Below are 144,179 nucleotides of genomic sequence, written 5' to 3' on the forward strand. Positions count from 1 at the left end.
ATTCTTTCCTGCTTTGTCGAAGATTAGTTGACCATAGATTTGAGGGTCTATTTCTGGGCTCTCTATTCTGTTCCATTGATCTATGTGTCTGTTTTTGTGCCAGTACCATGCTGTCTTGATGATGACAGCTTTGTAATAGAGCTTGAAGTCCGGAATTGTGATGCCACCAACGTTGGCTTTCTTTTTCAATATCCCTTTGGCTATTCGAGGTCTTTTCTGGTTCCATATAAATTTTAGAATTATTTGTTCCATTTCTTTGAAAAAGATGGATGGTACTTTGATAGGAATTGCATTAAATGTGTAGATTGCTTTAGGTAGCATAGACATTTTCACAATATTTATTCTTCCAATCCAGGAGCATGGAACATTTTTCCATTTCTTTGTGTCTTCCTCAATTTCTTTCATGAGTACTTTATAGTTTTCTGAGTATAGATTCTGTGTCTCTTTGGTTAGGTTTGTTGGTGGGAATGCAAGCTGGTGCAGCCACTCTGGAAAACAGCATGGAGGTTCCTCAAAATGTTGAAAATAGAACTGCCCTATGACCCAGCAATTGCACTACTGGGTATTTACCCTAAAGATACAAATGTAGTGATCCAAAGGGACACATGCACCCGAATGTTTATAGCAGCAATGTCCACAATAGCCAAACTATGGAAAGAACCTAGATGTCCATCAACAGATGAATGGATCAAGAAGATGTGGTATATATACACAATGGAATACTATGCAGCCATCAAAAGAAATGAAATCTTGCCATTTGCAACAACATGGATGGAACTAGAGCGTATCATGCTTAGCGAAATAAGTCAAGCAGAGAAAGACAACTATCATATGATCTCCCTGATATGAGGAAGTGGTGATGCAACATGGAGGCTTAAGTGGGTAGAAGAATAAATGAAACAAGATGGGATTGGGAGGGAGACAAACCATAAGTGACTCTTAATCTCACAAAACAAACTGAGGGTTGCCGGGGGGAGGGGGTTTGGGAGAAGGGGGTGGGATTATGGACATTGGGGAGGGTATGTGATTTGGTGAGTGCTGTGAAGTGTGTAAACCTGGTGATTCACAGACCTGTACCCCTGGGGATAAAAATATATGTTTATAAAAATAAAAAATTATAAAAAAAAAAAATAAATGTAAAAATATGAAAAAAAAAAAAAATAAGAATGACCGCAGCAGTGGTCATCAATGTTGGCTGGGTATTAGAATCATTTGTGGGGATTAAACCACACCTGGATCAATTAAATCAGAATTCTTGAAGGTGGAACCCAACCACTGGTATTCTTTTAAAGCTCTCTATAGGATGATAATGTATAGCTAAAGTCAAGAGCCACTATTTTGGGAGTTAAAATGTTTTCCTCTCTCTTTTCTCTTTTTTTCCTTTGTATAGTTTTCCTTCATTCCTCTCTACCTTCTTTGCATTCTTTTTTAAAAAAATATTATATGTGAAGCCATGTGCTATATAAATAGGATGTGATTTCTGTCCCTGTATTATTTTTATGCAGCATTGTAATGAATGAAAATGTAGAGGTTTAAAGCAATATTTATTTATTGGCTAATAGTTATGTAATTCAGAACTGAACTCTGGTACAGCATGAATGGCTTCCCTGCTCAGGATATCATAGGTCTGAAAATGAAAGTGTTGACCACATTGATTTCTTATCTGGAGGCTCTGGGAAAACATCTGCTTTCAAGCTCATTCAGGTTGATGGATGATTTTATTTCCTCGGGCTTGTAGGACTAATGTCTCAACTTCTTTGCTGACTGTCAATCAGGGGCTCTTCTCAGTACTTAGAGGCCTCTCACATTTCTCTCCTTTTGGTGCCCTCCATATTCAGGCCAGCAATGATGCACTGAATCCTTCTCATACTTTGAATCTGTGATTTCATCTTCTGCAGCCATCTGTAGTAAACTCTCAGCTTTCAATGGATTCACATGATTAGGTTAGGACCACTTGGACAATTTCCTTATCTTACAATTGATTTGGGACCTTGATTACATTTGTGAAATTCCTTTCATAGCAACACCTAGATTAGCATTTGATTGAATAGCTGGGAGGTTTCTGTATACATAGGATAGGAATCTTGGAGGCTATCTTAGAATTCTACTACAGTCCCCAAGGAGTTCACATGGAGGAAAATAGACTTGGAGTCCCATATAAAGCAATAGAAGATGACAACACATACAAGGAATAGAGTGATATTAGTGAATTATTGAAAAAGTATTTGACTCCAGGGGATACCTGCAGACAATCAGAGTTGGCTTCTTATAGAAGGTAATACTTAAGCCCATTCACACATTGGACAGTTATTTATTGAGCCCCATTTTGTATGCCAGGCTCTGAACAAGTTTTGAGATGAATAATTAATTTTCACCTCAAAAATGAATTTACCATACTGAAAGGAGACACCAGATGAAAATTCACAGGTCCAACAAGTGACAAAAAAGAGTGGTATGAAATGGTTGAGAGGTCGTTCAGTTCTTCCAGAGCATAAAATGTATGTGGGGAAGTGCCTGGAGATAAAGCCAGAGTGACACAGGGATCTAACTTATGAAAAATTTTGTGACACAGATTTTACTTTACTCTTTGGTGATAGAGAACCACTGAGGGTTTTCCCCAACTTTGTTGAAGTATATTTAAAGTATAATGCATTGCATGTGTATAAAGTATACAGTTTGATGAATTTAACATATTACTACACCTGTGAAACTATCAAACTATCACCATAATCAAGAAAACAAATATTTTTTCTATCACTTCAGTAGTTTTCTCTTGCCCTATTTTTTTTTTTTTTTTTTTTGAGAGAGAGAGAGGGAAAGAGAGGTGGGAAGGAACAGAGGGAGAGAGAGAATCTCTAACGGGATTTGATCTCACAACCCTGAGATCGTGACCTGAGCCAAAGATCAAGAGTTGGACACTCAGCCAACTGAACCATCCAGGAACCTCTCAGCAAAATGATTTTGAGGTTCATCTATTTTTTTAAACTTGGGAAGTTGTTAGATGAAAGTATTTGTTGCAAGTATCAGTAGTTCATTCCTTTTTGTTGCTCAGTACTCTTCTATTGCAGCATATGAATATATCACCACTGTTTTTTTTCCTCTTGATAGATATTTGTGTTATTTCCTGGTTTTGGCTACTTAATAAATTATTTAAATTTATTTTATAAGTTATTTAATAAAACTTGTATGGACATTTATGTATTAGTCTGTGTAGACATGTTTTTATTTCTATTAAGTAAATATGTAGAAATAGAATATGTGTCATAACTTTTATCTTTTCCTTTAACTTTTTAACTTTTTTAAATTGAAGTATAGTTGACACACAATGTTATATTAGTTTCAGGTGTACAACATAGTGATTCAACAAGTTTATACCTTATGCTATGCTCAGCACAAGTATAGTTACCTTCTGTTAGCAGACAACACTATTATAATACTGTTGACTATATTTCCTCTGCTCTAACTTACTCATTCCATAGTCAGATGCCTGTATCTCCTGTTCTCTTTCCCTATTCTTTCCAGCCCCCTCCCCTGTAGCACCATCAATTTGTTCTCTGTAGTTATGAGACTGTCTCTGCTTTTGTTTGTTGGTTTGTTTGTTTTGTTTTTTAGATTCCACGGAGAAGTTAAATCGTATACCATATGTCTTTCTCTGTCTGACTTATTTCACTTAGCATAATACCTCTAGGCCATCCATGTTGTTACAAATGATAAGATCATATTCTTTTTTATGGCCAAGTAATAGTCCAGTGTGTGTGTGTGTGTGTGTGTGTGTGTGCGTGTGTGTGTGTGTGCGCATGCGCCACATCTTTATCCAGTTATCTATTGGTGGACACTTAGTTTGCTTTCATGTCTTGGCTATTATAGATAATGCTGCAATAAACATAGGTGTGCATATATCTTTTTGAATTTGTGTTTTCCCATTTTTGGGGGGTGGTAAATAGCCAGCAGTAGAATTATTGGATCATATATGCTGTACAACTTCATTAACACTTGGTATGTTCAGTCATTTAAATTTCATCAAATCTAATGGATATGCAGTGGTATCTCATTTGATTTCATCAAATCTAATGGATATGTAGTGCTATCTCATTGTGTTTTTAATTTGTATTTCCCTGATAACTGGTAATGTTGATTGGCTCTTCATATACTTATTGACCATTTATATATTTTCCTTTATGAAGTGTCTGTTTAAATCTCTTGCTCATTTATAATAATTTATAATAATAATAATAATTTTAATAATATATTATTAATAATTTTAATAATAATTTAATAATATATTATTAAATTATTATTAATATATTATTAAATTATTATTACATTTAACTCACTGCTTTTATGTTATGATTGTTCTTTATGTATTCTAAATGTAAGTTCCTTTTTGATATATGTGCTGTTAATATTTCACTAGTCTGTGGCTTACAGTTTCATTTACTTTATGATGTTTTATTTTTTTATTTCTTATTTTTTAAGATTTGTGGTATTTTAAAATGTTAGCAAATATCATTTATTTCTTTTTGTGTTTGTGCTGTTTGTGTGATAACTAACAAACCATTGTCTATTCCAATGTCACAAAGACTTTCTACTGTGTTTTCTTCTAAAGATTGTATTATTTTAGGTTTTACTTTTAGGACTGTGATCTGTTTTGAGTTACTTTCCTTGTGTATGGTGTAAGAGAAGGGTCCTTTTTTTTTTATATGGATGTATAGCTTATCCAGGATGATTTCTAGAAAAGACTTTTCATGTCTCATTCCATTGCTTTAGTAACTGTTGAAAATTAATTAACCATATAAATGTGGACCACAGAGGAGTTTTAAGAAGGAGAAAGATTATGTTCCATATATTTAAAAACACATTCAGTTTTTTGTTAATTCATTCAATAAATGTTTCTGAAAAATTAACAATATGTCAAAATATGCCATGGGGAGTGTCTTACATGCACCTCCATCTTCAAAACTAGAACTAGAACAGAGTCTGGCCCATAATAGGCCCTTAGAAGGATTTGTTTAACAAAAAAGAAAGACAAAATAAGATACAGATACCTTTAGGGTTCTAAGAGTTGAGAGTAAAAGAAGAAGCTTTGGTGGGATTGGGTGAAATTATAGGCAAAGAGATGATTGAAAGCAAATGTGGCCCGTTAAGTAAAGAAAAGGTGAGAAGGCATAGAGTTAGGATGGTGATAGTGAAATGTGACGAGTTCAGGAAATACAGAGAATGGTGATTGGCTAACCAACAAGAAGTTTAAGTTGTTTTTCACATTTGCAGCTTAGAAGATAAAAAAGATGTAGCAGATTTAGTGGGGATAGAAGCAGAGATTCATACATCTGTCTGAATGCCTTGGGCAGGAAAGGGCGTACAACCTGATTGCTGCCTTCAAAGAGTTTATAACCCAGCAAAGAACAGAAACCAGTGCAGAGAAAGTATGATACATGTGCAAAGAAAAGGATCAGAACAGATAATGGGAAAGAAAGCAAAGAGGAGAATTTGTGGAACTAGTAGTATTTAAGGGGTGCCTGGGTGGCTCAGTCAGTTGAGTGTCCAACTCTCGGTCATGATCTCAGGGTTTTGGGATCAAGGGTTGTGTTGGCCTGTGCACTCAGTGCATTTTCCGCTTGTCCCTGTCCCTCACCTTTTACTCCTGCATTAAGTAAAATCTTAAAAAAAAAAAAAAAAAAAAAAAGAAAGAAGTAGAATTTAAATAAGACCTCAGAAGAAGGTGAAGATTTTCATTGTTTGAAATGGTTGGAGAATATTCAAGGCAGAGGGAGCAGTGAGTTAAAACATGTGCCTGTCCATGGCATGTTTAGAGGTCAGTAAGATCTGTGTTATGGATAAAGCAGGGCAATGTGGGATTCATGGAATTTGAGGCTGGAAATGGCATGTGATATTTTCAGGTATTGATTATAAAATATCTATTGTTTATCAAATCCTACATTAGACTTATCTGACCAGAGTAACAAGATTTGATCTCTGCCTTTAAGAAACTCATTCTTATTTATTTGTTTATTATATTATTTGTATTAACATATAATGTATTATTTGCATCAGGGATACACATCTGTGAATATCAGGATTACACATTTCACAGCACTCACCATAGCACATACCCTCCCCATTGTCCATAATTATACTCTCCCCATTGTCCATAACCAAACCACCCTATCCTACCTCCCAACTCCCCAGCAACCCTCAATTTGTTTTGTAAGATTGAGAGTCTCTTATGGGGGCACCTGAGTGGCTCAGTGGGTTGGGCCTCTGCCTTTGGCTCAGGTCATGGTCCTGGGGTCCGATGCGGGACTCAATCCCAGGACCCTGAGATCATGACCTGAGCTGAAGGCAGTGGCTTAACCCACTGAGCCACTCAGGCACCCCTCTGGGCTTTCTATTCTGTTCTATTGGTCTATGTGTCTATTTTTGTGCCAATACCAACTGTCTTGATGATGACAGCTTTGTAATAGGGCTTGAAGTCTGGAATTGTGACGCCACCAACCTCGGCTTTCTTTTGCGACATTCCTATGACTATTCGACGAGGCCTTTTCTGGTTCCCTTTAAATTTTGGGATTATTTGTTCCATTTCTTTGAAAAAAAAAATGAAGGTATTTTGATGGGGATTGCATTAAATGTGTAGATTGCTTTAGGTCGCATAGACATTTTCACAATATTTGTTCTTCCATTCCATGAGCATGGAATGTTTTTCTCTTTCTTTGCGTCTTCCTCAATTTCTTTCATGAGCATTCTATAGTTTTCGGAGAACAGATTCTTTACCTGTTTGCCTAGGTTTATTCCTATCTTATGGTTTTGGGAGCAATTGTACATGGGATTGACTCCTTAATTTCTCTTTCTCCTGTCTTGCTGTTGGTGTATAGAAACACAACTGATTTGTGTGCATTGATTTTATATCCTGACACTTACTGAATTCCTGTATGAGTTCTAGAAGTTTTGGAGTGGAGTCTTTTGGATTTTCCACATAAAGTATCATATCATTTGCAAAGACTGAGAGTTTGACTTCTTCTTAGCTGATTTGGATGCTTTTTATTTCATTTTGTTGTCTGATTGCTGAGGCTAGGACTTCTAGTACTGTGTTGAATAGCGGTGGTGATAGTGGACAACCCTGCCGTGTTCCTGACCTTAGGGGGGAAATCTCCCAGTTTTCCCCCACTGAGAATGATATCCACTGTGGATTTTTCACAGATGGCTTTGATGATATGGAGGTGTGTACTCTCTATCCTTACACTTTGAAGAGTTTTGTTCAAGAATAGATGCTGTACTTTGTCAAATGCTTTTTCAGCATCTGTTGAGACTATCATATGGTTCTAGTTCTTTCATTTATTAACATATTGTATCACATTGATTTGTGGATGTTGAACCACCCTTGAAGCCCAGGAATAACTCCCACTTTGTCGTGGTGAATAATCCTTTTAATATACTGTTGGAGCATATTGGCTAGTATTTTGGTGAGAATTTTTGCATCTATGTTCATCAAGGATACTGGTCTGTAATTCTCCTTCTTGTTGGGGTCTTTGTCTGGTTTTGGGATCAAGGTAATGCTGGCCTCATAAAATGAGTTTGGAAGATTTCCTTTCTTTACTAGTTTTTGGAACAGTTTCAGGAGAATAAGTATTAATTCTTCCCTAAATGTTTGGTAGAATTCCCCTGGGAAGATTTCTGGCCCTGGGCTTTTTTTTTTTGAGCAGATTTTTGAGGACTGCTTCAATTTCCTTATTGGTTATGGTTCTGTTCATGTTTTCCATTTCTTCCTGGTTCAGTTGTGGTAGTTTATATGTCTCCACGAATGCATCCATTTTTTCCAGATTGTCAAATTTGCTGGCATATAGTTGCTCGTAATATGTTCTTATAATTGATTGTATTTCTTTGGTGTTGGTTGTGATCTCTCCTCTTTCATTCATGATGTTATTTATTTGTGTCCTTTCTCTTTTCTTTTTGATGAGTCTGGCCAGGAGTTTATCAATCTTATTAATTCTTTCAAAGAATCAGCTCCTAGTTTTGTTGATCTGTTCTACTGTTATTTTGGTTTATATTTCATTGATTTCTACTCTGATCTTTATGATTCCTCTCCTCCTGCTGGGTTTAGACTTTCTTTGTTGTTCTTTCTCCAGCTCCTTTAGGTGTAGGATTAGGTTGTGTATTTGAGACCTTTCTTGTTTCTTGAGAAAGGCTTATATTGCTCTATACTTTCCTCTCAGGACCACCTTTGCTGTGTCCCAAGATTTTGAACAGATATGTTTTTCATTTTCATTTGTTTCCATGAATTTTTCAACTGTTCTTTAATTTCCTGGTTGACCCATCCATTCTTTAGTAGGATGCTCTTTAGCCTCCATCTATTTCTGTTCTTTCCAACTTTCTTCTTGTAATTGAGCTCTAGCCTCAGAGCACTGTGGTCTATAAATATGCATGGAGTCATCCCAATCTTTTGGTACTGGTTGAGACCTGATTTTTGACCCAGGATGTGATCTATTCTGGAGCATGTTCCAGGTGCACTAGAGAAGAATGTGTATTCTGTTGTATTGTGATGGAATGTTCTGAATATATCTGTGATGTCCCTCTGCTCTAGTGTGTCATTTAAACCCTTTATTTCCTTGTTAATCCTTTGCTTAAATGATCTGTCCATTTCAGTGAGGGGGTTGCTAAAGTCCCCTACTAATATTGTATCATTGCCAGTGTGTTTCTTTGATTTTGTTATTAATTGGTTTATATAGGTGGCTGCTCCTATGTTAGGGGCATAGATATTTAAAACTGTAAGATTTTCTTTTTGGATGGGCCCTGTAAGTATGATACAGTGTCCTCCCTCATCTCTCATAATAGTCTTTGGTTTAAAATCTAATTTATCTGATATTAGGATTGCCACACCAGCTCTTTTGATGTCCATTAGCATGGTAAATTGTTTTCCACCCCCTCACTTTATATTTGGGGATGTATTTGGGTTTAAAATGAGTTTCTTGTAGACAGCATATTGATGTGTCTTGTTTTTTTTTTTAATCCATTTTTAATCCATTCTGATATGCTGTGTCTTTTGATTGAGGCATTTAACCCATTAACATTCAGGGTAACTATTAAGATATATGCATTTAGTGCCATTGTATGGACTGTAAGATGACTATTATTGCATATGGTCTCTGTTCCTTTCTTGTCTACTACTTTTAGGCTCTCTCTTTGCTTCGAGGATCCCTTTCAATATTTCCTGTAGGGCTGGTTTGGTGTTTGCAAATTCTTTTAGTTTTTGTTTGTCCTGAAAGCTTTTTATCTTTCCTTCTATTTTCAGTGACAGTGACAGCCTAGCTGGATATAGTATCCTTGGCTGCATATTTTTCCCATTTAGTGCTCTGAATAGATCCTGCCAGTCCTCTCTGACCTGCCAGGTCTCTGTGGGTATGTCTGCTGTCAATCTAATATTTCTACTATTGTATGTTACAGTCTTCTTGTCCTGCGCTGCTTTTAGGATTTTCTTTTTGTCACTAAGGCTTGTAAGTTTTACTTACAAGTAAAACTTGTAAAATTGACAGGGTGTGGACCTATTTGTATTGATTTTGAGGGGAGGTTCTCTGTGCCTCCTGGAATTTGTTGCTTGTTCCCTTTGCCATATTAAGGACATTCTCTATTATTCTTTGCTCCAATATATTTTTGCCCTCTCTCTCTTCTTCTTCTTCTGGGATCCCAATTATTCCAATATTGTTTCATCTTATGGTATCACTTACTTCTCAAATTCTCCACTGTGGTCTAGTAGTTCTTTGTCTCTGTTTTGCTCAGTTTCTTTATTCTCCATTATTTCATCTTCTATATCACTAATTCCCTCTTCTGCATCATTTATCCTAGCAGTAAGAATCTTCATTTTTTAAAGACTATTTATTTATTTATTTGACACAGAGAGAGATCACAAGTAGACGGAGAAGCAGGCACATATAGAGGGAGAAGTAGGCTCCCCTCTGAGCAGAGAGCCAGGTGCGGTGCTCGATCCCAGGACCCTGGGATCATAACCTGAGCCAAAGGCAGAGGCTTTAAGCACTGAGCCCCACCTCCATATTTTACTGTATCTCATTAATAGCTTTTTAAATTTCAACTTGGTTAGATTTTAGTTTTATTATTTATCCAGACTATCTTCCAAGCCTTTTTAAAGCCCAGCTAGCAACTTGAGAATTGTTCTGAATTCTACCTCTGACATATTACCAATGTCTGTATTGATTAGGTCCCTAGCTATTGGTACTCCCTCTTGTTATTTTATTGTTTTTGTTGTTGTTGTGTTTGTGGTGAATTTTTCTGCCTTGTTTTTTTACCCAGATAAGAATATATGAATGAGAGAGTAAAATACTAAAAGGGTGGCACAGACCACAGAAAAATATATGTTAACCAAATAAGAAGAGACCTGAAATGGGGGGAGTAGGGTGGGGGTGGGAATATATATATATATATATATATATATATATATATATATATATATGACTTGTGAGTAGAGTAGAACCACCCTCTTGACTTTGGGTGTATTCTGGTCTCTTAGAAGGAACTATCTCCCAAAATTTTAAGGAAGGAAAAACTTACATATATATAAAAATAAAGGTAAACACGATGAAGGGATGGAATATGACTGTAAAGGTGAAAATTTTAAGAGATTATAAAAAACAAATTGATAAGTTGGTTGGAAAAAGAAGAAAAAAAGTAGAGAAGGTGAATAGGCTGGAGCCAGATTTAGGGTATATTTTGATCTAGTAGAAGAAATTATATCCTAAAATTTTAAGGAAAAAAATAACCTATATGTATACAAAAAACAAGGTTAAATACAATGAAGAGCCAAAATATGACTATAACAATGATAATTTAAAAGGATTTTTTATAAAAGCTTAATGATAAAATACTTAAAAACCATTAAAAAGAAGAAAGAGGAAAAGTTAAAAACATAGAATAAGAAAAGAAATAAAATTTTAAAAATTTAACCTTGCATTGCTAAAGGATCATGGGGATAAAGCCATGAATTCTGTGTTGCTTTCCCCTAGCTCTGGAGTTTCACAGTTCTCGTTGACAGGTGAACTTGATCTTTTCTAATGTTCTTGCTGATGTTCTGGGGGAGGGGCCTGTTGCAGTGATTCTCAAATGTCTTTGCCTGAGGCAGAATTGCACTGCCCTTGCCAGAGACCAGACTAAGTATTCTGCTTGGGTTTGCTCTTGGTAGCTTTTGTTCCCTGCATGCTTTCTGTAGAGCTCTGGAGGACGGTATGAAAATGGCAAACTCCCAATCTCTGACCCAGAGGAGCCAAGAGCTCAGGACTGCACTCCTCAGTGCACCCTCAGAGAAAAGCAGTCAATCCCTCCCGTCTCCCTGGCCTCTGGCTCTGCTCTTTGCGCACCTGGCTTGTGACCGAGCATTTCTAACTCTGTCACACAGCCCCATTTGGAGTCTCTAAACCCAGAAGATTCCTGCCGCATGCTTCTGTACACCTCATCCTGGAGGAGGAAGGAGGGGGTCTCTCTGGATCTGCCACTTGTGGGATCCCTGCTTGAAGAGCAGTGACTCAACTGTGCCTTGCATCAAGGTTTAAGGTAACCCTGAGCTGAGATTCCCCACCTTGGCTCTGTCTCTGAAGGAGCTTCAGAGGAGGAGCTTCCCTCTTCTGATGCCTGGGATCTCTGCCACTCTCAGACACCCCTGGTCTTTCTGTGACCCCATGGGTTCTGAGACTACACTGTCCCCACAAGGGCTCCATCACTACTAGCCTCTGGAGTGACATCCCTCAGTGGAACAGACTTCTAAAAGTTCTTTTTTGTGCTCAACTGCTCAAAGGCTTGCTAGGAGCTGGCACCTCCCCCTGAAGTCTATCTTCCCTTATATAGCCTTGGATTCATTTCTCCACAGATCCTCCCTTCCGGAAAGTGGTCAATTTTCTGTTCCTAGAATTGCTGCTCTTCTTCTTTTCTATCTCCTGTTGAGTTTGTAGGTGTTCAGAATGGTTTGATAACTATCTAGCCAAACTCCTGGGACCTAATGCTATCTCAGTCTCCTAATTACCCTCCATCTTTCTTCCTCCCCTTCCAAGAAACTCATTCTTTAGTGACTCTAAAAGCCCAATAAATAATTATAAAGAAGCTGAAATGCACAACAAGGACATATCTAAAGTGGAAGGCACAAAGTAAGGAGGAACTTACTCTGCCTTGGAAATCAGGATGTCTTCCCTCAAGAGTATTTTAAAGGGCCAGTAGAGGTTTCTGAAGGGTGTAAGGTGGAGCTTTCCAAGATATCTTTCCAAACAAAGGCAGCAGCATGAGCAGAAGTGTGGAAGTAAGTGTGCTCATATTCTGTGTATCTCTCTTGTTTCTTTTTTCTTTATTTCTACTCGAAGAAAATACAATCCTAATGTCCAAGTTTGGGCATAAGGTAGAAATGGAGACACTGTTTTGGCTTCCAGTCCCATCTTACCTGGGTCGTTACCAATACCAGAGAGTCCTTATTGTAGTATCAGATGCTGGCTAATCTTTAATAATGAAGCTTACTTTTTTCTCTTGATATTTATTCTTAGGTGAATGTGCCTTAGAAATCTTACATGAGGAAGTAGTGATTTCAAGGTAAGAGTCAGGTTCTCCTGCATTCCCATAAAAACTTTGCTTGCCCCTAATTATTCATACTGCAGATTTAGTTTTCTGCTCAGAGCAGACAAACTTTTGATTGGAAATGCTAAGTTTCCAAAGGCTTCCAAAGTTATTCGTTGTTTTCTTGGCTCAGTGGGTTCTCCTTATCGCGTGTCTGAGTGCTGACTGCAGTCTTGAATTTTGATAGTAAGGATCCTTAGGGGGGACAGTGCAGGTGTTTGGAATTTCAAGTGATTCAGCATCACTGGGGACATGACGTATTACAAATGACAATCTCTCCATTTCCACCTGCCAGAAACTTGGGGATCAGAAGCAGCCTCTCCAATTCATGAATATGATGAATAGCTTTGTGCTCACTAGGCAATTATCTTCAAGTAATTCAGACTGAGAAGACACTCTCTAAATAAAAAGCTGAATTTCAACTCAGAAAACACTTTAAGTATATTGGAATCTTTATGTTTGTTTGTTTCATCGGGTTCTCTCATTTTCATTTGAAGCCAAGAAATTGTCCTGATCTTATAGTTTAGTAGTGGTGTAAAAAGTCATTGTTGCAGGTTGGATTTCCTGGGAAGCAGATGCTGAGGTGAAGTATATTAGTCAGCTTTGACTGCCATAACAAAATACCATAGAATGGTTGGCTTAAGTGACAGAAATTTATTTTCTCACAAATTTGGAGCTGGAAATCTGAGATCAGGGTGTCAACAAGGTCAGGTTCTTATAAGGATTCTCTTCCCCACTTGCATATATCTACATTCTCACTGTGTGTTCTTATGACCATTACTCTGTGAGTCACACAGAGACAGAGAAGAGATCTCATTCCTTTTCTTATAAGCCCATCATTCCTATTGGGTTAGGATTCCACCTTTAGGAACTCATTTAACTTTAATTACTTCCCCATAGCCTTGTCTTCAAATACAATCATGTTGGGGGTTAGGGCTTCAACACATGGATATTTGGGGGTTGGGGAGAGGGGACACAATTCAGGCCATAGCACAGATATACCCTGCAGGAGGCTTATGAGGAAATACCTGGGTTTACCTCTTCTGGAAGGGAATATAAAGAAGCATCATGGAACAGAAGGAGAAGCTGGGTTGTGAAGAAGTCTCCTCTAAGATGGCAGTTGACCCTACAAGGAGCTCTAAAGCTGGGGAAGGTCTTACAGATTTGTCCCAGCTGAGGCCTTTTTATTGTCATGTCAACTAGTCATGGATGTAGATTGCCTCTAGTGAGTTTTCTTGTTTTCTCCTTATCTGTATTTTGAGGTTGTATGGATAGATTCTTAGGCAACTGCCATTATTCCCTGGGAATGTGGAAAGCCTTTTCCAGATTCTTCCTGTAGATGATGGTATTGATGGCTCATTCCTGAGGATGGATGGATAGATAAACGGATAGATAGATAAAGGGAGAATCCAGACAAAAAGGATTGTGCTTCTGAATTCACTCAGGGATAAGACACTCAAAATCTCCTAGTTTTATGTGACAGTGTAGAGAATACCCATATCAGAAATATACATCACCTTGCATGACTCAGTTACTAACAATGGAAGCATCTGTCTTTATTTCCTTAAAATCTAAACTGGCTGGCTCACTTAGCTAATTTGACCATTTCAGTTCCTTATCTCTCATCTAGCAAATACTATTTCTTCACCCTCATATATTTAACTACTACAAACCATTTTGAGATTTGGCATTCCCTAATCTCACAGAATTTAAGTCTTTTTATTATAATTTTTTTAGCCTGCTGCATCATATCTTTCTTAGCAATCCCCATATGTAAAATGACCCAGTTAATGGTTATTTCTCTGTTACAGTGTTAGTCACATGAAACTGAAGAACCATGATTATCTTATTCACCATTGTCTCATTACCATCCAGTACACTGCTTGGCATACTGTTCAAATATTATTTGCTGAGTGAATAAATGAATGATTTAGTGAATTTTAACAAGACAAAATTATCAACCAGACATTTTGGGTTCATTTAGTACCCATGATCAGAAGCCCCTTCAATACCTATGATCTCTGTCAACATATTAAAATGGATCGCTTTTTTAAGATTGCTTTTCAATAACTCATTTTGAAAACTAGTTGCCCAGACTATCCATTGGTGTAGTTTTTCCTTAGGCCAACACTTTTGGTAAAAAAATCTCAAGCTCTTCCTGACATGCATCAACAATAATCTGTAATCATGATTAAGTTAATGATTTTAATTTGTCATCCTTGGCCCCTGACAACATGTTAAGAGGTTCTCACAGGGTGATACAAACAACTTATCCTTTACTGAAGGATAATGTTTTATCATGGAAAGCCTTCTTTGAAACAATATGGGGATCATTCCAGTACTTCTATGAATATTCTTTCATCTGATAGTCATAACATTCCAATGGAATAGGCAAATATGATGTTTTCTTTCCATTTTATTGATTAAAAAAATCAAGACTGTGAAGTTTAAGAATTTATTTGGAATAAAAAAACCTAATAAATAAAAAATTGGTCTTTTAATGCCAAGTTATTTTCATTTTCTATAGAAACTTTGTTTCTATGGAATTATTTTATAATTTGATATGTTTTCTGGTATAATTATAGAAATATTTTTCTATATAATTAGAATGATTTTTTTCTTCCTATGGTTTCTTTCTAATGATTACATTGATTGATGTATAGGGAGTCTGGGTAGGAAATTCATAAGGCTGAAAAATATACTGTGGCAAACTTCTCTTACCCTGATAAGAGATCAGTTAACTATATCAGGGAGAAAACATGATTCTAGTATGAATTTTATTTGAGACATCTGAAAAAGTCTTATGATTCAGAGAGAAAACTTATTGTTTTTCAGCACTATTATCAAAATACTGGCTGATTATTTCTGACAGACAAGCTACTTAAAAGCCATCACAGAGTTCTCATGTTAAGCCCCATCACTAAGCATGAAAGCAGAGAACATTACTATACTTATTTATCAAAGGTACTCTGGGAAGGAAGACAACATTGAAAATTTAATTCTGTCTGTACTTCTATATATTCCACAGATAATACTGTCTCTATCATCACTCTCAAGTTCTTCGAGACAGGTTAAATACCAATGAATCCATCTGTGAGGCTACATGGGCAACCTAACTTTTAGTAAAATTACAATTATTATAAGAACTAATCATATGGAAGCCAAGGTCTGAGAAGTAGGGATCAAGATATGGAGTTTCTAAAATAAATCTGTGTGTGTGTGTGTGCATGCGCGCACACGTGTGTGTTGTATGTTAATATTTGGAAATGAATGACCTAAAAACAAGGCTTGATATTTACTAAATCTATAGGGGCTTCCAAATACATAAAGATAGATTAAAAAAATTAGGTTGCAAAAAAAAAAAACCATTCAAGAATAGCAAAATAAAATTTCTTTAATAATAGAGAACTGTATATATCCAATACTCAAACCAACTATTCAGGATAATTAATTAAAGACCAAATTGTCATTTTAGATACACTGAGTAGTTGAAGAATCTGCATCAATGGGTCCAAAAAGAAAGTAGCCCTATTTAAAAGCATAAATAATACAAAATTTATTGAGATAGGTCTTAATTTTCATTGTAAGTTAATCAATCAAATCTTTCAAATCTTTTTTAGTTTGGTTTTTGTGATCAGTACCTGCTCTGAATAGCCTTTCCCTCTGCTCCATAAAATACAGAACCTAAATCTGCATACTCAGTCCCATCCAGATTGAGCCAATTCTAAATGAAAGTCCGTATGATATCAGAAGTCAGTTAGACACAGTAAATTAAAGATGCATATTGTAAAATTTAAAACAACCTCTAAAAATTAAAAAAAAAACCTGATAGAGCAGAAGTGAAGATAAATTTAATTTTAGAAAATAATCAAATTTGAAAACAAGCAGTAAAAGCAGTAAAAAAATATATAAAAATAGGTGGAACAAATAAGCAACACCCAATAATATAGTGGATTTAAATCTAACACTTCAAATATTTACAGTAACCGTAAAAGGTCCAATCATTCCAATTAAAAGATAGAGATTATCAGGGCAGAGAGTGTGGTTATATTTTTTTATTGTGTCTACATAAAAATTCACTGCAAACATAAAGATATTCATAAGTTAAAAGTAATAGAGTAAAAAGGATATGCAAACACTAACTAAAAGAAAAATAGAATAGTTGTATTATTATCAGAAAATACAGATTTCAGTACAGGAAACAGTATCAGAAGGAAAAATGAGATATTACCTAATGATAAATGGTTTAATACCCCCCAAAAGACATAGCAATACTAATTATGAATGAAACTAACAATTGAGCTTTAAAATATAGAAACTGAATGGGGCTGAAAGAATAAATAGTCAAATCCACAATCTTGATTGAGAGACTTTAATATTCCTTTCTCAGTAATCTATAGAAAAAGTAAAATCAGTGAGGATATAGAAGACCTTTACAATTTAATAAACCAACATGACTTAATTAACATTTTCAAAACACATTTCTGGGGCATCTGGGTGGCTCAGTCCTTGAGTGCCTAACTTTGTCTCAGGGCATGATTCCGGGGTCCTGGGATGGAGCCCCACTTCTGGATCCCTGCTCAGTGGGAAGCCTGATTCTCCCTCTTCCACTATCCCTGCTTGTGTTCCCTGTCTTGCTGTCTCTCTCTGTCAAATAAATAGATAAATAAATAAAAATAAATCTTAAAAAAAAAACAAAAAACAAAACACACTTCATTCCAAAGAGAAGAATATACATTTCCATTATTTCTGTGCCTCCTATACGCTGATCCCAAGATAATATTAGGCATTCAAGAAATTTATTGGTGAGACCACATCTATGGGGGGAATAATAGAAGGAATCCAAAAGGGATAGGACAGGTATTAAATTATTATAAAAATCTGACTTATTTGAGAGAATGAAGAGAAAGAATTGGACAGGCAGTTTCAGGTTGCAGAACACTTTGAAGAAGATTTCAGGAAGGCAAACAAGGAAGTCTTCAAGCCAAACCTGTCAGAAGAGTTCCACATTTCACAGGAATGGACTTGCCTTTGTATTCCTGCCATGTTCAGTCTTAATATGAGAGAATCTCACAGGTAGTAAGACCTAGCATGAATAATGCAGTGATGAATTCAGTGAACAGCAGCTGGAGCCATCCAACAATTATGCTTCCACATTAGAAGAGCTGAGTGGCACATCTTCATGGATGCCAAGTACATGTCTTATGCTGCACAGATTTCCTTCATACAGCTTTGAAGAACAGATCCTCCATGGTTTCTATGGACCTCTTTCTAAAGACAAACAGAAAAGGATGACTAATGAGATGAATTATAGCCACTGATGCTGAGAAATACAAATAAAGTTCATAATTTAATCATTAATATTGTAACTATGTTGAATTTTTAGTTTTTCTAAATGTACCTGTGACATATAATATAAGAAATATATATTCTTTTTTTTTTCTTGGTGCGAAGCTCCTATAATCTTTCTTATATCCTAAGTGATAGGTATGAGAGGAGCATTATTTATCTTATGTATATATGTGTGCACACACATATACAACCCCTTCCAACCAGACCTGATTCATGCTAATTAGGTGTCTCTTAATAGATGCCTAAATAGCATCAGGATCAGAGCTGATTGCTTGAGGAACCAACCATGTGATTAGGTGGTTGAAATTTTCAACTCTGCCCTCTGACTTCCAGAGAGGGGAGAGGTGCTAAAGATCTTTACTCACCAATGTCCAATGATTTAATCAGTCACACCTACATAACAGAATCTCCATGAAAAACAATGGGATTTGAAGAGCTTCTGGGTTGGTGAACACAACCTTGTGCTGAGAGGGTGGTATATCACAAATGCCACAAGGACAGAAATTCCTGATCTCGGAACCCTTCTGGATTTTATCTATGTACTTTTTTTTTTTAATCTGGCTATTCGTTTGTATCCTTTATAATTTCCTTTGTAATAAGTAATAATACGTACAACATTTCCCTGATTTCTGTGAACCATTACAGAAAATTATCAAAACTGTGGAGGGGTCATGGGAACTCCCAATTTTTCAAGTCAGATACTTGTGATTGGCATTTGAAGTTGGTGGTAGTCTGTGGACCGAGTGCTTAACCTTTGGGGTCTGTGCTAACTTCAGGTAGTTAGTGTCAGAATTGAAGTGATTACAGGGCATCTAGTTGATTTCTTCAGAGAATTGGAGAATTGCTTAGTGTGGAAAATCTACACATTTTGTGTCACAAGTGTCTGTGGATAAGAAATAGAGCATAGTAGTTATATTACCATAATTACATGATTATCCCTGGGGAAGATGGGTGAATGATACACAGGAATTGTCTGCTCTGTTTTTGCAACTTTGCTGTAAGTCTAAACTTATTTTTTTTTAAAAGGAAAAAAAAACCCACATGAGTTTACTTCCTCTACTAATCAGTCAGGTTCCTTGTCAGTGTGGTGAATCTTCTTGCTTGCTAATCTTTGGACACAAGGTGTCCAAAGTATCCTAGTGGTAGTCATAGGTTGTAGTGATTCAACTCTTTTTGAGTCCCTTTCACGAACATTTAGTCAGAATGATGAAGAAACAATAAAATTAGAGGTGCAAGGGTGGTTCAGTTGTTAAGCATCTGCCTTCAGCTCAGGTTGTGATCCCAGGTCCTGGAATTGAGCCTTGCTTTCAGCTCCTTGCTGTGGGAAGCCTGCTTCTCCCTCTTCTACTCTCCCTGCTTGTATTCCCTCTCTTGCTGTCTCTTTCCCTCTCTGTGTCAAATAAATAAATAAAATCTTAAAAAAAAAGAAATAATAAAATTAGGGAGAGAAGAGAGAAAGAAAGAGAGGAGAGATCCAAATGACAAATATTACAAATAAAAAGAAGGGATCTTCCAAACATTGAATGATAATATGGAAATATTTTGAATAACTTTATGTGGACGTAGTTTACAAAGTAGATAAAATGGACAAATTATTTGAAAGCCAAACTACCAAAGGTCATTCCAAAAGAATTAGATATACTAAATTGCCTTTTTTAAAAAAAAATATGTTAGTCACCATACAGGACATCAGTAGTTTTTGATGTAGTGTCCATGATTCATTGTTTGCATATAACACCCAGTGCTCCATGCAATACACGCCCTCCTTAATACACCAGTGGCTCACCCATCCTCCGCTCTAAAATCCTCAGTTTGATTCCCAGAGTCCATAGTCTCTCATGGTTCATCTCCCCCTCTGATTTCCCACTCTTCATTTCCCCCTTCCTTCTCCTGATGTCCTCCATGCTATTCCATATGTTCCACAAATAAGTGAAACCATATTGTCTTTCTCTGACTTATTTCACTTAGCATAATCTCTTCCAGTTCCCACCATGTTGATGCAAATATTGGGTATTCATCCTTTCGGATGTCTGAGTAATATTCCATTGTATATATGAAATAAATCCTTAGCCATTCATCTGTTGAAGGGCATCTTGGCTCCTTCCACAGTTTGACTATTGTTGCTATAAACATTGGGGTGCATGTGCCCCTTTTTTCACTACATCTGTATCTTTGAGGTAAATACCCAGTAGTGTAATGGCTGGGTCATAGGGTAGCTCTATTTTTAAGTTTTTGAGGACAACCTTTTCCAAAGTGGCTATACCAACATGCATTCCCACCAACAGTGTAAAAGGGTTCCCCCTTTCTCCACAACCTCCCCAACATTTGTTGTTTCTTCTCATCAATTTTTGCCATTCTAACTAGTGTAAGGTGGTACCTCAGTGTGATTTTGATTTGAATTTCCCAGATGGTTAGTGATGCTGAACATTTTTTCATGTATCTGTTATCCATTTTTTGTGTCTTCCTTGGAGAAGTTTCTGTTCATTTCTTCTGCCCATTTTTTGACTTGATTATTTGTTTTCTTTTTGGGTGTTGAGTTTGAGAAGCTTTTTATAGATCATGGATATCAGCCCTTTGTATGTAGTGCCATTTGCAAATATTTTCTCCCATTCTGTGAGTTGTCTCTTTGTTTTGTTGACTGTTTCCTTTGCTGTGCAGAAGCTTTTTATGTTAATGAAGTCCCAGAAGTTCATTTTTGTTTTTGTTTCCCTTGCCTTTGGAGACATGTCTTGAAAGAATTTGCCATGGCCAATGTTGAAAATGATACTGCTTATATTCTCCTCTAAGATTTTGATAGATTCCTATCTCACATTGAGGTCTTTCATCCATTTAGAATTTATCTTTGTATGGTGTAAGAGAATGGTCTAGTTTCATTCTTCTGTATATAGTTGTCCAATTCTCCCAGCATCATTTAATAAAGAGACTGTTGTCGGTTTTTTTTCCCCCATTGGATATTTTTTCCTGCTTTGTCAGATTATTTCACCATAGAGTTCAGGGTCCATATCTCGGCTCTCTATTATGTTCCATTGGTCAGTGTGTCTGTTTTTGTGCCAGTACAGTGCTTTCTTGGTGCACACAGCTTGATAACAAGCTTGAAATCAGGCAACGTGATGCCCCAAGCTTTGTTTTTCTTTTTCAGCATTTCCTTGGCAGTTTGGGGTCTTTTCTGGTTACATACAAATTTTAGGATTGTTTGTTCCAGTACTTTGAAAAATGCCATTGGTATTTTGATTGAGATGGTGTTGAAAGTATAGATTGCTCTGGGCAGCATACATTTTAATAATGTTTATTCTTCTCATCCATGAGTATGGAATGTTTCTCTATCTTTTTGTGTTTTCTTTAATTTCCTTCATAAGTGTTCTGTATTTTCTAGAGTATAGACCTTTACCTCTTTCATTAGGCTTATTCCAAGGTATCTTAAGGTTTTTGGTGCTATTGTAAATAGAATTGATTCTCTAATTTTTCTTTCTACAGTTACATTGTTAGTGTATAAGAAAGCAACTGATTTTTGTGTATTGAATTTGTATCCTGCCACATTACTGAGTTGCTATATGAGTTCTAATAATTTAGGCATGGAGTGTTTTGGGTTTTCTACATAAAGTATCTTGTCATCTGTGAAAGGAGAGAGTTTGACTTCTTTGCCAATTTGAATACTTCTATTTCTTTTTGTTGTCTGATTACTGTTGCTAGGACTTCCAGTACTATGCTGAATAATAGTGGTTAGAGTGGGCATATTTGTCATGTCAAGAAGTCTCCAAGACCGGCAGAAATTGGAATATATTCTTCCAATTTCTGCCGGTCTTAGAAACTCCTTGTCTCTCCATCCTTTCTGAATGACAGCCTTGCTGGATAACACATCCTTGGCTGCATGTTCTCATTTAGTGCCCTGAATATGTCTTGCCAGTCCTTTCTGGCTTCCCAGGTCTCCTTAGACAGGTATGCATTATTCTGATGTTCTTCCCTCTGTTGGTAAGAAATCTCTTCTCTCTTGCCACGTTCAAGATTGTTTCCTGGACCTAAGATTTGCAAATTGTACTATTATATGTCCTGGCATCCAGTGTTTTCATTTATCTTGGGATAAATCTCTCTGCCTCTTGGACACAAATACTTGTTTCTTTTCCCAGATTAGGGATGTTCTCAGTTGTGATTTACTTTAAGATATCTTCTAGACCTCTCTTTTTCTCTCTCTACCCCCATCAGGGTTCCCAATAATTCTGATATTGGAACATTTTATTCTGTCACTAATCTCTCTAAGTTTGACTCCTTGGGTTAAATTTGTTTTTCCCATGCCACCTGATTCCCATCTTTGCTATCATCTTATCCTCTATCTCACTAATTCCTTCTTCTGCCTCATTTACCCTGGCAGTCAGTGTATCCAGCTCATATTGCATTTCATTCATCACATTTTTAATTTCAGTCAGATTAGATCTTATTTCTGCCCTTAGAGATTCTATATGGTCATTAATATTTTTCTCAAGTCTAAATATCACCTTGATAATTGTTACACTGAAGTCAATTTCTGATGTATTGGTAATATCCATATCCAGAGGTTCTGTGGCAAAAGCCACATTCTCTTGTTCTTTCCTTTGTTGGGGGCTCCTTCTTTTAGTCATTCTATTGAGGGGGTGGTTGAGGAAATGTACAGAGTCCAAATTATTGACCACAACCCAAACATGATGCACCTGTTTTATAAAGACCCCATTTCTTGGCCTTTTATTCTTCCATCCTGTCTTCTGGGGGAGGGGTCTGCTGCATTGTTACTCAGGCAACCTTGTTTTGGCAGAGTTGCCCTGCCCTCTGTGCTGGCGGATGGGCTCAGTGAAAACCAATTTGGGGGGTATTTTTCTTGTTTCTGATAATGTCTCCTCTACCAGTTTCCTGGCGGTATTTATTTCTGAGTGAGCTTGAAGCAAGCACCTTAGAAAGAAATACCAAAATTAACTCTACACCTTACCCTTATATCCTAAAGTCACTTACTCTTTAACAAACAACTTCACCCTCCCTTTCTCCTGGATTTCACATTGGCCTCTTTTCAAAACTAGAAGTGCTTTTCAAGGAGAAAGGGCATTGGTACTTTTAACATGGAGGTGGGGGGGAAGGAAAGGAGGATTTTCAAAAATAGCCGCTTTTGACAAATACTTCTAAATGTTGATCTCCTTCACTAGACTGAAGCTCATAGGGCTGAGATCATGTTTTATGTCTATATTTTATTCTTGTTTGTTTGTTTTCATTGACACTACTACAGGCTTAGCACAAGGTTAGCTTCTTATTAAATATTGAATGAATAAGTGAATAAATAAGTGTTTTATATTAGAGGAATATGTTATATTGATGTATTTGTTCATAGTCTGTAAGGATAGATTTTGTTCTCTGAAGAAACTAGAGTATATTTCAACATTTATGTGAGTCAGGCCACAAGCAATAGCCAGTGATAACGTAAATCACAAATAAAATCCCTGGTATAATTTAGAGACAAATAGAGACTTTTAAATGAGAAAGCAACAGGTAATTTATTGAAAGAGTACAAACATGTACTGAGGGAAAACACAATAGAAGTTTGTTTATTATTTATTTATTTATTTGTTAGTTTGTTTGTTTATTGTGAGTAGCATCTAGAAATTTATGTGAACACACTAGATGATACTCAGTTGTCCAATAATTGTGTTCTTTCTGATACTAGTTCAGGAATGGGGGTGGTGAATAGCACTCTGGGAATCCCATTTCTTGTTGCCTTGACAACCATAGGTAGAGCACAACAGAGATGGGATTGACTCACTAAATCCCTTTCTAAATCCTCTCAAAGATTTAATTTTGTTAGCTTATCAAGTCTATCTATGGAACTCTTGCTCCTCTAAAAGACTTAGCAGAACCCTTTGATTGAGATCCAAAATGATTTCTCTGTATCACTGATGAACTTTTATTAAGCTTGATCTTTTGAACACTCATCAAAATAAAGTTTAGCTTTTTTTCACAATGGTAAATCACAGATTACAGACCAGGTTTTAGATATTTATGGTTCATAGATGTGATTCCCCCAATGAAGAAAAATCTTAAAAGAGATTTTAGCCAAAAAGAAGCTCACTTAACCATGGTATTTATATTCAGTACTTATTGAATATATTAAGACAAATATGCCTGGTGTTGAATAATAGACAAACAAACATAACAGGCCATTAAGTTTTCTTCTGAACTCACCATATTTGCTAATATCCAAATGTCCCTTCTAAATCTTCCCCACTCTTCGAATTGTCCAGCCATTGAGCAAAAGGATTATAATTTTTTTTTTTTACTTTAGATGGAAATCATGTAGTGTTCAACCCCCAGTACGTTATTTCACATTGATAAGTAAAAATAACTATTTTAACATAATGAGACCATCATGTAGTATTAATCTTGCATTTTCACTGAATCTTTCAGCCTAAAGAGAACTTCAATATTGCTCATCTTAATTTAAACTGCAGAACAACTGAAATGAATATTACTCTCTTCTTTGTATACATGAGAAAAGTGAAACAGAGAATACAAGTTATTTTGCTCAAGATCACACAAGTAGAGAAGCTAGAATTTAATACACATTTGCTGAGATTTTTCTTACATCAGTTTACTTCCCCCTTTATGAAAAGTAAGATTTTGGCTTGGCTGAGGTGGTGATATGTACAAGGAAGTCCACAGAAAGACCTGAAAAGTATTTAGGTATCAGATGATAAAAAAGTAATTTTTTTAGTCTTTTAAATAGTTTGAACTCCATCCTACAAATTTTGAAGAAACATTGAAAACTATTAAGCAGGAAAGGAACATACTAAATTTACATTTTTCAGTGGTGACTCTGGAATTATTAAGGAAAAGAGATTCAAGTAGCAGAAGACTAGGTAGAGAGGTTAGTTAGGATATACTTCTATTGAAGTGGTCCATAAAACTTGCAATTACAAATGAAATAAATTTGTGGGATATGAGTAGAGAAAGAGGTACCTCATCTACTAATCAGCCAGGTACTGTACTAGACGCTTTGCAAATACTATCTCTAATCCTTAGAAAAGCCCTATTGTGCACTACTATTTTTATGCCCTAAAGAAATTATATAATATGTTTCATTTCTCACAACCAACAAATGGCATAACCAGGATTTAAATTAGGGTTCATATGATTCCAAATCTCTTGATATTTTTATTAATATAATTCATCAATATAATAGTGCAATGGGATGGAGAGGAAGAAACATATACAAGTCCTTTTTAGGAAACAAAACCCAACATTTATTTGGATTGGAATCTGGAGTAAAGGAGACAAGAATCCAGAATGTTTCTTAGTTTTATGGCTTGACTGCCTGGATGAATTATTGTAATGAGTATTAAAATGAGCAGTTGGGGATGGAAAGCAGATTTGGTGAAAAGATAAACATTTCTATTGTGATTACTAAAATTGTACTTTAGAATTACCTGAGATGCTCTTAAATTGCCCAGTTTCAATTGCCCAGTTTCCCCACCAAATGTAAACCTCAGGAGGACAAGGATCAAACTATCTCTGAGTACAATTACTCATAATGGTGTAGCGGTTGTCATGTAACAGATATTTAAAAAAATAAATCAAATTCCTGAATTTTCAAGGACTGTGAAACCCATAATAGTTGTCTTACAGTGAATTGATTAGGGTTTGCCAAAGAAAACAAAACCCACACTAATTATTTCAAGTAAGAAGGGATTTAATACAGAGAATTGAAGGTTATATAACTTTTGGAAGTTCTGGAGGAATGGAAGCATTAGAATCATTGCTATTTTCTCAGGAAATTCAGAAGAGAAAGAATTGCAGAAATGTTAATACTCTTAAGTCTCTGCAAAGTCTTAGTGTGGTATTTTAAGGACAGTTGGAACCTGCTAGCAAAATTCCACATTTGCCATATCTCCTGTGTCTGCCCATTGCTGCTCCTGAAAAAAATAGCTTCTCCTTTGCTTGCACCTTCCAAATATCTAATAGATTCTTCAAGGTTATCTAAGAAATGTGTTTTCTAGGTTTTTAGCCATTATATAAAAAGGAATAACTTGAAAGGTAGGTGTGACATTATCATCAAATGATATTTAGCAGGTAAGTTTATGTGCTTTATCCTCAGGCTTTTTCAAAGATGAAAGGCTACGTCCTTACTCCTCTTTCTGCCTTCTCTTCCCCCTACAACATGCAAAATTTATGGGCCATTTTCCTATTCTCCTCTCAGTGCTTCACAAGTACACATATTTTCATCTGCTTTTGTTCAAAATAAATATATAATATACTGATAGATTAATTTCCTTCCATTTCATTGATATCTTCTGGTGGATTCTGAATCAGTGCTATTGCCACAGAAAGGGAAAAGGTATGACTGCTTCACTGGTTTGGAATATGTTATTCACAAAGTGTACTCATTAAAAATCAAACCAGGTCTTAGAATCATAGAAGAGTGAAAACACTCTTTGAAGGAACCCAAATATCACTTTGTCCAGTCTCTCCTTCAATATATAAAACTCTTTCATAATGCTTCCAAACACTTCTAGCTATCAGGATCTTATTTTATGGTAAAGTAGTCCATTCCTTATTATTATTTTTTTGTCTCACAGATCAAATATTTAATTGTTCCATATACACAATTTGTTTCTGTGTAATACATAGTAAATTAAATATTCTTTATCAAATGCATATATGAAGTCATGATACTATGAACCTTTGCTCAGGTAATTATTTGTTTTCCCTATAAATGCAAGGCTTAATCTCTCTAAAACTTCACTGTATTTATTTCAGTTACAGAATAATCTTATCTGTCCTGTTCTCAACTGTGTCATCCAACACAGAAGCCAAATTTCTCAACTGTGGGTAGCATTCTATGTATTAATTCAAAGCAGTGTTAGAATATGAAGAAAACATATTTAGAGCAAGACTATTGAGTAAAACATTACAGTCCTTTTTTCATTTGGACTCCAGTAAACTATTCAATATTTTAAAGTTTAATAAGCTACAAACCTACCTGACAAGAGCAACATAGTATACATATCTCAATTTTGTTCAGAAAATACTATCAAATATGTTGCTGAAGTTAATACTTTAAAAATGTTTATTGAAATATGATTGACCTCCTTGAAGTACACAGGTCTTAGGTGTTACTACTGAACAAGTTTGGACAAAAGCAACCATCCAGGTAACTTATACCCCTATCAGAATATAGACAGTATCATCACCCAAAAATATTCCTTTATATTCTATCCCAGTCATATTCTTCCCTCTTCAAAAGCAACCAATATTCTGATTTATTTCACCATGATTTAGCTTTGTCTGCTCCAAAACTTCACATAAAAATAAAGCAGGGTGCATACTTTTGTGTAAGGCTCTCTTCTCAAAAGTCTTGGAGATTCAGCTACATTGTTGCATATTTGAAGTAGTTGACATTGTTAAATGATGGCTAATATGTCATCATATAACTATCAACTATATTATAAGTTTGTTTATTCATTCACCTGTAGATAGATGTATGGATTTTTTTGATTATTACGAATGAACCTCCTATGAGCATTCTTTTTTTTTTAAGATTTTTAAATTTATTTATTTGACAGACAGATCACAAGTAGGCAGAGAGGCAGGCAAAGAGAGAGAGAGGAGGAAGCAGGCTCTCCACGGAGCAGAGAGCCCGATGTGCGGCTTGATCCCAGGATCCCGGGATCATGACCTGAGCTGAAGGCAGAGGCTTTAACCCACTGAGCCACCCAGGTGCCCCTCCTATGAGCATTCTTACACAAGTGATTCTGTTGATATCTATATTCTTTTCTCTTGGATAAATACATAGGAATAGAATTTCTGAGTCATAGTGTAGGGTATGTAATTTTTCCCAAAATGATTGTACTACTTTATATTTACATCAGTAACATTTGAGAAACCTGGGTCCTCAAGATCCTCACAGATCATAGTTTCAGTCTTATAAGTATATATATTTTTCTTTTTATTTAATTTTTAAATTTGAGTGCAGTTGGCACACAATGCTACATTTGTTTCAGGTGTTCAACACAGTGATTCAACAAGTTTATATGTTATAATATGCTCACAAGAAGTGTAGCTAAAATCTATCATCATATCACTGATGATATTACTTTTGCTGTGCCTTTCATTCCTCTAAGTCATTCATTCCACATCTGGAAGCCTGTATCTCCCAATACCTTCATCCATTTTCCCCATCCCACTACACCTTCCTCTTGGCAACCATCAGTTAGTTCTCTGTATTTATAAACCTAATTCTCCTTCTTGTTTGTTTGTTCATGTGTTTATTTATTTATTTTAGATTTCACATATGAGTAAAATCATATGGTATTTGTCTTTCTCTCTTACTTATTTCATCTTCTGGGACCATCCATTTGCAAAAGGCACAATCTCATCTTTTATAGCTATGTCATATTTCATTATATATATCTCACCTCTTCCTTATCCATTCCTCTATCAATGGACACATAAGTTGCTTCTATATCTTGACTATTATAAATAATGCTATAATAAACATAGGGATGCATATTTAAAAAAAAAATTTTTTTTAATTTAACAGACAGAGATCACAAGTAGGCGGAGAGGCAGGCAGAGAGAGAGAGGGGGAAGCAGGCTCCCTGCTCAGCAGAGAGCCCGATGTGGGGCTCGATCCCAGGACCCTGGGACCATGACCTGAGCCGAAGGCAGAGGCTTAACCCACCAAGCCACCCAGGCGCCCCTGCATATTTTTTTTAAATAGTGTTTTTCTTTTCTTTGAGTAAATACCCAGTAGAAAAAGTATTGGATATATGATACTTCTATTTTTAATTTTTCAGGAACTTTCATACTATTTTCTAAAGTGACTGCACCAATTTCCCACCAACAGTGTAGGCATGTTCATTTTTCTCCATATTGATTACAACACTTGTTATTTCTTTTGATTTTTTGTCATTCTGGTAGGTGTAAAGTGGTATCTCATTGTGGTTTTGATTTGTACTTTCTTAATGACTAGTGATATTGAGCATACTTACATGTGTATGTTGGCCATCTGTATATCTTATTTGGAAAAATGTCTATCTAGGTCATTTGCCCATTATTTAATTGGATCTTCAAAATATTTTTGTTATTTTTTAAAATTATAATTCTAGTAAACATTAGTGCTATATTAGTTTCAGGTGTACAATATAGTGATACAACAATTCTATAATTAATTACTCATATCTATATAGATCTCTATATAGATCTATGTATAGATATCTATAGATAGATAGATATATACCTATATCTATATATAAAGATATATCTATATATCCATGGAGCTATATAGAGAGATATATAGATATAGATAGATAGATCTATCTATCTATCCCACACCTTCTTTATCCATTCATCATTTGTTGGACACTTAGGCTTCCTCTTTGGCTATTGTAAATAATGCTGTAATAATCATAGAAGTGATATATCCCCTTGAATTAGTGTGTTTGTTTTGGGTAAATACCCAGTATTGTGATTTCTATATTGTGAGGTAGTTCTATTTTTAATTCTTTGAGAAATCTTCATGCTGTTTTCCACTATGGTGGCACAAATTCAGCATCTAATACTCTTATCTAATACACAGTCCATACTTAAATTTTTACAGTTATACTAATATTATCCTTTATATATTTTTTTAACCAGTAAAAGATCCATTTCAAGATGAAGCACTATTTTAAATAGTCAATCTCTGATCTCCTTTACTCTGGTAAAAATGCTCAGACTTCTTTTCTGTTTCATACCATTGACATTTTTAGAGTAGAACCTCATTGTTTTTAGAATGTCCCTCAATTTTGGCTTGTCTGATGTTTTCTCAGGTGTGTTTCCTTCTCCTCATCTTGAGGTTTCATTTCTATTCTGGCTTTTTCTGTAATACCAAGATAAGTAGTACTATACAGTATAAGCTCAGCTCTAACTGGCAATTATACTAACACCTCATTACAGCTGGCATTTTCTAAGATCTGCATTGCATCCTTCCCTGTATGTAAACAACACTTACCTAAACAGTGTAGCAAATACTAGTGACCTACTCAGATTAAAATCCTACATATCTACTGAAGTCTGAGGCTTAACTCTATTTACTCAGGCTATTTGAATTTAAAACTATATGCATAATTGTAAATAATCATCTCCTTAATACAGTATAAACGGCCACAAATAGGCACAATTAAAAAACAACAACAAACCAACCTAGATGGATTATGCTTCCTAATGTGCCACAAAAGTCTAAAGTCACCAGGTTAAGAGCTCCAGTCTGTGTTACCTATGTTTCCAACTTTAATCATTTACTTATTTCTCAAGGATCTCAGCACATGAATGTACCATACCTATCTGGTGGGGCCTCAATATGTGGTTGTTACACTTAGTTGAATTGCACTGGGTTAGACTGATGTTTGAGTGGTTGGGCCTAAATAAGATGTTCTTTTGCATAGTAAGAGCATAATTAGGGGTGTCTGGGTGGCTCAATGGGTTAAAGCTTCCGCCTTCGGCTCGGGTTATGATCCCAGGGTCCTGGGATTGAGCCCCATATCGGGCTCTCTGCTCAGCAGGGGGCCTGCTTCTTCCTCTCTCTGCCTGCTTCTCTGTGATCTCTGTCTGTCAAATAAATAAATAGGATCTAAAAAAAAAAAAGGATAATTATTCCAATGTGGTAAAAATTTACCTCCATTTTTCAAGTAGATTATCCACCTATGTAGAAAAAGTCAAATTTTTTATTTCTGCAAGTCTTAATCAGAAGTTCAGCTAACCAAAAAAAATTGAACATCCTTAAGTGATAGGCTGAGCACTTCTTAAATGATAGGCTGAGACTCAAGGGCACACATCAGACCCTGGATTTTGGCATCCACAAAAAAGAATAGCAGGCATAGAGAGCATAGGTGTGTTGATGTTGCTGTTGACAGAAAAAGACTCTAAAGCACTGGAAAAGAGAAATGGAGATAATGAACAAATCAACCCAGAGAACAGGTGCTGACATGTGGCTTCATATCAGAACACTTCCTTCACTTGTGTGACAAGAAAATTGAGGACAGAACACCCAGTAACATTTCACAAAAACAAAATCTCAGAAAAGGAACACAGAGAGGCATAAAATGATAGATGAAGGAACCCTAAGAGGTAACTTGATCAAAGAATTTGGAAACGATTGTGGTTGAAGCCTGGGTAGTGCTTCACTCCTGGCCTCTGTTGTTGGCCTCTGGTGACTTCACCTCAGTTAGCTTTTGCATTGAATGAATGTTGTAATGTAAGTTCTTTTTGGTAGATTAAAAAGGATCTTTCAGTTTAAATGTGGTTTTGAAGAGCTCTAGATTTCTAACCATGAAAAAAGTGAAAAACTAGGACCAGGAAACCTATTTTAGCTTCATAAGGCAGCATTTTTTAACCCACAGAATTTTCCAGAAAGGATATTAGCCGGCATTTCTTAAAATTTGATCTGGGAGTTTCTGGAAGTTCTTGTGGTACTTTAAGGAAGGATTTAAGTGCAGTTAAAACTGTATTAATAATAATTCTAAATTGTTATTTGCTTTTCTTCACTCTTACTCACTTGTGAGCATACAGTGGAATTTTCTAGAGGTGACCTGAAATGTGATGACATCCTTACTTTGTTAGCTAATGGGATGTGTACTTATGTATTTTGGAATTTCTGACATAGTAAATTTAGGGTATAAATACATATTTTTTATGTTTTAATTATTTTTTAAAGATTTTATTTATTTATTTGACACAGAGAGGCACACAAGAGAGGGAACATAAGCAGGGGGTGTAGGAAAGGGAGAAACAAACCTCCTACAGAGCAGGGAGCCCAATGTGGGGCAGGATCCCAGGACCCTGGGCAGAAGGCAGATACCTAATGACCTCACCGCCCAAGCATCCCAAATATATATATATATTTTTAGTGATTAACTCAGTTTATTCTCAGTGATTTCACTCTGTTATCACTATCTGCAGTTATACCTTTAATAATCTCACTAACTTTATTGTCATCTAAAATATCATTATTTTGAAATTCTAGGATAAACTATAACATTTTGTAAGAATTCAAAAGGCAAATTTTAGAATTTCAAATAATGATTTGTTAGATGATTACACTAGGAAATAAAATTGGTCTTACAGGAGAGGCAACAAGCTGTCTTAGTAATTTTTCACCATCACACACTTACAATTTCACTTAAGAATGTTTTCAATGAAGCAGTAAAAAGATTACCAACTTTATTAAATATTGACCCTGGAATACTTACTTTTAGTATTTTGTATTACTAAATAGGAAATACACATAAAGCAATTCTATATTGTGAAGTATAATGGCCATCTCAAGGAAAGGCACTTGGGCACTTGTTTGAGTAATGAGCTAACTGCTTTTTTTTTTTTTTTTTTTTTTTAATGAAACAGGAAACTGACCAATTATGGTTATTCAGACTTAGGTATTTGGCAGGGATTTTCTCAAAAATGAGCAGTATGAGTCCATCACTTTCAGGAGATTGACTTCCAGTATTTGTGGCCAATGATAAAAATTTGAGCTTTCTACCAAAAAAGGGAGTTTTGTATTCATTCACCAGGGTGAGTTTGACAGCTCTCCGAATACTTAAACTTCACTGCTGAGCTTAGTGATGATATTAACAACTGCGATTTATTGATGGTATTATGAAATTAAATGTGTTCACATATAGAAGATCCACCTAAATCATTGAACCAGTATTTCCTGAATGATCCATGCATGATGCTGTAAAATTATGTATGAGTGAAAGTTTGGTTCAGACTACTGATAGGTTAATGGCATTTAATGGAACAGAATTCACTGACTATTGACATAGTTTCAGGTTTTACATTGTAAACAACTGAAAAAAAACTACCACATTTTGCATTTTGATATAGTAGCAAATAAGAATATTTATAATTATCTAAAAGTGCTGTTGAAATATTCCTATTTCCATCACAGATCTTTGTGAAGTTGGATTTTCTTCATACGCTTCAAATAAAACTACACATTATAATTGATTGCATACAAAAGCCAATGTGAGAATCTAGTTAACTTTTATTAAGTCAAACAAAGAATTTTGCAAAAATTTATACAATACATTCTTCTCACTAACATCTTGTTTTGTTTTATTTTGGAAAGTTTATTATTTATGTGAACAAGTATTGGTTTTATTTTTATTATTTTAATTGAATTAATATTTACTGTTAACCTTCAATATAGTAAATGTAGATAGTTATGACCAAAATAACAGAAGACTTTCGGGTTCTGTTATACTAATTTTTATAATATAAAGGGATAATAAGAACAAAAAATTGAGAAGAGCTAACATAAGCTGTTTTTCATCAGATAGTAACAAAATTATTAGGTAATTATTAGGTACTGTTTATGTGTTAGGAATTGTTCTAGGGATCAGTGTATGACCAAAAAAAAAAAAAAAAAAAAAAAAGCAGAACATATATTTAACATCTAGTAGAGAAAATATTTTTAAAAACATCTGACCTTATTCTTGTACCACCAATGTGAACTATATATGTTAATAAATAAAATTTACTGTGTTCCTACAATATGACAGTTACTTTATATTTACATAATTTCTAATTTTTACAAAATCTCTTTAAAGTATCCTCATTTCAAAAATGAGGGAGTTGAGGTCTATTGAAGTGATATGCTCATAAATACATGCCTACTTAATGACAAAGCCATGAAGCAAACAGGTCTGTCAGTTTCTAAAGTGCAGAGTGCTTCCATTATACAAAACTTGTTTAAATGCAGGTTTGATGACCCAATAGGGGAGATGCTATGTAAAATTCCTATGTATAAGAGATGTTTGATTTTGGCCATTCTAACTGGTGTAAGGTGCTATCTCAATGTGGTTTTGATTTGAGTCTCCCTGATGGCTAGTGATGATGAACATTTTTTCATGTGTCTGTTAGCCTTTGTATGTCTTCTTTGGAGAAGTGTTTATTCTTGTCTTCTGCCCATTTTTTGATGTGATTATCTGTTTTGTGTGTGTTGAGTTTGAGGAGTTCTTTATAATCTTGGATCTCATCCCTTTGTTTTTACTGTCATTTGCAAATATCTTCTCCCATTCTGTGGGTTGCCTCTTTGTTTTGTTGACTGTTTCCTTTGCTGTGCAGAAGCTTTTGATCTTGATGAAATCCCAAAAGTTCATTTTTGCTTTTGCTTCCTTTGGAGACATATCTTGAAAGAAGTTGCTGTGGCTGATGTCAAAGAGGTTACTGACTATGTTCTCCTCTATGACTTTGATAGATAACTGCCTCATGTTGATGTCTTTTATCCATTTAGAATTTATCTTTGTGTAGGGTGTAAGAGAATGGTCTAGTGTGATTCTTAGCTGCCCAATTTTCCCAGCACAATTTGTTGAAGAGACTGTCTTTTCTCCACTGTATATTTTTTCCTGCTTTGTTGAAGATTATTTGACCATAGAGTTGAGGGTCCATATCTGGGCTCTCTATTCTGTTCCACTGGTCTCTGTGTTTGTTTTTGTTCCAGTCCATGCTGTCTTGGTGATCATAGCTTTGTAGTAAAGCTTGAAATCAGGCAACATGTTGCCCCCAGCTTTGTTTTTCTTTTTCAACATTTCCTTAGCAATTTGGTGTTTCTTCTGGTTCCATACAAATTTTAGGATTGTTTGTTCCAGCTCTCTGAAAAATGCTGGTGGAATTTTGATTGGGATGGCATTGAAAGTATAGATGGCTCTTGGCAGTATAGACATTTTAACAATGTTTATTCTAATCCATGAGCATGGAATGCTCTTCCATTTTTTGGTATCTTCAATTTCTTTCATGAGTGTTCTGTAGTTTCTCAAGTACAGGTTCTTTACCTCTTTGGTTAGGTTTATTCCCAGGTATCTTATGGTTCTTGGTGCGATAGTAAATGGAATCAATTCTCTAATTTCCCTTTCTATATTTTTATTGTTAGAGTATAAGAAAGCAACTGATTTCTGTACATTGATTTTGTATCCTGCCACATTAGTGAATTGCTGTATGAATTCTAATAGTTTGGGGGTGGAGTCTTTTGGGTTTTCCATATAAAGTATTATGTCATCTGCAAAGAGAGAGAGTTTGACTTCTTCTTGCCAATTTGAATGCCTTTTATTTCTTTCTGTTGTCTGATTGCTGTTGCTGGGACTTCTTATACTATGTTGAACAACAGTGGTGATAGTGTACATCCTTGTCATGTTCTTGATCTCAAAGGAAAGACTGTCACTGTTTCCCCATTGAGGATGATAATCAGTGTGGGTTTTTCATAGATAGATTTTATGAAGTGAGGAATGTTAACCCTGTCCCTATACTTTGAATCATTTTTAATCAAGAACAGATGCTGTATCTTGTCAAATGCTTTTTCTGCATCAATTGAGAGGATCATGTGGTTCTACTCTCTTCTCTTACTGATTTATTCTATCACATTGATTGGTTTGTGAATGTTGAACCACCCTTGCATCCCATGGATAAATCCCACCTGGTCATGGTGGATAATCTTTTTAATGTACTGTTGGATCCTATTAGCTAGGAATTTGTTGAGAATCTTGGCATCCATATTCATCAGGGATATTGGTCTGAAATTCTCCTTTTTGGTGGGGGCTTTGCCTGGTTTGGTGCCCAGGCTGGCTTCATAAAAAGAGTCTGGAAATTTTCTTTCTGTTTTTATTTTTTGAAACAGCTTCAGGAGAGTATGTATTACTTCTTCTTTGAATGTTCGGTGGAATTCCCCAGGGAATCCATCAGGTCCTGGGCTCTTGTTTTTTGGGAGGTTTTTTTTTTTTTTTTTAAGATTTTATTTATTTATCAGAGAGAGAAAGGGAGAGAGCAGGCACAGGCAGACAGAATGGCAGGCAGAGGCAGAGGGAGAAGCAGGCTCCCTGCTGAGCAAGGAGCCAGATGTGGGACTCGATCCCAGGACACTGAGATCATGACCTGAGCTGAAGGCAGCTGCTTAACCAACTGAGCCACCCAGGCGTCCCTTTTGGGAGGTTTTGATCACTGTTTCAATCTTGTTACTGGATATTGGTCTGTTCGGGTTGTAAATTTCTTCCTGTTTCAGTTTTGGAAATTTATAGATTATATTTATTTATTAATTTATAGATTATAAATTTATAGTGTCCCATGAATCCATCCATTTCGTCTAGGTTGCTTTAACTTCCTGGCATATAACTGTTGATAATAATTTCTGATGATTGTATTTCCTTGGTGTTAGTCATGATCTCTCCCCTTTCATTCATAATTTTATTAATTTGGGTCCTCTCTCTCTTCTTTTGGATATTTGGGCAAATTAGCATTTAGGTATTATCTAAACAGAGATATTATGATTCAAAGGTTCATATTCCATGAATATGGTGGTTAACTCGGGAAAGAGTTGCAATTTGTGTCCATAGTCTGCTGGAAAACCAGGAGGAGCTGGTTTGCAGAAGAAGTCTAAAAGTAGCCTGCTGGAGAATTTTTTCTTACTCAGGGGATGTCAGCCTTTTGGTCTATCCAGACCTTTGACTGATTAGATGAACTCCAACCACATTATGGAGGGCAATCTGTTTTATTTAAATTTTACCAGTTTATTTGCAATTATCATTGAAAACACTTTCGCAGAAACATCCAGGATGATGTTTGACCAAATACCTGGGCAAGATGGCCCATCCAAGTTGACCTAAAATAACTATCACAACTAGGTTGGATGTCACTAGGTTGGATTTCATTAATTTTCTCTATTTTTTTCCTAATTTCATCTTTGTTGATTTCTGTTCTTTTCCTTATTACTTGTTCCTTCTTGTTACAGATTTTATTTTTCTGGTATCTTTAAGTGAAAAAGTCAACTCTTGATTTTAAACATTTCTTCTTTTATATCACTGTTAGGTAAAGTTATTCATTTCCCTCTAAGAATTGCTTTGTATCCCATGAATTTTGATATGTTTTATGCTCATTTTCCTTTAGTTCAAAGTATATTCTTATTTCTCTTGAAAATTCCTCTTGGCCTTAATTTAATTTCCAAGTATTTGAGAATTTTGTTCACATTTTTCTGATTTATTAGTAGTTTAATTCCATTATGGCCAAAGGACAAACTTTGTATAATTTTGACTCTTTAAATTTATTAAGATTTTTTTTATGACCCAGGATATCATCTATCTTGATGATTGTCCTGTGTGTGCTTTTTAAGATTTATTTATTTATTTGGGAGAGAGAGAGAGCAAGACAGAGAGAAGGGAATAAGACAGAGGGAGTCAGGGAGAGAGAGAATATCAGGCAGATTCCATGCTGAGTGCAGAACTTGTGAGGGGCATGATCTTAGGATCTGAGCCAAAATCAGAAGTTAGATGCTTAATGGGTTGAGCTACCCAAGTGCCCTATGTTTTGATTATTTTCTTTTTAAGTGTGAGATTTGTTTTCATTTTTTTCATTTTAGCCTACCTACATCTTTTTATTTAAAGTGGCTTTCTTGTATGCAACTTTTAATTGGTTTGTGTTTTCCTTAATCCAATCTGATAAACTCTGTCTTTTACTTGGTGTGTTTAGATCATTTACATTTATGTAGTTATTGATATGCTTAAATTATGTCTAGAATTTTGTTATTTGTTTTTATTTTGCCATCTTCGTTTTTATTCCCTGTCTGCTTCAAATTATTTGAATTTTTTTTAGTAGTGCATTTTTATTTCTCTTATTTATTCTTATTTACTTTTATTTTTAAAAAGATTTATTTATTTATTTATTTATTTATTTATTTGAGAGATAGAGTGAGCAGGAGCAGTGAGCAAGGGACAGAGGGAGAGAGACAAGCAGACTCCCTGCTGAGCAGGAAGCCCAATGCCAGCTCGATCCCTGGGATCATGACCTGAGCTGAAAGCTGGCACTTAACTGACTAAGCCACCTAGGTGCCCCTATTTCTCTATTTTTTAAACTATATTTTGTCTTCAGTATTTTAAGAGATTTATCTAGGGTTTATAATATTCATATTAACTTTGCTGTTTAATTATAATTAATGTTTTATCACTTTAAGTGGAATTTAAAAACCATGCAACTCTTCCCTATTTTGTGTAGATATCATATATTACATCTATATACATTGCAAAACTCAACAGATCATTTTATAATTTTCAAACTTTGGTTAGGGATATTTTTTAGAATTTAAGAGAAAATATTTTGATACACTTAAACAAATATCTACCATTTCTGCTATTTATTTCTGAAATTCTTTCTATCTGAAGTTTTCTTCTACCTGATAAGCCTCATTTAATATTTCCTTCAGTATGCATCTTCCAATAATAAACTTTCTTTGTTTTTCTTCATCTGAAAATGTTTTTATTTCACATTCAATTCTGAAGGATATTTCCTTTTGATACATAATTTAGGGTTGACATTTATTTTCTTTCAGCACTTGACAGATGTTTTGCTGTCTTTTGGTCTCCATGCTTTCAGATGAGAAATGAACTGTCATTTGAATTGGTATTCCCCTATATGTAATATGTAATATTTTTCTTTGGCTGGTTTGAGCATTTTTTCTTTGCCTTTGGTTTTCACCAGTGTAACAATCATTGTAATTGAGTGTGAACTTCTTTGCGTTTACTTCTTAAAGGTATATATATATTTTAAATTGTCTTTAATCTATTAGATTATTTCTGCTATTATTTCTTCAGAGATTTTTTTCAAATATCCCTGTTCTTTCTGGACCTTCAATAATATGATTATTATACTTTTTGTATTGTCTGACACATAACTGTCAAATTAATGCTTCAATGTATCAGGAAATTCCTGTATATTCCATGACAACATAATGCTTGCTTTATAAGCAAAGTGGACCAGAGCTGGGTCTTTGATAGATCAGAAGGATAGAAATACCCTGAGAAAAATGAAGAGAATATTATTGGTGATTAGAAAATCCTAAAACTGGGGTCGTAAACAGGAGGAGTCAAGATGGCGGAGAAGTAGCAGGCCGAGACTATTCAGCTAGCCGGAGATCAGCTAGATAGCTTATCTAAAGATTGCAAACACCAGAAAATCCATCGGCAGATCGAAGAGAAGAAGAACAGCAATTCTGGAAACAGAAAACAACCACTTTCTGAAAGGTGTTTTCTTTTTTTAAAAATTCTTTTCTTTTTTTTTTTCTTTCTTTTTTCTTTTTTTTTTCTTTCTTTTTTCTCTTTTTTTACTTTCTTCCTTTTTGAACCTCTTTTTATCCCCTTTCTCCTCCCTCATGATTTGGGATCTCTTCTAATTAGGTTAAAGCATATTTTCCTGGGGTTGTTGCCACCCTTTTAGTATTTTACTTGCCCCCTCATATACTCTTCTCTGGACAGAATGACAAGACGGAAAAATTCAACACAAAAAAAAGAACAAGAGGCAGTACCGAAGGCTAGGGACCTAATCAATACAGACATTGGTAATATGTCAGATCTAGACTTCAGAATGACAATTCTCAAGGTTCTAGCCGGGCTCGAAAAAGGCATGGAAGATATTAGAGAAACCCTCTCGAGAGATATAAAAGCCCTTTCTGGAGAAATAAAAGAATTAAAATCTAACCAAGTTGAAATAAAAAAAGCTATTAATGAGGTGCAATAAAAAATGGAGGCTCTCACTGCTAGGATAAATGAGGCAGAAGAAAGAATTAGTGATATAGAAGACCAAATGACAGAGAATAAAGAAGCTGAGCAAAAGAGTGACAAACAGATACTGGACCACGAGGGGAGAATTCGAGAGATAAGTGACACCATAAGACGAAACAACATTAGAATAATTGGGATTCCAGAAGAAGAAGAAAGAGAGAGGGGAGCAGAAGGTATACTAGAGAGAATTATTGGGGAGAATTTCCCCAATATGGCAAAGGGAACGAGCATCAAAATTCAGGAGGTTCAGAGAACACCCCTCAAAATCAATAAGAATAGGCCCACACCCCGTCACCTAATAGTAAAATTTACAAGTCTCAGTGACAAAGAGAAAATCCTGAAAGCAGCCCAGGAACAGAAGTCTGTAACATACAATGGTAAAAATATTAGATTGGCAGCTGACTTATCCACAGAGACCTGGCAGGCCAGAAAGAGCTGGCATGATATTTTCAGAGCACTAAATGAGAAAAACATGCAGCCCAGAATACTATATCCAGCTAGGCTATCATTGAAAATAGAAGGAGAGATTAAAAGCTTTCAGGACAAACAAAACTGAAAGAATTTGCAAACACCAAACCAGCTCTACAGGAAATCTTGAAAGGGGTCCTCTAAGCAAAGAGAGAGCCTACAAGTGGTAGATCAGAAAGGAACAGAGACCATATACAGTAACAGTCACCTTACAGGCAATACAATGGCACTAAATTCATATCTCTCAATAGTTACCCTGAATGTTAATGGGCTAAATGCCCCTGTCAAAAGACACAGGGTATCAGAATGGATAAAAAAACAAAACCCATCTATATGTTGCCTCCAAGAAACTCATTTTAAACCCGAAGACACCTCCAGATTTAAAGTGAGGGGGTGGAAAAGAATTTACCATGCTAATGGACATCAGAAGAAAGCAGGAGTGGCAATCCTTATATCAGATCAATTAGATTTTAAGCCAAAGACTAAAATAAGAGATGAGGAAGGACACTATATCATACTCAAAGGGTCTGTCCAACAAGAAGATTTAACAATTTTAAATATCTATGCCCCCAACATGGGAGCAGCCAACTATATAAACCAATTAATAACAAAATCAAAGAAACACATCAACAATAATACAATAATAGTAGGGGACTTTAACACTCCCCTCACTGAAATGGACAGATCATCCAAGCAAAAGATCAGCAAGGAAATAAAGTCCTTAAACAACACACTGGACCAGATGGACATTACAGATATATTCAGAACATTTCATCCCAAAGCAACAGAATACACATTCTTCTCTAGTGCACATGGAACATTCTCCAGAATAGATCACATCCTGGGTCCTAAATCAGGACTCAACCGGTATCAAAAGATTGGGATCATTCCCTGCATATTTTCAGACCACAATGCTCTAAAGCTAGAACTCAACCACAAAAGGAAGTTTGAAAAGAACCAAAATACATGGAGACTAAATAGTATCCTTCTAAAGAATGAATGGGTCAACCGGGAAATTAAAGAAGAATTGAAAAAAATCATGGAAACAAATGATAATGAAAATACAACGGTTCAAAATCTGTGGGACACAACAAAGGCAGTCCTGAGAGGAAAATATATAGCGGTACAAGCCTTTCTCAAGAAACAAGAAAGGTCTCAGGTACACAATCTAACCCTACACCTAAAGGAGCTGGAGACAGAATAAGAAAGAAACCCTAAGCCTAGCAGGAGAAGAGAAATCATAAAGATCAGAGCAGAAATCAATGAAATAGAAACCAAAAAAACAATAGAACAAATCAACGAAAGTAGGAGCTGGTTCTTTGAAAGAATTAATAAAATTGATAAACCCCTGGCCAGACTTATCAAAAAGAAAAGAGAAAGGACCCAAATAAATAAAATCATGAATGAAAGAGGAGAGATCACAACTAACACCAAAGAAATACAAACTATTATAAGAACATACTATGAGCAACTCTACGGCAATAAATTTGACAATCTGGAAGAAATGGATGCATTCCTAGAAACATATAAACTACCACAACTGAACCAGGAAGAAATAGAAAGCCTGAACAGACCCATAACCAGTAAGGAGATTGAAACAGTCATTAAAAATCTCCAAACAAACAAAAGCCCAGGGCCAGACGGCTTCCCGGGGGAATTCTACCAAACATTTAAAGAAGAACTAATTCCTATTCTCCTAAAACTGTTCCAAAAAATAGGAATGGAAGGAAAACTTCCAAACTCATTTTATGAGGCCAGCATCACCTTGATCCCCAAACCAGACAAGGATCCCACCAAAAAAGAAAGCTATAGACCAATATCCTTGATGAACACAGATGCGAAAATACTCAACAAAATACTAGCCAATAGGATTCAACAGTACATTAAAAAGATTATTCACCACGACCAAGTGGGATTTATTCCAGGGCTGCAAGGTTGGTTCAACATCCGCAAATCAGTCAATGTGATACAACACATCAATAAAAGTAAGAACAAGAACCATATGATACTCTCAATAGATGCTGAAAAAGCATTTGACAAAGTACAGCATCCCTTCCTGATCAAAACTCTTCAAAGTGTAGGGATAGAGGGCACATACCTCAATATCATCAAAGCCATCTATGAAAAACCCACCGCAAATATCATTCTCAATGGAGAAAAACTGAAAGCTTTTCCACTAAGGTCAGGAACACGGCAGGGATGTCCATTATCACCACTGCTATTCAACATAGTACTAGAGGTCCTAACCTCAGCAATCAGACAACAAAAGGAAATTAAAGGCATCCAAATCGGCAAAGAAGAAGTCAAATTATCACTCTTAGCAGATGATATGATACTATATGTGGAAAACCCAAAAGACTCCACTCCAAAACTGCTAGAACTTACACAGGAATTCAGTGAAGTGTCAGGATATAAAATCAATGCACAGAAATCAGTTGCATTTCTCTACACCAACAGCAAGACAGAAGAAAGGGAAATTAAGGAGTCAATCCCATTTACAATTGCACCCAAAACCATAAGATACCTAGGAATAAACCTAACCAAAGAGACACAGAATCTATACTCAGAAAACTATAAAGTACTCATGAAAGAAATTGAGGAAGACACAAAGAAATGGAAAAATGTTCCATGCTCCTGGATTGGAAGAATAAATATTGTGAAAATGTCTATGCTACCTAAAGCAATCTACACATTTAATGCAATTCCTATCAAAGTACCATCCATCTTTTTCAAAGAAATGGAACAAATAATTCTAAAATTTATATAGAACCAGAAAAGACCTCGAATAGTTAAAGGGATATTGAAAAAGAAAGCCAACGTTGGTGGCATCACAATCCCGGACTTCAAGCTCTATTACAAAGCTGTCATCATCAAGACAGCATGGTACTGGCACAAAAACAGACCCATAGATCAATGGAACAGAATAGAGAGCCCAGAAGTAGACTCTCACCTCTATGGTCAACTAATCTTCGACAAAGCAGGAACGAATGTCCAATGGAAAAAAGATAGCCTCTTCAATAAGTGGTGCTGGGAAAATTGGACAGCCACATGCAGAAAAATGAAATTGGACCATTTCCTTACACCACACACGAAAATATACTCAAAATGGATGAAGGACCTCAATGTGCGAAAGGAATCCATCAAAATCCTTGAGGAGAACACAGGCAGCAACCTCTTTGACCTCAGCCGCAGCAACATCTTCCTAGGAACAACACCAAAGGCAAGGGAAGCAAGGGCAAAAATGAACTATTGGGATTTCATCAAGATCAAAAGCTTTTGCACAGCAAAGGAAACAGTTAACAAAATCAAAAGACAACTGACAGAATGGGAGAAGATATTTGCAAACGACATATCAGATAAAGGACTAGTGTCCAGAATCTATAAAGAACTTAGCAAACTCAACACCCAAAGAACAAATAATCCAATCAAGAAATGGGCAGAGGACATGAGCAGACATTTCTGCAAAGAAGACATCCAGATGGCCAACAGACACATGAAAAAGTGCTCCATATCACTCGGCATCAGGGAAATACAAATCAAAACCACAATGCGATATCACCTCACACCAGTCAGAATGGCTAAAATCAACAAGTCAGGAAATGACAGATGCTGGTGAGGATGCAGAGAAAGGGGAACCCTCCTACACTGTTGGTGGCAATGCAAGCTGGTGCAACCTCTCTGGAAAACAGCATGGAGGTTCCTCAAAATGTTGAAAATAGAACTGCCCTATGACCCAGCAATTGAACTATTGGGCATTTACCCTAAAGATACAAACGTAGTGATCCAAAGGGGCACGTGTACTCGAATGTTTATAGCAGCAATGTCCACAATAGCCAAACTATGGAAATAACCTAGATGTCCACCAACAGATGAATGGATCAAGAAGATGTGATATATATACACAATGGAATACTATGCAGCCATCAAAAGAAATGAAATCTTGCCATTTGCGACAACATGGATGGAACTAGAGCGTATCATGCTTAGCGAAATAAGTCAAGCAGAGAAAGACAACTATCATATGATCTCCCTGATATGAGGAAGTGGTGATGCAACATGGGGGCTTAAGTGGGTACGAGAAGAATAAATGAAAGAAGATGGGATTGGCAGGGAGACAAACCATAAGTGACTCTTAATCTCACAAAACAAACTGAGGGTTGTTGGGGGGAGGGGTTTGGGAGAAGGGGGTGGTATTATGGACATTGGGGAGGGTATGTGTTTTGGAGTGTGCTGTGAAGTGTGTAAACCTGGTGATTCACAGACCTGTACCCCTGGGGATAAAAATATATGTTTATAAAAAATAAAAAATTATATTAAAAAAAAGAGAAAATCCTAAAACTATACTGCAAGACTAAAATGGATGATTATTATAACTCTCCATAAACCATGCTTTTATTTTAAAAAGATATGTCTTGATAAACATTCTATACACTAGGTCATAAGAGTAGGTATGCCAAGGGTGAAGATCGTGGCTGGCCCCATAAAACTGGAAGGTAAAGCATCTTATGCTTATTTTTTTCTCTTCATTGCCCTTTGACCTTTCTCTAACTTTTCTGCTTCTCTGCCTAACAATCACCCCCCCTTTTTTAAAAATCTCTGGCTACTCATGAATTTTGGGTAGCTTTCCAAATACTTCAAACAAAATAGTATGTGAAGAATTCAATGTGACACTCTTTTCAGAAATATTTGCTTTTAAAAAGATAATAGTAATAGCATATATCACAAATATATAATAACTCGGGGTAGAGGCAGGTCTTTCTTCTCTTTCCTTTATAATATGCAGGTAAAGAACCTAGTCTGCCCATATACATAGAGCTGACCAATTGATATTAGTAATCAATACCTTTCCTTCAAAAAAGCTTTTAAAATCATGCAAAATTTTTATGTGCAGAGAATAGAATACATAAATGTGTGTATGTGCTTTCTTTAGGCATGTTTGGTTCTTCAAGTAATCAAAATCTATAATAACAAAGGTAGAAGAATAAAATAGGATAGAGTAGATTTATATAAAAATAGGCTTAAAATTAATGGGGGTATTTTTCAATATCATGTGTGCACTGAACTGAGGACTAATTCAGGAGAGTGTAGTTCTTTGATTCCAGCTCACAAAAAGACATCCAAAATTATATATGAATACTCTTGATTCAAAGAAATATAAAATTTAGTTGTTTGAGACAAACTGCTTCAATCTTTTATTTCCTTGTCTGGAAATGAATCTTTGTTCTCTACAGAGCATTTAAAGAACTCTTGGTTATATTTTCAAGTCCTGACATAAATTTAGCATTAAATCACATTCTAAAAAATCCACAGAGTACTTGTGATGTAACAATCATTGCATTAAATGCTTACCATGTGTACATTATTTAATCATTAAAAACATTCTGTGATATTGATGTTATCATTTCTGTTTCCTTTTTCTTTATAAATATGGAACTTAAGAGAAGTTCAATGATGTACCCAAGGTAATACAACAGATAAGAGGATGAGTAATTACATGAACCTTGATCCTTTGACTCTGAATCATTTATTTTTCCCAATTTACCTTTTATTATCTATCCACTGTAGGTTAAAAGAAGGAAAAAGAGATTATGCTTTCTTTTTAAAAACTTGTAACTTGTTGCATTTTAAAAGCAGAATACGATACATGCATTCCTAAAGAGATTTTACACCCTCGTGTATATGTGTCTGCATGTATACTTGTATATATGGAAAAAGAGTTGAGGGGAAAAAAAAAAAAGACTGTGATAATGTAAAATAAAATTAGAAATAAGAATAATTTAAATCTCTGATTTTTTAAAAAGATTTTGTTTGCTTCTTTATTTCTTTATTTATTTGAGAGAGAGAGAGAGAGAGAGAGGGGTGGAGGAAGTGGGACAAGAAGATTCCAAATTGAGTGCAGGGCCCAATGCCTGGCTCATTCCTATGACTCTGAGACCATGGCCTGAACCAAAAGCAAGAGTTGGATACTTAACTGACTGAGCCACCCAGGCCCCCCTCAAATCTCTGATCCTAAAATCCAGAGGGGGAAAAAAAGAAAGAGAAAAGCAAGAAAGTGGAAGGAAGGAAATAAGGAAGATAGAGGAAGAAAAGGAAGGAAGAAAAAGAAGAAAGGAGGAATGAAAGAGAGAGGAGAAAGAAAGGGAAAGAAAGAAATGCTGTCCTGTAAGAGAAATTTAGAAAAGTCAAAATTGTTTCTTATTTTCTTTTTCTTTTCTTTCTTTTTTTTTCTGTAGACATAATGTTACATTAATTTCAGGTGTATAGCATAGTGATTTAACTTCTCTATATGTTGTGCTATGCTTACCATGAGTTGTAGCTACCATTGGTTACCATGCAACAATATTATAATATCATTGCCTATATTCCCTATGCTATGACTTCTGTTCCTGTAATTTATTCATTCCATAACTGGAAGCCTGTACCTCCCATTCTCCTTCACCCATTTTTACCATTTTCCCATCCCACTGGCAGTCATCACTTTATTCTCTATAGTTATAGATCTGATTTGCTTTTTGTTTGTTAATTCATGTTTAGATTTTTATAAAGTAATACATTGAATGTATTGTATATACTGATGCAGTATTTGTCAAAATTATCCAAATACTTAATGTTACCATTTATAACTTAATACTTTTATTTCCTATGCAGTCGTGGGTTTTTTTTTTTTTTTGAGAACACAGTTTTTCTCTTATTATTTTTTATTAATTATTTTTATTAACATTTAGTGTATTATTTGCCCCAGGGGTACAGGTTTGTGAATCGTTAGGCTTAAACAATTCACAGCACTCACTATATCACATAACTTCCCCAGGGTCCAAAACCCAACCATCCTCTCCCCAACCCACTCCCCTCAGCAACTGGAGTCTCCTATGGATTGTCTCCCTCCTGGTCCCATCCGTTTCATTTTTTTCCTTCCATAGCAAACCCCCCAATATGCCTCTCAAATTCCTCATATCAGAGAGATCATATGATAATTGTCATTCTCTGATTGAATTATTTCGCTCAGCATAATGCCCTCAAATTTCATCCACGTTGTTGCAAATGGCAAAATTTCATTTCTTTTGATGGCTGCGTAGTATACCATTGTATATATATATAACACATCTTCTTTATCCATTCATCTGTTGATAGACATCTGTGTTCTTTTCATAGTTTAGCTATTGTGGACATTGCTGCTATAAATATTTAGGTGTGCATGCCCCTTCAGAGCACTACATTTTTATCTTTAGGATAAATACGCATGGTGTGATTGCTGGGTTGTAGGGGAGTTCTATTTTCAACTTTTTGAGGAACCTCCATGCTGTTTTCCAGAGTGGTTCCACCAGCTTGCATTCCCACCAACACTGTAGGAGGGTTTCTCCGCGTCCTCACCAGCATCTGTTATTTCTGCCTTGTGAATTTCAGCCATTCTGACTGGTGTGAGGTGGTATCTCATTGTGGTTTTGATTTGTATTTCCCTGATGCTGAGTGATGTGGAGCACTTTTTCATGTGTCTGTTGGCTATCTGGATGTTGTCTTTGCAGAAATGTATGTTCATGTCCTCTGCCCATTTCTTGATTGGATAATTTGTTCTTTGGGTGTTGAGTTTGATAAGTTCATTATAGATTTTGGATACTAGCTCTTTATCTGATATGTCACTTTCAAATATCTTCTCCCATTCTGTCAGTTGTCTTTTGGTTTTGTTGACTGTTTCTTTTTTTTGTGAAAAGCTTTTGATCTTGATGACATCCCAATAGTTCATTTTTGCCCTTGCTTCCCTTGTCTTTGGCAGAGTGTCTACAAAGAAGTTCCTGTGGCTGAGGTCGGAGAGGTGCCTGCCTGTGTTCTCCTCAATGATTTTGAAGGATTCTTGTTTCACATTGAGGTCTTTCATCCATGTGGAGTCTATTTTCGTGCATGGTGTAAGGAAATGGTCCAGTTTCATTCTTCTGCATGTGGCTATCAAATTTTCCCAACACCAATTGTTGAAGAAACTATCTTTTTCCATTGAACATTCTTTCTTGATTTGTCGAAGATGAGTTGACCATAGAATTGAGGGTGTATTTCTGGGCTTTCTATTCTTTTTTTTTTTTAAAAGATTTTTTATTTATTTGTTTGACAGAGAGAAATCACAAGTAGATGGAGAGGCAGGCAGAGAGAGAGAGAGGGAAGCAGGCTCCCTGCTGAACAGAGAGCCCGATGCGGGACTCAATCCCAGGACCCTGAGATCATGACCTGAGCTGAAGGCAGCGGCTTAACCCACTGAGCCACTCAGGCACCCCTCTGGGCTTTCTATCCTGTTCTATTGGTCTATGTGTCTATTTTTGTGCCAATACCAACTGTCTTGATGATGACAGCTTTGTAATAGGGCTTGAAGTCTGGAATTGTGACGCCACCAACCTCGGCTTTCTTTTGCGACATTCCTATGACTATTCGACGAGGCCTTTTCTGGTTCCCTTTAAATTTTGGGATTATTTGTTCCATTTCTTTGAAAAAAAAATGAAGGTATTTTGATGGGGATTGCATTAAATGTGTAGATTGCTTTAGGTCGCATAGACATTTTCACAATATTTGTTCTTCCATTCCATGAGCATGGAATGTTTTTCTCTTTCTTTGCGTCTTCCTCAATTTCTTTCATGAGCATTCTATAGTTTTCGGAGAACAGATTCTTTACCTGTTTGCCTAGGTTTATTCCTATCTTATGGTTTTGGGAGCAATTGTACATGGGATTGACTCCTTAATTTCTCTTTCTCCTGTCTTGCTGTTGGTGTATAGAAACACAACTGATTTGTGTGCATTGATTTTATATCCTGACACTTACTGAATTCCTGTATGAGTTCTAGAAGTTTTGGAGTGGAGTCTTTTGGATTTTCCACATAAAGTATCATATCATTTGCAAAGACTGAGAGTTTGACTTCTTCTTAGCTGATTTGGATGCTTTTTATTTCATTTTGTTGTCTGATTGCTGAGGCTAGGACTTCTAGTACTGTGTTGAATAGCAGTGGTGATAGTGGACAACCCTGCCGTGTTCCTGACCTTAGGGGGAAATCTCCCAGTTTTCCCCCACTGAGAATGATATCCACTGTGGATTTTTCACAGATGGCTTTGATGATATGGAGGTGTGTACTCTCTATCCTTACACTTTGAAGAGTTTTGTTCAAGAATAGATGCTGTACTTTGTCAAATGCTTTTTCAGCATCTGTTGAGACTATCATATGGTTCTAGTTCTTTCATTTATTAACATATTGTATCACATTGATTTGTGGATGTTGAACCACCCTTGAAGCCCAGGAATAACTCCCACTTTGTCGTGGTGAATAATCCTTTTAATATACTGTTGGAGCATATTGGCTAGTATTTTGGTGAGAATTTTTGCATCTATGTTCATCAAGGATACTGGTCTGTAATTCTCCTTCTTGTTGGGGTCTTTGTCTGGTTTTGGGATCAAGGTAATGCTGGCCTCATAAAATGAGTTTGGAAGTTTTCCTTTCTTTACTAGTTTTTGGAACAGTTTCAGGAGAATAAGTATTAATTCTTCCCTAAATGTTTGGTAGAATTCCCCTGGGAAGATTTCTGGCCCTGGGCTTTTTTTTTTTTTGAGCAGATTTTTGAGGACTGCTTCAATTTCCTTATTGGTTATGGTTCTGTTCATGTTTTCCATTTCTTCCTGGTTCAGTTGTGGTAGTTTATATGTCTCCACAAATGCATCCATTTTTTCCAGATTGTCAAATTTGCTGGCATATAGTTGCTCGTAATATGTTCTTATAATTGATTGTATTTCTTTGGTGTTGGTTGTGATCTCTCCTCTTTCATTCATGATGTTATTTATTTGTGTCCTTTCTCTTTTCTTTTTGATGAGTCTGGCCAGGAGTTTATCAATCTTATTAATTCTTTCAAAGAATCAGCTCCTAGTTTTGTTGATCTGTTCTACTGTTATTTTGGTTTATATTTCATTGATTTCTACTCTGATCTTTATGATTCCTCTCCTCCTGCTGGGTTTAGACTTTCTTTGTTGTTCTTTCTCCAGCTCCTTTAGGTGTAGGATTAGGTTGTGTATTTGAGACCTTTCTTGTTTCTTGAGAAAGGCTTATATTGCTCTATACTTTCCTCTCAGGACCACCTTTGCTGTGTCCCAAGATTTTGAACAGATATGTTTTTCATTTTCATTTGTTTCCATGAATTTTTCAACTGTTCTTTAATTTCCTGGTTGACCCATCCATTCTTTAGTAGGATGCTCTTTAGCCTCCATCTATTTCTGTTCTTTCCAACTTTCTTCTTGTAATTGAGCTCTAGCCTCAGAGCACTGTGGTCTATAAATATGCATGGAGTCATCCCAATCTTTTGGTACTGGTTGAGACCTGATTTTTGACCCAGGATGTGATCTATTCTGGAGCATGTTCCAGGTGCACTAGAGAAGAATGTGTATTCTGTGTTGTATTGTGATGGAATGTTCTGAATATATCTGTGATGTCCCTCTGCTCTAGTGTGTCATTTAAACCCTTTATTTCCTTGTTAATCCTTTGCTTAAATGATCTGTCCATTTCAGTGAGGGGGTTGCTAAAGTCCCCTACTAATATTGTATCATTGCCAGTGTGTTTCTTTGATTTTGTTATTAATTGGTTTATATAGGTGGCTGCTCCTATGTTAGGGGCATAGATATTTAAAACTGTAAGATTTTCTTTTTGGATGGGCCCTGTAAGTATGATACAGTGTCCTCCCTCATCTCTCATAATAGTCTTTGGTTTAAAATCTAATTTATCTGATATTAGGATTGCCACACCAGCTCTTTTGATGTCCATTAGCATGGTAAATTGTTTTCCACCCCCTCACTTTATATTTGGGGATGTCTTTGGGTTTAAAATGAGTTTCTTGTAGACAGCATATTGATGTGTCTTGTTTTTTTTTAATCCATTTTTAATCCATTCTGATATGCTGTACTTTTGATTGAGGCATTTAGCCCATTAACATTCAGGGTAACTATTGAGAGATATGCATTTAGTGCCATTGTATGGCCTGTAAGATGACTATTACTGCATATTGTCTCTGTTCCTTTCTTGTCTACTACTTTTAGGCTCTCTTTTTGCTTAGAGGATCCTTTTCAATATTTCCTGTAGGGCTGGTTTGGTGTTTGCAAATTCATTTAGTTTTTGTTTGTCCTGGAAGCTTTTTATATTTCCTTCCATTTTCAGTGACAGCCTAGCTGGATATAGTATTCTTGGCTGCATATTTTTCACATTCAGTCCTCTGAATAGATCCTGCCTGTCCTCTCTGACCTGCCAGTTCTCTGTGGGTATGTCTGCTGTCAATCTAATATTTCTACCATTGTATGTTACAGTCTTCTTGTCCTGAGCTGCTTTTAGGATTTTCTCTTTGTCGCTAAGACTTGTACGTTTTACTCTCAGATGACCGCGTGTGGACCTATTTGTATTGATTTTGAGGGGGGATTCTTTGTGCCTCCTGGAATTTGGTGCTTGTTCCCTTTGCTATATTCAGGAATTTCTCTATTATACTTTGTTCCAATATACCTTCTGCCCCTCTCTCTCTATTCTTATTCTTGGATCCCAATTATTCTAATATAATTTCCTATTACGGTATCACTTGCCTTTTGAATTCTCCACTCGTGGTCTAGTTGTTGTTTGTCTCTCTTTTTCTCAGCTTCTTTATTCTCCATTATTTCATCTTCTATATCACTAATTCTCTCTTCTGCATCATTTATCCTAGCAGTAAGAGCCTCCATTTTTTATTGCACCCCATTAATAGCTTTTTAAATTTCAACTGAGTTAGATTTTAATTAGCCCCATGCCTGGCAATTCTGCCTCGGGCAAAGACATTTGAGAATCACTGCAACAGGCCCCTTCTGCAGAAGACCAGCAAGAATATCAAGCTAAGACCAATCTCATGGATCAAGGAAAACAGCAGAACTGCACAGTTGGGTAAATCAACACATAGAATTCATGGCTTTTTTCCCACAATCCATTAATCTTGCAAAGTTGTAACCATCCCTCAAAATAATACACTGGTTAAACTATAACTTTAACTAAGGAGGAGTTGTACTGGTCATGCAAACATGCTTAAAGATGACCTTGAGAAAAACATGTATCAGCAGCAGGCCTCTGGTGGAGGGGATGATACACATCCTTGAAGCCAAGCAGCTGAGGATGCCTTGCTCACTCATTGCTTCATGGAAGCCAAGCAGCTGGGAACACCCCACCCACTCACGGACACCACCTGCTTCCCCTTTTTGTTTTCTCACATACCTCCGAGAAAGCCTTCTGTTACAGCAATCCCTTTAAGTGCATTTGCACAACTACAAATCCCCTGCTGCTGGACTGGACACACCTTACTCCTTGGTTTACCTCTAAAACTTGTTTCCAAGATATGACTTATATTCCTTCTTGTTTACCTACTAGATATATGACTAATGAATAACATTCTCTTCTTATGGGATTGAGGAGTTCTTCCAGACGATAGTCCAAGCTGTCATCTCCTGTTCCCCTTCTCTTACAGCTGACTTGTTTGTGCCTCATTCTTCTCCTGTGTGCCATTAGGAAAGTGGTACAAAGTTAAATATTTTTAATTTATTTTATTATTCTATTTTTTAAAATTATTCCTCTTTCCTCCTTTAACATTTTTAACTAGTTTATCTTAACATACATTTCTAAAAAAAAAATCTTTTTAAACCTTCCTTGTTATAGTCATATTGTATCCCTTCATTGTATTTAACCTTATTTTTTGTAAACATAGAGGTTTTGTTTTCCAAAAAACTTTTGTGATTCAATTTCTTCTAATAAATCAAAATATACCCAAATCTAGCACATGGCTTTGTTCTAGTCTCCAGCCTGAGCATATTTTAATTCTTTTATTTCTCCAGAAAGGGATTTTATTTCTCCAGAAAGGGACTCTCTAATATCTTCCATACCTTTTTGGAGCCCAGCTTGCACCTTGAGAATCATCATTCTGAACTCTCATTCTGACATATTACCAATATCTGTAATGATTAGGTCCATAACCATCAGTACTGCCTCTTGTTCCTTTTTTTATGGTGAGTTTTCTGTCTTGTCATTTCATCCAATTAAGTATATATGAACAAGAGAATAAGCTACTAAAAGGGTGGCAAAGACCCCAGAAAAATGTACACTAACCAAATCAGAAGAATGCCAAAACTGGTGGTGGGAGAAGAAAGGGGGAAAATACACACACACACACACACATACACACACACACACAGGCACACGCGCGGGGCTAAGTAATCTGCTCAGGTTCACTCTCAGAGCATTTTTTGCCTGAACACTTTCCATATTGCTTTTGAGGACGGGAATGAAAATAGTGGCCTCCCAATCTCCCTGGTCTCCAGGCACACTCCAAGCTCACCTGGCCTGTGACCGAGTGTTTCCATCTCTGGGGCACAACCCCATTTGGAGTCTCCAAACCCAGCAGATTCCTGCTGTGCTGCTCCTTTCCAGGGAGGAAGGTGAATCTCCCCAGATGTGCCACTTGTGAGGACACTGCTCAAAGAGCAGTGACTCGACTGTGCCTTGGATTATGGTTTAATGTAACCCCAATCTGAAATCTCAGTCTTCAGCTCTGTCTCTGTAGTCAACTTCCCTGCCCTGATACCTGGCAGCTCTACCACACTCAGACATCCCCAATCTTTCTGTCACCCCACGGGACCTGAGACCACACTGTCCCTGTGAGGGCTCCACCCCCACTTAGCCTCTAGAACGATGTCCCTCATTGGAGCAGACTTCTAAATGTTTTGATTTTGTTCTCTACTGGTCCACCACTTGCCAGGAGCTGGCCCCTCCCCACCATGGTCTATCTTCCCATCACTTCAGATTCACTTCTCTACATGTGCTACCTTTCAGAAAATGGTTGATTTTCTGTTCCTAGAATTGCTGCTCTTCTTTTCTTCAATCTCTTGTTGAGTTTGTAGGTGTTTAGAATGGTTTGATCACCTATCTAGGTGAACTCCTTGGATCTGATTTCATTCCAGTCTGCTACTCCTCCTCCATCTTGCCTCTCACCAAGAACACAATTTTTAATGCTACACAGGGATAACCTTTAATTTATTTTTCTGTAACACTGTTGGAAACAGGTTGATTTCAATTCTTGACACTATATATGATGATGTGATGGGAATATTTGTACATACATTTTTATTAGAATTTCTAATTATTTCTATAGTGTACATTCTGAGAAGTGGAATATGTCATTCAAAGGGTATGAATATTTTTAAGACTTCTGGAAAAGTTGTGTCTCCTTATACTAACATCAGTAATAGATTAGAGTCTGTGTCCTACTACACCTTTTCCCCTTTCTAAAACTCAAGTGTTACTTTTAAATTTAATAATTTATTATTAAAATAATGTATTTCATTTTTTTCCTTTGGTTTCTTTAATTAATAATAAGTATGAGTTATATTTTCATATGGTTATTAGTTATCTGTAGAGAAAAAATATGTTTTTAAATTTTTCAAAAGGTTAACTTTAAGCAATAATACCTTTGAGGAGATACTGAATGTGTATGTGTGTGTGTGTGTGTGTATGTGTGTATACATTCAATTAATTGACTCTTCTAGTTTTACCAATTAGACAGAGGGATGCAGAAAGTAATTTGCCTATGATCATACAAAGGTTAATTGGCAGACTCAGCATATGAATTCAGGTGATCACTGCTGGAATCTCACCTTTAACAACTGTGTTTTATTGATTCTTTATATATATAAATTTCTAAGTACATTCATACTTATACCTGAGTTATTTCATAATTATGTTAGGCTGTATCAAAATTTATTTTCAAGATGAAATGTTACTTCTCACAGAGATAGAAAATATATTTAGATAAGAAAATGATGTGCACACATAGAATAAGGCCTTTCATGTGATACATATTATGTAGACTGTATCAAAATAATACTATCTATGTTAAAGATAATTTACAAATAGTTTAGAAGCCAGTTTATTTTGCCATCAGAGTCATCTTTCAATAGAGTTATTTTATTAGAGGGACATATCTAATTCTGTGCTTCTTAACTTTTGGAAAAGCAGGACTTCATAGTTCAGCAAATAATTTTGACTATAATTAAAGGAAATAAAGACAGCGGTGCAAGAAGTAGGAATGATTTACATAGAGAAATGAAAATAGTAGAATCTTTTCATCATTGTCTAGAAATATATACAAATTAGCATTAACCTATTATCCTTTGAAATTTGTTACCAATGTGTTCTTAAAATGTATAGGTTTTCCTTTTAATTTTGATATTCAAAAGATTTAAATTATGTGTTAAAAATCTTCTCATTGCTTTTATTCTGAGTATCATTTCATAAACGAAGTCCACCCAGATATTTTGCTGCTTATTTTAACTTTTATAATTTTATAATTTACAGTTTCTCCTTATGCCATCAAAAATTTACTATGATCTGTGGTGAAAACTAATAACAGAAGCTGATTATTTTCTAATACTTTGGTAATTTTTCTAACAATGGTCAACTTGTTAATAATGAGTGTTAATTTTAGAGTTTTATTGCACTGCAGTCAGAGAATAACATTCTTACAAGTTTTACTTCTGAAAATAGAGCTCATTTTTTAAAATCTGTTTTAAATATTCCATGACAGGCAATATATGTATTTTTGTGTAATATACAAGATTAAATAAGCATAATTATTCAAGTTATTCAAATACTCTATATGCTTTATTTTGCCTTTAGTTACCCCATAACAGTCATACTTATGAGAAAGTGCATCAAGGACTTCTAGTTGAGTGGCATTTTAAACCTAAATTTTGAAGAGGTTATTTTATGAAAACTAGTTAGAGCAGTTGAAGAAACAGAGAAAATGGTTTTAAAGTAGTATTAAAAATTAATAAAATAAATAATTAAGTAAATTTAACTAAATAGAATTAGTCATGGAAGATATTTATTGGGAGCAATTCCTGTAAAAATAAAGGAAAGAGAAAAAGGAGTAGATAGGGAGATTCCTCAGATCATATAATTTAGGGTTGAGATCTGAGAAATGAGAGAGAAAATGAAGGATTGAGTAGTAGGAGCCTCAGACTTCAAGTTCTGAGAAAATCTTCAAAGAGGAGGTACAGAGTAAAAATTACTTACCTCTAAGAGGAATGTCATGTTGGCAGAAATAGCACAGCTATCATACCCCAAAGCAAGTTTTGTCATTAGCTTTGAGCAACTCAGGGTGAGTTTGGGCTTGGAGATAACACTACCATGGACTCAAAGATGTGGTACCTAGAAGCAGTCTTCTGACCTCTGCTTTTCCCATAAGATTTTCTTAAAGGGGATCAACATACACCCAGGGCCACCACAAATAATATAGCATGAATTATTCTGCAACCCCTTTGTTTTGTTTTATCTTGTTATTTTGTTGGTATGTATTTTTATATGGGTGCTTCAAAATATCACTGGAATGAATAGATTGGAATTTACTTTTAACCAGAAGACTAAAGGTAAGATCATAAAAATAAATGTTAGGATCTATTAGGAATAGAATGGATATTGTTCTGCTTTATTGGATAGTTCATTAACTCCCCTAAACATTTGATTATACTTGTTTCTATCCATGTTTCTATCCATGTCTTCTAAATTTTTTAAAATTTTTTAAATTAACATATTATGTATTATTAGTCCCAGGGTACAGGTCTGTGAATGGCCAGGTTTACACACTTCACAGCACTCAACATGGCACATACCCTCCCCAATGTCCATAACCCAACCACCTTCTCCCTACCCGTTTCCCCTGGGAAATCTCAGTTTGTTTTGAGAGATTAAGTCTCTTATGGTTTGTCTCCCTCCTGATCCCATCTTGTTTCATTTTTTCCTTTCTTATGCCCCAAACCCCCCACATTGCCTCTCAACTTCCTCACATCAGGGAGATCATATTATAATTTTCTTGTTCTGATTGACTTATTTCCCTCAGCATAATACCCTCTAGTTCCATCCATGTCATTGCAAATGGCAAGATTTCATTTCTTTGGATGGCTGCGTAGTATCCCATTGTATGTATGTGTGTGTGTGTATGTGTGTGTGTGTGTGTGTGTATATACATATATATATATAGACATATATATATATACACATATATATATGTCTATATATATATATGTATATACACACATATGTATATATATATACACACATATATATATGTCTATATATATATATATATATATCTCACATCTTTTTCATCCATTCCTCTGTTGATGGACATCTAGGCTCTTTCCATAGTTTAGCTATTGTGGACATTGCTGCTATAAACATTCAGGTGCACATGCCCCTTCGCATCACTACATTTTTATCTTTAGGGTAAATACCCAGTAGTGTGATTCCTGGGTTGTAGGGGAGTCTATTTTCAACTTTTTGAGGAACCTCCATGCTGTTTTCCAGAGTGGTTCCACCAGCTTGCATTCCCACCAAGCATCTGTCATTTCCTGCCTTGTGAATTTTAGCCATTCTGACTGGTATGAGGTGGTATCTCATTGTGGTTTTGATTTGTATTTCCCTGATGCTGAGTGATGTGGAGCACTTTTTCATGTGTCTGTTGGCCATCTGGATGTCATCTTTGCAGAAATGTATGTTCATGTCCTCTGCCCATTTCTTGATGGGATAATTTGTTTTTTGGGTGTTGAGTTAGATAACTTCTTTATAGATTTTGGATACTAGCCCTTTATCTTATATGTCGCTTGCAAATATCTTCTCCCATTCTGTCAGCTATCTTTTGGTTTTGTTAACTGTTTCCTTTGCTGTGCAAAAGCTTTTGATCTTGATGAAGTCCAATAGTTCATTTTTGCCCTTGCTTCCCTTGCCTTTGGTGATGTTTCTAGGAAGAAGTTGCTATGGTTGAGGTCAAAGAGGTTGCTGCCTATGTTCTTCTCAAGGATTTTGATGGATTCCTGTCTCACATTGATGTTTTTCATCCATGTGGAGTCTAATTTCGTGTGTGGTGTAAGGAAATGGTCCAGTTTCATTTTTCTGCATGTGGCTGACCAAATTTCCCAGCACCATTTGTTGAAGAGACTATCTTTTTTCCATTGGACATTCTTTCTTGCTTTGTCAAAGATGAGTTGACCATGGAGTTGAGGGTCTATTTCTGGGCTCTCTTTTCTATTCCACTGATCTATGTGACTGTTTTTGTGCCGGAACCATACTGTCTTGATGATGACAGCTTTGTAATAGAGTTTGAAGTCCGGAATTGCAACACCACCAACTTCAGCTTTCTTTTGTGACATTCCTTTGGCTATTCGGTTTTTTTTGTTGTTGTTGTTCCTTTTAAATTTTAGGATTATTTGTTCCATTTCTTCGAAAAAGAATGATGGTATTTTGATGGGGATTGCATTAAAAGTATAGATTGCTTTAGGTAGCATTGACTTTTTCATAATATTTATTCTTCCAATCCATGAGCATGGAACATTTTTCCATTTCTTATCAAGAAATGGTGCTATATTTTGTCAAATACTTTTTCAGCATCTATTGAGATTATCATACAGTTCTTGTTCTTTTTTTAATTAATGTATTGTATCACATTGGTTAATTCACGGATGTTGAACCAACTCCAGCTCACCAATAAATCCCACTTGGTCGTGGCGAGTAATCCTTTTAATGTTGTTGGATCCTATTGGTTAATATTTTAGTGAGAATTTTTGCATCTGTGTTCATAAAGGATACTGGTCTGTAATTCTCCATTTTGCTGGGGTCTTTGTCTGATTTTGGGATCAAGGTAATAGTGGCCTCATAAAATGAGTTTGGAAGTTTTCCTTCCATTTCTCTTTTTTGGGAACAGTTTCAGGAGAATAGGAATTAATTCTTCTTTAAATGTTTGGTAGAGTTTTGCTGGGAAGCCACCTGGCTCTGGGCTCTTGTTTGTTTGGGGATTTTTGATGAATGCTTCAATCTCCTTACTGGTTATGGATCTGTTCAGGTTTTCTATTCCTTCCTGGTTCAGTTGTGGTAGTTTATATGTCTCCACGAATGCATCCATTTCTTCAAGATTGTAAATTTGCTGGCACATAGTTGCTCATAATATGTTCTTATAATTGTTTGTATTTCTTTATGGTTGGTTGTGATCTCTCCTCTTTCATTCATGATTTAATTTATTTGAGTCCTTTCTCTTTCCTTTTTGATAAGTCTGGCGAGGGGTTTATCAATCTTATTAATTCTTTCAAAGAACAAGCTCCTAGTTTTGTTGATATGTTCTATTGTTTTTTTGGTTTCTATTTCATTGATTTCTTCTCTGATCTTTATGATTTCTCTCCTCCTGCTGGGGTTAAGCTTTCTTTGATTGTCTTTCTCCAGCTCCTTTAGGTGTAGGGTTAGGTTGTGTACTTGAGAACTTGTTTCTTGAGAAAGGCTTGTATCACTATATATTTTCCTCTCAGGACTGCCTTTATTGTTGGCCCGCAAATTTTGAGCCATTATATTTTCATTTTCATTTGTTTCCATGAATTTTTTTCAATTCTTCTTTAATTTCCTGGTTCACCCATTCATGCTTTAGAAGAATATTCTTTAGCCTCCATGTTTTTGGGTACTTTCCAAATTTCCTCTTGTGATTAAGTTCTAGTTTCAGAGCATTGTGGTCTGAAAATAGGCAGGGAATGATCCCCATCTTTTTGTGCCAGTTGACACCTGATTTGTAACCCAGGATGTAATCTATTCTGGAGAATGTTCCATGTGCACTAGAGAAGAATGTGAATTCTGTTGTTTTGGAATGGAATTTTCTGAATATATCTGTGACTTCCATCTGCTCCAGTGTCATTTAAGGCCTTTATTTCCTTGTTGACCTTTTGTTTGGATGATCTGTCCATTTCAGTGAGGGGGTATTAAATTCCCCTACTATTATTGTATTATTGTCAGTGTGTTTCTTTGATTTTGTTACTCATTGGTTTATATAGTTGGCTATATAGTTCTGCTTAGATATTTTAAATTGTTAGATCTTCTTGTTAGACAGACACTTTGAGTGTGATATAGTGTTCTTCCTCATCTCTTATTATAGTCTTTGACTTAAAATCTAATTTATCTGATATAAATTAGATTTATAAATCTGCCCCCCAGATTTCTTTTGATGTCCATTATCATGGTAAATTGCTTCCCACCTCCTCACTTTAAATATGAAGGTGTTTTTGAGGCTAAAATGAGTTTCAGCATATTAATGGGTCTTATTTTTTTTATCCATTCTGATACCCTGTGTCTTTTGATTGGGGCATTTAGCCCATTTACATCAGGGTAACTATTGGGAGATATGAATTTAGTGCCATTGTATTGCCTGTAAGGTGACTGTTGCTGTATATTGTCTCTGTTACTTTCTGGTCTACTTTTAGGCTCTCTCTTTGCTTAGAGCACCCCTTTCAATATTTCCTGTAGAGCTGGTTTGATGTTTGAAAATTCTTTCAATTTTTGTTTGTCCTGGAAGGGTTTTATCTTTCCTTCTCTTTTCAGTGATAGCCTAGCTGGATATAGTATTCTTGGTTGCATATTTTTCTCATTTAGTGCTCTGAATAGATCATGCCAGTCATCTCTGGCTGGCCAGGACATTGTGTAAGTTACTTTGAATATAATTATTCTACCATTGTATGTTACAGTCTTCTTGTCACAAGATACTTTTAGGATTTTCTCTTTGTCACTGAGACTTGTAAATTTTACTATTAGATGACAGGGTATGGACCTATTCTTATTGATTATTAGGGGGATTCTCTTCACCTCCTGGATTTTGATGCTTGTTCCATTTGCTATATTAGGGAAATTGTCTACAATAATTCACTCTAATGTACCCTCTGCATCCCTCCCTCTTTCTTCTTCTTCTGGGATCCCAATTATTTTAATGTTGTTTCTTCTTATCTCTTATCTCTCTAATTCTTCTCTTGTGGTCCAGTAGTTGTTTGCCTCTCTTTTGTTCAGCTTCTTTATTTTCTGTCATTTGGTCTTCTATATCACTAATTCTCTCTTCTTTATCATTTATCCTAGCAGTTAGAGCCTGCATTTTTTATTACACCTCATTAATAGCTTTTTTTTTTATTTCAGCTTGTTTAGATTTTAGTTCTTTTATTTCTTCAGAAAGGGCTTTTATTTCTCCAGACAGCATTTCTCTAATATCTTCCATACCTTTTTTTGTGCCCAGCTAGCACTTTTAGAATCATCATTCTGAACTCTAGATCTGACATATTACCAATCAACATTTGCATTAGGTCCCTAGCCATCTATAGTGCCTCTTGTTCTTTTTTCTGTGGTGAATTTTTCTGCCTTGTCATTTTATCCTGAGAAGAATATATGAATGAGAGAATAAAATACTAATAGGGTTGCAAAGACCCCAGGAAAATGTGCATTAACCAAATCAGAAGAGACCCAAATTGTGGGGGAGAAAAGAGGGGGTAAAAAGAAGTTTAAAAAAAAAAAGAAAAAATATATATAATTAGACTGGTGAATAGAACAGAATCACCCACTTAATTTTGGGAGTATTTTGGTCTCTTAGAAGAAATTACCTCCCAAAATTTTAATGAAAGAAAAAGCTTTATACACACACACACACACACACACACGCATACACATACAGGGATAAACATGATGAAGGCATGGAATATGACTGTAAGGATGAAAATTTTTAAAAAAATTCTAAAAAAGGAGTTGATAAGATAAGTTGGTTTGGAAACGAAAGAAAATGAAAGTGGAGAGAATTTGCTCAGGCTGGAGACTAGAAAAAAATCCTGTGCTAGATTTAGGGCATATTTTGATCTATTAGAAGAAGTTGTATCCCAAAAACTTTTAGAAGAAAAAAGCCTATGTGTATACAGTAAATAAAGTTAGATACAATGAAGAATAAAATTTGACTATAATAATGAAGTTTCAAAGAGATTTTTTTAAAAAAAAGGTATTGTTAAGATAAACTAGTTTAAAAAAACATTAAAAGAGGAATGAATAAAAGTTAAAAAATTAGAATAAGAAAAAAATAATATTAAAAAATTTAATTAACTTTGCAAGACTGAAGGATCATGGGGAGAAAGCCATGAATTCCATATTTTGCTTTCCCCCTCCTCTGGAATTCTGCTGTTCTCCTTGATCAGTGAATTTGGTCTTGGCTGGATGTTCTTGCTGATCTTCTGTGGGAGGGGCCTGTTGTAGTGCTTCTTAAGTGTCTTTGCCCGAGCGGAATTGCTCTGCCCTCGCCAGGGGCCCTGCTAAATAATCTGCTCGGTTCATTTTTGGTAGCCTTTGTTCCCTGAATGTTTTCTATAGAGAACTCTGGAGGATGGGAATGAAAATGGGGACCTCCCAACTTCCCAGTGGGAGGAGTTGAGTGATCGGGGCCTCACTTCTCAGTGTGCCCTTAGAGAAAAGTGCTCAATCACTCCTGTCTCCCTAGCCTCCAGCTGTGCTCTGAGCCCATGCGGCCTGTGACCGACTCCAGCCCCACCTGGAGTCTCTAAACCCTGCAGATCCCTGCCACTCCTCCAGATCTGCCACTTGTGGGGTCTCTGGTCAAAGAGCAGTGACCTGACTGTGCCACAGATTACAATTTAAGGAAACCCCGAGTTGAGAGCTCACTCCTAGGCTCCATCTCTGTAGGTGGTTTCCCCCTCTAATACCTGTGAGCTCTGTGATACTCAGACACTCCCGATCCTTCTGTGATCCTGCAGGACCTGAGACTGCGCTGTCCCCGTGATGGCTCCACCCCTGCTTAGCCTCTGGAGCAATGTCCCTCAGTGGAGCAGACTCTTAAGTTCTGATTTTGTGCTCCATTGCTCCACCATTTGACGGGAGCCAGCCCCTCCCCCTGCCTATCTTTCTGTCACTTCAGGTTCACTTCTCCACAAGTTCTACTTTAAGAAATTTGTTGATTTTCTGTTTCTAGGATTGCTGCTCTTCTTTGATCTCCTGCTGGATGTGTAGGTGTTTGGAATGGTTTGATAAACTATCTAGCTTATCTCCTGCTATCTGATGTCACCTCAGCCTGTTATTCTTCCACCATCTTGACTCCTCCCCTGTTTTTATCCATGTCTTATATTTTCAGAGTATCTTATTGTCTTAATTCTATTTTCACATGATTTCATGCATTGATAAAGTTCCAATGTATTTCCTTCTCTTTCCATCTATTGTCTGATGCCTGAAATTACACACTCAGATTAGTGATATAGTCTCTTACACATCATGTTTTATTTTGCCTCTCCCTGAAGTGCTCTGCAATCTTTCTTTCTCTGCTTATCTCACATACCTTTCAAGGATCAGTCCAGGGATCACCCTCACATACCCTTTCTATGCTTCTGTAATATGCCTTATATACATCCATCAAATAACTTGTCCTACTGTACTATCATGATTGTTTGAGCTTCTTGAGCAGAGAGCACGTGTTTAACACCTTTTTAGCACAGGTATGTTTATCACTTTTACTTAAACATTTTCACTTGAAAGTGATTAAAAGACAGAAGTTTGGTTTTTAATGTAGTAGGAAGTGGCCTAGGGGTATTGATTGGTTTTTAAAAAGGTTTTAAAAAAGGTTTTAAAAAAGCCCACCTCTGGTGTCTGGATGGCTGTCATTATGTGTCTGCATTTGGCTACTTCATGATCCCAGAGTCCTGGGATCAAGGCCCACTTTGGGCTCCCTGCTGGGTAGGAAGCCTAATTCTCCCTCTCCTCCTCCCCCTGCCTGTGTTCCCTCTCTCTCTCTGTCAAATAAATAAAAAATCTTAAAAAAAAAAAAAAGCCCACCTCTGAAATCATAGAAAGTGTTCAGAATTGGAACCCTGAAATGAAGTTACTTACTCAAAGAAAACATAATTTTTCTAAAACTGGCCCTGGAATAGGCTTATTTTAATTTCAGTATGTTATTTCAGCCCAAGTGGCTTGGTTTGGTGAACTATGTTTTTGTTTTGTTTGTTTTTCAGCCATTAGTAAAGGCAAATGGCATTCGCACATCTGCTTGAGTAGAAAAATGTTTTCTTGACTTCCTACAGATGTGACCTCAAGAATGACATGTTAGTTAAATCCAGAAGCAAATAAATCAATACCAAATGTGAAGTGACATTTAAAGGTTTATCTCATTGCCAATTTTTCTTTTAGAGCTGGCTTGATTTCTTTCAATAACAGACCTTCTGGGACTCTACCAGTTTGCATGGCTTTCTTCATTGTTTCTCCTCTGGGACACCCAATGACCTTTTGAGAATATTCTCAACTCCTCTTATTACTATGGTCTCTGTCTCTAGGACTCTGTTCAGAGTGAATGAGGACAGATTTGAGGAACAATGTAGCTCTTCCTTTTGCAATATTGTACTTAAGTAGTCATTGGCATAATCATTTTAAAAATTAATGATGGGAATTATAACTGTCTAGAGATTTTATAAATATATTCTGAGTGATAATTGTAAATATACATTTTTTCTTATAGTGAGTCAAAGATAATTAACTGTGGAAAACATATTAAAAGGGAAAAACAGAAAAACTTTCTTTAAGATTTGTAGACATCGCTCCTCTGCGTAAAACCTTCCAATGGCTTTGAAGTGCCAGTAGAATAAACTTTAAATGTTGTCAGGGTCTGTACGACCTTATGTGATTGGGACCTACTCTAATTTTATAACTTCTATTAGCAGTTTTACCTGGTTTCCAAGCTCCAGTAGACTTCCTTTTGATACTCAGACATGTCTAAGCCCTTACATATGATAAAGGTCCATATTTTTTCTGATTTTCATGTACCTGCATCATTTTCATTTGATCTCAGCTCAAATGCCATCTTCTTAGAAAGAAGTCCATCTCTGACCATTGTAGATAAAATAGGTCCATGCCCACCCCATATATATTCCATTATTGTATTTTATTTACTCTAAAGCACTCTGAAATTACCTTAGTCTGTTGAATCGGTGAGGGCATTAGCTTCATCTGTTTGGTCATGGACAAAAGGGACACTTCGCTGCAAATATCATCAGGCTTATATATGATCCTCTCACCTTCAAGTCTAGTCCTTTAAAAGTACTTTGACTAGCTCTGATTGGGCCTGCTTGGATCAAGTGATCACAGTGGAACCAAATATTGAGACCAAGGGGGAAGAACATAAATTAATCAAACTGGGATTATATGTCACCTGTATGTAAAGGGTAGGACAAACCCAGATAGTGATATCAGGAATATGAACAAATTTTTTTTTTTTCAAAGACAATCGGGGCACTTTTCCTGAAAAATATATAAATGGAGTCTAGGAAGTAAAAACAGTGGCTGTTCATACAAAAAATGGAAATAACATGGTTACTTTGCAGGGTAGCAAGGCATTCTTTAGTGTGGGCATATCTTGATTTATCAACCATTTCACTCTGGATGGACATTTTAAGTTGTTTACAAAATAATGATGTGATGAACATCATTGTATGTGCATTTGATCATATCAGAATAATACCTTGAGGTGAAATTGCTGGATTTATACATATTAAATGATTTAGGGAAGTTCTACTGAATGAGAATAGGTTTTCTTGTGAAACTTCATTCCCCTTGTTAGAATAGTTATGTCCAACAGAAGTATAATGTGAGCCACATATATAATTGTAAATTTTCTAATAGCTATGTTAAAAAAAGTAAGAAAGAGGGGCACCTGGGTGGCTCAGTGGGTTAAGCCTCTGCCTTCAGCTCAGGTCATGATCTCAGGGTCCTGGGATAGAGTCCCACATCGGGCTCTCTGCTCATCAGGGAACCTGCTTCCTCCTCTCTCTCTGCCTGCCTCTCTGCCTACTTGTGATCTGTCAAATAAATGAATAATGTCTTTAAAAAAAAAGTAAGAACTAAGTGAAGTTAATGTTTAAAATGTATTCTATTCAACCTAATAAGGCAACAATAGTATCATGTCAAAATGTAATTAATATAAAAATATACTCATGAGATAGTATTTTTTTTCTCATGCTCAAGTTTGAAGTGAAGCATGAATTTTACACTCACTGCACAACTCAGTTAGGACTAGTGCTCTGTGGATGTGCAATTAGTGATTACATTATGGGAGAGCACTGCTCTATTCTAGTTCTAGTAAGCACATGGGGATTTTACACACAGAGGTGTTTTCAGAGACTACTCTATGGGCAGTTGTTTAAAGCTAGCTCTAAAATGAACCTGGTAGAAATTACTCATTAATCAAAAGTGTCATTCTAAGTGATAGTCTGCAAATATATAGAAGAGAGGACTTGACAACATTTGAAACCTATCATGAAGACAAGGGTATAGATACCAGGAGGAGGCTTGATAGAAAAGCTGAGTGAGGTCCCATGATGAAAAGTTTGCTAGTGGGCATAGTGATAAAGGATGCAAATCTGGGAAAACTTAACTAAATTGCCTACAGGAAAAGAATACTAAATCTGGTGAACTGCAGTTATCTGGTTAACACCAGAATGGTAAATTCCACTGTGATCAGAGGGATTTAATCAGACTTTGGAAGCCTGAAAGAAATATGCTTTCAGAATCTGAGATTTTTTACTCTGGTTTTAGAAAAATGTCTGATATATATTGAGTGCTTACTCAAACTGTGTTCTGTATCCATTTGTTCCTTACAACATATGAATTAAGTACTATAGTTACATGAAGATAAAAAACTGGGATGAAAGTAATTGTTCTCATATCTAGCAACTGGTGGAGCTGGAATTTAAACTTTTGACTTTTAATTCCGATGTCCATGTACATTAGCTCAGTTCTATTTTATTCTTACTCTCCTAACACTCTCATATAACAGCCTTTCAACTAATAATCTAATTTCTTATGCACACTGACACTGACAGAGCAAGTAATTACCCTTAAATATTAGACATAAACTAAACATTCTAGTCACTAAAAGTTAAATTCACTTTTGAAAATTAATACTTAGGAATTTAACCTACAGGTTTATGTCTTATGAAATGGTCAATGAACAGCTCTAGGTATGAAAATATATATATATATCTGAAGTTGAAGACCAAATCTTGAACCCTGGGGATTCCTTCAGACCCTACCTGAATAGTCAATCTCTCCTCCTTTCTTTTGGACGTCTCCATCTCATTTTTAAGATAATTTTATATAATCATTTAGGAAAAACATGCCTTGGAATAAATAATAAAGTGCCATCATTTTAATGTGACAGATAGAAAAGTAGCACAGGACTAGAACAAAAATCATTTAATCCCCAAGTGGGAAATGCTGCTGAGTTTCAAAGAAGTACCTGGGGGAGTGTGTGATAAAAATGTTGGTGTCAGGGGTACCTCGGTGGCTCAATCAGTTAAGTGTCTGCCTTTGGCTCAGGTCATGATCCCAGGGTCCTGGGGTCAAGTGCCACATCAGGCTCCCTGCACAGCAGGGAGTCTACTCCTTCACCACCTGCCTCTTCCCCTGCTTGTGCTCTGCCCTTCTCTCTCTGACAAATAAATAAATAAAATCTTTTAAAAATGCTTGTGTCAGAGTATGCATTATCTGATTCTAATTCCTAAATCTAGTTGCAAACACAATATTCTGACAAAAAAAAATTATAAATCAATAGCCTGAGGATGCAAAGGTTTTATGTTTCTCTCTATTATTGACTTTGACACTCCAATTAGAAATCTGTCCATCTAGGATAGATTTGATCTTTAAGTACTTATTAATTGTTCATTTATAAAATTTAGGACTTATTATTGTAACAGAAGTGTTAAATCAATTAAATAAGGGGGCCATTAGACTGAGGTGGTTTTAATGCCTTTACAGTCTAGTGAAGAAAACAAAAGCTAAGCTTATAAATGCCTCAAAGTTAAGAAATGGAAACTTAATATTAACCAATCACAAACAGCTAGCTGGCTTTTTCAAATAAGGCAATTGCTTAAACTATGGCCAAATAATTCTCTTGCATTGCTTCTTCGTCTCTTCTGTAAAAATTTTGTCCCTAGGTCATGTTGATGCAGTGCTCTTAACTGTCTCTGATTTAGGACTGCCTGATTTGAATTGATCTTTACTCAAACTCACAATTTTTAATACACTTTAGTTTATCTTTTAATGGAAACATGGAGAAGGCCCATGAAATTATTCACAAAGCACTTAAGTAAGGGGCACTTATGTTTATGTGCTGTGGTACCAAGGTTGGAGGAATGAAAAGAAATAAACAAGTATTCTTCCTATTCATAAGCCAGGAAAAGAGTAGTGTTATGCACAGTATTTATAAACAACACTTATTACCAAATCCTGACAGTTTATGTAGGTAAGCACAAGGTTGAACAACTAGAGTCTTAGGATTTCAAAGTTAAAATTGCAGAGAAAATGGCTCTTTCTTTCAACAAAATGTTTTGTTGAAATATTTGAAATATATTTGCCTAGAGTAAAAAAATGACCCAATAGACTTAGAGCATCTCAGAGGTAGTGCTCAGGGAAGGTAGATTTCATTTTTTTTTTTCAACCTACTTTGGTATTCTAACAGCTTGATAGGAGGGATGTGGTAAGCTGACTGAGGCAGAGACTGTGTTCCTCTGGTTTGTTACTGTATCTTCAGGGGTTGGCACTGGCAGGGAAGTATGCAAATGATGACAAATAAATAAGAGATTTCCATTGCTGAGAAGTTTTTTTCATCAGTAGTGGTTTGGCTACACAGCTGGCATTTGGACCTCTTCGTATGCTGCCATAGAGAGTCAAAGCAGATGACCTTACTGTCATTTTCAATCTTGAGATGACTTTAAGACCTTTTAAAGACTGGCAATTTGATGGGAATGGTGGATCAGAAAGTCTAGTCCCTCAGTCTCAAAAACACCACCTCTCTGATAAAATTTGAGGATTTGTTGATGAAGATAAACATTTAGAAGGACTTCTCTACCCCATCAGAAATGAGTTGAGACACAGCGTTTGTCTGACACAAGTTTAAATTCAGAGCCTCCAAATAATTTTGGGAAAAAAAATGGTTTTATCATATCATGCTCAGAAATGACCTCATCAAAGTGTTTTAGGACTTCTCTCAAGTCCCAAAAGCTCCATGGGAGCCATTTGAGTTTGGGGAGACACATAGGAGGCTTGAACTTAATTGGCTCCTTTTTTGGCTCCTCTGAGACCCTAGCTGTCTCAATATATAAATGGAGGTAATGACACTTGCTGCCTTGCATTCATTAGTATAATAGCTTTAATGATTTGATTTGCTCCTATAAAAGGTGCTATATAAATGCAAATGATCACCAAGAATGATAATTAAGTCTTTAGCTGCAAACCACTCACACCAAATGTCCATATGTCAGTGAATGAGAAATGTGGAGGTATTAAGAAAACTGTCCCCTCGTTGAGCTAAATATGGTTACAGGCATTTGAAAAAGCTATGCCTTTCTCTGGTTTCATAGCCCGAGTACTTTTGCTGAGTAAGGGAGATAACTGATATAATTCATCTTTCAGAAGTGTTATATGCTAGGGTAGCAAGATGTGGCATTAAATATGGAGGGTGAGGGGGAGAAAGGGAATAGGGAATTTATTTCCAGGTGGGAAAACGCAAAGTCCCCAAACCTTAAGTGCATTTAATAGAGAGAGATTTATCATGATTTGTACACTGTCAGCACTGTACACAAACAGCTTAACAAGAGGAAATATGTGCCAAAAGCAGGACCTGAGCATCTCAGCCTGAATGTAGCTTAGTCCTACATGCATTGTTTTCTCTGCCTGGACCAGGTGTTAGATACCACTTATTGACAAACATTGTTCTTCTCCATGAAACCAACAATCTGATTAAATAACAATTATTCCTATCTCTTGTTTTAAATTTAGAAAGAAGAAGGAACTTCTCTTGCTAGAAATATGCTTTCTTGACCTTAAGTTTATCTGCCCATTCTACTGTTACATTACAAAATAAAAAAATAAAAAAAATAGGATAAAATACTAAAATACAGCATAAAGGTGGCCAGCCATTCATTCCTGTAACAGGTTGATTGGCTCACCTTTATTTTTAAAGGATGCATTTCATGGGGTTTGATTTTTACAGTGTAAACTGGAGCACAGTTTTTGATTTTCTTATTAACTGATGTATTCCTTTAATACCCTGATACTGCTGTACATGTGGTTAAACATAATACTTAATAGAGCATTAATCATTAATAAGGAAATTTTACCATTAGCTTAGCATCTTTATCTTTCTTTGTTTGCTTGGGACTGTTATTTTTATATTCTATGGGCATTTCTCATTGACTTCTTACAGTATCACAATGTAATCTAATCTTAAATTCTTGTCTTCTCCTTTGTCACCCATTCTAGTTTTATAGTTTGGCTCTTTGATCTATTTCTCGATCTAAGATCAGTTCATTCATTTGTTTATAGATAATTTACATCTCTGGGTTTTTTGGTGGGGGAGAGTGGTAAGCTTAAAATTCCAGTTGAAGTGAGGAGTTCAGAAAAAAGACTCAAAGTACTTTGGAGTCTAAGACATTTCAGTTTTATCCCAGGGGGTTAGCTCTCCAATTCAAAGTGAGAAGGTTTATAAAAGTTAAAAAAAAAACTGGTAAACTCATGAAATGACTTCTAAAGTCTCATGTAATTTGCTTTTTAAAAATGGGTTCAAAAGAGAGTATATATCACAAGAGAATTAATCCTGAATATTTGTTTCTCCCATGCATATAGGGAAGTTAATGTAGAAAATAGGAAAAATTTACCTTGCAGCCAGCTAATGGTAAATTTTAACATGTAAGTGGTAATATTTTCAAAACATATTTTAAAGAAGTCCAAACCCAATTACAGGATTAGAGTGATTTGAATCCTCAGAAAAAATTTAAAACTTGCAAATTTGTTTTTGTTTTCTTCTCTCTTTCCATTTTTTCATTTTGGTGCTGCCTCCACTTCACCTATATTTTAACTGTTCAAACCTCAGCTGGCAATTTAACACTCCTTATGCCCTCTCTTTCTCCATATGCTTCTAAATTCCTTTCTTTGTAAGGTGATTCACTTAGGGGTTAAGAGAAAAATAATTGAAATTAACTCCCCTTTACCAGAGTATTTGTGTACATAGGAGAAATTAATTCTTATAAAAGCAACATTTTATAAGTGGTATGATAGCTACTTTACTGCTTTTGCCTACTCTGAGCAACAAAATCTTGACTCCTGTGCCCATTCTTTTATATGATTATCTGTTTTGTGTGTGTTGAGTTTGCGGAGTTCTTTATAGATCCTGGATATCAGCCTTTTGTCTGTACTATCATTTGCAAATATCTTCTCCCATTCTGTGGGTTGCCTCTTTGTTTTGTTGACTATTTCCTTTGCTGTGCAGAAGCTTTTGATTTTGATGAAGTCCCAAAAGTTCATTTTCACTTTTGTTTCCTTTGCCTTTGGAGACATATCTTGAAAGAAGTTGCTGTGGCTGATATCGAAGAGATTACTGCCTATGTTCTCCTCTAGGATTCTGATGGATTCCTGTCTCATGTTGAGGTCTTTTATCCATTTTGAGTTTATCTTTGTGTATGGTGTAAGAGAATGGTCAAGTTTCATTCTTCTACATATAGCTGTCTAGTTTTCCCAGGACCATTTATCAAGATAAAGAGTCATATTGATACGAATACATTAATAGTAGGAGATCTTAACACACCTCTCTCAGAAATAGATCATTGAAGCAGAAAATAAAGAAACAAGAGCATTGAGTGACACATTGGACCAGATGGACCTCATAGATATATACAGAACATTCCATTCTAAAACAACAGAATAATCATTCTTCTGAAGTGCACATGGAACCTTCTCATGAATAGACCACATACTGGGTCACAAATCAGGACTCAACCAATACCAAAAGACTGAGATTATTCCCTGCATATTCTCAGATCACAATGCTTTGAAACTGGAGCTCAATCACAAGGAAAAGTTCAGAAGGAACTCAAACACCTGGAAGCTAAAGACCACCTTGCTTAAGAATGCTTGGATCAACCAGGAAATCAAAGAAGAACTGAAACAATTCATGGAAACCAATGAGAATGAAGACACTTCTGTCCAAAAACCTATGGGATACAGCAAAGGGAGTCTTAAGGGGGAAATACATAGCCATCCAAGCCTCCCTCAAAAAAACTGAAAAATCCAGAACACACCAGCTGTCTCTACACCTTAAAGAACTGGAGAATCAACAGCAAATCAAACCAACTCCACATATAAGAAGGGAAATAATCAAGATTAGAGCTGAGATCAATGAAACCAGAGGTACAGTAGAACATATCAACAAAACTGGAAGCTGGCTTTTTGAAAGAATCAGTAATATAGATAAATCATTGGCCACACTAATCCAAAAGAAAAGAGAGAAAGCCCAAATTAATCATCTACTTCCTTGGTGTTAATTGTGATCTCTCCCTTTTCATTCATAATAAAATTATGGGGAATTCTATCAAACTTTCAAAGAAGAAATAACACCTATTCTCCTGAAGCTGTTTCAAAAAATTGAAGCAGAAGGAAAATTTCCAGACTCGCTCTATGAAGCCAGCATTACCCTGATCCCCAAACCAGGCAAAGATCCCACCAAAAAGGAGAATTTCAGACCAATATTACTGATGAATATGGATGCTAAGATTCTCAACAAGATTCTAGCAAACAGGATCCAACAGCACATTAAACAGATTATCTACCATGACCAGGTGGGATTCATCCCTGGGTTACAAGGATGGTTCAACATTCACAGAACAATCAATGTGATAGAACAAATTAATAAGAGAAGAGAGAAGAACCACATGGTCCTCTCAATTGATGCAGAAAAAGCATTTGACAAAATCCAGCATCCATTCCTGATTAAAATGCTTCAAAGTATAGGGATAGAAGGAACATTCCTGAACTTCATAAAATCTATCTATGAAAGACCCACAGCAAATATCATCCTCAATGGGAAAAAGCTTGCATCCTTCCCATTGAGATCAGGAACATGACAAGGATGCCCACTCTCACCACTCTTGTTCAACATAGTATTAGAAGTCCTAGCAACAGCAATCAGACAACAAAGAGAAATAAAAGGTATCCAAATGGGCAGTGAAGAAGTCAAACTCTCTCTCTTCGCAGATGACATGATTCTTTATATGGAAAACCCAAAAGAGTCCACCCCCAAATTACTAGAACTCATACAACAATTCAGCAACGTGGCAGGATACAAAGTCAATGTGCAGAAATCAGTGGCTTTCTTATTCACTAACAATGAAAATACAGAAAGGGAAATTAGAGAATCGATTCCATTTACTATAGCACCAAGAACCATAAGATACCTGGGAATAAACCTAACTAAAGAGGTAAAGGATCTGGACTTGAGGAACTACAGAACACTCATGAAAGAAATTGAAGAAGACACAAAAAGATGGAAGACCATTCCATGCTCTTGGATCGGAATAATAAACATTGTTAAAATGTCGATACTACCTAGAGCAATCTATATTTTTAATGCCATTCCGATCAAAATTCCACCGGTATTCTTCAAAGAGCTGGAGCAAATAATCCTAAAATTTGTATGGAATCAGAAGAGACCCGAATCACTAAGGAAATGTTGAAAAACAAAAATAAAGCTGGGGGCATCATGTTACCTGATTTCAAGCTTTATTACAAAGCTGTGATCACCAAGACAGCATGGTACTGGCATAAAAACAGACACATAGACTAGTGGAACAGAGTAGAGAGCCCAGATATGGACCCTCAACTCTATGGTCAATTAATCTTCGATAAAACAGGAAAAAATATACAGTGGAAAAAAGACAGTCTCTTCAATAAGTGGTGCTGAGGAAAACTGAATATAGTTTCTAAAGGTTTAACTTAAGCAGAAATACACAACACAAACTATACATAATATCTAATTGTGTTCCATGTAATTTTCTTTTTCTTTTTTTTAACTTCTTTTCAGCGTAACAGTATTCATTGTTTTTGTACGACACCCAGTGCTCCATGCAATTCCATGCCCTCTCTAATACCCACCACCTGGTTCCCCGAACCTCCCACCCCCCCCCACCGCCCCTTCAAAACCCTCAGATTGTTTTTCAGAGTCCATAGTCTATGTGTTTTTCTATTTTGCAACATTAACTGTTCTTTATACCAGATCATTTGCAGCACTGTGCAATGTCATGTCATTATCTGCCTTAAAAAAGACAATAGAGTTGCTCATAGTATGTTCTTATAATAGTTTGTATTTCTTTGGTGTTAGTTGTGATCTCTCCCCTTTCATTCATGATTTTATTTATTTGGGTCCTTTCTCTTTTCTTTTTGATAAGTCGGGCCAGGGGTTTATCAATTTTATTAATTCTTTCAAAGAACCAGCTCTTACTTTTGTTGATTTGTTCTATTGTTTTTTTGGTTTCTATTTCATTGATTTCTGCTCTGATCTTTATGATTTCTCTAGCAACTCTACGCCAATAAATTTGACAATCTGGAAGAAATGGATGCATTCCTAGAAACATATAAACTACCACAACTGAACCAGGAAGAAATAGAAAGCCTGAACAGACCCATAACCAGTAAGGAGATTGAAACAGTCATTAAAAATCTCCAAACAAACAAAAGCCCAGGGCCAGACGGCTTCCCGGGGGAATTCTACCAAACATTTAAAGAAGAACTAATTCCTATTCTCCTAAAACTGTTCCAAAAAAGAGAAATGGAAGGAAAACTTCCAAACTCATTTTATGAGGCCAGCATCACCTTGATCCCAAAACCAGACAAGGATCTCACCAAAAAAGAGAGCTATAGACCAATATCCTTGATGAACACAGATGCGAAAATACTCAACAAAATATTAGCCAATAGGATTCAACAGTACATTAAAAAGATTATTCACCATGACCAAGTAGGATTTATTCCAGGGCTGCAAGGTTGGTTCAACATCCGCAAATCAGTCAATGTGATACAACACATCAATAAAAGAAAGAACAAGAACCATATGATACTCTCAATAGATGCTGAAAAAGCATTTGACAAAGTACAGCATCCCTTCCTGATCAAAACTCTTCAAAGTGTAGGGATAGAGGGCACATACCTCAATATCATCAAAGCCATCTATGAAAAACCCACCGCAAATATCATTCTCAATGGAGAAAAACTGAAAGCTTTTCCACTAAGGTCAGGAACACGGCAGGGATGTCCATTATCACCACTGCTATTCAACATAGTACTAGAGGTCCTAGCTTCAGCAATCAGACAACAAAAGGAAATTAAAGGCATCCAAATCGGCAAAGAAGAACTGAAATTATCACTCTTCGCAGATGATATGATACTATATGTGGAAAACCCAAAAGACTCCACTCCAAAACTGCTAGAACTTACACAGGAATTCAGTAAAGTGTCAGGATATAAAATCAATGCACAGAAATCAGTTGCATTTCTCTACACCAACAGCAAGACAGAAGAAAGAGATATTAAGGAGTCAATCCCATTTACAATTGCACCCAAAACCATAAGATACCTAGGAATAAACCTAACCAAAGAGACGCAGAATCTATACTCAGAAAACTATAAAGTACTCATGAAAGAAATTGAGGAAGACACAAAGAAATGGAAAAATGTTCCATGCTCCTGGATTGGAAGAATAAATATTGTGAAAATGTCTATGCTACCTAAAGCAATCTACACATTTAATGCAATTCCTATCAAAGTACCATCCATCTTTTTCAAAGAAATGGAACAAATAATTCTAAAATTTATATGGAACCAGAAAAGACCTCGAATAGTTAAAGGGATATTGAAAAAGAAAGCCAACGTTGGTGGCATCACAATCCCGGACTTCAAGCTCTATTACAAAGCTGTCATCATCAAGACAGCATGGTACTGGCACAAAAACAGACCCATAGATCAATGGAACAGAATAGAGAGCCCAGAAATAGACCCTCAACTCTATGGTCAACTAATCTTTGACAAAGCAGGAAAGAATGTCCAATGGAAAAAAGACAGCCTCTTCAATAAGTGGTGCTGGGAAAATTGGACAGCCACATGCAGAAAAATGAAATTGGACCATTTCCTTACACCACACACGAAAATATACTCAAAATGGATGAAGGACCTCAATGTGCGAAAGGAATCCATCAAAATCCTTGAGGAGAACACAGGCAGCAACCTCTTCGACCTCAGCCGCAGCAACATCTTCCTAGGAACAACGCAAAAGGCAAGGGAAGCAAGGGCAAAAATGAACTATTGGGATTTCATCAAGATCAAAAGCTTTTGCACAGCAAAGGAAACAGTTAACAAAATCAAAAGACAACTGACAGAATGGGAGAAGATATTTGCAAAGGACATATCAGATAAAGGACTAGTGTCCAGAATCTATAAAGAACTTAGCAAACTCAACACCCAAAGAACAAATAATCCAATCAAGAAATAGGCAGAGGACATGAGCAGACATTTCTGCAAAGAAGACATCCAGATGGCCAACAGACACATGAAAAGGTGCTCCATATCACTCGGCATCAGGGAAATACAAATCAAAACCACAATGCGATATCACCTCACACCAGTCAGAATGGCTAAAATCAACAAGTCAGGAAATGACAGATGCTGGAGAGGACGCAGAGAAAGGGGAACCCTCCTACACTGTTGGTGGGAATGCAAGCTGGTACAACCTCTCTGGAAAACAGCATGGAGGTTCCTCAAAATGTTGAAAATAGAACTGCCCTATGACCCAGCAATTGCACTATTGGGTATTTACCCTAAAGATACAAACGTAGTGATCCAAAGGGGCACGTGTACTCGAATGTTTATAGCAGCAATGTCCACAATAGCCAAACTATGGAAAGAACCTAGATGTCCACCAACAGATGAATGGATCAAGAAGATGTGGTATATATACACAATGGAATACTATGCAGCCATCAAAAGAAATGAAATCTTGCCATTTGCGACAACATGGATGGAACTAGAGCGTATCATGCTTAGCGAAATAAGTCAAGCGGAGAAAGACAACTATCATATGATCTCCCTGATATGAGGAAGTGGTGATGCAACATGGGGGCTTAAGTGGGTATGAGAAGAATAAATGAAAGAAGATGGGATTGGGAGGGAGACAAAACATAAGTGACTCTTAATCTCACAAAACAAACTGAGGGTTGCTGGGGGGAGGGGGTTTGGGAGAAGGGGGTGGTATTATGGACATTGGGGAGGGTATGTGTTTTGGAGAGTGCTGTGAAGTGTGTAAACCTGGTGATTCACAGACCTGTACCCCTGGGGATAAAAATATATGTTTATAAAAAATAAAAAATTATTAAAAAAAAAAGACAATAGAAAGCCTCGTTTTTGACTTAACCTAATTACCATCCTCAATTTCTGTCCGCTTGTACATCTTATCTCCTCAGATGAGTTGCCTCTATGTCCTGTGTTATAGACTAAAACATGTCCCGCCAAAATTCATATGTTTAAGCTCTAATCTCCAGTATCTCAGAATAACTGTATTTGGAGATAGGACCTTTAAGGAAGTGATTAAGGTAAAATGAGGTAAGACATTAGGGTAGACCCTAATATATCTGACTGATGCCCTTATATGAAGAGGAAGCTTAGATACACAGACACTTGGGGTACACACTTGGGGTACACACATAGAGAAAAGATGATGTGAGGACAGAGTGAAAAAATGTCCCTTTGTAAACCAAGAAGGAAGGTGTCAGAAGAACCCAAACCTGCTGACACTTTGATCTTGGGCTCCCAGCTTCCAGAACTCAGAAAATAATTTTATGCTGTTTAAGCTACCCAGTCAGTGGTATTTGGTTAGGGCAGCACTAGCAAACATTTGTCTCCCCCATTTTCTCTTCAGCCTTCTCTATTCAGATTTTTGCCCTCACTGTTCTTCCAGAACAGGGTACATATTAGGATATGACTCCATGTGGCACAGTTGATTACTCCTTCCTTATTGGAAATCCTTTTCCAGTTGGCTTCTAGGACATCAAGCTCTCCTGGAGACTTCAGTGACTGTTCTTTCTCAGTTTTCATTCTGGGTTTTCCTCATCTCCCTGATCTTTTTTTTTTTTTAAGATTTTATTTATTTATTTGACAAAGAGAGATCACAGTAGGAGAGAGGAAGGGAAGAGATCACAGAGAGAGAGGAAGGGAAGCAGGCCCCCCGCTGAGCAGAGAGCCGGATGTGGGACTCGATCCCAGGACCCTGAGATCATGACCCGAGCCGAAGGCAGCGGCTTAACCCACTAAGCCACCCAGGCGCCCTCTCCCTGATCTTAAACAGTGCTCCACCCTGGTCCTCTATTCCTCTTTCCTTCCTGCTGTCATTGTCTAACACCTAGCATGTATTTAATGTTATCCTCTGATTCCCTCCACTGAAATGTGAGAGATTTTTTTCTCGTTTACCCACTGATATTTCATCAATAGCTAGAAGAATCCCTGGCACATACTAAGTAGGTTCAACAAAGGCTTTTTTGAATAAATTGGGTAAAACCAATTGATGTAATTGGGGAAATGGCCTTTTATCTGGTCTAGAGCCTCCCTTTACTTATTATGTCATTGATGAACTTTTCTTGTGTTCCATGCTATTTGGAGAAAGTAGAGGTTTATTTTTATAGCACTTTAGTAAATAGTCTGGAGGTAAAGAGCATGGCTCTAGACTTGGACTCTATACTTTAAGTGGTTGTGATAACACAGATAAATTCTTTAAACTTTTGTGCCTTTTGCCTCAAATTTGAGCAAAAACTAATGATTGCTTTGTGCTACAGGGTTATCATGGAGATTAAAGGAAAGAACACATGTAGGGTACTTAAAACAGTGCTTGGCTGTTAAATTTTGTCATTATTAAACAATATTAAATTCTATCATAAATTCAATCAGAATTTCTATAGCAGAGCTGCAGTGCTGGAACTTTGGCTTCTATTCTTTTATCTTTACCAGCTGCTAGTGCAGAAATCTGTGTAACTGTGTTCCCATCTACCTCACACACTAATCAAAATCAACACTCTAATCAGCTACATAGGTATTAGGAAGCCTCAGTCCTAAGTGTTAATGGAACATTAACATTAACATTAACATTAACATTAACATTAACATTAACATTCTGGGTAGAAGAATGCTAACAGTAACTCCTGTTCAAGACCTCACATGTCCAAAGTACCTCTTAACAATTCTATGCAAAAAGACAATCTGGGATCCTCTTCAAATTTAAGAGTTATGAGTTAATGAAATACTTTTTTGTTATGGAAATATAAAATAACTAATCAGGCATATAGCATAAGAACTGTAATAATGTCTATCTCTGGTTGAAGAGGAGTGGTGGAGGTAGGAATGGGGCTGTGTTAAGCTCAGAACACAAAAAAGGACTTTAAAGAATACTTTATTTGCTGTACTCCTTGTTTGCTATAGAAAACAAAAGGTTAGTTCACAAACATGGACCAGAGAGCTTGGAATATCTGTAGGAAAGAGGCTTCAGCATTCAACATACAGATGAGCGAATCCAAACACAAGGTGTTAACACATACAGGAAGCCTAATATTTGGCAGAGGTCTTTGAAGGGGGCGAATTTCTTTAGCAGCACCAATAATATGTTGTTGAAAATGCAGATTAAATGTTTGGAATAAGGAAAGACTGGACTTTTTAAATAAATTTTAAGAAGGAAATTGTGGACAAAAAGAAAATCAAATGTAAATCAGGGCAGAGTTAAAATAAGAAATGGTTTTGAAGTGACGGGGGGGGTGGGAGTTGGGGTACCAGTTGGTGGGTATTATAGAGGGCACGGATTGCATGGAACACTGGGTGTGGTGAAAAAATAATGAATACTGTTTTTTCTGAAAATAAATTAATTAATTTAAAAAAATGAGAAATGGTTTAGTATGATAGAAACATAATGTTGAGTCAGGTTTTCAAAACATTTTTATTGAGAATGTGATTTTTACATTATTGCAGTTAACTGACCCTCCCCAAAGGTTTAAACTAAGAGTAAATTACATTTTTTCTCTGCTGAATATTACAGGAGGGACTTTGGTCACTACAATGTGAAACTCTAACAAGGAGTGGTTAAAGTTCAGCATAGTAAGTGGTATAGTATAATATCTAGAAATGGGATTGAGTTCTGACAGACAAGTTCAAATTCCATCTCTGTGACTTGTTAATTGGGTGACCTTGGGCAGGTTAATTAATGTCTTTGAGCCCAAATTCTATTTTAAAGAATGTAGTGATAATAATATCTTCCTCACAAGTTGGTTGTACGGATTAAATGAAGTTATAGAAAGCATGCAACATTGTGTATGCCTTATCATTAGTGTTTGGTGAGGATAGGTGATGATTGTTGAAAAGAGCAATCACTGAAAGTGCTTAGGAGAGAGTCTGGGAAGGAAGTTTTTAATATCAGAAAATGGACAAAACAAACTAAAATTCAGATAAAAAAATACTCATCAGGAATATTGATCTGAAACTCTCCATTTTGACGGGGTCTTTGCCTGGTTTTGGGATAAGGTAATGCTGTCCTCATAGAGAGAGTCTGGAGTTTTCCTTATGTTTCTATTTTTTGAAACAGCTTCAGGAGAATAGGTATTATTTCTTTGAATGTTTGGTAAAATTCCCCAGGGAATCCATCAAATCCTGGACTCTTGTTTTTTGGGAGGTTTTTGATCTCTGGTTCGGTCTTGTTAGTGGTTGCTGGTCTATTCAGGTTGTCAGTTTCTACCTGTTTCAGTCTTGGAAGTTTATAGGTTTCCAGGAATGCATCCATTTCTTCCATATGGCTTAACTTATTGGTGTATAGCTGTTGATAATAATTTTTGATGATTGTTTCCACTTCCTTGGTGTTAATCATGATCTCTTACCTTTCATTCCTAATTTTATTAATTTGGTTCCTTTCTCTTTTCTTTTGGATAAATGTGGCCAGTGGTTTATTGATCTTATTAATTCTTTCAATGAACCAGTTCTAGTTTTATTAATGAGTCCTACTGTGTTTCTGTTTCTAAGTCCTTGATCTCTGTTCTTTTTTTTTAAATTTTTTATTTTTTATAAACATATATTTTTATCCCCAGGTGTACAGGTCTGTGAATCACCAGGTTTACACACTTCACAGCACTCGCCAAAGCACATACCCTCCCCAATGTCCATAATTTCACCCCCTTCTCCCAAACCCCCTCCCCCCAGCAACCCTCAGTTTGTTTTGTGAGATTAAGAGTCACTTATGGTTTGTCTCCCTCCCAGTCCCATCTTGTTTCATTTATTCTTCTGATGCATGGGTTAGGCTTAAATTGTTGTTGATTCTCCAGTTCTCTAAAGTGTAAAGAGAGTTTGTGTATTTGGGATTTTTCTGGTTATTTTTGAGTGAGGCTTGGATGGCTATGTTTCCCCCTTAGGACTACCTTTGCCATATCCCATATGTCTTGGACTGTTGTGTCTTCATTCTCACTGGTTTCCATGAATTTTTTAAGTTCTTCTTTGATTTCCTGGTTGATTCAAACATTCTTGAGCAGGAAGGTCTTTAGCTTCCAAGTGTTTGAATTTCTCCCAACTTGTTTCTTGTAATTGAGTTCCAGTTTCAAAGCACTGTGGTCTGAGAATATGCAGGGAATACTCTGTCTTTTGGTAACAGTTGAGACCTGACTTGTGACCCAGTATAGGGTCTATTCTGGAAAAAAGTTCTATGTGCATTCGAGAAGAATGTGTTTTCTGTTGTTTTAGGGTGGAATGTTCTGTATAGATCTATGAGGTCCATCTGATCCATGTGTCTTTCAAAGTTCTTATTTCTTTGTTGATTTTCTGCTTAGATGATCTGGCTATTGCCGAGAGTGGAGTGTTAAGGTCCCCTACAATTAATATATTTTTATCAATATGTCTCTTTATTTTGATTAACAGTTTGTTTCTGTAGTTGTCTGCTGCCATGCTGGGGGGATAGATATTTCTAATTTTTAGATTTTCTTGTTGGATAGACCCTTTAAGAATGATATAGTGAAAAAAAGGCCCCCTGTATCTCTGACTACAGTCTTCAGCTTAAAATCTAAGCAGAGAGAGTCAATTATCATATGGTTTCACTTACTTATGGAACATAAGGAATAGCATGGAAGACATTAGGAGAAGGAAAAATGAAGGGGGAGAGTCAGAGGGGGAGATGAACTATGAGAGACTCTGGACTCCAAAAAACAAACTGAGGGTTTTAGAGTGGTTGGGGGTGGGCAGATGGGTTGGTTTGGTGATGGATATTAAGGAGGGCACATATTGAATTGAGCACTGTGTATTATATGCAGACAATGAATCTTGGAGCACTACATCAAAAACTAATGATATACTGTACGGTGACTAACATAACAATAACAACAGTAACAGCAACAATAATAAAAACAAAAAAACAAAAAGAACAAACAAACAAAATAGATAAACAAATACATCTCATTTCCTATATTGTATTGAAGGAAAAGGAGAATATCACAGCTTCAGAGGAGAGGATGTGTAGGGATATGTGTGACCTTCTTGTATACCTGGAATTTAAGAATAAGGAAATGTAATCAGCATGGACCTGGGTCACTCGAGCATGCTTTGCTCTCATCAGTTGGTCAGCTAATGTCACAAGATCAGCAATAAACTCAATAAACTCTGAAAAGTTTGATTCTGGAACTTTATAAGTGAAACCATATGATAATTGACTCTCTCTGCTTGACTTATTTCACTCAGCTTAATCTCTTCCAATCCCATCCATGTTGATACAAAAGTTGGGTATTCATCCTTTGTGATGGAGGCATAATACTCCATAGTATATATAGACCACATATTCTTTATCCATTTGGGTTCTGAACTTTAGAATGCCACAATATTCTTTTACTGGAGTGAGTGTAATAACAGAAAAATTATCTTATTGGATTGTCAGTGATAGAAAAAAAATATGTATTAAAAAGTCCTATTGGGCTTTAAGATGGTTATTTCTGTTGTAGTGGTACTTCACAGTTCAGTGGGTGGGGGGGGGGGCTAGCCAGATCTTATACTAGAAAGGATATGACAGTGATGTCCAAAAAACATGGTTGCTGCCCTTCTAAGTTTCCCTGTGCTATCCTTCAGGACTATGCTTGCCATGGAAATGTTATGTAAGTCTCTCCTTTTTCCTGAATTGTATATCAAAACCATTTATGAAATGGTGAAGATTTTTATCTATGTTACCATCATTCACATCAATAAAATATTTTTCTACTGATCCTCTCAAGCTCTAAAGCAAAGCTTGCTATTCCAAAATATGCCCTGACTCCTGAGATGATTACATTTTATGCTGGTTCATGGCATAAACTTTCAAACCTGCCAGCTGAGTTGTCAATGTAGTACAACTGATTCCTTGATTGATATAGAGTGTCTGAGATGTCTTTGTTCTCCTGGCTTCCCACTGGTTATCAGATTATAGTTAAGAAGAAGAGAAAAGAGTATAACAATCAGAACAACACTGGGGTCTCTAATGATATTAGAGGTTACCTTCTCTTTAAGAGAGCATTTGTTATTTTGAAGTGATTGGATCATCCAACTATGTCATGCTGGGCAATTCAGTTCAACTCTTTACTGGGGCTTTGGAAAGCTTTCTTCCTGATCCCAGAGTTCATCTCATTTTTGGCTGTAGGAAATCATGCCTTGAGAAATTAGATGTCTGGAACAATCTTTAATCTCAGTAGATGGCTTTTGTTATTGTTGTTGTTGACTGCTGCCCAATTGTGGAAAAAAAAAAAATCCACAATTTTCCTTACAATGCAGAGAAAGGAAGTTGTTATGTATTTATTTATTTTTGTTTTTTTAAAGGAAAATGCATAATACTGGCCTATTACTTGAAGAAAAGAGATAATACTTTATGCTTGTGCTGAGAAAGCTTCAGCTATTTTGCTTTCTTTTCTTCCAAAATGGAAGAAATTTGACACGTTGAGACATTATTTGGAAAGCATATAGGACATTTGGAATTGGCTTGCAGTCTGTAGATAGCCTATCAAAAGATTCAGAAATAAGCCTTGATTAATCAACCAATTTTCTTGTTTTGAAAACTTCTCTGAATCTATTATTATGTAAAACAAATAAAATTGGTTTTCTTTTCAAAGATGCTTCCTAATCTCCACTGTGCTTCAGAATTGCAACTTCCTATATGTATATACTGTTCTTACAGAAATGGAACTCTTTCTCCTCTCTACCCTCACCTCTTCTTTATGTTGCAATGGCCAGGTAAGTGTGACTGGGTTAAATGCTTTGTGTTTAAAATGTCTTTGCTTGGGTGCCTGAGTGACTCAGTTGGTTGAGCATCTGACACTTGATCTCAGCTCAGGTCTTGATCTCAGGGTTGTCAGTTTGAGTCCCATGTTGGGCTCCATGCTGGGTGTGGACCCTACTTTAAAAAAATAAAAAAAATGTCTTTCCTGAATCCCAGCTGTGGGCTTTTAATCTTAATGGAATAAATGCACTGATTTTACATGCTTGTTTTGTGCAACAGCTGCTTGTCAAAGGAGGTTGGAAGGTAGATGTAACCTCTAACAAGGAAAATTCAGACGAACCCATATCAAATTGTATTGAAATAGGTGGAAGCTGAGATCACCATAGAGAAAATGTATAGTCTGTAATTCAAATAGCTAAGGCTGACTGTTTAAAACAAAAGTCAAAAAGCATTCTGCTTGGCAGTAAAAATTTTAGTTCTCCTTCCATCTTCTCAAACAGTTTCATGTTGTACTATTCAGCCCCACTGCACCAGACTTAGGGGATCCAGTCAGAGTTTGTAGATAATGCAGAACGCTAATGACATCGGAAAGCACTCTGCTTTCTTTCAAGCAGACTGTGAAGGCTATGACTTCTTTAGATACATCAGGCTGCTGTACTGGTCTGATTAGTCACAGTGGGAGCAGTGTCCAGCTAATCCTTGTGATCAATCACACCAACAGTACAAAAACCCATAGCTAGAATTTCATATCTTCTAGCTTGTAACCAAAGTTGCCCAGAGCTGGTGGGCACATGGGCTCTGACAGAGAATTGTGGGTAGGAGAGTTGAGAGCTAGCATGTGGTTATCTCAGAACAGCAGCTCTGAGGATAGACAAGGGTAAGATATAAGATAAACTGAGCTTAGAGAAAGCATATCTAACTCCCTTCCTGTGTGATTCTATTTTTCTGTTACTTCTTAGTCCACTCTTATGCATGTTCTATTTATTTATCCTGTTAACCCATCAGACTGTTGTCTTGTTCAATGCTGGCTCTATGTCTTGTTCATTTTTCTAGGATTTGGCTTATAGTAGACATTCAGTAAAAGGTGTCAGAGTTGATTGATTCTTTGTTTCAGTTCAATGCTTGCAAGGAGTGATAGTGTCTGTGTAGGCAGGAACAAAAGCAGATTTGGGGAAAGGGAGGGATTATGGGCTCAGTTCTAGAATACCTGTCATGATTTGCATGCAGATCAGTTCATGTAGCTCCAGTGAAATCATATACTCTATTTTAGCATTTATGCAGTCAGCCCTAGGAGGGCTACTTAGTCCATGGCCAGAAAAGGAGGGGGGAAAAGCTCTGAAAAGGTGGCAGTGTATGTCTCTGGAAGGCAAGCCTAGACTTGTGGTGGGAGTTAAAGAAATGCAGAATTACAAAAAAGAATCCCTCCCACGGATGTCTAAAAATGATGTTCCTAGCAGCTTTAGGTACCACAGTTGTGCAGGCAGAAAAGTATTTGATTAACTCACTGGCATTATCTCTGAGGTGTGGGTGTCTTGGAAATCTGCATGCACAATATTCTTTTCAGATAAGCTACTGGGCATTGTTGTACATATGCCGCATAGCTGCTCTTCAGCTCACTTTGTAGATGGTTAAAGTCATATACTTTAGGAATTGCCCCTCCCAAGGTTAAAATAGTTAATGGCTATTTCATGGTTTGCATTTAAGAACAAGATAGGATTTAAAGTTGACTTTAAATAGAATTTAAAGTTGACTTGAAATAGAATTTCTGAATGTACCACAATGGATAACACACACCACCCCATCCCTTCATTCTCTGTATATTGCTTTCTCCTGAATGTTTTTAGATAGTTCTTCTGTATCTGCATTTTCCCTGTATTTAGGTATATGGTGAATCAGATTTGGTTCATTTAGGTGGCAGAGTTAGTCATAATGCGCCACATACAGAAGGATCTCAGAATAATGGGATGAAGATGTAGTTTACTCAGTATCCCACCTATTCTGTTCCCTTCCCACTCCTGAGTCAGACACCCTTTAACTGGGTGATTCTTGTGATTAGAGAAGAAAGTTTTCTGCCTAACACTTAAGAAGGCCAGACAACAGACCCAAGTTCCCAAACTTCTAGGTATTCCTGTGACCTTACTTGAGTCCATTGATTTATTAGTTATTCAGTTTCTTCATCTGATTTAGAAGTAAGATTGATTGATACTTTCAGTTCACAGGAATACTTAATAGGTTTATTTCTTTGTCAAATTTCAGTTAACTGGTAATGGGTACCAGGAGCAAGTTGTTGATAATGACTCTGAAACTGAGTGTTGATTCATAGAAAATTATGCTTTAATCCAGGGGTTAGTTGGTTTTTATGTTTGTTTTTGTTTGTTTGGGATTTTTTTTTTTCCTTGCATAGAGTCAGGTAGTAAATATTTTAGGCTTTTCAGGCTATATGATCTCCATTGCTACTTCCTAACCCTGCTATTGCAGCCCTAAAGCAGCCAAGAGAATATATAAACTAATGGCTGTAGCTATGTTCTTCTTCTTCTTCTTTTTTTTTTTTTTAAGATTTCCTCTATTATTTGAGAGAGAGAGAGAGAGCATGAGAGGAGAGAGGTCAACAGGAGAAGCAGACTCCCTGTAAAGCAGGAAGCCTGATGTAGGACTCGATCCCAAGACCCTAGGATCATGACCTGAGCCAAAGGCAGTTGCCTAACCAACTGAGCCACACAGGGGCCCTGGATATAGCAATGTTCTGATGAAACTTTTTTTTTACATAAACAGGTGGCAGGATATGGCCCAATTCAAGGCCACAGTTGGCTGACCCCTGCAATTAGCAATGTCTTTGGTGGACAGAGGGAGATTGGTGACACAGATGCCATATATTTCCATACCTCATATTAAGAGTTACAGCATCCAAGCCTTTTTACTTTTATAGTCTCATTGTTTCTTCCCAACAAACATGAGGCAGCTCAGCAGCATGTATTTTTAGAATAGTGGTGTATTCTGGCTAAGAGCAGAGGCTTTGGAGAGCAAGCAATGTGAGGATACAGCTCAATACTTATAAGCTATAGGAGCTTGGGCAGACTGTTTTCCTCAAAGCACCCCAGTCACCTAGTTTGTTAATAGAGCATAATAATAGTATCTACCTCAATATAAAGGATCCTTCAATAGCTGCTCATGGTAAATTATTTTTATCTTTCATGTTCTTACCTACAAACTGGGACTAACTTCGTGGTACTTATAAGTATTAAATGATGTAGCATGTGTAAAGCTTAAAGCATAATGCCTTGTAGAGAGGAATGCTTAATAAATGTTAACTAGCATTCATATTTTCATTTTATCAAAAAAGGAAGTTTAAAATGATCAAATAGTTCTGCCAAAGCTTTTTAGTGAATAACAGCAGATGTGGGATTGAAACCTAGTTCTTTGGATACCAGAGATCATAGTATCCACTAAAAATGAACAAATATGTGTTAAAACTTTCTGGAAAGGAACAAAGTAAAATTCAAATGGTAATATTTTTCATTAGAAGTGGTAGGATATAGACCCTAACTTTCCATTACTCTGACTGATTGGTTTTTAGTCATATATTTCTCTGTATAATTCCCTAATTTGAGGTGTATTTTCTTTATATGCTAGTCAGGAGAAACTTGCCCCTGAGAATAGAACACAGACTTTAGAACTGTTAGGGAGAGGAGATTTAATATTGCCTTTTTCTCCTAGATGTGTTTCATCCTTTATGAAACAGACCTTACTGCCCTAAGTGCCCAAGTTTTATTCTATATTGGTATCACAATCTTGACCTCCTCTGAGTGAAGAAGGTAGTAGACATACAAACCAAAGTCGTATTTGGCTAGAGAGCTCTGAGTTGTGTGCTTCTGTGGCTCAAAAAGATGATCTGGGCCAATTAGACTAATTTCCATCCCCCTTCACTCTGCCATGGAGAATGGCAGAGCAGTGAAGTTCCATGGACAAGAGATGACACTTGGAAAGTTATGAAAAGGAAAGAGATATTCAGCAAGAGCAGAAGGGGAAATGCTTTATAGGTAGAAAGCACAGATTAAGCAAAGATGAGTTGACTGGAAAGGGGAGAGAGATCCTAAAGAACTGCCAGGAAGCTTTTGAGACTGTTGCCTGGTAACCACCTAGCTCAGTTTGGTAGCTGTAGCTGAATCATTCAAGTAACTCTCACTTGCCTGATTTCTTTCTCCGCCCCCGTAAGGGTGAACACTTGGAGTGGAATCTAATTCTAAAGCAGCAGCTGATACAGACACCAGTGATGCGAAGTAAATTATCTCAGGGGCATCTCTTCTTAAGTCACGGGGTAAGTTCTTGCCTTCTCTCCTAGGAACACCCAGACACTCCCTCACCCATGCTTAAGCTGGCCCCGGAACTTGACTGACACTCACTTTGTAAATGTTTCCATGAATAATACCTAACTTAAGAAGAAGACATCACATTTAAAACTGAAGGAGGATGAGGAGGAAAAGACCCATGGGAAGGTGCAGATGAGCATTTTCATTTATTTTTAAAAAATGTAAATACTTGTAAAAGATGGCACTTCTGGCACTGACTAGCAATGGAGAAAGAAATTTGTCAAGCTCCCATGTGTTTTCTCGATGATACTTCTCCTCCCTCAGTGAATAAATTGATAAAATATCAAGAGCTGTTCTGGAGATAATAAGCCCACGAGAACTTCCAGCAGATGTACACTGCAGCAGTGATTGTGTCTATTTGAGGGTAGCCCAGAGAAGCTCCTACTCACCTGCAGAGAAGGGCAGAGATTCTGGTCATGACTCACAAGGGGTGGCCTGAAGAAGGAGGGGGAAGACCAGCATAGTCATCTCAGGCTTGAGTGGGCCTTGTGTGCTCTTGTAAGCCCAGGAAGTGGGGGGAAGTTATCTCCCCCCACCTGCCTCCATTTGCTTTTCACTTCTCTTTTCCTCTATCTCCTTTCAACCCCTCGGCCCCTCCCACCCCCCACCCGTCCCACGTCCCCACCCCTCCCATTCCCCACCCCCCCACCCCACCAACATGTGCACACGTTGGAGGAAAGAGGCTATTTCTGGTGTGCTAGCAAAGACAGAAATCACACCCAGATACAAAAAAGCTAGGAGAGGATACTGCTGGCAGACTACATTTTTGTATAGCTAAGGACCCTTCAGAAGGAAGAGACCCGTAGATAACATTTGGTCTTCCCATTTGACTGATTTGTTTTACTTCAATGGTTAAAACTCTTTTGAACTTCTGTTATTAGCACCTCACATGAGAGTTTCAGAAAGAACAACAGAGTGGTTCCATCAAACAGAATTCCTTTTCTACAATGCACTTGAATGTTTAGTGTGTATTTCTTTAACTTCCAAGAATGGCCTTACACAGCTAATACCTGGGGGGTCTGGTCATGTTTTGTTTTTTAAAAATTCATGTATTGGGGAGGAAATGAGTCACACTTGATTAAGGGGTTGATACCACCTACTCATGCAAATTGTGTGTGCAGATGGGGGCAGGATGCGGCAGTATGCCATAGGGTGGGCAATGTAACTTTCCTTGAATCTTGAGTTCTCCCTTTGCAGATTACATCTCAATCCCTGAGCTTTTGGGTCTGCAGTTAACACTGCAGAGAAATGCGTGTGTGTGTGTGTGTGTGTGTGCGTGCGCGCGCGCACGTGCTCATGCCAAATCTCTGTGTCTTCACAAAATGTCAAACTGTTATATTTATGTGATCCTTATTGCCTCTGTGGAAGAGACTGTTTGAATACCAAATCAGACTGCCGGCACAAATTATGGTAATAACAATAATGGTTATTTATTATTTGTTTTGTGCTTGGCAGTGTGCTAGGTGCATCTCCTCATTTAATCTTCCAAATATTCCATGAGTAGATATTTATAACTTCTACTATAATAATCTCAGGGAGGTTAAGTGAGTAAATTCAACCTCAGATCTGCTTATTTCTAAAATTTGTGCTGTTTTACAGCTTCCCTGCTCTTATTTTAGAGTTGTACTGTGAAACCCACTGTCTTTTAAAAACATTCCTATAAAATGTAAGAATATTTTATTTATAGTGTATGACAAAGCCAGAAATTTAAAATGCTTCAATATCTATACTACTCACTTTAGCATATAATTTTATATTTTCACAATTTGTTCTGTGTTTTCTTTCTTTCTATTTCTTTCTTTCTTTCTTTCTTTCTTTGGTTGTTATTTTATGAAGACCAGTCCTTGAGGGCATATTGTTTTTTTAATACTTTTTTTTTTCTGCATTTTCCTCTGGGTTGAACATAAGATAAGAAATCCAATTACAGCAAGGACAAGGGAACAGACAAGACATTAACATGTGTGTGCCCAACACAGGGTGACATGTTTTCATACGGTTCCTGTGGAATCACATTTTATGTGAAGACTAGATTCTTAAAGTCAGCACACGTGATTATTTGTTCATTTTTTCCCAGCATTAAGTTGCCTTTCTTCAGAGCCCCTCAATTCTCAGCCATGTAGAATTTGAATGGGATTGGTCTCATCACAGCTCCAGAGTGGGTCCTACTGAATTAATGAATTCCATCTCCTTGGCTATAGTTATTGATTCAGAGATGTCATATGATCCAAGCAAAAGCAACCAACATGCAGTTCCTGGGACTTTAATCTGAACTTTAGGAAAAGGCCAATTATTTTTTCTGTAGCCGTAGAGCCTTTGTGGACCAAGAAGGAAGGATCTTTATATGAAACCAGCCAACTCTGAAAATGCAGAGCTCAGGTGAGAAAGACCTGTGTCTCAGGAATATTATTTAGTCCTGAATCAGTCAGTCCTGAGTCAGACTAGGAGCCAATAGATTTTCTTATTGTATAAGGATTTTAATTGATTTTTCTATTCCTTATAACATGAGTCCACCTAATTCTCCAGGAAAGGTTAAAGAAAACAAAACAAAACACTAATTTCTCATACTAAGACTACTACAACTAGTTTTTGTTGTTGTTCATTATCATGGAGAAAATTGCTGTATTTTGATTTGTATAGATGATAAGGTGACTTTCATTTAAAGGCCATGCTAGGAAAAATACATATTTCTTACAGTTCTGAAAATGGAAATGTCTGAGATCCAGGGTGCCACTTTGGTCAGGTCCTGGTGAGGACCCTCTTCTAGGTTTCCTCACATGGTGGAAAGAGAGAGCTCAGGTCTCTTTATCCCCTTATAAGGGCTCTAATCTTACTATGGGGGCTTCATCTCCTTGACTTCATCTAAACCTAATTACCTCTCCAAAGACCTTGCCTTTATATACAAACATATTGGAGATTAAGACTTCAGCATAAGAGAAGGAAAAAAAAAGACTTCAACATATGAATTTAGCATGGTTGGGCAGGGGTGGGGAGACAAACATTCTAATCATAGAAATTATCTGCACTGTTTCAAATTACTTCTCCCCTTAATGTGCCAAGTATGTGTATTTGAAATTGCATATGAAAAATAAATATTATCTACATTATGACTCCATGGAATTATCTAACCTTGTCTTCACAGCATCACTTTAAGGAAAGAGTCAGTATTTCAGTATTCTATATATGAGGACATTGAGACTCAAGGAAATTTTAGGGCTTTCTTTCAGCTTTATAAAGACAGTAACAAAAGCCAGGATTTATAACCAGGCCTATCAGACACAAACTACATGACACAGGAGATCAATAAATTCTTTTTTGATTGCTTAAAAATCTTATTGGGCTTCAATTCAATGAAAGCTATAAATATGGTAGCAAATTGCTACCATTCAGGAATCAATGAGCCTATTTAATAATGTGATAGTTAGATGTCTTTGCCTATCTCCTTGATTGAGTTTTTTTCCCACTATAGTTTTAGAACCTTGGCTATCTCTAAATTACAGGGTACATGGGGAATGTGTAATGGCATGCCCCTCAAGTAGATTTGTTTGGCTAAAGCCTGATCATTTCTTATGAAGCAAGGAAGTCACAAAATATAAGTCAGGAAATAGTTACTGGAATTAGGAAAGAATATTATAATTACTAAGAGGTAAAAAAAAAAAAAAAAAGACTAGAAGTGGAAGGCATTTCATCATTAACATAAGGAAAATCATGGTGGTCATTTGCTCCATCCAGAAATGCTATAGATGATCTGAGCAGAAGAATGTATTTCAGACTTTTGAGACCAAATGTTTTTATCTTCAAGACTGTGCATTTTCTTTTGGGTGTGAGAATATAATAGCGAGAGAAGAGCCAGATTCTGATCCTATCTCTTAGAGACTTGCCCTAAGTAGAGTTTCTTTTCACACTTCCCTTATTGGCAGAATGAAAAGAAGGAACTAACATTTTTTGAAGGCCTATACTGTACCAGTTTCTTTTAGTTGGTGACATTATTTAAATTAATCACTTCAAGATCTCTTTGAGATGGACTTTCATTTTAGAAACAGACAAAAATTTGGAAATTTTGAGAGTTTCTCCAAAGTTAATATGACATATTAGAAAAGCTAAGGTCCCAAATTCTCAAATTCAGAGCAGAATCCACCAGACCACATGGGTTTGAAAGTCTCCCAATTATCAGAAGTGGTCTTCACACAGATGTCTAAAGCTTTTTCCAAATCTAAACCTTGATGATCAGAGAAGTTTTCAGTTTGTTTGTTTTTTAGCTAGAGATATTAGTTCTCTATGCTTTCCTTTGAATTTCTTTGCTAAACTGGGACTTTATCCTTTTTATTCCCTGGTTTTGCATATACTCTATAGCCTAACGATTGCATGGCAATATGCATTGAAGAAGGAGGGGGCAAAAAGAGCATTCTGAGGTTATGTAGTGTCAGGCAGACGTGGGTCTCTTCACTGGGTCTTTTTACTTCGCATTGTGGTATCTTGGAAGGTTATCCAACCACTGTGAATCTTCCTTTTTGTCTGAACTATAAAATGGAGATAATGACCTTTCATAAGACTGTTAATAAGAATTAAACTTTATATGTAAATCACCTTACATAGTTTTATTTCAATCCTCCACCCATCCTCCTTATGTGGTATGTGGTATAAAAAAGTAGGAATCAAGTTAACATTAGACAAATGCTCTGATTATCCAATATGTTCCAGCAGATATACTTTATCCTGGATCACCATCCCTGTATAGTGTCATTCAGTATTCTGTTGTCCCTTAATGCTTTCAACAGTGTGTTGGCTTCAGTTTCTAGTGATTCTCCATCTTGACTATGTATCAGAATAGTTGATGGAATTTTTAAAAACCCACATATATAAGTTCAACTCTAACCAAAATACTTTTATTTGAAGGCTTTTTCAAAAATACAGCCTTTCATGAAGTATTTTGAGAAGGGAGAGGTAGAAAGTAGCATGGAAAAAAGCTAACTCGTCTGCTCCATAGTTCACTCCAAGTAGGACCATTTCTTTTTTCTTCTTTTTTTTTTTTAATGTTCATTTAAATGATATATTTGAAGCAGAAAGTGCTGTCACAGGACAGGCATTTGCCTTTGCATTTCCCACACAAATCTTGATATCACCTTTTAGGGTCAACGTGGTGGAATTTCACGGTGCAGGAGCATCTAGTCTGTTTACAACTTTGACAGGTGATATCCTCCACTTGGTAAGTGTTGTAAGACTTCTGACAAATTCTGCAGAACTGCTTGAAGTAAACCTTGTTGATGCCCTGCGCATACCACCAGAGGTTGGTGCGGTTTAGTAAGGAGGCTTAGAGGTCAGGGGAGAAGCCTAGTAATGTGCACCATTTATAAGCTCTATGGAAAATTCTGCTGCTCATGGCAGGTTGGGAATTATTACAGTTTGGGCCACATGCTATAGAATGGCAAAGTAGACCACTCTTGGAGACAGATGGTAAGGTTGGATTCCTAAAAGTTGAATATGCTAAACCCTTCTTAATCCCCATAGCTTTTTTCTTTAAAAAGTAGTCTTTAAATTATCTGCATCAGTAATACTTGGTGTTCTGGTAAGTGTGGCTACCTAGGCCTGACCCAGATTACAGTCCTTGTTTTGGGGTCTCCAGGAATCTGTATTTAACAAATTTTGCAAGTGATTCTTCTGTGCCCTGACATTTAAGAATGATTTCCAGAGACATTTCAGACTAGAGATATATTGAAGACAGATCTGAGAATAAGGCACAGACCTGAAGGTGTTTCCTTTGGGAATTGAGTGTGCTGATTTCTTTAAGCATAATGTCTTTTGACTTGTGAACTGAATCTATACTTGTTTCTTAAGTTAATTGACTTTTTTATACACTTAGATTTGACTGACTCTTCTTTTTTCTTATCCTTCCTTAAGTCCACTGTGGAATTTCAGGTATGCCAAGGTCTTGAAGAGAATCAAGCTCACTTTAGATCCACTTCAGAATTAATATTTAAATTTTTGGTGTCTCCTTAGAAAATCTGACTTACTTAGTATAGGTTCTATTTAGGGTAGAGGCAAAATAATAGGTGTTCTTTGAATTCCTCAACTTTGTGTTACTTTGAGTGAATCCAGTAAAGGATAAAATATCACTTGTTTTTAGAAGTCAGAAGGAAAACTACTTGGCAAGGCATGTAATTCAATGTCCTAATTTTTGATAGTCTATCTAGGAAAATGTTGTACTGCAGTGCTTCGGGTTGCCAGTCTCTTACAAAGGAAAGCAAAGTGGTTTTGTTTCTGCTTTTGTTTTTGTTTTTGTAACTAAGGATTTTTAGTGTGCACTCAGATATGAAGACTTGAAAGTACTTGGATCTTTTGGTAGAAATGCTGGAGCTGTGCTTACTCCCTCTATGTCTACACCAATCAAATGCAGTTTTGTCAGAGCTGCTTTAATTTAGTTCCTAACTAATCATGACTTCTGCTGAGATGTGGTCATATGGACAGGCCTTGGAAATAAAATAATGACAGTGGTTCTAGAGGTTTTCTTCTTTAATATTTTTTAAATATGTCCTGATTAAAATGAATTAAGCGTCAGCTAATTTAACAACCCTTCCAATAAAGTCATCAGACCTCTAAAGACAGGAAAACAAAATTGCTTCTACACGCATGTATGAAGCTTCAGGTTTTTAGTATTCTGTAGCTTATCTGTTGAGGTTTTTGGCAACCCTTCTGTGGAATGCCTTCCTTCTTTAGTGTTAGGAAGAAGGGATCAAGAAGAAAAACAATTGCCTTTTAATTTCATTAATTGTTTTAATACAATTAATTTTTGTATGGTTTTTAGATTCTATTTTCATCATAAAGGTAAGAAATACTATTTCTTACTATCCATTTAGGATAGAGTGGTCTACAATTTTCTCTAATGTAACAAGAGTCCAGAAGCATTTTGAGGGAAACTGCTTTATCTAGATGTTGACGTTATCACCAGTATTTTTTGTTCATATCCTTTTGATTTGCTTGTTTATGTCATAATAATCCCAAGGTGGGAGAAAAAGTCTAGGATTCTCCTAATCCCAAGTCTAATGTCCATCTCATTACATTGCATTGTATGGTCGTCAACCTCTTGCATATTTCCTTACTGTTTTGCATTTAGATTTCATACATATTAACCACAATTACATCTCTTAAAATACATTAATTCCCCAGGGTGGGAAATTTTGTTGTCTAAAAGAAATGAACAGACCATGTTATTTATTTTTTTTAAAGATTTTATTTATTTATTTGACAGAGAGAGATCACAAGTAGGCAGAGAGGCAGGCAGAGAGAGAGAGGGAAGCAGGCTCCCTGCTAAGCAGAGAGCCCGACGCGGGACTTGTTCCCAGGACCCTGAGATCATGACCCGAGCTGAAGGCAGCGGCTTAACCCACTGAGCTACCCAGGTGCCCCATGTTATTAAAAGACATAAAAACATCTTGTAATTTGGAAGTAAGGATTCACATGGTGTTGGACAACTCACTATGATGGATTTTCTGAAAGGAAAAGAGAGAGAGAGAGTATTTAAATTCAGGAAATTTTATTTAACAGGATAAATTCCAGAACATGTATCTGAGGTCCTCCTTCATCAAACTGCTTCCTACTTTTCTAGTTCATTCCTGTAAATCATCATCTTACACTAAATATTTCAACAACACTAAACTGTTTAAATTTTCTAGACACACTATGCTGGAAAGAAATAACAGGTGGTTTACTAGAAACTAGGAGCTGGGATTGTCATGTAATCATGGTATAGGTTGCGAGGTGGGACCTGAGGCCACACAGATGCTGTTCCATCAGGGCTAAACCGGGGAAAGCAAAGCTGCTGCTGGAAATGACAACACCCAGAGTGTGAGAAATGTAAATATCCTAGCTTTTCTCTCTTCCTGCCCTCGTTCTTTTACCACTGGCTCCTAATGACCAAACTAATTGGATGTCAACTGGCAAGGGAGCCCAGGAAATATAGTTGCCTGAGATACAAGGCTGAACAGAGAGGGTGTAGGGAATGGATCTTAGAGCAAACGTGCCTGTGAATTTTACAACTTGTTTTAAGTTGAACTTACCCAGAAGTACTCTAAAACAAGGACTTGAATTCAAGTAGTTTATTTTAAAATTGAATCCAGGATACACAGGAACAGAAGTGGGAAAAAGACATATAGAAAGTAAGGGAGTTGATGAAAGGAGCATTATGAAGCATGTTATCATTGTGGGCAGCTGAGGCTCAATCATGTTGGGAACTTCTGAGAAACTGCTTGGAAATGAGGAAGCTGGAGTATGTGAGTACCAACTCTCTTCTCTTATTGGTTGAGAACTACTCCAGGGAGGGGATTGTCCATTCTCTTGGTGCCACATCCAGCCTGCCCTGATAAAGGCTGAACATACTTAGAGAAAGTTAATAAAGAAAGTACACACTTAGGGGGAGGAGTCAAGATGGCGGAGAAGTAGCAGGCTGAGACTACTTCAGCTAGCAGGCGATCAGCTAGATAGCTTATCTAAAGATTGCAAACACCTGAAAATCCATTGGCAGATCGAAGAGAAGAAGAACAGCAATTCTGGAAACAGAAAAACAACCACTTTCTGAAAGGTAGGACCGGCGGAGAAGTGAATCCAAAGGGACGGGAAGATAGACCCCGGGGGGAGGGGCCGGCTCCCGGCAAGTGGCGGAGCAATGGCGCACAAAATCAGGACTTTTAAAAGTCTCTTCCGCTGAGGGAAGCCCACACGGGGTCAGCGTGGCCTCAGGTCCCGCAGGGTCACAGAAGGATTGGGGTGTCTGAGTGTTGCAGAGCTTGCGGGTATTGGAACGGGAAAGCCGGCTACAGAGACAGAGCCGACAGTAAGCTCACAGCTCGGTGTTACATTGAACCAGCCGCAGGCTCGGTGAGCTCGGAGCGTGGCTGGAGGTCAGGCAGACGGGAGTAACTGGGCACTGTTCTCTGAGGGCGCACTGAGGAGTGGGGCCCTGGGCTCTCGGCTCCTCCGGGCCGGAGACCAGGAGGCCGCCATTTGTATTCCCATCCTCCGGAACTCTACAGAAAGCGCTCAGGGAACAAAAGCTCCTGAAAGTAAACCCGAGTGGATTACTCACCCTGGCCCCTGATAAGGGTGGTGCAATTCCGCCTGGGGCAAAGACACTTGAGAATCACTACAACAGGCCCCTCCCCCAGAAGATCAACAAGAAATCCAGCCAAGACCAAGTTCACCTACCAAGGAGTGCGGTTTCAATACCAAGGAGAGCAGCAGAATTCCAGAGGAGGAGAAAGCAAAGCACGGAACTCATGGCTTTTCCCCTGTGATTTTTTTTACTCTTGCAGTTAATTTAATTTTTTCTTTTTCATTTTTTGTTTTTTTTCTCACCTTCTGGTTAAAATTTTTTTTTAACTTTTACCTTTTTCTTTTTTAACGTTTTTTAACTAGTTTATCTAATATATATATTTTTTCTTTTTTATATTTTTCTTGTTTGTTTTCTTTTTTTAAATTCTTTTCTTTTCTTTTTTCTTTTTTTTTTTATTTCTTCCTTTTTGAAACTCTTTTTATCCCCTTTCTACTACCCCTCATGATTTGGGATCTCTTCTAATTTGGTTAAAGCATATTTTCCTGGGGTTGTTGCCACCCTTTTAGTATTTTACTTGCTCCTTCATATACTCTTATCTGGACAAAATGACAAGACGGAAAAATTCAACACAAAAAAAGAACAAGAGGCAGTACCGAAGGTTAGGGACCTAATCAATACAGACATTGGTAATATGTCAGATCTAGAGTTCAGAATGACAATTCTTAATGTTCTAGCCGGGCTCGAAAAAGGCATGGAAGATATTAGAGAAACCCTCTCGAAAGATATAAAAGCCCTTTCTGGAGAAATAAAAGAACTAAAATCTAACCAAGTTGAAATCAAAAAAGCTATTAATGAGGTGCAATAAAAAATGGAGGCTCTCACTGCTAGGATAAATGAGGCAGAAGAAAGAATTAGTGATATAGAAGACCAAATGATAGAGAATAAAGAAGCTGAGCAAAAGAGGGACAAACAGCTACTGGACCATGAGGGGAGAATTCGAGAGATAAGTGACAGAATAAGACGAAACAACATTAGAATAATTAGGATTCCAGAAGAAGAAGAAAGAGAGAGGGGAGCAGAAGGTATACTGGAGAGAATTATTGGGGAGAATTTCCCCAATATGGCAAAGGGAATGACCATCAAAATTCAGGAGGTTCAGAGAATGCCCCTCAAAATCAATAAGAATAGGCCCACACCCCGTCACCTAATAGTAAAATTTACAAGTCTCAGTGACAAAGAGAAAATCCTGAAAGCAGCCCGGGAAAAGAAGTCTGTAACATACAATGGTAAAAACATTAGATTGGCAGCTGACTTATCCACAGAGACCTGGCAGGCCAGAAAGAGCTGGCATGATATTTTCAGAGCACTAAACGAGAAAAACACGCAGCCAAGAATACTATATCCAGCTAGGCTATCATTGCAAATAGAAGGAGAGATTAAAAGCTTCCAGGACAAACAAAAACTGAAAGAATTTGCAAATACCAAACCAGCTCTACAGGAAATATTGAAAGGGGTCGTCTAAGCAAAGAGAGAGCCTACAAGTGGTAGATCAGAAAGGAACAGAGACCATATACAGTAACAGTCACCTTACAGGCAATACAATGGCCCTAAATTCATATCTCTCAATAGTTACCCTGAATGTTAATGGGCTACATGCCCCTGTCAAAAGACACAGGGTATCAGAATGGATAAAAAAACAAAACCCATCTATATGTTGCCTCCAAGAAACTCATTTTAAGCCCGAAGACACCTCCAGATTTAAAGTGCGGGGGTGGAAAAGAATTTACCATGCTAATGGACATCAGAAGAAAGCAAGAGTGGCAATCCTTATATCAGATCAATTAGATTTTAAGCCAAAGACTATAATAAGAGATGAGGAAGGACACTATATCATACTCAAAGGGTCTGTCCAACAAAAAGATCTAACAATTTTAAATATCTATGCCCCCAACGTGGGAGCAGCCAACTATATAAACCAATTAATAACAAAATCAAAGAAACACATCAACAATAATACAATAATAGTAGGGGACTTTAACACTCCCCTCACTGAAATGGACAGATCATCCAAGCAAAAGATCAGCAAGGAAATAAAGGCCTTAAATGACACACTGGACCAGATGGACATCACAGATATATTCAGAACATTTCATCCCAAAGCAACAGAATACACATTCTTCTCTAGTGCACATGGAACATTCTCCAGAATAGATCACATCCTCGTTCCTAAATCAGGACTCAACTGGTATCAAAAGATTGGGATCATTCCCTGCATATTTTTAGACCACAATGCTCTAAAGCTAGAACTCAACCACAAAAGGAAGTTTGGAAAGAACCCAAATACATGGAGACTAAACAGTATCCTTCTAAAGAATGAATGGGTCAACCGGGAGATTAAAGAAGAATTGGAAAAAATCATGGAAACAAATGATAATGAAAATACAATGGTTCAAAATCTGTGGGACACAACAAAGGCAGTCCTGAGAGGAAAATATATAGCGGTACAAGCCTTTCTCAAGAAACAAGAAAGGTCTCAGGTACACAACCTAACCCTACACCTAAAGGAGCTGGAGAAAGGACAAGAAAGAAACCCTAAGCCCAGCAGGAGAAGAGAAATCATAAAGATCAGAGCAGAAATCAATGAAATAGAAACCAAAAAAACAATAGAACAAATCAACGAAAGTAGGAGCTGGTTCTTTGAAAGAATTAATAAAATTGATAAACCCCTGGCCAGACTTACCAAAAAGAAAAGAGAAAGGACCCAAATAAATAAAATCATGAATGAAAGAGGAGAGATCACAACTAACACCAAAGAAATACAAACTATTATAAGAACATACTATGAGCAACTCTACACCAACAAATTTGACAATCTGGAAGAAATGGATGCATTCCTAGAAACATATAAACTACCACAACTGAACCAGGAAGAAATAGAAAGCCTGAACAGACCCATAACCAGTAAGGGGATTGAAACAGTCATTAAAAATCTCCAAACAAACAAAAGCCCAGGGCCAGACGGCTTCCCGGGGGAATTCTACCAAACATTTAAAGAAGAACTAATTCCTATTCTCCTAAAACTGTTCCAAAAAAGAGAAATGGAAGGAAAACTTCCAAACTCATTTTATGAGGCCAGCATCACCTTGATCCCCAAACCAGACAAGGATCCCATCAAAAAAGAGAGCTATAGACCAATATCCTTGATGAACACAGATGCGAAAATACTCAACAAAATATTAGCCAATAGGATTCAACAGTACATTAAAAGGATTATTCACCACGACCAAGTGGGATTTATTCCAGGGCTGCAAGGTTGGTTCAACATCCACAAATCAGTCAATGTGATACAACACATCAATAAAAGAAAGAACAAGAACCATATGATACTCTCAATAGATGCTGAAAAAGCATTTGACAAAGTACAGCATCCCTTCCTGATCAAAACTCTTCAAAGTGTAGGGATAGAGGGCACATACCTCAATATCATCAAAGCCATCTATGAAAAACCCACCGCAAATATCATTCTCAATGGAGAAAAACTGAAAGCTTTTCCGCTAAGGTCAGGAACACGGCAGGGATGTCCATTATCACCACTGCTATTCAACATAGTACTAGAGGTCCTAGCCTCAGCAATCAGACAACAAAAGGAAATTAAAGGCATCCAAATCGGCAAAGAAGAAGTCAAATTATCACTCTTCGCAGATGATATGATACTATATGTGGAAAACCCAAAAGACTCCACTCCAAAACTGCTAGAACTTATACAGGAATTCAGTGAAGTGTCAGGATATAAAATCAATGCACAGAAATCAGTTGCATTTCTCTACACCAACAGCAAGACAGAAGAAAGGGAAATTAAGGAGTCAATCCCATTTACAATTGCACCCAAAACCATAAGATACCTAGGAATAAACCTAACCAAAGAGGCACAGTATCTATAGTCAGAAAACTATAAAGTACTCATGAAAGAAATTGAGGAAGACACAAAGAAATGGAAAAATGTTCCATGCTCCTGGATTGCAGGAAAGTCACAGGCGCTTGCATTAAGACCTTTTCAGCAAGTTAAGGAATAGTAAGTGTCAAGGGGCAATGACAGCACCTCCTCTACATTCCCAAGACTGAATCAGGGGCTTCTCTTCTATGTATTTTTTGTACTTTCTTCATATGTCTGTCATTGTGTTTATTACATTTCAGCTTTTGCTCATTAAACCAGAAGCTACTTCTTATTCTTCATCTAGTCCTCACCATTCAGCCACAGAAGTCCTTAATATATATGAATTGAATTTATATTTCTTAAGCCAATCAGACCAAACTCTTCCCTTTTTAATCACAAATAATTTGAAATACCTCATTTACTGTCCTGGAATTTAAATAATATAACCTGCCTACACAAATTAAAACAAAATAATTTATATTATGTCTTAACTCTGATATAAAGCAAATATAAGGAACAAATTTATAATAAAATACTATGCATATCTTTATGTAAAAAATAAGACACGAATATACTTAGAAGGCATAGTAAATGCTTAGATACTTGTACTTATGAAAAAATACATTTAACTTTAAAAAAAGAAAACAATAATCTGAATATCATTTATTTTTTAAAATCGTTATTAATTAAAATACAGACTAATACATAGACTCCGTGTATATATATGCACAGACTTAGTGAAAATGAAATAATTAAAAATACAGGATGATGCAGAAACATTGTATTGGCAACTTAAATTTCATAACATTATTTTAACTTATAACATGCTTTTCCAAAGGAGTGAACAAATCTTCATAGATTTACTAAGAAAGTATTTTTTGTTGATTAACATAATGACATTTCTGAAAAATTCTATGTAATCAAAACAACAAACATGCATATGTGTATTTATATGAAAAATAGAGTTAAAATCTGGGCTCAGACATGGTATAGAGATTATTTATCTACATGAATCTCCCACAGAATATTTGATAGTTACCAGATGTGAGACAGTTCTCTAAATGTGCAGAACAGTCCTGTGTATTGCAGTACATGTAGCATCCCTGGTCATCCCTACACACTAAATTCCAAGAAGACCCCATTACCATTGTGAGAACTAAAAAAATACTCTTTAACTTCTAAAACACCCTATTGAAAATGGGAGTTCCTGGAGAACTTTGTTAAATGTTTATTGAATGCATCTGCTTTTCAGATACCTGGGACCTGAATGTTGGAATAGCTATGGATAGGTGAGCAGAAGGTTGAAATTACCTGGGAATATATGAAGTGGAAATCCACCAATGTTTTAAAATCATTTCCTGACTATAAAGATGATAATGGATGCTTTGGAAATATATGTTTAATCATCTAAATATTTGTTGGGATATGTAAAACTATCCTCCAGAAGAAAATATAATAGACTTGGCCTTTTTATTTCAGCATAAGAGCTTGGAATATATAGGAGCCATGCTTATCAGATTTGGAGATAACACAAAGTTGGGAGAGATGGTTAATGTGATGGTTAACACCCATCATTAAAAAAAATGAGTTAAAACAAAATAAAATTCTGACTCAGTTTTCAGAATATGATTGCATCAGTATTGAATGAAAGTATAGGCTCACTTATACACACATAAGTAGAATGATACTGGTTTCACCTATTTCCATGTAACTTTAAGTACAATAGATGTCTAGCAAGGTTATAACCTCACTGGATTACATTTGTTTATGGAAATGTATTTAATTCTGAGTGGTGGTCTTTATGAGAAGCATTAACCAACCTGAGAGCTTTTAGAAAAGACATAATGAAAAATCTGAAAACTCCTCCATTTAAAGAATGATGGACAAAAATTGGGGATGTTCAGAGTAGAGAAGGAAATATTTAGGGAAGACATAGTTTACATATGAGTGAATTAAGACTCAGAGAGATTAAGTAATTTGTCCAAGGTAATAAAACTAGTAGTGTTTTAGATTAATTTATTAAACATGCATTGCCAAATAATGGACTACATCATTTACAGTGTTCATAATAAGCATATGTATTGACTATGGCAATACAAACCACCATTTAACAACCTCCAAATTCTAGTAGCTTGTTAATTTGATGACTGAAAATTATTGTATTTCCACATATCTAACTGTCCAATTTTTGATCCTCCTAGGTCACATGCTTTCTTCCATGTGGTGACTCTAGAACTAAGGTTTTCTCCTTCCTATAGTTCCTCTATCCTTTATGGCCTTAGCATCTTCCACATTTATCCAGCTAACAGGGAAAAAAGAGTCTATATAGTATAGTGTATACTATATATGTATATAGTAGCACAGCTGCTTCTTAAAAATTACTTGGGAAATGACACGAACATATTCCACTAGCCAGAAGAACTCATATGACCAAATTTGGAAACAAGGGAGATGGTTGGGGAAGGGGGAGCAAGGTGTCAGGAGGAAGTTGAAATATATAGGCCTCTATCGGGCAGTTGTCTTCCAAAGATTCCTGGCTATGAAAAAGAGAGAATGAATTTGTTGATAGGTGACTAACCTTTTCAGCCACAACAAGCAAGATGAATTTTGTTTCCCTCATTTTATAGTTGAGGACACCAAAACTCATAGATTCAAGCAACTTTCCCAAGGTCTCACAGCTTTTATATGATTGCTGAATTTTTGTCTAATTTCAACGTCCGTTTATGTTCTTACACCATACTACCATCTCTAGTAAGAGATGACCCTTCCTATTATTGCACATTCCTCTATTCCTCAAATGAATTTAATCTTCCAATATCTACTGGCTTTTTTTTTTTTTTTTGATCAGTCAGTGAAATCCTAGCTAGTTGTAGTTTCTTGAATAAAGAGTTACATCTCCTTTCTAGAAAAAATTCTTTTTTTTTCTTAGTTCCACTGAGGCATGCCAAAAATCACCTTTTAACTACCTTTTGAGTGGTCAAAATGCACACATCCACAACAGACACATACCCACTCGCGCACACACACACACAGAAGCCCCTTCTCTGACCTTTCCTAAGTCATACATTTTTCTCCTTAGGGGGATTAAACTACTTTAACTACATTAAACTCTCTGGTATTTAAATAAATCTGCATAAGATACTGAAGTCACTTATCTTCCAGGCTTTGCTCAGTCTCCTTAGCAACCTCCCTAGCAACAGACTTCTTTAAAAAGGAATCTCAAAAAAGTTGCACAGGACCATATTCTTTACGATTATACTAAAAATCAGAAAAAATGTGAAACAAAAACTCTCATGGCAGCTTACACTGGCTTCCCTCCTATTGGTTCATTCAATGACTCTCAAACCTGTTGAGGAGCTTCTGTTCTTGCCCATGCTGTCTGTTCTCCACACTGCAGTCAGAGTCCTCTTCAAACACAAACCAGTATGTATCATTTTCCTAACTAAAATCCTTCTTTCTAATGGCTTCTACTCTCATTCTGATACAGTGCAACCTGGGCCTTTGATCTGAGCCTACAAAGCTTTATTAAGTTTCCCCCAACCCCCTCCAGGATTTTGCTCTTCCTTGCTCCTTTTTGCTCTCACTGTCTTTTTTCGTTACTCCATCTGCCAAACGCATTTCTCCTCCTAGACACTAACGTTGGCTATTGTTTCTTCCTGGGCTACTCTGAGATTTTTACATCATTCATACCTTCTTATTCTCACTGACTACCATAATTAATCTGCATTACTTTTTAATAGAATCTGACACTATCTGAAAATACTGTATTTATTTATGCATTTATTATGCATGAGAGGGAAGACTTTGTCTTTTCATAACTTTATTCCCATCACTTAGCACAGGATTGGCAATGAGTAATCAATCACTCAGTGTTGAATAAATTAATTAACTAATGACCAATGTTTGTTCAGTGCCTCCTGTGTATCAAGTATTCTTGAATAATCTATTTGTTGTTTGAGAGTGTTGACAAAATGACGCATTTAGGGGAACAAGGCCCAGTACCATGTCCATCCTAGAAGTAAACGCTTATATATTAGGGACATTCCACTCCAGATTTAGGTTAAGAGCAGAATTGGGATTCTGTCAGGCAGCCAAAGCAGACCATAATTAGTCTGCAGAAGTGAGAAAAGCACTGTCTATGTCGTTTTGCTCCCTGTATTCATCTAGACTTTAAGATCATGCATAAAACATGTTTGCTTTGACTTTGGGCAAAGTTCAACATACTGGGTTTTGAGGGAAATTCATCTTTCAGACAGGTGGTTTTAAAGATGATAAAATTGAACACAGGTGACAAAAGGGATTTGCTTAAGAGAGAGGAAGGATTCTTTAGTGTTTCTTACACTTACCCCTCTTTTTGTTTACCAAAAATGATGCTTGATAGAGAACATTGGCTAAGTGGGTGCTTTATGGATAATGTAGAGGAAATAAACATGGTGTATAAGTTAATCAAAAATTTCTCCCACATTGACTTTCTCCCTTAGCTGTTTAATTAGCTATTCAAGAGCAGCAATCCTGTACATGACTAAAAATAGGCCAAAGCTTGGTCAGGAGAAAAGTACAGCAACCTGTTTTCTCTGTATTTTTAACAGTGGTTCAGATTTGCACTTTAGTTTCATGAGACAGATTTTTATATTTTTTCTTTTAAAATTATGTGTCTATAGTAAAAAATACATTTTTTAAAGATTTTATTTATTTATTTGAGAGAAAGACGGTGAAAGCATGAGAGAGGAGACGCAGACTCCCTGTGGAGCTGGGAGCCCAATGCAGGACCCGATCCTGGTACTCCCGGATCATGACCTGAGTGGAAGGCAGTCGCCCAACCAACTGAGCCACCCAGGTGCCCCTAAAAAATACATTTTAAAAGTATAGTATTACATTACTTTTGCATAGAATTTTATAATTTGCAAAGCACTTTAATATAAATAATCCAACTTTTCTTCTTTGGATAGGTGTTATTAATGTTAAAAACCTCCTGTGGTGGCCTCTTGTCCCCATTTAAACATAAACTGGCAGTCCCTCCCACCTTTGTGTTTCTGAAAGTCCCAAGGAGATATTTGACTTCATGTCACAATATCGTGTAAATTATTACTGGAAGTCCATTGTTTTCTTTATTTTCTATACTGGATTATTTTGTTAATGTTCTCTGTTCTCCGAATTACTTTCAGAAGGTCTGTTAGTGCTTCTGTTTATCATGACAATGCTGATACCCTTGCAGACACTTGTGCTAGAGGAAGAGTGTTGTGAAAAAGTGAAAAGAATATTTTGTGATAACCTATTTTATGCTACATCTTCCTCCCTTCTGCTTCCACCTACTGGGACTCTTATGCCAAGTCCGTAGATTATTTGAGCAGACCTTCCATTCACTCACAAGGAATGCTTAGATTAATGCCAGCACTGAGCTCAATTTAGAAATGGCAGTCTGCTATACATTACTTCATTAGGTTTCCATGACAGTTCTATGAGATAGTCAGTATAAGGTAGTATTGGTCCCATTTCATATATGAGAAACTAAAGTAAAACAAAATTGATTCATTTTTTAAATTAAAAAAATAGTTATAATTATCAGATTAAATTAGACATTCAGATGCCTTTTTGTTTATTTTAACCCAGACCTTTTTTGATATTTGTCTAAGATCAAAGTATTCTTTTGTTAGCTCCTCATGCAAAGAATTTTTTTTCCTTATTGAGGTGTAATTGATAACAAGGACATTCTAATTGCCTGTAAATGAAAAAAAAGCTACCCAGGAAGGGATGAATTTCATGTGAATAGCGGTTTGGAACGAGAGACTGGCAGGTATATGGGGGCAATGAAATACCAGATGGAGGTTATGAGCCAGATAATCTCTAAAATCCTTTTCCAATCCTTTTGTGGTCAGTAATCACCCAGCTAAACTTCAAACCAAACAAACAACAATGTGACTCTGCTAAAAGAAAGGGGGGGAGGTCTGGGCTTTTATTAAAAGTAGCATGAAAGCAAAGCAGTTGATGAAAGAAAAGCAGAGATGAGAGAAAAGCAGAGGAAAGCCAGAGGGAGAGTCTCAGTTTAGACAAGAACAGGGTCTGGTGAAGCAGTTTGTGGATGACAAACTCTATCCTAGTTGTCCGGCAGAAATGCGCTGATCTGACCTGAGGTCTTTTATGGGGAAAGAGGAAACTGCTGGTGGGCTGGAGTTGAATGGGAACAAAGTGTTGAGTTCAGAAGCAGCTGGGCCCCTAGAGCATATCAGAACCCTCTCCTATTTGGTTCTCACTCCCTGTCCAAGTCTAACACCGCACCCCCCTGCCGGACACAAGAGTGATAGGGCTGATAGTGGTAGGACAGAACTCTCTGGTGCAAAACAGCCAATCAGGGGAAACCAATCTTGTCAGGAAAAAAGAAAGACTAATGACAATGGTGAGATATCCAGAAATCTCCTCTTCGGTTTCTTCGTTTTGAATAAACAGGGCTCAAAAAGTTCTGGGACAGAGAATTGTGAACAGACCATGACACAGCCCAGTGGCCTGGGAGAATTGTTACTCTGTTATTCTCTCTATATCTAATTGACCTATAACCACACTTTACTGTTCATTCAACTTACTAAAGGTTTTCCAGCATATGGATTTTCTGTGCACTTGTTTTCCCTGGCATGCTGGAGCTCATTGCCTTGTGTAAGAGTTGGCAGGGTGGAGGGGGATTTTCCTTGATCATATATCATCTTACTCCTGAAATGACCCATGTTTCTTAGCTTTGACCCATGGACTGTAAACACGTTTATTGCTAAATTCTTGAGCCATTATCACATGATGCTCTGTCTGTCAACCCATACAGGTGGCTTTGCATCATTTATTTCAGCCTTGGAAGCTGAGCATGCTAATACAAAACACCCTTATGAATGATGTGATATTTATTTTTTAACGGTATATTCTTCTTTTTTTTCCTTTTTTACATAAGAAAAGTAATTTCAGGCAGCTTTAATAATCTTGCTAAGGCTTACATCAGAAAAGGAAAGCAGTTTTCTTTCTAGATGGGTAAATTTAAAGAAGTTAAATGTTTTTCTCTTCGTAACGACAAAAAGAACAGAGTTGGGAATACAACTCTGCAACCTTGATTCCCAGTTCCCTGTTCTCATCAATAAACACATTCAACACGCTGCTCTCTTGCTCTGATTGCTGTATTTACACACCCCAATTCTCCCATTAAATCTAAATTGTATTTGTATTTAAATCTAAATTATATTTAGCATCTCTAACAGAAAGCTTTAATTTTTAAATTATTTCTAAGAACCCTGAGGAGAGGTTATTAGAATTCTGTCTTGAGAACACAGATGAAAAGGTAGTGCAAAGGTTAAAGGACTGAATACAAGTCATGCAAAGATTGCTATTGCCAGTGTAGATAAAAATTCATAGGATATAATTCCCTCTGCTTTTGTGTATGGAAATTTTCATAGTTAAGTATTTAGAATGACACTAAATATTAGTGTCATTAGTTAAGTATTTAGAATGACACTAAAATGACAAAGTGAAAAGAAAAAACTAATATCCATTTGCCTACTCTTTAACTTAATGCCTTGAATATTTAATTATCTTTATGTAATTCCTATGTTTTTCAAACCCTATATAACCCCCAGCAATAGTTTCACATGCAAATAATGACTATAATGTGTCAAAGAGCTTTAGAAACAGTCATACAGATTTGAGCTTACATATTGTCTTGATATATATGTGCTAACTATTGACATCAATATACTCAATTCCTGAGCACATGTGAGATCACTAGTCCAAGTGGAAGACACTGGATAGGACTAATAAGAAAACATGAGTATGTGAAATTACCTAGTAACTCAGAATATTAGCATGTGGCTAGGGAAATTAAACTAGCATCAATACATTCAGAAATTTCTGTACCAAAGACAAGAATGAGTAAGGAATAAGGTAAAGCTCAGAATTTAATATAAAAAGATAAATAAAACTAGATTTCACTAAGACTTGGTAAATGGAACTCTCAATTAGAATAGAGCAATAAAGGGGTAGGATTTCTACAAAATGTAGAAGATGGGGAAAATCTTTTACATGAGTATTATCCTGTGCAAGAAATTACAATATTTTCAGAAATTTAAGCAGGAGAATGACACAAGTAATTTGCATATTCTTAGAACCTCGTGGCATGTTATTAGAGAGTGGAAAACAGGAGTCAAAAATCAATTTGGAGGTTTTCCAGTAAGAGATAATACATGTCTAAACTAATTCAGTGACATGGCCAAGGGAAAGACCATATATGAGAGATAATGAGGAGGAAGAAATAATTAGAAATGTGAAATATCAAGGAGTCTTCTCTAGAACAATGGGTGGATGTGATTTCATTTACCAGGAGAGAGAATGTGTGAATCTGTTCAGAATACAATGAATTTCAGAAATGTTGCTTTGACATGGTTGAAGGACACTTAATTTAAGATGACCAGCAGTTGATAGGAAAATTATGCCTGGACCTCAGCCAGGAGGTCTGGAGAGAAATACTCTTAATCCTAAAGGTTTTGAGATATAAGATAACCTATAGTGACTGTTCCAAGTAGGAAGAGATGCATAGATTGGACCTTGGAAATTCCATATGTAATAAATTAATCATATCTTTGGGATTAATGTTCAAAGAACTAAATCTAGCACAAAAAATGGGCATATGTAAAACACTTGGGAATATAGAGAGGGAAATAATTTTTATGTGCTCTATTTTGGTAAATTAGAAGGTTTTCCTTAATTTTAGATTATGTCTCCTGAAAGAGGAACTAGACTTAATCTATATGGCCTCAAAAGCACAATTCAGAACAATGAAATAAGGAATAACTTTTTAATAGACTGAACTGTGACAAAATAGTTTTAGTTAGGCAGAAACAAATTTCCAGACACTCAAGCTATGTTTAACATATAGGGAACACACAGTAAACATTTGTTAAGTGAATAAGAATGATCACTTTGCTGAGAGTTGTAAATGATGATGAAATACTGAATGAAGAGCTCCTTAAAATGCCCTCTGAAATTGATTTTGTCAGTCTTATGACCTTAAGATTTAACATTGAGTAGGTATTTGGTCCATTGAAAACTTCAAACACAAGGGCTTATCTGAAGATAAAATTTCATTGTAGATATAGCTTCATAAAATTAGTTATAACCCTTTTCTGAGAAAATAGTTCATGTAAATGTGTTTGAGTATATGCACTAATACTTTGTCAAATATAATGTGCAAATCTAATTAGACATTTACATAAACTTACCACTTTACCAGTATTTTTACTTTGAACATGATTGGTTTCCTAAATATTTTTAGAACAATTTAACATTTACAGTGAAGTTTAGAGGAAAGTTCAGAGCTTTCTCATGCATACCCTCCCCGACCACTACATGCATAGCCTTCTCTATTGCTAGCATCACTTACCAGAACAGTACATTTATTACCAAGGATGAACCTACATTGACACATTATAATCATCCAGAATCTGTAGTTTATCTTAGGGTCTACTCTTGGTATTGTACATTCAATGGTTTTGGTCAAATATATAATGGCATATATTTATCATTATACTATCATTGAAAGTGTTTTCACTGCCTGAAAATCCTCTGTGCCCTGATTATGCATCTTTCCCCCACTCCTCACCCCTGGAAACCACTGATCGTTTTATTGTCATCATAGCTTTGTCTTTTCCAGAATGTAATATAGTTGGAATTGTATAGTAGATAGCCTTCTCAGATGGGTTACTTGGTAATTGTGTTTAATTTTTTAAATTTTTGATTCAGTATTTATTTTTTAATATTTTTAGTTTTTCATACTGTTTTTCACAGTGGCTGTATCAATTTGCATTCCTCTCAGTAATGCACAAAGTTTTCTTTTTTTCCACATTTTAGACAATACTTGTTATTTCTTGTGTTTTTTATTTAAGTCATTCTGGCAGGTACTCATTGTAGTTTTGATTTGCATTTCCCTGATAATTAATGATGTTGAACATCTTTTCATGTGTCTGTTGGCCATTTGTATGTCTTCTTTGGACAAAGATCTATTCAGGTTCTCTGCTCTTTTTAAAATCAGATTATTTGTTTTTTGGTGTTGGGTTGTCTAAGTTCTTTATGTATTTTACATATTAACAACTTATCAAATATATCATTTGAAAATATCTTTTCCCATTTTGACCTGATACTATATATAGAAAACCCTAAAATTCCAGCCAAAGATTCCACCAAAAGACTACTAGTTTCAATAAATGAATTCTGTTAAGTCTCAAGATACAAAATTGATTTATAGAAATGTATTGCATTTATATACACTAATAATAAAGTAGCAGAAAGAAAAGTTGAGAAAGTAATCTCATTTATAATTGCACCAAAAATATAAAATACCTAGGAATAAACTTAACCAAGGAGGTAAAAGACCTGTACTCTGATAACTATATTGATGGAAGAAATTGAAGATAACACAAACAAATGGAAAGACACTCCATGCTCATGCAATGGAAAAACCAATATTGTTAAAATATCCTTACTACCCAAAGCAATCTATAGATTTGATGCAATCACCACCAAAATACCAATATTTTTTCATAGAACTAGAACAAATAATCCTAAAATTTGTATGGAAACTATAGTAATCAAAACAGTGTGGTACAAAAATAGATACACAGATCACTAGAACAAAATAAAGAGTCCAAAAATAAACTCATGCTTATATGGTCAATTAAGCTATGACAGAGGAGACAAGAATATACAATGGGGAAAAGACAATCTCTGCAAACAGTGGTGCTGAGAAAAATGGACAGCTGCAAGCAAAAGAATGAAACTGGTCCATTTTCTTACAACATAGACAAAAATAAACTCAAAATGGATCAAAGACCTAAATATAAGACCTGAAACTATAAAACTCCTAGAAGAAAAGATAGACCATAATCTGTTTGACAACAACCAGAGAAAATTTTTTAGATTCATCTCCTCAGTAAGTGAAACAAAAGCAAAATTAAATGATTGATGCTACACAAAAATAAAAAGCCGTTGCAGAGCAAAGGAAGCCGTCAATAAAACAAAAAGGGAGCCTACCGAATGGGAAAAGATATTTACAAATCATGTTATTTTTTCTTTATTAAATTTGCAATGCCATTATAATGCTTCTGAATTGGAATGATGTTTATCATTCTCCAAAGGTATATTTCCTCTGTGTTTTGTGGAAACCCAGTATTAACATGTAAAATACATTCTTTTGATTGCTGTACAGAAACCATGTTTATTTTTAATATGCAGTACCACCTTATGTTTCCTGGATGCAATTAGGACAGAATGTATGAAAAATGTCAACAGGAATAACAGCTGAGGGTTTGACACTAAACATGTGCTATTGCCATTTTAGAGACAAATCTAAATTAAAAATTCTAGTTAGATAGAGGTCAGCTTTCCTAAGCAAATGAATTAATAAAGAAGCACTATTTTCTTCCACAGTATTGATACTATGGCCAAAATATAGTATATAGTAAGATATAGTATATAGTAAGACATATCTGCTTTGATTTGACATATATCTAATACATATATATTAAACATTTCTTAAGGACTATGTATATGAAAGAAGAAAATTACAAAGTTAGGGTATCCCAAAGCCTTAGCTGTAAGTTAGAGATGCTTTTAGGTAGTATGTTGAAATGGTATTAAGTGACAATGCATCATACAATGGGCAAGTTCTTTTCCCTTCTCTTTCTCATGCCTTTTGGTTATTATCAAAGAGAATGTTTCAGTTTGGTTCCCTTCTATCTTCACTTCCTCTATAGTACTGACAAATCTCTTACTTTCTCTCTCTCTCTCTCTCTGTATATAAATACTTCCATATATATGTATATACTTTTATATATAGTATATATGTATACATGTGTATACTTTTTTAATGAATGGAGGCACCATTAGTCTAGAGCTTGAAGCAGACAACAATATCACTACAATTTAATAATATGATTTTTATTTTGTCATTTTTATTTTGGACTTTTTAATTCGAATAAGAGATAGATTTTTCTTTAAGATAAATTGATTAAAGCTAAAAAGCAAAAACTCTAAGTTAAAGGAACATTACCAATATAGGTGATGCACCAATGTGGTGAAATTTGTGGGTTTTCACACAAATGGGTAAAGTTGGCAAGTATTGGACATTTGTATTCTTTGCCCTGGAAGATAACAATTTGAGTTATTTTGCATGGGACACATTTTCTGAATATTCCTTTCATTATACCTCTATTTAAGTGCTGTACTACACTACTAGTTATATAGGGACAGAGATTATCACTATCCTGGAAGCATGCATTATTTTAAGGTTGATATGAAAAGACAAAATTAGAAGAAAATTGAGAACTGGGCTTTTACTCTAATGCATTTTTTTCAAAACCAAATGTGAGCTGAATATACGCCATGGCCTTGCTCTATGATACACTACACTATGGTTGTGCATCTTAAAACTGTGGGTTTTGCTCCTTTTTGGTTAAAAATCACTAAGTTACTTTGGGTACTTTCAGAAGTTAGATAAGGCAACTTTAGATAATACAGATATATATTATTTCAGGTTATGAATGTAGTTCTAAATCAGAAACTGGCCAAAAAAAAAAAAAAAAAATCAAGCACTTAACAAATCAGGCCTCCATAAATACTTAACTGATTGGTTTTTTGCTCTCTATAAGGTGAGAGAACAATGGCTTTTTGTTTTTATCATTAAGAGAATGAATGACCTGCTATGCAAATATAAGACATTATTATAACTGTGTATTACCAGCTTTCCTTTTGTGATGTTGATCACTTCTTTCCCCTGCTCCTTAGCCCATAATTTCTCGTATTTATTATTCTCCTACATCTATGCTTTCTGTCTCCTGATGGATGCAGGAGCTTGACAAGCTGCCAGGAGAACATTGGTGTTTGACAGGGAGCCCTGTCCCAGCCCCTCATTTGCTCTATCTTCCCCTTAAGGACTCTGTCCTGGATATACTGCCTTAAGCTTGACCTTGGCAACATTAGCTGTTCTATTCTCATGAAATAAGGGAAATGAAAGTTTGAAAAGAAGAGTCAAGATCTCAGAGGTATATGGAAAACACTTCTCCCTTGTCCTGGATGGTGGTGGCATATGAATGATATTTGGGAGTAGGTGTAATTTAGAAATATTTCTTTCAAATTTCATGATCCAACTCAAATATCATGTTTCCTTTGAAGCCTTTTCTGATCCTCTTGGACAGATTACTAGATCCCTAGAACTTGGGTTTTCATTACACTTTGATTAAACATCTATTGTGGCACATACGATATTGTACCAATTTTATTTTTTGGCTTTTGTATCTGATTTTTTGCAATTGATCTCCTGGAGAAAAGAAATCTATTTTATTTATTTCTATTACCTCAGCACCCTACTAGTGTCTTCTACATAATAAACCCTCACATATTGGGGATGAATAAAAGTTTGGGAAAGAAGGAAGAATAGATGAAAAAGAGAGGGATAGATGATGGGGAAGAGGAAGAGTGAATTTTCTTTATCCTTTGGAGTGGATGATTTTGTTTTCATCTTCGCTGAGTACAGATTTGCAATTTAAACAAATTAATTTTAACTTAATTTAGGCTAGATTCTAGCCTAAGAATATGTAACAAGGATATATTACTTTTCTAGGTGGCAAGATAACTGTGATAACTGTTGGTCAAAAGATATAAAATGCTCCTGCATTAGAATCCATTTTGACTACAGGTTTTCCTTTGGTTTTAAAAATAATTTTTGTTCTGAAGTAAGTGCTATGCTTGTGATATGCTAAACATATATAAATGGTAATCTGAAAGTGTTTTAATCAGTTTTTCTTCGCCTGTGGGATTATTTTTGTTTTCTAGCTCCAAAATGCCAAAGGAGGGAAAGGAAAAAAAAAAAAAACTAGTGCATTTTGAAAAACTCTAGACAATTTTGCCTTTTGATTTGAAATCTGGGCATTCATCTTATTCTCAAACTGCAGTTGGAATCAAGCAAATCATTAAGCAGCTCTAAGAGGAAATCCTATGTGAATTTAAATAGCTTATATTTTTATTTCACTTTTCCCAATTTTAAGCCACTGTACCACACATAAAAAAGCTTTTCCAGGTCCAGTGTTTCCCTACCAAATTTCTTGCTAGAGTTTCTACTGAGAGAAAAACTTAGCACTTGCCCTCTCTCCTCAGGTGGGTGGGTTTTAAACTGAATGTGATTATGAAAGAGAAAAAGAAAGAAGAAAAAGAGAGGCAGGGAGAGAGGAAGAAAATATGTTTCACAGCAGAAAACAGGAAATGTTTTAGAGATAAGACTCCAACTCTGGGAGAAGAATAATCAAAGTGCAGAAACCTTATACAAACATATAAATCTAAGCAGAATATTTGTTTTTCTGCTATGCTCTAAGAACCTTTAAGGAGTGGCCCTATTCATTTTTTTCTTATTGTACAATATTCACAATCTTCTCTATCCATTGCTTTTGATGTTTAAAAGTTGCTTATTTTCCTCTTAAGATTTTAATACGATCTCATTAAAGCTGCTTTATCAACACCAAATGATGGTCTTCATAAGAAAGCTTGTCTTGTACAAACACTGTTATTTCATTGGGGTCAAGAACCATGTATTTTTCATCTTTTTATTTAGGACTTAGTAAGGTAGTAGACACATAATAAAGTATCCAGTGAAAACTATATAAAGATTGAATGTTCTATGAACAACAAAGATCAAATTTAAATTTAAATTTAGTTGAAAATCATAAATCTAAAAAAATCATAAATGTTTACCTTGTGCCTGCCGTGATTTACACACTGAATCCAATACTATAAATTTTGTAAAATTAGTCACTTTCTGGTCTTCAAGAACATTTTTAATGTCAGCCTCATATTCTATCTTAGTGTTTTTAAGTAATCAACATCAGTTTTGCTTAATTGATATTGTAATATTATGTATGAATTAATAAGAATGCTGAAATTAACCTCAGTAACTGGTTTTCTGACTTTTTGTCCAGTTTGCAGGGACTCATAGAGGAAAAAAAATCTTTATATGTAAAACTTTGTTGTTGTTTTTAAAGATGTATTTGCTTTATTTTAAGAAAGGGAAAATAGTGGGAGAGGGAGAGAGAATCCTCAGGCAGATTCCCCACTGAGCATGGAGACCTATGCTGGGCTCATCCCAGGACCCTGAAATTGTAACCTGGTAGTTTAAAGGACTGAGCCACCCAGGTGCCCCATGGGTAAAACTTTGTATCAAGACAATATAATATCCTTCACTGATACTAGCAGAGGCTTTATCATTTTAGTTACACATGGAGCTTGAAATAATTTCATTTTAGTTTGAAAATGGTTAATTTTTTAGGCTCTTAAGAGGTTAATTTTTTAGGTCTCTCTTCTGAGTGTTAAGGAACCAGAGGTCAAGGTGGCTAATTAGGACAATGAGAGAAATTGAAAGTAACATTCAGGGCTTTATTCACTTGCTGTGACAGAGCAAGCAAGAGGCAAAAAGTAGCAACGGCTCTTTAGTATTCCACTTCTTTCCATGGATCAGCAGCAGACAAGAGTCAGTTGGATTAGGACAAATAGAAGAAATCATCTTACTGTCAAGAAGTCCTGAACAAAAGGTCTCTGACTTTTTATAGGCCTTTGTGTGTACATATGTGTCTGTGATGAATAGGAGTAGAAATGTGCTGAGTGAAAGTGGAGAAGAGTACCTTAGCCAAAGGACTCAGTAAGGAGGTTTTTGAATGAAAGTGCCTAGGTTAGGAATGCAAATATGAGTGTGAGTATGTCTGGCTGTCCCAAGGATAGGGGATTGAGTCCTTGACTGCCGTTCATTCCAGAAAACTGCAATGTACTGGCTGGGCACCACCTCTGATGTGGGGAGGGCAGATTTCCTCAATGAGACTTGAGAGACAAAACTTTGTTATCATACATAGAATTTTGTCCCAGAGCCAGATACCTCACTGACTCACTATCTTCCCTCAGCTTTTCAGCACTGGGATTATGCTGTGCAACTGCATTCACTCCCTTCTGTGAGTGTCTGTCTGCCTTGAACTCTACAACATTTGGCTCAAATGTATCATGCCTTTCAATGCAAAGTGTCTATCTTTTAGACACTTGATCTCATGGTCAATTACCCTGTGCCTCTGGTAACTTTCATTTCCATGTATAATCAGTCAAGTACCATAAATAAAAGAATAAAGTATTATGCCTGAGTATACACAGTACTGTTTAAAATCAAAATATCCTCACTTGTCATTTCTTGCCTTTTTCCTCTCATGAACAAAATATTGATACTGATATTTTAGAATATTATTTTCTTAAATTATTAAATAGTCCTGTTATGGCTAACTGGTGCTCTTTTTTTCGGCCAACTCAGTTACCTGAATTCTATTACTTCAATTGCTGACACCCTGTCTTTCTCTGACCCACACATTTCGTGGCATTCCAGTATCAAGCCCTACATTATCCTCACATTTAGTTTTCTGTCCTCTATTCCTGCTTCTGGGCTACAGTCTTTTCTGGAACTATCAAGCTTGGCTTACTATAAGTTTGTGCTGTCCAACCATAACTTGGATGTGGATATTTACTTGGCAACCTCTTACTCATTCCTCATGGATTTCTGGCTTCAGTGGAAGACCCAGGCTTTAGCCTTCCATTACTTATCTTTTCCCACCTCTCCTTATAGCTGGCAATGTTCTCTATCTCCTTAATGAGATGTGAACTCTCCAGCTACCTTCTTAGTACTCTTGTGTATCTTTTCCTTGTAAGAGAAAAAGTGATGTCTTTTTTTTTCTTTAAAAGTAACATGACAGTATCTTTGATAATGTACTATAGCATAACAGTAAAGAGCATGGGCTTTTTAGAGGAAAAATATAGGAATTCAGTTACTATATTCATGCCTAGATTAAGATCTAATATGATGTAGTAACAGGATCTGTATTTACACTCAAGTCTGAAACAGTCCAGAAAAAAAGGAAAAAAGAGAGAGACAAATACATGGTACAATTGTTTTCGAGACATTGGAATTAGGTTACAAAAGATGACCTATGAAAAATAAGAAACAATATATGATAAGCCCTACAATTTTATGAGCCTAGTGCCTTGATAGATTCCAGGTTACAGCTCAGGGAGGAGGAATTCAGGTGAAAATCACCTAACTCTCTGAGTTGAGATAATTAGTAAGAAGTTCAAAAAAAACTAATATGGCTTGACAGAGTACCAGAAAGCTGCATAAAACAAAACAAAAAATAACCACCCTGAGATTTATTAAAAACTTATGCCAGGTACTCAGCTATATAGTGATCAGTGTACTCCTGTGAATAAGCTACTTGAGGCTGGAGCAAATGGGGAATACTGCCTCTCTACTCATACAGGCTGGGAACAGTGCTTTCTCCCACCAGCCTAAATAGAAAATTCCTTTATAGAGCATTGCATAGAAGAACCACAAAGATCTTCCTTCAAATGTGGGAGAATAATTAACTCTAGTTTGAACACTGTTCAGGACTCACATATGGAATATAAAAGTAAGGCTGAAAAGAAATTACATCTCACAATAAAGCTCAAGGGTATTTATAGGAGTATCGAGATATCCTGCATCCAAAAAGGAAAATTCACATGTATCCCACCCAATTAAATACTATCTAGTGTGCAAGAAAGCAGGGAATATGCTCCACAGTGAGAATAATCAAAACTGAAATGGAGCCAGAATAGACACAGATGTTAGAATTAGTAGACAATGACATTAAAATAATTATTAGAGTCTATGTATTCAAAAATTAGGTAGAAACATGGAAGATATAAAAAAGAACAAAGTCAAAAGTATGGCAAAATAAATGAAAAGAGTATCATTGAGTGCTAGGACAGCTTCAAGATGCCCATACTTAAATATTATAAAATCAGAGTACCTAAAGTGAAGGATAGGGAAGTGAGCCCACAGGTCTAAGCTCAATGAATTCTAAAAACAAGAACCATGTGGAGAAGTAAACTAAAGCATACCATACCATGTGGAAAAGTAAACTAAAACACATCAGGATCAAATTTTTCAAAACTTACAATAAAGAGAAAATTATAAAATCAGCCAGAGGAAAAAAAAGACACATGTTATAGAAAGAAACAAAGATGACAGCAGAATTCTCCTTGAAAATAATGCAAACAAGAAGGAAATATAGCAACAGTTTCAAAGCATAGAAAGAACAATACTAGTCAATCTAGAATTTAATACCTTGCTAAAATACATTAAAAAATAATCAAAAAGCAAAAGGTGAAAGAATTCATTACCAGGTGATTCACACTACAAGAAATATTAAAAGAAGTTCTTTGGGTAGAACAAAAAAGGTAGAATAGAAATCTAGTTCTCCATAAATGAATGAAGAGCATTGGGAATAATAGCCATGTGCATAAATGTATAACAGTTTACTTATTAATCTTTTTATAAATATTAACCACTGAAACAATGCATTGTGCATTATACAATATATATGTAACTAAAATGTATGGCAATGATATCATTAAGGCCAGAAAGAGAGAAACAAAATTATACTACTCTCAGATTCTTATATTATGCAGTAAGTAGTATAATATCACTTGGAGATGCATTATAAAAAGTTAAAGATGTATACTCTAAACTTTAATTCAACCACTGAAATTTAAAAATGTTATAGTTAATGAGATGATAAGAGAAATAAAAGCGAATAATAAAAAATACTTAGTGACTTCACAAGTTAATAAAAAAAGAGAAAAAAGGAACAAGGAGAGATGAGACAAATAGAAAAAAAAATAGCAAGATGATGAATTTAATTATATCAATAATTACATTGCATATTAATGATCTAAATACTCCAGTTTGAAGATAGAGACTGTTGTATTTGGTTAAAAAAAGGAAAGAAAGAAAATGCCAGATATAAGTTTATGCTATCTCATAGAAACTCGCTTAAAATTAAAACATACCACAAATAAAGCTCCAGGACAGATGATTTCATTGGTAAATTTTAACAAATACTTAAGGAAAAAAATAATATCAATTTAACACAAACTTCTGGGAGTTTTAAGGAGGAAATACTTTCAGATTCATTGAATAAATAAGGCCAGTACCACTAATAGATATTGTTGTTGTCATATATGTGTGAGGTTTAGCAAATCTATCTAGAATGATTTGGAAAGCTTAAATTTTCTTCCAGTAAAAGCTTATTGAATTTACATTTGTTTTAATTGACAATAAAACACCTTCAAATAATGCCTAATGTATAAGCAATATATTTTAACCAAGAAAATGTCAGCAAAGGGATAAATATTAAAATGCCTTGTGAACAGAATGTCAGCTATGAATCTATTAAATACCTATAAAATAATTCTAAGTTCTTTATTTACTTATCATTTACTGAGAAGCCTTTTAAAGGTTATTGTAAAGATGAAGTAATTTTTCTTGATAAAAGTTTTGTATATCATTTCTTTAGAGCAAGTTGCTCCAATTATCATTTAGCTAATGAACTCTTCAAATTTCATTTGCATAATTGGTTCCAATTTTGACAAGGAGAATGTATCCTGCTGTGATAAAAGCATCATCGGACTCACCAATTGAGGGATGATTATTTGGTTTGAAATCAGCATGGACACACCACTGAACAGACAGGCAGAAACACTGGCTTGTCATTATGAGTTTCTAAAGCTCTAGTTTGCTTTCTGCTTACAGAGCCTGGAACTCAAAACTCAAGAAACTATATTCAGTGTTAAGATTACAACTAGCAATGGAGCTTTCACCTGAACAGTATCTTCAGATGAACCGAACATTCTCGTGTAGCTTCATTGCTTGGGGGAATAAAGCTGTGATCATGTGAAGCAGATTACTAGGCAAAATTAATCTAAAACCAATCACTCTCAAAAAAACAAAAACAAAATAAAACTGATCATTCTCTCAGGCCTGGAGTGTACTTAATAATTAGCACAGACCCCTATATTACAACTGTGGTGAGTCAGAATGATTATACAGAAATGAAAAATTGATTCAGATCAATTATTCATTTGCATCTTAATCTGTCTTGTGTAAATACAGCAGAATTTGTGTATTTTTTAAATTTATGCATTTTATAAAACTCATGTGTCCTTGAAATATCACTGTGTTTGATTATTATGACATGGACTCAGAGGATAAAGCCAAGTTAATATTTTTTTTTGATAAATTTTTTTTAAAGCTTTTATTTATTTGACAGAGAGAGACATAGCAAGAGAAAGAACACAAGCAGGGGGAGTAGGAGAGGGAGAAACAGCCTTCCTGCTGAGCAGGGAGCCTGATGTGGGGCCCAAACCCAGGACCCTGAGATCATGCCCCAAGCCAAAGGCAGACACTTAACCACTGAGCCACCCAGGTATCCCAATATTTGTTTCTTTTTTAAAAAAATTTTTTTAAACATTTTATTTATTTATTTGACAGACAGAGATTACAAGTAGACAGAGAAGCAGGCAGAGAGAGAGGAAGGGAAACAGCTCCATGCTGAGCAGAGAGTCCAATGCGGCCTCAATCCCAGGACCATAGGATCATGATCTGAGCCAAAGGCAGAGGCTTTAACCCACTGAGCCACCCAAGTGCCCCCCAATATTTGTTTCTTATTAACATTATTAAACCCAGTTTCCTCCTGAAATTGCTATGTGGATTAAATGTGATGTGACAAAATCAGTGATAACAATGTTTCCTATATATCACAATTAATCATATATTTCAGGAAAGTAGAGGTTCACTAATTAATTTTTTATTGATTTAGATAAGTTAACATAAAAGTTTTAACTCCTACTGGATTGAAATTAGCCATTATGTTAAATTGAAGGAATTTATGAAATAAAGAAAAAAATACATTTGAAAAAGAGTCTAGAACTTATTGGAAATCAGAGCTCGAATAGGGGAGTTTTGGGAATCTGACATTTATTAAATACTGACAATACACTGGGTAGAATATGCAATACACATAATATGCTTTATTACATTTATCCTGTAAGGGTTTACTGAGTGCCTACAAGGCTATACACATTATGTTCTGGCACAATGCTGGTTAGGAAGCCTGTGATAACAATGATATTTTGTCCATTTTTCTCTCTTGCAAATAAACTGAATACTGAAGCTTTAAGTAACTTATGCAGGATTGTACAGCCCTGGGTTTTCAAAAATTGGACCTGAGTTTATTTGATTCCAAAGCACATATTCTCAAACCCTGCACAGTGCTGTCTTCTACATTCATAGAAATTTTCCTTATCAGACAGTGAAATTAGGGTAAAGAATATGGTTTCTAGGAGGGAAAGAAAAAAAAGATTTGTGTTTAAATTCTGGTTATATGAATATTAACTTTGTAATCTTTGGCAAGTCCAGCCTCATAGCCCTGTTTCTTAAATAGTATAATGAGAATAAAACTCTCAACTTATCTGGCTTACAGTGATGATTATATGTGACAATGTAAAGGATGTAGTATATCATCTTGTACCAAAGGAAAAAGGAATTTGTTACATTATTTTAGATGATTTGTGCCTTCTTTGCTCTTTTCTTAGCATCTAACACAAAGTCTTTTATGCTATAGACAGAAGAAATGCTTGTAGACTAAATAATGAATAAATGAGTGAAAGGATAGATATAAGGCATCCAAAAGGCCATGTACCTCTCACAATAGTTTTCTCATTCAAATACTCAAGATATGCTTCCACATTGTCAATGTTCTTGCTTGTCTTGTTTCTGAATGATCCCTGCTGTGAGATAATATTAATATTGCTTCACCTTGTATTTTTTAAAAGTATGCCATGCCAGAGCATATAGTAGGAGCTGAGTAAGTACAAATCACATCTAAACTAGTACAAAAGAGAATGATCCACTAATCTAGAGTAAAACAGTTTTATTACTGAATCAAAATTATCAGAGATTTTTTTTTAAAGAATTTATTTGTTTATTTGACAGACAGAGATCACAAGTAGGCAGAGAGGCAGGCAGAGAGAGAGGAGGAAGCAGGCTCCCCACTGAGCCAAGAGCCCGATGCAGGGCTCTATCCCAGGATGCTGGGATCATGACCTGAGCTGAAGGCAGAGGACTTAACCCACAGAGCCACCCAGGTGACCCGATCAGAGATGTTTAAATGGGCTCTGATCTTAACTATAACAAATAATCTTAAAATTTGTATGGAAGACCCCCCAAAGTCAAAGCAATCATGAAAAAGAAAAGCAAACCTAGAGACATCACAATTCCAGCTTCAAGTTATATTACAAAGCTGTAGTGATCAAAACAGTATGATACTGGCACAAAAATAGACATATAGGTCTATGGAACAGAATAGAAAACTCAGAAATGAACCCATGCTCAATTAGTCTTCAACAAAGTAGGAAAGAATATAGAATGGGAAAAAGACAATCTCTTCAACAAATTGTGTTGGGAAAACTGGATAGCACCATGCAAAAGAATGAAACTGGATCACTTTTTATACCATACACTAAAATGAATTCAAAATGGATTAAAATCCTAAATGTGAGACTTGAGACCATGAAAATCCTAGAAAAGAATACAGGCAGTAATTTCTTTGACATTAACTATAGCAATTTTTTTCTAGACATGTCTCCTGAGGCAAGGGAAACAAAAGAAAATTAAACTATTGGGACTACATCAAAATAAAAAGCTTCTACACAGTGAAGGAAACAATCAATAAAAGTAAAAGGCAACCTACAGATTGGGAGAAGGTATCTGCAAATGACATATCTGATCAAAGGTTAGTATCCAAAATATTTTAAAAACTTCTAAGACAATACCCCCAAAATGAATAATACACATGAATAGACGTAAATTTTTTCAAAAAAGCATATTGATGGCCAACAGGCACATGAAAAGATTTTCATCATTGCTGATTATGAGGGAGTACAAATCAAAATTACAATGAGGTATCAACTCATACCTGTTGGAATGGCTAAAATCAACTCTTTTGCCCAGTGGGTGGGAAAATGGAAAGTGGCAAAATGATGTAGCCACTCTGGAAAACAGTATGAAGTTTTCACAAAAAGTAAAAAAGAGAACAACCCTACAATCCAGCAATTGCCCCACTAGGTATTTACATACAAGATACATATTTACATACAAAAATACTAATTCTTAGGGATATACACATCCCAATGTTTATAGCAGCATTATGTACAATAGCAAAACTATGGAAACAACCCAAGTATCCATCAACTGATGAATGGGTAAAGAACATGTAGTGTGTACACACACATAGGAATATTACTCTTCCATAAAAAAAGACTGAAATCTTGCGATTTACAATGATACAAATGAAGCTAGAGAGTATTATGCTAAGTGAAATCAGTCAGAGAAAGATAAATACCATATGATTTCATTCATATGTAGAATTTAAGAAACAAAACAAATGATCACAGGGAAGAAAAAGAGAGAGGCCAACCAAGAAACATACCCTTATCTATGGAGAACAATCTGACAATTACCAGAAGGGAGGTGGGCAAAGGGATGGGTGAAATAGGTGATGGGATTAAGGAGGACACTTGTGATGATCACAGGATGTTGTATGGAAGTGCTGAATCACTATATTGTACACCTGAAACTAATATAATTCTGCATGTTAACTAAGTGGAATTAAAATAATAACTCTAAAAAAAGGCTCTGATTTTATAAAATAATCCTTACAAAAACATACTTGATTTTTTTTAGTTCTTCCCAACCTGATGTATAGATTGAATGTAATCCCAAACAAAATCTTAGCTCATATTTTGTGGATGTCAACAAATTGATTCTGAAGTTTATATGAAGAGACAAATCCAGAATAGTCATGTCAGTAGTGAAGCAGAAGAATAAAGTCGGAGGATTGACACTACTCTAAGACTTATAAAGGGTGGTAATCAAGTCAGTAATCAAGTCAGTATTGATGATAGAAGAGACAAATAGATCAATGGAACAGAATAGAGAGCCTAGAAAGAGACCTATTAAATATAGTCAACTAATCTTTGACAAAGGAGCAAAAACAATAGAATGGAACAAAAATAATCTTTTCAACAAATGGTGCCAGAATGACTGGACTTTGCATGCAAAAAAAATGAACGTAGACACAGACCTTACACCTTTCAAAAAGATAAACTCAAAATGGATCACAGACCTAAATATAAACTGTTCAACTATAGAACACCTAGAAGATAACAGAAAGGAAAACCTAAAAGACCTTGGGTGTGATGATGCCTTTTTAGATGCAACACCAAAGATATGATATGTGAAAGAAATAATTGATAAGCTGTGCTTAAAAACTCCTGGACTGTGAAACTTAAAAACTTCTGTGCTATGAAAGACACTGTCAAGGGAATGAGAAGACAAGCCACAGAGTGGGAGAAAATATTTATGTAAGACATACCCAATATAGGACTGTTATCTAAAATATACAAGGCATTCTTAAAATTCAACAATGAGAAAACAAGCAACCTGATTAAAAAACGGGCTGAAGATCTTAAGAGACTCCTCACCAAAGAAAATATACAGATGGCAAATTAGCATATGAAAATATGCTCCACATCCATGTGTCATCAGGGAAATGCAAATTAGAGCAAGGAGATACCACTATAGACCCTATTGAAATGGGCAAAATCTGGAACACTGATAACACCAAACGCTGATGAAGATGTGGAGCAACAGGAACTCATTGATTGCTGGCAGGCATACAAAATGGTATAGCCAATTTGGAAGATAGTTTGGCAGCTTCTTATAAAACCAAATATATTCTTACCACAGGATGCAGCAATCATACTCCATGATATTTACCTTACCTAAAGGAGCTGAAAACTTACCTTCACACAAAAACCTACACATAGATGTTTGTAACAGCTTAATTTACAATTGCCAGAACATGGAAGCAACCAAGATACTCTTCTGTCGGAGAATAAACAAATACTCTATGCTACATTCAGGCAATAGAATATTATTTAGCACTAAAAGAAATGAGCTATCAATTCATGAAAACACATGGAGGAAACATAAGTGCATATTACTAAGTTAAAGAAGCCAATCTGAGAAGACTACACACTATATGACCCAGCTATGTGACATTCTGGAAAAGACAAAACTATGGAGATAGTAGAAAGATCAGTGGTTGCCAGAAGTTGAGGAGGGAGGGGGGAAAATGAGTAGGTAGATCACAGAGGATTTTTTCGGGCAGTGAAAAATACTCTGTATCATACCATAATAATGAAATACATGTCATTATACATTTGTCCAAAGCCATAGAGTATATAACAGCAAGAGAGAAAGGAAAGATAAATTACAGACTTTGGGATTATAATGTGTCAATAAACAATAAGGTTTAATGAACAATAAGGTTTGATGAATCTCATTAAAGTTTCATCAGTTGTGCAAATTTACCACTCTGGTGAGGGATGTTGATAATTGGGGGAAACTATGCATATGTGAGGGCAGGGGTTGTATAAGGAATCTCTGTGTTTTCCCCCTCAATATTGCTGCTTTAAACTGCTAAAACTGCTTTAAAAGTAGTGTTAATTTTCTTTTTTTTTTAATTAAAAAAATTCCAACATACAAAAATGTTTGAAACTGTTCCTAGAATATTTTATCTAGCCCAAACATAAAACAGGAATTTGCAGTGTAACCAGGTATGATAAAAAAAGAAGTATTCAGATAAACACAGAATTATTTTTAATACAAGTAGGCAATAATTATACATGGAGAAATTGAATTGAAAAATGCTATTATTTTAGGAATTGGGTATTGAAATTCTACTGACATACTTGTCAGTAGACAAAATATTTGTATATTACCTTTTCTACAAAACAAGAGAATAAAGTGAGACTAATTTTACTTTATAGCCTATGGAACTTATAGTGTTATTTTATAATGTTGACATATTATGCATGGGTTTTTCAACCAAAAAAAAAAAAGTTTGAAATACCTATATTACATTTTATTGATCTTTTTGCAAAGTTTGACAAACAATAGCAGATTAGATTTTTGTGCAAAATATTCACTTTCTCCTTTCCATGATATATGTGTACTGATCTTTTATTTTGGGCTCTGTCGTTGGGCTTTCTTTGGCCAATAAAATTTGGATAGAAGCAATGATATATCAGTTTTACACCTATGGATTAAGACTAGGATTACCAGATGTAGCAAATAAAACTATAAGATAGTCAGTTAAATTTGAAATTCAGATAAACTGTATCTTCATATAAGTATGTCCCAAATATATTATGATACTTACATAAAATGTTCCAAATAGTTTCTCATGCTAAAAACTATTTGTTGTTTATCTGAATTTCAAACTTAACTGGATACCCTAAATTTTATCTGGCAATTCTACTTAAGGGCTATTGAATATTTTTGCTTGTCTTTTTGCCAGTGCTTGAGAAGAATACGTCCTGGGAGCCAACTGGTTCCAAGAGATGAGGAGTTTGTAGATCTGACTGAGAGTTGACCTATAAATTAGAACTGCTCAGATAAAACTCATCTACATCAATTAATTTTCTACTCACTCATTCAAACTACAGATAAATTAGCAAAAAAATGCTTATTTTTGTTCATCACTGAAATTTTTGTGTTTGCTTGGTACGTAAGAATAGCAGACATATGCATAGGTTTTCAGATAATAAAGGGAGTAAAGAGCACATTGACATCATTATCAAAACACACAGAATCAGTTTTCATTGGTGGCTTTTTTTACATTAATCAAAGCTTCCATAGATATACCTGATAGTAGATATTTTACTTTTGATTTATATCCAGATAAAATTTGTTCATTCAGTAACACAGAACAGTGTACAATCTCTGTGACCATTACAAATTATCACCGATTGATTACTGCACCTGAATCTTTTCCCAGATCATAGGTTTTTCTTGTTTTTACCTGTTTGCTATCATACATTCATTCATTTATCACTTTATTCAGTGAATATTCACTTAGTGCCTTGTTAGTTATTTATTACTGCCTAACAAATTATTTGAAAATGTAGTCGCTTAAAACAGCATCTTTTATCTCATAGGGTCAGGCATCTGGGAGTGGCTTAACAGACTCCTTTGCTTTAGGATCTCTCATAGGCTATAATCAACGTGTTGACTAAAGTATTTTTATGAAAATATTCAGCTAGGGAAGGATTCTGCTTCTAAGGTTATTCACATAGCTGATGGCAGGATGCAGTTCCTCATGCATTGTTGAACTGAGAGCCTCATATTCTCAGTGGCTATTTGACAGAGGCCTACCTGAGTTCCTTGTTACATCCAGCATGACAGTTTGCTTTTTCAAGATATGTAAACCAAGAAAGCAATGAGGAAAGAGAGGACTGGCAAGATGGAAATCAAAGTGTTTTACACCCTGATCACAGAAGTACCATTATATCACCTTTGCCATAGTCTATTCATTAGAAGCAAGTGGCTAGGTTCAGTCACCACCCAAGGAGAGGGTATTCCACTAGTGTGTGACTAGTGGGAAGTAGTGGACATTGGGAGATGTGGTAGGCTGGAAAATCCTCCCTGAAAGATATTCATATCATAATCCCTAGAATCTATAAATGTTACCTAATAGGGCAAAATTAGAGTCTGCGGTTGTGATTAAGTTACGGATTTTGAGAGGGAGAGATTATCCATCTCTGGGTGGATAACCTGGGGTAAACCCTAAAAACAATACATATATCCTTATAAAAGGGAGCCAAAGAGATTTTACATACAGATAGGAAAAGGAGATATGAAGGTGGGACAGAGGGAGTTTTGAAGATGTTGGCCTTGAAGATTGGGGTGATGTGACCACAAGCCAAGAAATGTCAACAACCAATAAGAAGGTGAAGGGGCAGGGAATGCATTCTCCCCTAGAGCCTCAAGAGGAAGTACAACATTGCTGGCACTTTGATTTTGGTCCACTGATACTGATTCTGGACTTCTGGCCTCCAGACTATGGAATAATAAATTTCTTTTGTTTTAAGACACACAGAATCATACTTAAGCTGCCAAAACAAGAAACATGTGCATTAATTTACATAACTGAAACTCCCAAATTGAGTTAGTTTCAATTACTATCTCCAGTCGGGACTCAAATAATGTCATGTATCTTTCTTCATTATTACTTTTATACTTAAGCAGAATAAGAATTGTTGCCAAAATGTGATAAGATAATTAACAGTAGTAACTCATGACTTGCCTACTATTCTGCCATAAACCTGAGCAGAGAGAGTAATTCTTCTCAATAGACCCCCATAAACTCCAAGAGCATTTCTCATTGGCTGTGATTGGTCATATGTTATATGTGAAACCAATCTTTGTCTTTAGAGGTATGTAATGGTCTTATTTTCTTGGCTGGCTCCTATGTCCCCCTTAGGGGGGGGCTCCTATGTCCTATGTCCTATGTCCCCCTTAGCTTCAACAGAATCATATATTAAGAGGAGAAGAGTGATTTCTTAACAAAAATTAGAAGCTTATTGGAAAGATGATGAGTAGGTCCTGAATAGGTGAAAAAGAAAAAAAAATAGAAAAAAAAGGAATTTGTAATTTATTCAGTACCTGTGAGAAGAAGAGATTTAAAAAAAAATCAGTCTTTGTATTTCAAGGAATTTAGAGTCTCATGTTGGGTGCAAAACAATGAAGATATAATGTGTCTCAAGTAACACTATCTCAGAAACCAAGACTAAACAATATCATAGATATAGATAGATAATAGATAAATAGATTTTCTTTTACTTTAAGCAAGTACCTCATTGATCTTCTTGATACTCCCTGGAAACATCATGCTATTATATATCTCAGGACCTTTGGGAAGTAGAATAATGTTTTATTTAAAAGCATGGGAGATGGGAGAAAGATGGGCTAAATGGGTGATGGACATTAAGGGGGACATTTGTTGGTGATGAGTACTGGGTGTTATATGTAAGTGATGAATCACTAAATTCTCCTGAAACTAGTATTACACCAATGTTAACTAATTAGAATTTGGATAAAAACTTGTAACAAACAAATAAAAGCCTGTGTCATGGTGTTGTTGTATTCTCTTGGTTTAAATAATGACACTACCATTTGTTAGTTCTGAGAACTTTGGTAAGTTGCTTAATCTGTCTGAGATTTAGAATCTTATTTTTACATTTGAAATCAGATTACTTTGTGTGTAAGATTTTTTTCTAAGTCAGGATTTAATGAGCCAGCTCATTCTTAGAATTTTAGCATAATGTCCAGTTATTGCTCCATGAATATTATACGTCATTATCTCTCAGATTTGCTGGGCCTACCTAGAATATTTTTTCTCTGTTTTTTTTTCCCCCATGCCAATGAGCTCCTTTATCTTAAAGGAGTAGATTAACTCTGCTCGTCTTGAAGTCTTATCTCACAACTTTTCTTACATAGTATCTATAACAATCCATGGTAACATATTCTTTGCTCTTACCTCTATTATCACACTCACCACACAATCTTGTCAACATATGCTTTTTCATTTTTTTCTCTTGCTAAATGTTCAGAGTTCTGCTTAATATATAGTGGATCCTCATATGCATTTATTGAAAATTCCATGAAATCTCACCTTAAGGAAGGGCCTTGTGAGTAAAAGTTTTGCTCACATTGCAAATACCAGAAAATAGGAACATCTTTATTCTTTTTTGACTGTCCTAGAAGTTCACATAATGTTCTCCACAATCTAATTAATCCATATATTTCTATAATCTATGACAAAGCATTGTCAGTATGTCAGACTATTAGTAAGAAATATTATTTTTAAAGTGCATAAAGTATTTTAGTATATGATTAAAGTTATTTTTACTCTTGTTCAGTGATATAATTCTTTTCAAAAGACATCTTTGCCTTTGAAAAAAACATCAAGTCACTTGAATATTTACTCTCATGATCTATGTTTAATTGTTCTTTGTAATTTAGACTGATAGCTAAATTGGTAAGAGGGTATGAGAGAAAGAGTGAGAGAGAATGAGAATGAATGAAAATCTGAAAAGAGATGAAAAGTCTTGGAGTTACCTCATATTTGGTTCTTTTCAGAAATTTGTTTAAAAGGTCACATCCAGGGTTACTCAGTCTGTGGCTTTACCCAACAATACACTGTTACTGAAGAAAAATATCTCATTTGGATTCACTCCTAGTAGGGGTAGTAAAAGAGTATTTGTTGAATTAAACTGAACTGAGTTGAAAATCCTCCTTTAACAATTTTATCCAGAGCTCAAGCTTTTTCTCATATCTAAGAGGTCTAAGTTTGAAAAGCCTAATGAATAGAAACGATTGTATTTCCAAATGCCTTCTCTATCTTTCCCTTCTGTGCCCACCTTTCAACCACTCTTATAAACACTTGTCTAATTTTCTTTACTAACAAATTTCCCAAGTAGCAGTATAAGCAAATGGGGCCAACTCACAGATGGAAAGTTAGAACTTGGGCCAGGCAGCTAACATATTCATCCACTGCCTTCCAGAGTTAGTCAAGTGTGTCCAGCTGGTTTAGCATAATAGGAGGCTTATTAATACAACATAGCATTATAATCACTGAATTGAGACTAAATTTTCTTTCAACAGAATTGAAACTACACAGTCACAGTAAGTGTTCCATAGACTCTGGGGAAATGCACAAACTTTTTTAAACTTAGGATTCCTCAATATTTAGCAGAACAATTTTTATCGGGGTAAGCAAAATGTATAGTTGCATCTTTTATCTCATTTCCCTTGAAGACGTTTCAATCGATAGTAAAAAATAACCACAAAGGGTAGATTGTTAAGGCACTTGTAAATAGACAATGTACAATGTTCCAATCTAAATTTTTTGCAAGTGATTTGAATTCTGAGATGCAAAAGGTAGAAAGCCTAGGATGCAATATTCGTAAGTGATATTAAAACAAAACAAAACAAAAAATCAAACAAACTCATTAAAATTATGGTTCACCAACTTGCCAATTATTTTATAGGGAATATATTAGTATTATTGTCTAATTATGAAAAGAACTCTCTTTCACATTGTCCTTACCAGCGACATGCTCAGTGAAGTGGAGAAGTGAGTCAATTTTAAAGCTAAATTGAACAAGTAAGCAGTTATTCTTAAATAACCTAAAGAGTCCAGAACTTAATTTATGTTGGCAATTTAAAAAAATCTTAATTCATCTCTCTGCCTTTGGCTTCCAACATTTGGTCTTCCATAATCTTAACTTTTTAAAGAATTTATTTAAAGTACGAAAACCTAGAAATGATCTTAGGATGATGAGTTTAACAATTATATTATTGTTGATGAGTATCAATCAATCTGTAAGAAGGGTGCCATATTGGAAAGAGCACAGTCTTGAGGGGCTAGAGGGTATACTTAAGAGATAGTCTCTAGGGCTCGAATATTACCTCTGCCAATTATTAGCTTAAGTTAGTTACTTAAATTCTATCTTAAACTCTAGAATAATTAGAATAGTACCTACCTAATAGAATTCTTGTAAGGATTATATGATACAATGCACTTAGAAGGTTGGCATGTAATAACTCCATAAATTTTAGACATTATTATTACTATAGTTATTTAATTAGTAGTACTAATATTCAGATCTAGAAAAAATGTAATTACATTACAATTTTGTCCCTTAACTAAAATTTCACAGACTTGAGGAAGTTGTTCATGTGTTCTGACTTTCAATTTCTTAGTGTATCATAAGAGTATCATATTGCCTACCTCATAGATGTGCTCTGAGCTTTAAATAAGATATTCCTTGGCAGCTTGTACTATCCTGTAAAGCATCAATATAATTTCTCGGTGTAGCATTTGATAACTGATACATATTTTTATTGTCTATTCTTATGTGCTAACCAAGGTCCTAAAAACTATCAGAAGTTCAAAAACTATATGTACCAAAACAAAGCTTTCTCAACCTAATTGGGAAGTCAAAACATACAGAATGAACTAAGAAATAAACTATCTAAACATTCAAACTTTTCTTTTTTTTTTAAGATTTTATTTATTTATTTGACAGAGATCACAAGTAGGCAGAGAAGCAGGTGGAGAGAGGAGGAAGCAGGCTCCCTGCTGAGCAGAGAGCCTGATGCGGGGCTTGATTCCAGGACCCTGGGATCATGACCTGACCTGAAGGCAGAGGTTTTAACCCACTGAGTCACCCAGGTGCCCCAGCACTCAAACATTACTGATAACTCACGTTTCAGTAAAGAAATTAGACCTTCTTAATATATGATTATTTATATATTTCTTTAAAAAAACACGTTATGGTACTAGTATATTATAAATATTATATAGTATATACAAGTAGACATTTTAGAATAAGGTAAATATCAAAGATATAAAATCACTTTTACTCTTATTAAAATATTAATATTAATATATAAATACATTAAATTTGGGGTAAAGCAATGTGATTGACTATGCCTCACTGAGTTTTTAAATTTGCTTTAACATTTTGTGACATAGCAATATAAAGATCTAATTCAGGTTTCATTTATTTTTAAATTCCTGATTTTTATGACTGTCTCTGTTGAAAAAGACATGTCTAAGTAGCACAAAACCACCATGAAGTATCATATTAAAAATATTACACAAGATTTTTATGTTTATGCACCAATTAAGGAAAGTTTATGTTGAATTTCATCTTGTTAATGTTTTTCTTCCCTGACTCAATTTTTTTTAACCTAACTATACAATGTTGTACTTTAGAAAATTTTTTAAAGATTTTATTTATTTGACAGAGATCACAAGTAGGCAGAGAGGCAGGCAGAGAGAGAGGAGGAACAGGCTCCCTGCTGAGCAGAGAGCCTGGCGGGGCTTGATCCCAGGACCCTGAGATCACAACCCGAGCTGAAGGCAGAGGCTTTAACCCACTGAGCCACCCAGGCACCCCTCCACTTTTAATTTTTTTAAAAAGGAGTTTCAAATCCCTTAAATGTCATTTGTGAGAACTTTAGAATAAAGTTAATAAATTATGTTGCTGAGGTTTTAGAGTCTGTAGAAATGCGTGTTTTTATGGGTGATAAGTAGCATTTTTGGCAACACCAAAGAAGGATGGAAACAATTCTAAGCATCTATTTTCCAAATACTCTCTCCATAGCAAGAAAGTCTTTCAGAAAGTAATTATTTTCTTGCTTATTGTTGAAATATTATTTTTACCTCAAAGAGATGAATTCAAAGAATTTATTAATTTACTTAAAGATCTGATAGGTAGCAGCAAACTAACAGTTACCTGTCATACCAGAAAAAAATCAGCAAATTTGGAACATCTGTAAAATAAAAACAAATAATTCATCTTTAGGGTCAACAACTCTTTTTTTAGTATAATGGCAAAATTTTTATAGTCAATTCCCCCCTTTTATCACATAGTACTGTAAAGATTTTACTATTTTAAAATCTTTATTTTAAAAATACAATTAACCAGGGGCACCCAGGCATCCCTATTACATATGGAGCCTGGGTGGCTCAGTTGGTCAGGTGTCTGCCCTCTGCTCAGGTCATAATTCCAGGGACCTGGGATTGAGCCCTGCTTAAGATTATGTTCTCAGTGGGGAAACTGCTTCTCTCTTTACCTGCCACTCTCCTGCTTCTGCTTTCTTTCTCTCCTTGAGAAATAAGTAAAATTAAAAAAAAAAATTAAAGATTTATTTTTAATTAGAGAGAGCACACATGAATGGGAGAGGCAGAGGGAGAGAGAATCTCAAGCAAACTCCATGCTAGCAGGAGGCTTGGTCCTGCACCCTTGAGATCATGACCTGAGCCAAAACCAAGAGCCAGACACTCAACCAACTGTGGCACCCAGGTGCCCCTTCCTCATATTTTTATTACAAATAAATACCATACACTCTAACTGTATTTTCTTTCACAACCCCAGTGGGTCATCTTGTACATTCCTGGGTTTGTGGCTCCCGCTTTTGTGTCCTCTGCAAAGACTGCAAACTTGATATAATCTGTGTGGGAGAATAAGCAAAACTTGGAGTGGTAAAATAAAATGTTAGTCCTTTGGGTTTGGATAAGGGGAAACAACCTTTAGTGGACATCTCTTTTGTGACAAGTCTTTTGGTATACACTTTTACATTGATACTCCTTTTTCCTTATGGTATAAAAAAAGTAAATTAATAATCAGGCGTCTGTACCCGTGTTGTTCAATAAAGTAGCTGCTAGCCACATATGACTATATAAATTTAAATCAATTAACACGAAAAAAAAATTGGGGTTTTTTCAGCTCCTCTAGCCACATGTCCGATCACATGACTAGTGGCAACCATATGGGACAGTGTAGATTATGGAATATTTCCATCATTTCAGAGAGTGGTATTAGATAGATCTAGTCTGTCTGGAATGAGGCACAAGCATAGATTTTCTCTGTTGCCATTGGTACTATCTAACTAAGCAAATACTTTTAATCTATAAGACCATAAAAGGTATAATTGTCCTTCCTCAATTAGTCAAATTAAATTAGAACTCCACACATAACAGCACTAGCTCATATTTATTAAGAACTTACTTTGTGCCAGACATTGTAGTAAGTGTTTCATAAGGATTATTTTATTTAATTCTCACAAGATGTCAATGAAATAAGTTCTTAAAGAAGTGAAGTAAGTAATCTGAAGCCATAGGGTTGATAAGTAGTATATCTGTGATGTGAATCTAAGCAGTCAGAAGTAGTGCTGTGCTTGTCTGGTGACTTCATATACTCTGTGGCAAGGACATAAGTGGTGTGAGCAGACTCAGCCACATGCCTTGAATATAAAATTTAAGGGAGAGGAATGTGCCATTAAAACTCATTAATTAAGATAGATAATATCTTAATGTACGTTTTGTAAAAAATAAAAAGTAATGGAAAAAATCCATGGTGAATACAGTATCAAAACTTTAAATAAAAACAGGATCACTAGTGCCTGTTTTTCCTTTTGCCCCAGGTGCCAATGTAGTTGTTCCAGCACTTTATTTAAAATTGCAATGTTGTGGGGCACCTGGGTGACTCAGTTGGTAAAGCATCTGCCTTCAACTTAGGTCATGATCTTAGGGTCCTGGAATCCAGTTTGTGTTGGACTCCATGTTGAGTCAATGGGAAGTCTGCTTTTCCTTTTCTCTCTGTCCCTTTCCCCAGCTTGTTCTCTCTCTCATTATCTTAAAGAAAAAATCTTTAAAATTGTGGTGTTAGAATTTTTTTTGTATTAGTTTGGTGTTCAAAATAGTCCCTTCTTAAACTCTTTGAATCACTTCTTCTGACCCTTGCTGGACCCATGATACAAGTAATTAATTAGAATCTCTGAAAGCATTAACCAGGAAGCTAAATTTTTTAAAAGCTTCCTAAATTTGGTAAATTTGGTAAAGACCCATGGTTCTTTCTTCTGCTTTGTTTACTGGTGGTGTATCCAGATAAATTAACTATGGGCACAATAAATTCTTTATATTAGCCTTTTGCAATAACATGATTTATCTTGCTGTCTGTCTGTCTTGATTTTTAGGGAAAAATCTTTCTTCCCATGCCACCCTGAGTAACAATGATATGTGATTCTAGTCCTTAGAATGAAGTTACTACATATACATTTCTTAGGTATAGAATTTTTGGGAACACATAGTAAACACCCAATAAAAGGTAGCAATATATTTTAGTTAATGGAATTTATTTTTCTTTATTCTTGATGTTTTTCTTAAGAGATGAGGAAGTTGGCATAGAATAATTAAGAACTTTTATATTGTGGTGGAATTTATGTTACAGAAAATAAGGGCAGCCATAGCAAGTGATGAATAATCAAAAATTATCTGTTCCATAAGAGACTAGTACCTTCTCGAGTTGCATTCAACTACCAAGAAGACTACAGACCTTTCACTAGCATCTGTTCAGTGTTATAGTCATAAGCTTTACACCTTACAGAACACCTTAGTTTCTAGCAGGCACTGTGGTACACAGAGAGAAAGAAAAAGAGAAAGGCTTATGATACAGACAGAATTAGATGCAATCTTGGGCAAGATACTTTCTCTCCCTGAAATTCAGTTTCCTTATAGAAAAAGGAAGATTATTTGAGTGTGTTTATATTTCATTGTGGCATAGGGTTTATATTTTCCTAATCTAGATTTTGTAGAGCTTGGTTAGTTATATAAGTTTTAGATCTAAAACATAACCTTTGCTTGGTTATTGCTAACTACAAGACACTGTAGCTTCAGCTAATAAGGATAGAATGATAATGAGAAAAAGAAAACTGAAGAGGAAAATTTAATTTGAACTTCTCATAAGTATATTAATCCAACCTCCATCCTAATATGTGAATAAATTGTATGAATAAAAGCATAACTAATAGGGATGTATTAGTTTAATATCAGTTACCCTACCTTTTGTCATGCATTTGTTGAGAAATTTATAGCTACCATATAACAAACAGGATATCAAGTAATAATTCCTACATATTTGTGGAGTCTGGCTATATATATATATATATATTTAATTTAATTTTTTTTCAGTGTTCCAAAATTCATTGTTTATGCACCATACCCAGTGCTCCGTGCAATACATGCCCCGAGGGTGCATATATATATATATATATATTTTTTTTTAATTTATATATTTTATTTTTAAAGAGACAGAGAGAACACAAGTGGGAGGAAAGGGACAGAGGAAGAGATAGACTCCTCACCGAGCAGGAATCCCAATAGCCCAATATGGGGCTGGATCCGAGAACCTTAGGATCATGGCCAGAGCCAAAGACAGACAATGACTGAGCCACCCAGGTACTCCAAATCCAGCTTTATTTCTTATTTAATCCTTGGTGTTTTTGACTTATCCTAATCGAATACATTTAATGAAATCATTAAATAAATAAAACAAAACTATTCTCAGAGCACCGGGTGGCTCAGTCATTTAAGAATCTGTTGGTGGGAATGCAAGCTGGTGCAACCTCTCTGGAAAACAGCATGGAGGTTCCTCAAAATGTTGAAAATAGAACTGCCCTATGACCCAGCAATTGCACTATTGGGCATTTACCCTAAAGATACAAACGTAGTGATCCAAAGGGGCACGTGTACTCGAATGTTTATAGCAGCAATGTCCACAATAGCTAAACTATGGAAAGAACCTAGATGTCCATCAACAGATGAATGGATCAAGAAGATGTGGTATATATACACAATGGAATACTATGCAGCCATCAAAAGAAATGAAATCTTGCCATTTGCGACAACATGGATGGAACTAGAGCGTATCATGCTTAGCGAAATAAGTCAAGCGGAGAAAGACAACTATCATATGATCTCCCTGATATGAGGAAGTGGTGATGCAACATGGGGGCTTAAATGGGTACGAGAAGAATAAATGAAAGAAGATGGGATTGGGAGGGAGACAAACCATAAGTGACTCTTAATCTTACAAAACAAACTGAGGGTTGCTGGGGGGAGGGGGCTTGGGAGAAGGGGGGGTGGGGTTATGGACATTGGGGAGGGTATGTGCTTTGGTGAGTGCTGATTCACAGACCTGTACCCCTGGGGATAAAAATATATGTTTATAAAAAATAAAAAATTAAGAAAAGGTTAAAAAAAAAAAAAGAATCTGTTTCGGCTCAGTCTTTGTACTAGGATGGAGATCCATGTCAGGTTCCCTGCTTAGTGGGGAGCCTGTTTCTCCTTCTGCCCCTCTCCCTGTTCTTTCTCTCTCTCTCTCAAATATCAAATATATTAATCTTGAAAAAAAAAGCTATTCTCAATTGTACATTATTCAGATACTTTATTTTTATGAATATAAGCAACTTTAGTGGCATGATTATATATAAGTTGAAGCTATAGAGAAAGGAACCGCATTTTTAACTGACATGTAATGTAATTGTTGTATATAGTTCCATGAACAAAATTTGTTTCAGTTAACTATTGCTGCTTTAAAAAATATATATAAACTTTGATGACAAAAAATATTGTATTATTTCTCATAGTTCTATGCATTGACTGGGCTCAGTTGGGTGGGTTTTCTTGTATGTTGTATAAGCTAACCAAGGCCACATTCACCTGAGAAGAGCTGGGACTGAAATGACCAAAAAGACATCTTATCCTGTATAGTGTGGTTTCTTGACATATTCTAGTCCAATGACTGTCTTTCATGAGGTAAAAGCAGATGCCAGTCTTATTAATACTTGGGCCCAGAATGTCATTTCCGCTGCATTCCAGCTAGTCATAAGATGAGGACAGTTTCACGGAATAAGGAAATAGATTCTACGTCTTCACGGCAAGAGTGGTATATATGTACAGGGGTGTAAGCAAGTGTTGATAACCATATTTGGAAGCCATCCATCTCTGTACTCTGCCACAACTATTCACATCCCCAGCACCTGCAAATACATTTCCCTCTCTCCCCAAAGTCACATCCCTACTTGACTTGGAATCAAATCAGTTCCAAGTTCAGGATCCTTTCACCTAGAGCAAGCATAGATGTGAAAAACTCCTTGGGGGCAGTTGTAGAAATTCAGGTGCAGTTCCCAGCATAAAATATATAACATTGCATTTTTCAGTGAGTAGCTGGAAGAGAGGGATATGAATGGTGAGTAAATTGTTAATGGATGAAGAATGAGGAAGTTGCTATAGAAGACTGGAGAAAGGATAGGTCATGTCAATTAAGTTTTGGCATAAAAATTGAGTTTGTTTCCTGAAGTTACTTGGATGATAGAGAAAGTACCTCATGAACCCTGTATCTGGTTGGGAAGATTTCTAGGCAAAATTTTGAAAATGTTTCGTTTTAGCTACCTCTGCAAAGACACTGCAAGAGACAGATAAACTAAAGAAGGAAGTTCTCAGTTTTCAAGCAAAATTGAGAAGAAATATTTTCAACCCAATTCTTGCTGGGTTAGAAAATAACAGTGTTTGTCAATCCTAGTTTCTCAAACTGACAGAAGGTTCTCAAAGCAAGAAAGAGTTTCAGGAGAAAGATCAAGTTGAGGTTCTGAAAATAAAATGTGGCCTCAGGGTTAAGATCAAATCATTAGCACAGCTATACTACTGCTTGTTAAGAATTCTGAAAGGTTTAAGGCGGTGACACATAAAGCCTTTCAAACAGACAAAGCCTTCAAAGAACTGTAAAGGTATTATCCCAGGGTATCCTGAGTCTCAACCCAAAGTAGAGTAAGACCCACCTTGAAGAGATTTGTGGTTGTGGCATTTTTCTAATGTAGTGGATTATAATTTCATACAATGGAAACACAGGGCTTTTTAAGGTAGTTGAATTAGATTGGATGAAAAGTGACAAAGTTTAAAATAAAAAGAGACTTACAGGCCTCTAACTTTCTATGGGCAGGATGAAGACTGAGAATGCCACTTAGCTATATAGGATATTTCTTTTTTTTTTTTTTTTTTTTTAAAGATTTTATTTATTTATTTGACAGAGAGAGATCACAGTAGGAGAGAGGAAGGGAAGAGATCACAGAGAGAGAGGAAGGGAAGCAGGCCCCCCGCTGAGCAGAGAGCCCGATGTGGGACTCGATCCCAGGACCCTGAGATCATGACCTGAGCCGAAGGCAGCGGCTTAACCCACTGAGCCACCCAGGCGCCCAGGATATTTCTTGTAGTAAAGGAAGGATGGTTCAGGAAAGAGTCTAAAGATGGGGTTGGGAGACATTGAAATTACTGCCAGGGAACAGAACTGAATCCCAATTTTTCTTGCCCAAGAGTAGAGTGCTCTGAGAGTTGATATCATGCCATTGTATGCTGAATTTGTTTTTTTACATTACAAGTATACAGATTTACAGGGTTCATAGGAGAAGAGCCTTATTTGGACTTGAATGTGAGTCATAAGATACCAAACTTTTAACCTAATCCGCTAATTGGATAAGATTTATGCTCCTTATTGGGTGTGAGAGACTTTTGCATGTATGACAGATGTAAATTGTCATGGTCAGAGGGCAGGTTTTGGCAGATTGCCTGCAAGTATTGCCATCAATAATTTCTCCCATTCCAAGATGTTAATGATGCTCCCACATTAAGAAGCAGAGCATATTTTCCTACCTTGGACCTAGAATAGTCTTGTGATATGCTTTACCAATAAAGTAGGCAGAAGGGAGGCTCTAGGACTTTTGAATCCAGGCCTTAAGAGATTTGGCAAGTTACACTTTCTATTAGACCTCTAAGCACCATGTTAGAAGTCCAATTCTTCCATTGGAGAGATATGTAGAGAGGAGTGGAGGGGATGTGTGAGACCATCCCATACATTTTATCTGACCTCCCAGCTAAAAGCAACCACATGATTCTCCAGCTGACCTTACATGAACCCAAGTCAACCCCTGAAAATGACAAATAATAAATCATTTTTATTTCAAGACACTGTATTACTCTTTATTGATATATAACAAATCAACACAAAGTTAGCAGCTGGAAACAACACACATTTATTTTCTCACAGCTTCCCTTGGTCAGGAGTCAGGTAATGATCATGAAGAGGAAAATTACCCAGAACAGACCCAAGTTGGTAGGCTCAGTAGATGGAAAGTTACTAGAAAGAGCAAGAGATAACCAGAAGCCCCCCTGGAAGCAAGAGATAACGAGCCGTTTCTGCTTCTGTAAACAGGCTTCCCACCACAAGCCCCCTGCACTACACTAGCCACTGTTCCCACCTAAAGCAGCACCCCCTGTTCCCCTAGTTTAAACCCACCTACCAGCAGTCAGCATATCCCTTGGAACATGACACCCTGCACTCTCCTATAAAAGCTCTGTAACCACTTTACCTAAGGCCCAGAATATCAAGCATGAGCTACTCTGGGTCCTCTGGCATAAACTGAACCCAAGTTCTCCTGCTTCTCCAAATGTTGCTTGCTTTCTCCCCAGTCTGATTTTTATTTTCCGCAACAGTCTATTGGGTTCTCTGTAGAGGGTCTCAAAACACAACAATGAAGGCATTGGACAAGCTTCATTGTCATCTGAATCTTGACTAGCAAAGTATACACTTACGAGCTCATTCAGGTTTTTGGCAGAATTTATTTCCTTGCAGCTCTGTATCTGGGACTCAGCTTTTTATTGGTTGTTGGCTTAAAACTTCTCTCAGGTCCTGCAGGCCACTTATGGTTCCTTGCTACATGGCCGTCTCCATAGGCAGTTCAAAATATGGCTATTTATTTCTGGCTCCAGTCTGCTTTAGTCTGCTATAATTTAATATAATCAAAGTTGACCTGTCACTTTTGCCATACAATAAACCTAATCAAGAAAGTGATATTTCATTGCTTTTGCCTTGTACGGTTGGTTAGAGGGAAGTCATAGATTCCACCTGCATTTAACGGAAAAGGATTGTATAAAGAGGCATTTTGCTCACCTTAGAGTGGGTCTGTCACAGCTATTATTTTAGATGGCTTTTCAAATAGCTATTAATAATTTGGATGCTTTCCTTTGAGCAACAACTTCTTGAGTAAAATTTGTCATTTTTTAGTCATTCAAATAAAGAACCTAGTCAGTGAACCATTTCATTACATGTTTACAAAATTAAAGAGCCATCTTTTCAGTAGAAATTTCCTAAGAAAATACTTAGGAAGAGAGTGTTTCCCATCTGAGTCAGGAAGTGAGAGGTGCCAACACTAGAAGATCTTTAGGTCTTTGCAGATGCTGAGCTCAAGCTGAATAGTCTTCTAGTAGTATTCTGCTTTCAGATTCAAGGTTTAAGCAAATTCCCTTATTAACAGGCCCATATTGGTCTATGTGTCCGTTTTTGTGCCAGTACCATGCTGTCTTGGTGATCACGGTTTTGTAATATAGCTTGAAATCAGGCAACATGATGCCCTCAACTTTGTTTTTCTTTTTCAACATTTCTTTGGTGATTCTGAGTCTTTTCTGGTTCCATACAAATTTTGGGATTTTTTATTCCAGCACTTTGAAAAATGCCATTAGTATTTTGATCAGGATGGTGTTGAAAGTATAGATTGCTCTGGGAAGTATAGACATTTTAAATGTTTATTCTTCTGATCCATGAGCATGGAATGTTTCTCCATCTTTTTGTGTCTTCTTTAATTTCCTTCATAAGTGTTCTGTAGTTTCTAGAGTATAGATCCTTTACCGCTTTGGTTAGGTTTATTCCAAGTTATCTTAAGGTTTTTGGTGCTATTATAAATGGAATCGATTCTCTAATTTCTCTAAGTTACATGATTAGTGTATAAGAAAGCAACTGATTTCTGTGCATTGATTTTATATCATGTCACAGTACTGAATTGCTGTATGAGTTCCAGTAATTTGGGGGTGGAGACTTTTGCATTTTCCATATAGAGTATCATGTCATCTGCTAAGAGAGTTTGACTTCTTCTTTGCCACTTTGAATACGTTTTATTTCTTTTTGTTGTCTGATTGCTGTTGCTAGGATTTCTAATACTATGTTGAACAATAGTGGCAAGAGTAGGCATCCTTGTCATGCTCCTGATCATAAGGGAAAAGCTCTTAGCTTTTCCCCATTGAGAATGATATTTGCTGTGGGCTTTTCATAGATGGTTTTTATGATGTTGAGGAATGTTCCTTTTATCCCTATACTTTGAAGAGTTTTAATGAGGAAAAGATGCTGAATAGAGAGCCAGGATGGACCCTCAACTCCGTGGTCAACTAATCTTCGACAAAGTAGGGAAAAATTGGGGAGATAGAGAGGACAAGGGAGTTGTGGGAAATTGGAAGGGGAGGTGAACCATGAGAGACTATGGACTCTGAAAAACAATCTGAGGGTTTTGAAGGGGTGGGGGGTGGGAGGTTGGGGTACCAGATAGTGGGTATTATAGAGGGCACGGATTGCATGGAGCACAGGGTGTGGTGCAAAAATAATGAATACCGTTATGCTAAAAATAAAAAATAAATTTAAAAAAAAGTAGGGAAAAATACCCAATGGAAAGAAGACAGTATCTTCAATAAATGGTGCTGGCGAAAATTGGACAGCTATATACAGAAGAATGAAACTTGACCATTCTCTTGTACCATATACAAAGATAAACTCTAAATGGATGAAAAATTTCAATGTGAGACAGGAATCTTCAAAATCCTAGAGGAGAA

The sequence above is a fragment of the Mustela putorius genome, unplaced genomic scaffold (genome assembly GCF_011764305.1).
Source record: "Mustela putorius furo isolate JIRA1106 unplaced genomic scaffold, ASM1176430v1.1 tig00003853_pilon_pilon_pilon, whole genome shotgun sequence".
In the NCBI taxonomy this organism is placed as follows: Eukaryota; Metazoa; Chordata; class Mammalia; order Carnivora; family Mustelidae; genus Mustela; species Mustela putorius.